Consider the following 107,690-nt stretch of genomic DNA (forward strand, 5'->3'; position numbering starts at 1 on the left):
TCAGTTAACCTGGAAACAATATTTTAGTGGGTGTAAAAAAATAGAGGGTTGCCGGGCGCTGGTGGCTCACGCCTGTAATCCTAGCTACTCAGGAGGCTGAGATCTGAGGATCGCGGTTCAAAGCCAGCCCGGGCAGGAGAGACCGTGAGACTCCTATCTCCAATAAACCACCAGAAAACCGGAAGTGGCGCTGTAGCTTAAGTGGTAGAGCACTTGCCTTGAGCTGAAGAGCTGAGGGACAGCGCCCAGGCCCAGAGTTCAAGCCCCACAACCAACCAAAAAAAAAAAAAAAAATAGAGGGTGAAGAACGTGAAGGAGGTGGACCCAGTTCTAGAGTGTATTATCCAGTTAGGGTGGGATGCTGCAGCTAGCCAGAACTTTTGAGGAGGCCTGTGAAATGTACCTCAAAATTTGCCTCCCTCACAACAAGTATCTGCCTTCCACATTTCCATACAGCTCTGTCCCTTGAAAGCTTGAGGTGTCATATTGAAGATCAGAAGTGAGACCCTTCTAGGTTGCACTTCAGCAAAGCTGGCTAGAGACTATGTGAACTGGTTCTTGCAGCTGTAGCCAGGGTAAGATGCAGGCAAGGGAGTTCAGATTGAGTCTGTTCCACAAAATCGGTGGCAGACATCTCTGTTCTATTAAAAGCTCCCGGGTTGCAGGACAGAAACAGCAACAGCAGCGAATTCCATGAACACTAGCACCTGGAGAACACTTGGCATCTCCACTCCTCAGGCCCAGTTTTGTGCTGCGGTCCTGATTTGCCAATGTCACAGGACTTCAGATTCTGAATGACAGTCCACCCTGACCTTTCTTCTGCTGCATGAGTGAACACTTTCGGCCTGTTTCTTATTCTCGATGTCTCCACTTCCAGCTCTTCATGGTCTCTTGCTGGCAAAAACCGCAGAAGACTTTTGAGTTCTTCCTGTGGTGGGATAATAGGCAGACTTGCTCATGGAGTTCTGTGTGAAGATCCAACTCCTCTGCCTGGAGCCTGCTGGACTTGTTTTCATTAGAGCTGTGCCTTATGGAGTAGGTCATTCTGACCAGGGATCTCATCTCAGAATGACACATGGAGGGGCTGGGAATGTGTCTTGATGGTAAAGTGCTTGTCTAGCATGCACGAAGCCCTGGGTTCAATTGCTCAGTACAGCATCAACAGAAAAAGCCAGAAGTGGTGCTGTGGCTCAAGTAGTTTTAAGCATTATGCCCACCTTTGGTCCTCAGCTCCACTCATACCTGAGCTTCTCCCTGCCCTGGAGTTCTCACCATACAGCTGGCCCCTCCCGCTCTCCTCCCAGACCCACCTGAACTCCCATCTACCTCACTTCCTACCCCCAGACTCTGCTGCTACCTAGATAGTGGAGGCTGCCATGCGCTCGCTCTCCAGGGGAAAGATGGCTCCTCTAATAAACCTTGTAATAATCTTTCTCCTGTGCCTGCCTGCCTCTGCATGGTCCTCTGGGATGGATGGTGATGGATCCTTTCAGCAGTAGAGTGCTAGCCTTGAGCAAAAGAATCTCAGGGGCAGTGCTCAAGCCCTGAGTTCAAGCCCCAGGACTGGGAGAGAGAGACAGACAGACAGAGACTCATGGGTGACTTATAGACATGTGAATAGACTTGGTAAGTGATGAGTTGCTCCATTAATACCATTGAAAAATAGAAGGGACAGGAAAAGGAAAAGACAACTTGGTTTTGTTCTGGTTTTTGTTTTGCTTCTTTTGTCAGTTGTGGGGCTTGAGCTCTGGGCCTGGGTGCTGTCCCTGAGCTCAAGTCTAGCACTCTACCACTTTGAGCCACAGCTCCACTTCCAGTTTTCTGGTGGTTCACTGGAGATAAGAGTCTCACAGACTTTGCTGCCTGGGCTGGCTTTGAACCAAGATCCTCAGATCTCAGCCTCCTTAGTAGCTAGGATTATGGGTGTGAGCTACCAGTGCCCATCTTTTTGTTCTGTTTTTTAAGTTCTCTGTAATATGAATGAAAAAGTGGGACTATGGTAAGGGGAAAACAGTGGGACAGGAAATTGGGAAAAGAAAAAATACTGAAGCAGGAGCAAAGCATATTACATATTATATGTATTTGGCCAAAGTACATTATACCTATCTATGGAAATACCACAGGATCATAGAAATATCTCATGTACAATAATGCACACTAATAAAAAAAAATCATAGCTGGGCGTTGGTGGCTCCAATAAAGCACTAAGTCAGAAACAAAGACCATATTCCAGATTTTCCCTTTGTTAGGGGTTTAACTGATGTTTACCAAAACATATTCCAAGTTTCCTATTTACAAAAGCACATCCTATTTACCAAAAACACATTTCACATATCCCAAGCTTCCTATTTACTAAAACACCTTTCACACCATTTCCAACTTACCAAACCACCTTCCGGGTTTCTGGGCTTTTCCTGAATTCTGCAGTTATGTACCTCATTTCAGTAACCTGATGTTAAACTTATTATTTCATTCTTTACTTTGAGTCTTTACCTCAGAAATTTCCCTTTGAGGGGCTGGAAGGTGGCTCAGTGGTAGAGCGCTTGCCTTGCATGCCTGAGACCCTGGGTTCGATTCCTCAGCATCACATAAGCAAAAAGAAAAAAGCCAGAAGTGGTGCTGTGGCTCAAGTGGTAGAGCGCTAGCCTTGAGCTGAAGAGCTGAGGGACAGCGCCCGGGCCCAGAGTTCAGCCCCCACGACCGACAAAAATTAATAATAATAATAACAAAGTACCAAGTCTTGTCAGTGCTTTCCAACAGCAGTGCTTGCACTGTGACTTCCAGATCCCTGAGGAAGGCTTGATGACTGTACCCACCTCGGGAGGAAGGAACTAAGGCCAACTAGTTAAGTACTGTGCTCCTAGTACAGGCATTAAGAGAGACAAGGTCAGGACTTGCTTGACCCCTAGGGCATGGATGGGTACCACTTGGACCAAGGAATCCAAACCTCAGGCTTGCTGTTCCAGGTTTCCTAATCAAGGATTGGGTTTCCCATGTACCCACATTGTTGGGTGAACCTCTCTAATGCTCTACGATGCCCTCCATGGTCAGGACACCCTGCTACTGGATCCCCCCCACCCCTACACCCCCAGGCACCCCATCCAACACACACCTCCTCAGGCCAAACCAAAGCCACCCCTACAGCCAGGTCCCAGCCTGCCACCAGCAGCCCACCAGGCCCAAGGGAGCTGGGTTGGGCCAGCCCTTGTGAGGATCTGTTGTTGCCCTGCACGGCCTTGGCGCCTTGGGGCCCCGGTCCCAGCTCTACGGAGACAGGGTGATGCGCACAGGAGCGCGTTCCCGATGATGCCCACTGGCTCAGGTGCGCGCACGCCCCTCCTCCGGCCGCGCGCTCTCGATGACGCCCTCGGCGCGTGCGCCCCGCCCCCTCTTACCCCCGGGGCGGGCGCGCGCGCGCGACCCCGCACCTCCCCCCCCACCCCGCCCGCCGGCCGCCTGCCTCACCGCCGCCCGCCCCGGGCTCGCGCGCGCTCCCGAGGACGCCCACCCCTCCCCCGCCCCGGCTCGGGCGCGCGCAGCCCGCCTCCCGCTGGAGGTTTTCGCTTTCGCTTTCCCGCCGCGGTTGATGTGGAGAAAACACAACGGCCGTGCGCGGGAGCCGCCACAGCGGCGGGGCCGAGGGCTGAGGGGCGCCGAGCGCAGCGGCCGACCTAGAACCCGGGTCCCCCACCCCGGCCAGGGCGGCCCGCGTCGCGCGAGGTAAGCGCAGCCCCTGGGCGGCCGCCTCTCGGGCTCCTCCTTGCGGACCCGGCGTTGGCCGGGACGCCAGGCGGCCTCTCGACGACGCGGGCTGGGCTGGGCAGGACGGCGGCGGCGGCGGCGGGGTCCGGCGGGAAGCGCTGGGGCGGGGGGCGGGGGGCGGGTGGGGGGGCTCGGGCCCGGGGCCGCTGCAGGTGGGGCGGGGGGGGGCTCGGGCCCGGGGCCGCTGGAGGTGGGGCGGGGGGGGGGGGTGCGGGTGCTGGGGGGGGGCGTCAGGCCGCCGGGGCACGCAGGGAGGGGGGGGGGGATGGGTTTGTGGCCCACCATCCTCCTGGGTTTCGGTAAATAAATACATAAACAACAACAACAGAGAAATCAAAATGGGAGGATGCGAGGCTCACGCTGATCATGTTGTCTACTCAGGAAGCTGACCCCGCAGGTTCAAAGCCAGCCCAGGCAGACAAAGCCTCCCGACGCTCAGGTCTAATGAGAAAAGAGAGTTTCAAGAAAAGCTGGAGATGGAGGCGTGGCTCCACTGGTAGAAAACCACTAAAAAGCCAAGCATGACCTGAGGCACACACACACACACACACACACACACACACACACACACACACACACACACACACACACACACACACACACACACACACACACACACACACACACACACACACACACACACACACACACACACACACACACACACACACACACACACACACACACACACACACACACACACACCCTTTCCCTAATGAAGATCATATTTTTTCCCTAATCTTCTCTACAAGTTTTTCCCCCTTACCCCATTCACATATGCATATTGATCTCACTGTATTTTTGTCGCTCTTACTGTGAATTTATAATAGACCTGATCTTTTGTGCTGCTTCCAATTTCATACACTTTAATTCTTTGTTTTTCTTTTTCTTTCTTTTTTTTTTGTCAGTCCTGGGGCCTGAACTCTGGGCCTGGGCGCTGTCCCTCAGCTCTTCAGCTCAAGGTTAGTGCTCTACCACTTGAGCCACAGCACCACTTCCAGGTTTTTTCTGCTTATGTGGTGCTGAGGAATCGAACCCAGGGCCTCAGGCATGCAAGGCGAGCGCTCTACCCCTGAGCCATCTTCCCAGCCCCAGACTTTAATTCTTTCCTAAACATTTTCTTTTGGTTTTCAATCTGCGTGGCTGTTCAACAGAAAGTCCTCTGGACATGGGGACTTGGAGTTGGGTTGGAATCATCAATGGATCTATGAGGAATTAAAACCTTGCAGTAGCCAAGAATCTTGTTTCTTGGGTTCTTTTGGTATATTCATACTTTTGTTGTTGTTGCCTTCTGTTTTGTTGTTTTTAAGTTGTACTAGGGGTTTGAACTCAGGGGCTCATATGCTTGCGAGGCATTGCTGCTGACTGGAGTCATGCTCCTATTTCCTTTTTTTGTCTTTAATTATTTTACAAATAGAGTTTCACCTTTCTGCCCAGGACTTGCCTCAAGACCATGAATCTCCCATCTACAACCAAGTAGTTGGAATGATAGCCACACACCACCTCTGCCTACCTTATTGGTTAAGATGGAAATCTCCCTTTTTACCTAGTCTGACCTTGAACCACAGTCCTTCAAATTCCATAGCTGAGATTACAGGTGTGTGTCACTGAACCAAGTGCTTCCTTTCTTTTTGTGTACTTTCATAAAGTTTTAAATTAAAAAAAAAACTTCTATAAAGTTTTAAGGCTCTTATGTACTATTTATTAAGATAATACTTAGATCCAGTGATGTTGCTATGGGAAATGTTATTTTGTTTTATTATTGTCTGTATACTTTTTTTCTTTTTTTAGTTAGGTGACTAGTATGTGGAAAAATCTATCAGTTGTTTTTGGGTTGATCTAGCTTCTAGAGATCTTTCTGGACCCCTTCATTCTAATAGTTTTCTTGGATTCTGTTGAGGTTCCTATGTAAATAATTTTGACAGTTGCAAATATTAACAATTTTGTCCTCTAATATGTGTTTTCCTTTTAAAATATCTCCTCATTGTGATTTCTGCTACTTCCATTCTAGTACAGTCGTGGTGACAGCAAATACCTTGTCTTGTTCCATTTCTTTTTTTCTTTTTTTTTTTTTTTTTTTTGGTCAGTCATGGGACTTGAACTCTGGGCCTGGATGCTGTCCCTCAGCTCTTAAGCTCAAGGCTAGTGCTCTAACACTTGAGCTACAGCACTGCTTCTGGTTTTCTGGTGGTTTTTTGGAGATGAGAGTTTCACGGACTTTCCTGCATGGGCTGGCTTTGAACCATGATCCTCAGATCTCAGCCTCCTGAGAGCTAGGATTACAGGTGTGAGCCACTGGGGCCTGGCTTTTTTTTTTTTTTAATTTATCTTAAAATTGTCTTTAGTTGTGCAAAGAGATTTCAATTCAACATGTCAATTCCTTTTTTTTGTTGGTTGTGGGGCTGAACTTTGGGCCTTGGCACTGACCCTCAGCTCTTCAGCACAATGCTACCACTCTACGCTTGAGCCACAGTGCCACTTCCAACTTTTTCTGCTTATATGGTGCTGAGGAATTGAACCCAGCGCCTCATGCATGCAAGGCAAGCACTCTACCACTGAGTTACCTTCCCAGCCCCTCAACATGGCAATTTCTGAGTACAATGTCTTGTTGCATTTCTTAAAAGAGAATAGCTGTTGTTCTATTATTAAATAGGATTAAGTTAGCTGTGGGTTTGTAGACAACAACCTTTATCAAGTAAAACAAGTTGCTATCCAGCTGTGCTGGTGGCTCACTGTTGTAATCCTAGCTACTCAGGAGGCTAAGATCTGAGGATCGCAGCTTGAAGCCAGCCTGTGCAGGAAATCTTATTTCTTTTTTTTTTTTTTTTTTGTCGGTCGTGGGGCTTGAACTCTGGGCCTGGGCGCTGTCCCTCAGCTCTTCAGCTCAAGGCTAGCGCTCTACCACTTGAGCTACAGCGCCACTTCCGGTTTTCTGGTGGTTTTTATTGGAGATAGGAGTCTCACGGTCTCTCCTGCCCGGGCTGGCTTTGAACCGCGATCCTCAGATCTCAGCCTCCTGAGTAGCTAGGATTACAGGCGTGAGCCACCAGCGCCCGGCAGGAAATCTTATTTCTTATTTCCAATTAACCACTCAAAAACGGGAAGCGTCTGGGCTGGGAAGGTGGCCCAGTGGTAGAGTTGCTTGCCTCAAAGTGATAGAGTGCCAGCCTTCACCACAAAGAGCTCAGGGACAGTGACCAGGCCCTGGGTTCAAGCCCCATGACAGACATAAAAAAAAGGCTGGAAGTAGAGATGTTGCTCAAGTGCTAGCCTTGAACAACAAAGCTCAGGGACAGTGGTACTGAGTTCAAGCCCCAGGACTGGCACCAAAAAAAAAAGAAAGAAAGAAATAAAGAAAGTTACTGTCTTTTCTTGGGACTTGAGATCCAAAGAGATGAAAAAAAAATCCCAAGTGCTACTTTCAAATAAAAAATTTAGTAAAATATATCATATATAGTGGCTAAAGCAGATAATAATCATGCTACAAAACAGGGAAGGAAGGATGGGTTGGATTCTGCTTTTCTAAAAGTTTTGGTTTTGCTTTGGGGTTTTAATCATGAGTCAGTATGCAACTCTCAAATGCTCATTCAGTACTGGCTCGATGTTCATGTGATCTCTCCTCCTGCCAACTTATAGTAACCTAGAGTTAGGAAGTGTTTCCTAAGGTTTCTATTTTCAGCAACTCATTTAAGACACAAATGATCTGTCCCTTGGAAGTTAGAAGAATGCACTTGTAAAACCTCCTTGGCCTGAGCCTTTATGAGGAAGAGAGCTTAAAATTATTTTAATTTCTTAAATCAGGCATGATGGTGCTCCTTATAATCCCAGCATGTGGGAGACAGAGGCTGGAAAATACTGAGTTCAAGCCAGCCTAGGTTATGTAGTGAACTCTGCCTTAATTTTTTTTAAAATTTCTTTAATGATTGTTCAGATTTTGCTTGCAAGTTTCAGAAAACTTTCTTTTTCTTTTTTTTTTTGGGGGGGGGGGGGTCCGGTCGTGGAGCCTGAACTCTGGGCCTGGGCACTGTCCCTCAGCTCTTCAGCTCAAGGCTAGCGCTCTACCACTTGAGCCACAGAGCCACATCCGGCTTTTTTCTTTTTGCTTATGTGGTGCTGGGGAATCGAACCCAGGGCCTCAGGCATACATACAAGGCAAGCGCTCTACCACTGAGCCACCTTCCTAGCCCCAAACTTTCTTTGCTTAATATGTATTCTTCTGTATTTTAAAATGTATTATCTCCTAGCTATCTGTATTATTATATTGTTATTAATTATTTTGTGCCGTATTGGGACTTGAAGTAGAGTTTGGGAGTTCTCCCTCAGCTTTGGAGCTCAGGGTAAATGTTCTGTCCCTGAACCACTTCCACCTTTTTGGTAGTTACTTGGAGATAAGAGTCTCACATTTAGTCGGGCGCTGGTGGCTCACGCCTGTAATCCTAGCTACTCAGGAGGCTGAGATCTGAGGATCATGGTTCAAAGCCAGCCCGGGCAGGAAAGCCCATGAGACTCCTATCTCCAATAAACCACCAGAAAATCGGAAGTGGCGCTGTAGCTCAAGTGGTAGAGTGCTCGCCGTGAGCTGAAGAGCTGAGGGACAGCGCCCAGGCCCAGAGTTCAAGCCCCACGACTGACAAAAAAAAAAAAAAAAGAGTCTCACATTTGTCTATCCCCACTGTCTTTGAACTGTGATCCTTAGATCTCAGTCTCATAAATTTCTAGGATTATAGACATACGCCTCCAGTGCCTGGCTGTTTTTTTTTTTTTTTAATTTAAATGTTGTATTTATAATTTTCTCATTTTTTAAAAAAAATCTGCCATTTATTCCTTATCTGTCTCCTTAGAGCTTTTATCCATTTTAAATTAAATCTTTGTTTTGGTTTTGGTTTTTTTAGCCACCCTTATTTTTTTAGCCACCCTTTATGTCATTGATTTTTTGCTTTCAATACTTAGTGTTCATTTCTTTGTTTCTTTGGTTACATGCATTTTGTTGAAGAAGCAAATAGTATAGACATTTGTAAAGTGAGCTGAAAAATCTCACTTTTCATAATTATATATCATACGAGCATGCTTTTCTGGACCCTTTCCTATCTCTTGCAAACATTTACTACAGCATGCCAAACTTTGCAAGTCATTAATCTCTAGTTGTGGTATTTGCACATGTACACATCTACTAAAGTGAAATACTATAATTTCAATTGAATGAAATACAAATATTTTCTACTCATAGGAATTAGGTTGAAAGTTTTAGTTGTGTGTATGTGTGTGTACGTGTGTGTGTGTGTGTGTGCGTGCGTGCGTGTGTGTGCGCGTGCACGCGTGCTGGTATTGGGCCTGAATGCAGATGCAGAGCCTTGTCTTACAGCCTGGCTTTTTCATAGTGGCTGGCACTCTATCACTTGAGCCACACTTCCAGTTGGATTGTTTTTTTCTGGTTAGAGATAAGAGTCTCTCAGACTTTTCTTTTCTTTCTTTCTTTTTTTTTTGGGGGGGGTCCGGTCATGGGGCCTGAACTCTGGGTCTGGGCGCTGTCCCTCAGCTCTTCAGCTCAAGGCTAGCGCTCTACCACTTGAGCCAAAGTGCCACCTCGGCTTTTTTCTTTTTGTTTATGTGGTGCTGAGGAATCAAACCCAGGGCCTCAGGCATGCAAGGCAACTGCTCTACTGCTGAGCCACCTTCCCAGCCCTCTCTCAGACTTTTCTGCCCCAGCTGGTTTTATCAAACAATAATCTTCGTTTCTCAGCCTTCTGAATAGCTAGGATCACAGGTGTGAAAGTCTTGATCTTTTAGTAGTTGAATTTAATTCTTCATTTTTTCAGCTCTAGGAATTAAACTCAACATTTATGTTTGCCAGACAGGAGCTATACCAGTGAGCCACACTCCCAGGCCATTTTGTATTTAGTTTGGTCACTAGTATATATGTTTGTTTGTTTGTTTTTGGTCAGTCTTGGGGCTTGAACTCTGGGCCTGGGTGCTGTCCCTCAGCTGTTCAGCTCAAAGCGAGTGCTCTACCACTTGAGCCACAGCGCCACTTCCCAGTTTTCTAGTGGTTTTATTGGGGATTAGAGTGTCACAAACTTTTCTGCCCAGGTTGGCTTTGAACCTTGATCCTCAGATCTCAGCCTCCTGAGTAGCTAGGATTACAGGCGTGAGCCACTGGCGCCCGGCTGTCCTTTTGTTTTGTCATATATTTATGATAAATTTTTTACCCCTTCCCCCCTTTAACTCTGGATTCATCAAGATGCGTTTGTTTCCCTTCCCCTCATCTCCTCTTCTTCCTCCACATCTTTAAAAAAGTTTTATTGTTATTATAAAAGTAATATACAAATGGATTAGAGTTTCATAGTCAGGTAATAGTATTGTTATTGTAAAAGTAATATACAAAGGGGTTACAGTTTCATAAATAGGATAGTGAGTACATTCCTTTTCAGATAGTGTCACCCCTTCCTTTGCTCCCGCCTCTGATTTTGAGATTATATTATAGGCATGTACCACCACACCTGGTTTTCCTTCCTTCCTTTTTATTTAGATAGCTGGAAGATTTTAGAAGGGCCCGCCATTTAGTTTTTAAACATTAACGTATTTTCCTGTAAATGGGAACATAACCTATTCCCTCGTTTCAAACAAAAGAAACCTTTTTACAGCCGGGAGCTGGTTGTCCTAGCTACTCAGGAGGCTGAGATCTGAGGATCATGGTTCAAAGCCAGCCTGGCAGGAAAAGTCTGTGAGACTCTTATCTCCAATAAACCGCTCAGAAAACCGGAAGTGGCGCTGTGGTTCAAGTGATAGAGTGCTAGCCTTGAGCTGAAGAGTACAGGGACAGTGCCCAGGCCCAGAGTTCAAGCCCCACAACCGACCAAAAAAAAAAAAAAAAAAAACCTTTTCACATATTTTTATTTCTCTTCTTCCCCATGTTTCCCCAACAGGCACATACACAGGATTTACCCAAAAACTAAAACTAATAATAATAATCTGGAAGCTGCACACCGGTGGCTCACACCTGTAATCATAGCTACTCAGGAGGCTGAGATAGGAGGATGGCAGTTTGAAGCCAGCCTGGGCAGGAAAGTCTGTGACTCTTATCTCTAATAAACTATCAAAAAGCTGGAAATTGAGCTGTGGCTAAGGGACAGCACTCAGGGCCCAAGTTTAAGCCCCAGTACTGGTACACACACACACACACACACACACACACACACACACATGCACGCACACATGCACACACGCACGCAAAATCTTTGTGTATACATATGCAAAAACATACATATTCTGGGTGCTTTCAGTTGTTATTCTAAACCCTACTTGGGGAGCGAACCCAGGATGTTGCACTTGCTAGTCAGGTGCTTTGCCACTGAGCTATATTCCAGCCCCATTTTTCTATTTTGTAATCTTAACAATTTCACTACACTGTCATATATTTGAGCAATTGAATATAACAAAGAAACCGACGCTGAAAGTTTGTAGTGGATCCTGTCTTCTGAGCCATGCTTCTCTGGTGCTTATTTCTCAAAAGCATACTTGGAAATCCATCCTTGGTTGACCTTTGCTGGCACAAAGACACTGAACTATTTGCAAGTGCTGCAGTCACTTCCTCATGTTATACCGAGTTTACTTTAGCTTTGCTTAAGCCAAGCACAATATCCGTTTGTGTAAACTTCGGTCATTACCTTAACAACTGAAGTTTCACATAATAGCCCTGCCTGTATAAGCCGAGAAACTGGCTTAGGAGTATGAAGGTAGCCTTTGACATTTTAGCTGCTAACAAGCTTAAAAGTTCTCACTACTGTTTTTGTTTTTGTTTTTGTTTTTGTTTTGGTACTGGTCTTGGGGCTTGAACTCAGGATCTGTGTGCTGTCTCTGAGCCTTTTTCACTCAAAGCTGGTACTCGACCACTTGAGCCACAGCTCCACTTCTGGCTTTTTGCTGATTAATTGAAGATAAGAAGCTCACAGACTTTTCCTGCCTCTGGCTTGAAAGTGTGATCCTCAGATCTCAGCCTCCTAAGTAGCTAGGATTCCAGGCATGAGCCACCATTTTTTTATTCCAAACTGGGTAGGACCATGTCTAATGGATGCCCATGTGGTCGGTTGAGTACTTGAAAATAAATGAATGTACCTGCATTTATCACCTTCTCTTGTCACCTCTCTCCATTAAAGTGGGAGCTCCCTGGGAGCAGGACTTTTGCCTACATGCTCAGTTCTGTTCCCCAGGGCAGCATCAGGTCTGTTAGAAGCACCCTATAAATATTTGGGGGAATAAATGATCTACCAGATGCTAAGAATCTCCTACAGTTTTCATTTGTGATCCCTCTTTGAAATCAGGTATATCAAGTTTTTCATTTATTCTACCTGATCAAACAGGACCTTCTTAAAAACATTCATGTATTGTGAGAACTCTATAAAAGTAAATAATGTAGAGCAGTATCTTAACAGCAAACGCCCTTGTGAGTTTGCTGCTATTAAGAGATCCTCAGGGCCGGGAAGGTGGCTCAGTGGTACAGTGCTTGCCTTACATGCTTGAAGCCCTGGGTTTGATGCCTCAGCACCACATAAACAGAAAAAAGCCGGAAGTGGCACTGTGGCTCAAGTGGTAGAGTGCCTGCCTTGAGCTGAAGAGCTGAGGGACAGCGCCCAGGCCCAGAGTTCAAGCCCCACGACTGACCAAAAAAAAAAAAAAAAGTGAGATCCTCAGTTCCTGGTAGTTTATAGTTTTTGTTGGCTGCCTGGGGTATTAGGTAGCTGGACAGGCTTTGGAACTACGGAACATGCCTAGATCCTACTGGGGTGGGGGTGGGGGGAGAGGGCGGGGAGACAGGTCTTTGGCTGCCTGAAGGTGGGCTGGAGCTTCAGCTGGGTGGTTTGGGCCCTCACTTATGTTTTCTTCTATTTTGCCTGCAGATGGCAGCACGCCCTGGGCCTCCCTGTACTGTCCTCACACTGGACAACAGAGAAACAAGAAAATGGACTCCTTTCTCCTGCAGACCTGCTTGATTGCCAGCCAGGAAGTGAGTGTGAGCTTCACTAGAGTTTTACTCTTCTTTATTCTACAGTATTTGTTGTACATTGTGTTTTTTTTTTGTTTTGGTTGCTTGTTTTGTTTTTGTTTTATTATAGGAGTTGATGTAAATCATATGTGTTCAATTATGAGGGTGTTTGTTGATAATCAGTTTGCGTGCCAAAACTGAAAATCAGAGTAGTGGTTCCAGGATTATTCCCAGCATCCTCTGTGTTGTAAGGACGGCACCCCTTCTTATCAGCACTTTGGGCCTTTCAGAGAAGGGTGACACACCCTGAGTAGTGGGGCTGGAAGTGTGAGGTGTATGGTGCTCTGTGCTGAGACCCTGTGGGCCTTCATCCAGTTGTTCACAGGATGGGCTGTCCTATCCACATAATTGCCAGAAGGCCAGCCTGGCCATCACATCCCAGGCTTCTAAGTTTCTTATTTGGGAATAATGGTCTTTATGCCAAGAACTAGTACACTTCTGATTGCTGTTCTACTTAAAAGGATCTAGCACAGACCTCCCCTCGATTTCAGTGTCTTCTTAGTTGGGTGATGACCCTCACTTAGCTGCAGTCTATAGGATCCCACTTAGCAAGCTGACATCTTCCTTCAGTGAGTCCCTCTTTCCAGGGGACTTGATCCCTTGTCTCTCACATCAGCCAAGCCAGCTTTGCCCACACTGTATTTCAGACTTACTATATGGAATCACGGAAATTCTCAACTGGAATGTTAGGTTAGATCATTATTTCACCCAACAGAAGGTGATATTCATTTTTTTTTTTTTTTTTTTGTCTAAGACTGGACTTGAACTCACTATCTGACACTTGCTTTCACTCATTGGCTGGTGATTTGAGCCATGCCTCCAACTCATTTTTTTTTTAGCTTTTTTGGTGTTTTTATTTTTTAAATATTTTTATTGTTGTTTTAGAGGTGATGTACAACAGGGTTACCTTTACATCTATTGGGTGATATGTACATTGTTTTCCTTCTGCGTAGTATCAGCTGTTCCCTTATTCTGTCTCGTTCTCTTCCTCCCATCACTGCCCTTGAGTTGCTTAGTTCACTTTCATCAATGTCCAGTGTAGCTGGTGGGCCCCTCTGCTCTACTTTTTCACCCACTTTCCACTTATTTTCCACCTTCCTTCAGATGTACATGTATATATGCGATGTATGAGGTAAAGAATACAGAGTCATCTAAAAAATGATAAGACAAATTAAGAAGAGGTCCTTTGTTTCTTTATCTTTGGAGTTCTTTTCAGTCTATATATTATTTTATATACATATGAAGAGGTGCTTGGATATTACAGTTTGGTGCTTTTCTCCTAAGACTGTCCTCTTTTGGTCTCATTGTGTTTGGGTATTTTGAGTCATGTTTATTTTTTCATATCTTGTTGCATTTTAAATCCAACATCCGCATATCAAGGAGAACATGCACTGTTTGTCTCTCTGATCTTGGCTTAACCTCGCTCAACATTATTTGTTCTAGTTCCTTCTATTTCCCTACAGCCATTATTTTATGCTTTCTGATGGCTGTGTAAAATTCCATTGTATATAGGTACCACATTTTTTGGATCCATTCATCTGTAGTGGGGCATCTTTAAATTCATTTTTGTGCTAGTACCAGGACTCCAACTGAAGGCCTCATGCTGTTGTTTAATTGTTTGCTATGTCTGGTATTTTACCACTTGGGCTATAACTGCATTCTACAGTTTGCTAATTAGAGATGGAATATCATAGACTTTTCAGTCCTTCAGTTCTCAGCCTCCTGAATAGCACCCAGAATAAGGTGGTAGTTTTGTTGTGTTTTTTTAAAATAATTTTTTATTGAGATTAAGTGATGACATAAATGTCACAGATTCCACAGTATTGTGGGATAGTGATACTTAGTTAAAGTCACAAACACAGTTTTAATCTTCACAAGGCAAATTGTCATTATCATGGTCTATAATGTTTGTGAATTCTATGAGCTTTGACAATACAACTATTTCTTCCACATCAGGTAATATGTACATTTCTTTAGAAGGGAGTAGTTTTGAAAATCAAGTTTGGCTTTATTTTTTGTCTCAAATAACTAGTATTTAAAATACTTCAGTGCTGGCTAGGTGCCAGTAGCTCATGCCTGTAATCCTAAGTACTCAGGAGGCTGAGATGTGAAGATCACGGTTCAAAGCCAGCTGGACAGGAACATCCATGAGATTCTTTTATCTCCAATTAACCACCAGAAAACCGGAAGTGGTGCTGTGGCTCCAGTGGTAGAGTGCTCTCATTGAGCTGAAGAGTTCAGGGACAGCACCCAGGCCCAGAGATCAAATCCCATGACCAACAAAACAAAACTTCAGGGCAGCAAGTAGACTGCTTGCCTACTAAGTGGTAGGCCCTTGAGATCAAACTTCCAGTACAAAAAAAAAGTATTTCATTTAAAAATCGAGTTCCTTTTTCTATAGCTCTGAATTGTTCATTTGTTTCTTTTGCTTGTGGCAATGGATTTATGCTCAAGCACAGTCAGTAACCTGGTAAAGAACTAATACTGGGGCTAGGGATGTGGCTCAGTGAAAGCGAGCATGTGCAGGGCCCTGGGTTCCATTCCACAGCAGTACACATCATAACAAGGATGAATCAATCACATTTGTTCTTACACTGACCTGAAAAAAAAGGAAAGTAAAATTAATGAGAAACACAATTACAACCCCTGAACAAATCCCCTTGTCCTTTAAAAAAAATCAATTTTTTTTATTTCAGTAAAATAAAAATTAGATATTGTACAATTCACTGATCGAAAATGTATAACAATAGTTTTTAGTGTCTTCACAGAGTTGCACAACTGTCACCAGAGCCAATTTTAGAATGTTATCATTCTCTCAGAATTTCCATACTCCTGTTATCACCTCTCCCATCTTTCCAGCCCTAGGCAACTACGAATCTACTTTCTATCTCTTCATATTTGCCTATTCTAGATGTCATATAGCTAGAATCATCCAACATGTACTCTTTTGTGGCTGACTCAACTCACCACCAGGTTTTTGTTCATGTTGTAGCATGTATCAATATGACATTCTTTTTATGATCAAGTAATACTCCATTGTGAATGTTTATTTTTTTTTAATCACTCACTGCTTGGTGGACGTTTCCATTGTTTTCATGTCTTGTCTGTTATAAATAATGCTGTTTTGAACATTTTCATGTATAAGCGTTTGTGTAGACTAGGAGTATGTCTACTAGCCTCTTAGGAAAGTCTGATTTTTAAAAATCTAGGAGAGAGAGAGAACTAGGTTAAAGTTGTTTGGATAATTTATTCACACATATGTTGAATTACACCCAAAAAATCAACTAATATATTGTAATTATAATAAAATATATAACCAGGTGCCAGTGACTCACTCCTATAATCCTAACTACTCAGGAAGCTGAGATCCGAAGATCGCAGTTCGAAGCCAGTTGGGGCAGAAAAGTCCCCATGAGACTCAGCTCCAGTTAACCACTCAAAAACTGGAAGTAAAACTATGGCTCAATGGTAGAGCTCTAGCCTTGAGCAAAAGAGCTCAGGGACAACTGCCCAGGCCCTAAGTTCAAACCCTACAACGGACAATAATTAAATATAAATAAAGTAGATCTAATTCTTCTCCATTCTAGTTGAGTTTTTCTGAGTTCTGTCCTTGAATTTAAAAAAAAAAAAATAAGTAAAAGTAAGTAGCCATGTGTCAGTGGCTCGTGTTTATAATCTCAGCCACTCAGGAGACAAAGACCTGAAGACTTTTCAACTAACCAGGAAAAAGTCAGAAGTAGTTCATGCCTAGCTACTCAGGAGGCTAAGCATGGTTCAGAGCCAGCCTGGTCAGAAAAGTCCATGAGATGGTTATCTCCAATAAACTACTCAGAAGATGCCGGAAGTGGTGCTCGAGTGGTAGAATGTGAGCCTTGAGCACAAAGAAGCCCAGGGACAGTGCCCAGGCGCTGAGTTCAAGCCCCAGGTCTGGCAAAAACAAAACAAAACAAAACCCCAAACAACAGAAGTAGAAGTATGGCTCAAATGTTAAAGCACCAGCACTGAGTGAAAAAGCCTAGAGACAACACCCAGGCCTTGAGTTTGAGCACTAGTATGGGCACACACACACACACACAAATCCCAAATAAACAAAAAAATGATATCAAAGTGTGGGTCTCAAGGTCTCCCTTGGGGAAAAAAATGTGGAATTGTACATTCCAAGTATATTTAATAACAGGTAGATAAATGGGTGAAGTGGGAAGTTGTACATTCCAAGTATATTTAATAACAGGTAGATAAATGGGTGAAGTGGAGGCCTGGACCAGAGAGAAGAATGAGGCAGGAGAAGCAGGAGGTAGGGGGGATTTCAGGATGCCATCTGTTGCTTGCTGGTTCAGCTTCTCCCAGTGCCCACCTACACAGCCTAGGAACCCTGGCCAATGACCATCATGTGACTGTTGCTCGCTGTCTGGTTGATATGGTTCATAGCTGTTACCTCCAGGTCCAGATTCACTCTGCTTGTGACTGCAAAGCTCTAGCGTTGGATTGCTGCTTTTTAGCAAAAGCAGGTGGTCTTAGAAATGTGTTAAAGGACAAGTCAGTACCTCCCAAGAGACTTACAGTCCTAAAAACATTTCCGGGCTTTTTTTTTTTGTTTTTTAAGTACCAGTTAACAGTTTTCAGTTTAACTGTGTTTTCCTTCCTGAAGTCTTTAAGTGAGACTAACTTGGGTGATTTTTTAAAAATAATGCATTGTTTTTGAAGAGCTCCACTACTGGTCAAGTCTGGGTTAGGAATAGAAATGATTTTTTTTTTTTCTGCCACATAGACTAAGCATGTAGAAATAGGAATGGCTTGTTTCCAATATGATTTCTATGTCTTTCTTTTTCTTTCCTTTGAAAATAGAGACAGAGGGAGGCTGGGAAGGGATGTGAAGGGTAAACCAAAGGAGGTGGCTGCAATGCTTGGTAAGAAATGTACGCATTATCCTGCCCATGTAATTGTAATCCCTCTGTACAATATGTTCACAAATAAAATTAAATTAAATTAAAAAAAAAGAAAATAGAGACAGACACATTTTAACCAAATTAGAACCTGTAACTGAGTCAGTAGGAATGTATATACCTTTTCACTTTTTGTGGTATTAGTAATAGAACTCAGGACCTTGGCACATGCCAGACAGACACTTTGCCAGGATAAATTTCTAGATGGTTGGTGGGCTGAACACTTTAGAAGAGAAAGCACAAGGGGTGGAAGCATAGTTCAAGTGGCAGAGCACCTGCTTGAAAATATAAGGCCTTGAGTTCAAATCCTAGAAAAAGAACAGTTACTCTACCAATATTCCACTTGGGGAATTGAAACATTGTTCCTGACCGTTAGTGATACAGAATATACCACTTCAGGTCAAATCTAAGAACACTTGGTAAGACCTGTCTTAGAGGCTTTAGTAAATTCAGATATAGAAAGGAAGACAGCCAGGTGCTAGTGGCTCATGCCAGTGATCCTAGCTACTCAAGAGGCTGAGGATCACAGTTTGAAGCCAGCCTGGGCAGTTAAGTTGGTGATACTCTTATAATTAATCATCAAAATAAGAAGGAGGTGGAGCCGTGGCTCAAATTGTAGATTACTGACCTTGAGAGAGAGAGAAAAAAAAAAAAAAACCTGGACAGTACTCAGTCCCTGAGTTCAAACCTTGGTATTAACCAAAAAAAAAAGAAAAGAAAAGAAGAAGAAGACAGCTGGCTGGTTATTCTAGATGCACAGGAGTGAGAAGGGGCAGGGTGTGTGTGTGGAGGAATCTAGAGCGATCACCCTAGTTAGATAGGTTGGTTGGCCAGGTTTTGATGGTTGGTACAAGTTTGACTACTATCCCCACAGAATTTGAATTTGATACCAAAAAAAAAAAGTGATAGATTTTTTAAAGGGAGGACGGCGTACCGTTTAAAATAGGACGTTTTCTATCCATTTTACAGCTGGTCACAGCTGGAGGGGATTGGGTCTGGTACACCTTGAGCTGGCTGGTAGTGTCTGCAGACAGAGGTTGGCTACAAGTGACAAGGCTCCACCCAAGCCCTGAACTGTAATGGAATGAAAGGGGACTTTGCATATGTCACTTCCTGTCCTGGCCAGAGGTTCTGGGAAAGCCGGGGCAGGCCTCCATGGTCTGCATAGCAACAGCCCAGACAAGTTCTGAGTGCTGCCAGACTGCCAGGGGAGATTTGGAGCTGCAGGTCCCAGGCAAGAGCTTTTCCAAAGTGGGAGCTGCATGGCTGGTGGGGATCTGGGCAAAGTGACAGCACAGCTGCAGCTGCTTGCACAAGCTGACTCCTGTCACAGCCCTGCCCCTCCAGCCCAGGCAAGAGAGTGTGAGGATTTGGTTGGCTCTAAGTGTTCCATTTGTTCCTTTGGTGTTCATTCAGAGTGTTCAGTAGATAGCTAAGCACCTAAAATGTACCAGGAACATTTGGTCCTTCTTAGAGGAAGGAAGAAAACAACCAGCATGCTTGCCCTCTTGGAGCTTGCAGTTCAGTGAGGTGTCTGGAAAGCAGGGAGAAGCTGGAAGCCAGGAGCCAGGATCTGAGTGCCTGAGTCATAGCCAGAGGAACAATGAGTTCAAGGATCTATGTGGGACTGCCTGGGGGGGGGGGCCAGGGGGGGGGCTGGGGGCTAGTATACGATCTTGGTTGTTACCCTAGGAAGATAGGGTTTTGTTCTTTGCCCTTCCCTAATTGTGCCTCAGACATGCTTCTGGCTGGCTAGCCTCTTAAGTCTGCAGCCTCCCTAGAAGCATTTTTGGATCTTTTCATCCTGCTGGGGCTGCTAATCAGTTTTCTGGTGTAGTGACTAATTGTCTCCAGCTCTGAACCTGCATTAATACAAAGCTTTGAGGGGAGAGGGGAGGACAAATATATGTGGAACTCAATATTGATCCACTGTGAAGTGAAATCAAGTCTGTCTTTAAGATTAGAAAAAATGTGTGTGGATAGTGTACTAAAATGTTTAGTGATGAGAGGGGAGATTTATATTGAGTTAGTTATTTACTTAATTGTTGAGGGTTTTGTGTTGTTGTTCTTGGGCTTGAACTCAGGGCTTAGGCTCTATCCCTGAGCTCCTTTTGCTAAAGGCCTGCACTCTAACTTGAGCCGCAGCTCCACTTCCAGGTTTTTTGTTTTTGTTTTTGGTAGTTTTTTTGGAGATAAGAATCTCTCTGAGTGGGCTGGGAAAGTGGCTCTGTGGTAGAGTGCTTGCCTTGCATGCATGAGGCCCTGGGTTCCATTCCTCAGCACCACATAAGCAGAAAAAGCCAGAGGTGGTGCTGTGGCTCAACTAGTAGTAGAGTGCTATCCTTGAGCTGAAGAGCTGAGAGACAGCACTCAGGCCCCAAGTTCAAGCCACATGACTGACAAAAAAAAAAATTTCTGGGGCTGGGAAGGTGGCTCAGTGGTAGAGCGCTTGCCTTGCATGCATGAGGCCCTGGGTTGGATTCCCCAGCACCACATAAGCAAAAAGAATAAAAGCTGGAAGTGGCGCTGTGGCTCAAGTGGTAGAGCGCTAGCCTTGAGCTGAAGAGCTGAGGGACAGCACCCAGGCCCTGAGTTCAAGCCCCACGTCTGAACCCCACCTCCCCCACCCCCACCCCCCCAAAAAAGGAACATTTCTTGAGTTGTGACCAGTGTTTGAGGTTTTTGTTTCTTTTGGTTTTTTGTTTTGTCTTTTTGTTGGTTGTGGGGCTTGAACTCTGAGCCTGGGTGCTGTTCCTGCGCTCTTCAGCTCGAGGCTAGTGCTCTAACACTTGAGCTACAGCATCACTTCTGGTTTTCTGGTGGTTAATTGGGGATAAGTGTCTCATGGACTTTCTTGCCTGGGCTGGCTTTGAACCAGGATCCTTGGATCTCAGCCTCCTGAGTAGCTAGGATTACAGGCATGAGCTACTGGTGCCTGTTGAGAGGTGTTTTTTTTTTTAATGCTAACTTGCTGCTGCCTCCTCTGTCTTTCCTTCTGTTTCCTTTTCCTTTTCTTTCTTTTTTCTTTTCCCTTCTTCTCTTTCTTTCCTAGAACCATACCTCTAGCAGATTACTGCCCCCCACCCTTGCTTTTTGCTTTTTGGTTTTGTTTTTTACCTTCAAGACACTTTTTTTTTTTTTTTTTTTTTTTTTGCCAATCCTGGGACTTGAACTCAGGGCCTGGACACTGTCCCTGAGCATTTTTTGCTGAAAGTTAGCACTCTACCAACTTAAGCCACAGCTTCACTTCTGGCTTTTTCTGTTTATGTGGTATTGAGGAATTGAACCCAGGGCCTCATATATGCTAAACAAGCACTCTACCACTAAGCCACATTCCCAGTCCTCGAGACACTTTTATGTCTATCCTTGATCTACATGTCTGTGGTCAAGAACATGGAAAAGCTGATAAAATGCTGCCAGCCCCACCCATGTTGACTCTGACCTTAGGTATGTCCCCCAACTTACCTGTTCCAAGGTTCACTCATTTGAAAATGGGTCCTGTGAGGCTAAAACAACAGTGCATGGCCCAGACTTAAGTGTGCCAGAAAGGCAGCCAGGACACTGGTAGTGTGGAATGATTCCCACTTGACAGGGACAAAAGCTTAGGCTCAGAGGTTAAGTGAGTGACAGAGTCACATAGAGAGGCAGAGGCAAAGCCAGACACAGAAGTCAGGGTTCGTGGTCTCTCCGGGCCAATGATCTCTCCATGGGATCCAGCATTCACTTTGGTTTCCAGAGGAAAAAAATCATGTTAACATAGACAGTCTGTGGCTTTTGTATGGAATCAAGTAAGAGAGCATCCTCGACACGTGGGACCATCGTTGTAGGCATTCAGAGCCCCACTGGATGAGGGATCTGTGGGAGAAGAGGACAGGGTATGCCTCTACCTTTATCTTTTGAGTGTGTGTCTGGGCATGTGCTCCCTGAAGGGCCCCCTCCCCCCCAACTTGGTCCTGCTGATCACCAACTCTCTTATATTTACTCAGGCTCAGGCCAGACAAGGAGGCTCAGGCATCTTAAATAGTTGCTCCCCTCAGGTGCTTTAGAAAAAGAAACTGATTTCTGCCCCTAGAGGCTGGGATGTCAGATACCCTCTCCAGCTGCTTTGGCTGCCCTGTTGCCTAAGGGTAGTTCACATTGGCTTTAGATCCCTAGTGATATCCCTTTGTTCATGACTGAGTTCATTTTCAGAATTGCCCAGGTGTGGCTTCCCAGGAATCAGCGGTGTTTTGCATTTTGTACCAGGGCAGTGTAGCACTGGGAAGAAGAATATAGGTAGTCAAGCCTAGGTTTGAAATTCAGCAAATGCTGGAGCCACTCAATGCAGTTTCATGGAAGCAAAAACACCTACCTACCTCGTAGATAGGGAGTATGATTTAAAAGAACTACTAAGTAACTTGCGCAACCTGCATGCACAACACGTGCCCGCATGTGGTGGCTATTTTTACTGTCTGTTATTAGCATATCAGTGGACTCTACAGTCTGATAGTGGAAACAGCTTGGGTATATGACCCAGCCTTACACAGGAAGCCCATTTGCCATAACTCAGGATTCTAGAACGACTGAAAAAAAGATTTCAAACTTCTCTTGGTCACATTGTTATTTGCAGCAATACTTTATTGCTATGGGTAGATAATGAAGTCTGCTGAAGTGTGGTAGCATTCTGATCATGGTTTGGCTTCTCTTTGCTTTATTTCAGTGTCCCTGTTGGGGAAAAAAATAGTTCTGTAATTAAAATATACTACTGAAGTTCTATTCTACAGTAAGCTTTCCTTAATCACAGGTGTGCGTGTGTGTGTGTGTGTGTGTGTGTGTGTGTGTGTGTGTGTGTGTGTGTGTGTGTGTGTGTGTGTGTATGTGTATGTGTGTGTATGTGTTGGTCCTGGAACTTGAACTCAGGACCTGGGCACTGTCCTTGAGTTTTTTGCTGGAGGCTAGTACTCTACTAATAAAGCCACAGCTCAACTTCTGGCTTTTTGATGGCTAATTGGAGATAAGAGTCTCACAGACTTTCAGAGGCTAGCTTCAATCCATGATCCATAGATCTCAGCCTCTGGAGTAGCTAGGATTACAGGCCTGAGCCATCAGCCCTTAGCATTTACAGATTTATTTCACATGCTTTTGACCACGTGCAATCAAGGTCAAGGTACACTTGTGTGCATTTATAAGCTTGTGAAATTCCATTGCCTCTACAACTAATTGATGCTAATAAAATGATAGAGGAATAGAAAGAAATTTCAGAAACAAGAGCTTTAAATTCTCATGCATGTATTATACAGCTCAGTTGATGCAGAGAAGCTTTCAATCTGGAGTTATCATCCATTATGTTTAAATTGTTGTGTGATCTGCTTAGTGTTTTCTTGCACTTCATTTTGTGAAAATATGTCTCCCAAACAGCAAAATAAACATTATGGTATCAAATTGAAACCCCTTTGTACAACAACTTTATTTATTATTTTTTCTTTGGGTCTGGTCGTGGGGCCTGAACTCTGGGCCTGGACACTGTCCCTCAACTCTTCAGCTCAAGGCTAGCACTCTACCACTTGAGCCACAGCATCACTTGTGGCTTTTTTCTTTTTGCTTATGTGGTGCTGAGGAATCGAACTCAGGGCCTCAGGCATGCAAGGCAAGCACTCTACCACTGACCACCTTCCCAGCCCCTGTACAACAACTTTAACAATAATGATGGTGATGTTAAAATAACCAATCCAAGAAAGGGCACATGGCATGCTAAATTTAATTCACAGTGAACATTAAGACGTATTGACAGTAGCATGTGTTTAGTGGAGGTTGGACAGCACTGAACTCCACGCATCCTCAGCATGCAGCTTTTCCTTAACAGCAGTCTTCTTGGAACCTGATACCCAAGGATACCGAGGTGTACTGAAAGACTTTGTTTCGGTCAGTTGTGGGGCTTGAACTCAAAGCTCTGAGTGCTATTCCTGAGCTCTTTTGCCCAAGGCTAGCCCCTCTGAGCCACAGCTTCACTTCTGGTTCTGGTGATTCCTTAGAGATAAAGAGGGATTTTTGAACCAAGATCCTCAGATCTCAGCCTCCTGAGTAGCCAGAATTACAGGTGTGAGCCTGTGAGCCACCAGTGCCCTGGTATGTACTGAAAGTGTTACATGAAGGATGTCAAGCTGAAGAAACGGAGAGGCTTAGCGACACCTAAGGCCATCCTGTTACCCATACAGACAGCAGACCTCAGCTCACATGTCCCTTTCCAGGGCTACACTGTGCTCCTCACTGTGCTTAAACACGGTGACTTTGAGAGACCAGGGAGACTGGTCTAATCCCTTCCTTTCCTAGACTGACTGTGCATCATTAAGGACAAAATAAATAAATAAATAAATATCCTGCTTTGGAAGTGCTCCAAATAAAATATTGGTACCTTTAGTGACCAGTTTAGGGTCTGTCTTCTTCCTTGTGTCTCTTTTCAGTATGCCCTTGAGGCCAGCTGTTCCTTCCTTAAAGAGTTAGGAGAGAGGGCTGTGGTGGGGGGGTAGGGGGGAGGGGAATGGGGGGGATGGGAAAGTGGCTCAGTGGTAGAGTGCTTTCCTTGCATGCATGAGGCCCTGGGTTCAGTTCCTCAGCACCACAAAAGCGGAAAAGGCGGGAAGTGGCGCTGTGGCTCAAGTGGTAAGGTGCTAGCCTTGAACTGAAGAGCTGAAGGACAGTGCCCAGGCCCAGAGTTCAAGCCCCATGACCCACCAAAAAAAAAAAAAAAGTTAGGAGAGATAGGCATGAATGGGTGAGGAGATATTTCACCAACATGTGGGTCAGCCACCTCTTCTGGTATGATATGTGGTATTTAGTGCAAGCAGTAGCCAAGAATTGTCCTGCCTTCCCGTGCCCCCCCCCCCCAGCTGAGTTGCCTGACTGCAGCTCATTCCTTTTTCCCATATCTGCTTCCATCTGCCTCTGGTGAACTGAGCAAGTAAGTGGTCTGCAGGCCAGCGGGTCACTTGGCACGCTAAGTGCATGGCCATCTTTGGCCTGGTCTGCAGTCTCCAGGGTGCTTGGGGTGACTGGAGAGGTGGATCTTCATATTTAGAGGCCATGAAACCTGAGAATTAGCATACACAGGAGGTTCTTTTATACAAGAAAACTTTTTTCCCCTCTGTACAGTATTTTCACAATAAAAAAATTTAAAAAAGAAAAAAAAACTTTTTTTTTTAGATGCCTTCTTTATGCCCACAAAGGCCTCATGAGTGATCCCATCTTGAGACTTGGTGTTGAGCAACATTGGAGCCCACCAGCCAGTGGCCACCAGAGAGCTCCAGTGCTCAGAAGGATGGGAGGCTTGCACTGGGGCCAGCTTGGCTGTGCTGCTGTTTATCTGAGTAGCTTCCGTGACAACAGGAGATAAAGTACCTGAGACCAAGCAAAGCCTGGAACAAGATTAGGTGTCTGGGTAGGGTGGGGCTTGTACTATGATTCAAAAACCCTCAACTGACCTATGTTTTCTGGATGGCTGTTTGGCATGCTTAATTAGTTTGTTAGCCCAACCCTACTCAGAAACTATTCGCAGTGGTTGCATTCAGCAGGTGTCAGAGAGGCAAGAAAGTCTCCTCTGAGTTTTCACTGAGTAAAATCATGTTTTGGGGGACAGGGAAGTTATTGTGGGGGGGACTTGGACGATCATTGCTCAGCTACCAGCTTAGCTCTGTTCTCCCAGAGCTGGCTCCTCACAAAAGCGCAGCCTTTGCTGCCAAAGTTGGTTTGTAGCATGTCTGTCTTCCAGGTCTCTGCAACAAGTGGCCAACACCTTCTTGCCTCGAAGCAAATCATGTGACTTAAAAGAAGCAAACCTGACCTCAATTACCCGGTGCAAACATCATTCACTGGGAGGCACCAGGAGGTCAGTGTCTGGTTCTTTCAACCTCCAGTGTTAACTCTTAAGAGTACACTGTTCAGGGTGTGATAAAAGGCTATCACTCACAGTTTATGATTTCCAGTAAGCCACAGTGCTTCAAGGAAGGGGTGAGAGGTTCTGGACCAGGCCCTCCGCTGAACTGGCACAACAGTTTCTGTTAGGGCGGGCGAGGCAAGGAGCGGGGCTGTATGTAGCTCCTAATGATTAGCCTCTGCTCTGAGGCACAGCAAAGCCACCTTGTCTAGCCAAGGGCAGGAATGGGGCCGGGGGTGGGGAGGAGTGTTTCTGCAGCTACAGCTACGTGCACTCGCAGGGTGGGGAAGCAGGAAAAGGAAGAGGTCGGTTCTCTTAAGTTTTGGCCCCGGTGCCTGTCTCCTGGTGGCTGCCAGGCCAGTCTGGAGCTCTGAGCACACTCCTCTGACACTCTGGACAATGGCAGCTTGAGCTTCTTTCACAGAAAGCTAGAGGAGAATTCCCAGCAAGCTGCAAGCCATATATCTATTCCACCTGGGCTTAGGAAGGATGCGGCTCCCTCCAGGCCTTTCTGCATTTCTCTGGAGCATCTACTTTAACAGCAAAGATCAAAGACATATACATCAAACTAAATTAGCCCGCAGTAACAGCAGCATACATCCACTTAACAAATACTTCACAAGCTTTTACCCCATGCCTCCAGCCGGGCATACAGTGGTGCATAGGCTAGGTCCTTGCTGAGATGGGGCTCCAGCCTAGTGGGGGAAACAGAAATCAATCACAGAAACAAAGTGCTGGTGCTCACAAAGGTGCTACCTTGCAAATTAAAACACACTTGTGTGAAATGAAGTCGCTGAGGGACAGCTTTGGACTGGGTAGGCAGGGAAAGGCTCCGGGGAAGTGACATTGGAGAGAACACCTAAAAGAAAAGAGGAACAATGAAAGAGCAGGTGAACAGTTAACCTGTCCTGTCTGCCATGGGGGCAGGTGAGCCAGGGTGAGAAGAGGAAGAATGTTCTAGAACATAGAGCTCAGTTAAACTTAGTGCTTTTCGATATGTGACACTTCTTTCTTTAGTTTTATGAGACAGGATCTCACTATGTAGTCCAGCCTGGCCTTGAACTTGAGTTCCTCCAACCTGAGCCTTCCAAGGGCTAGATGATTTAAGTATGCAATACCATTCATGGCATTTCCCCCTCCCCCCCCCACTTCCTGAATTGTGTTCTAAACATTCAGTGGGGAGAATGTCAACCTTTATTGGTTGCCTTTGGTATGCCAGACATTTCCACTGGGGACTGTGATGTAAACCAAGGTGAATATGGCAAGGTCTCTTCTCCAGGAGCATCCAGTGTGTTAGAAAATTAGAAACCAAGGAAGGCTGTGTGGTAAGTGCTGTAGGTGAAGGAATCACAGAACTAACAGCATATAGGATTTCTAAATCTCTGTGAGTTCTGAGACACAGTCCAGCAGGGCTTACCAGAGATGGATGATACCTGCACAGTCTTGAAGGTGGAGGTGAGGCTAGCCAGGAGAGAAGGTATTGGTCCTTTAAAGAGGCCTGGAAAGTGGGGAAAATAAATGTGAGAAGCATGCTGGGCCCTAGAGATGGACAAGTGCTGGGGCCAATCACAGAGGACCTTGGATGTTCTGGAGCCTGAACTAGATACTCAAATGCAGCTGGTGAAGTTAAGACAGATTTCTAAGAGACCGTGTTAGCAGCAGGTGAATGCTTGAGGATAAGACACTATATTTACACACTACTGCTCTGACACTTTAACACTCAGATAAATACATTTGGCAGCTTGGTTCTTTGGAGGCACAGGTGCTAAGTTAATCTAGAAGCAAGCACAAGGTTTTGCACTTCAGGCCAAAGAGTATCTTTGCAAAGTCCCTTTAGGCTAGTCTCATTGTGCTGTAAATTTATAAAAGGAGCTATTATCATAATCCATAGAAACATGCAATTTGACTTTAAAATAATTCTGTATGCATTCCAGCCTGCCAGAGAACATATGGCTTTCTCCCATCCTCTTATCTACTCCTCCTCTTTTGTTACCCTCTCTCATCCCTATTTCCCAGTCCTGGTTGTTATTGTTGTTGTTGTTATTATTATTATCATTTTTATTATTATTGTCACGTATACATTACTTATTTAAAACACCCCAGTGTAGATAACACCACCTGGTTAAGTTTCCTCAACGAGTCGTGATCTGTTGAAAACCAGGAAATAAACAGGCAAAAAAAAAAAAATGAAGTGCGAGAGGCCAAAGTCCAAAGTAAGTGAATGTGTATCGAGGACAAATGGACTTACTACATCTCAGGAACTCTGTTGAGTTCGTCACATTCTCTCCTTTGCTTAAGTTTCCATTTGCCCCTGAAGATATTCTCATCAGAAACCACCTGGTAGGCTGCATCACCCCCTCTTACTTGCTTCTGGTTTCTGCTCAGGTTTAACTAAAAGAGAGCACTAACAACAGATCAAAGGGCACCAGAAAATGGTGTAAAGAATTGATTCCCCTGGCTCCCTATCTAGGCCCCATGAGCCACGTGCAACCTCCCCCACTAGAGCCCACAGCTCCTCCCAGGTGCCTGTTCCAATAGCTGTCTTCCCTGGTCCCCTTACCACCTCCCTTCTTCATACCCTGAGGCTACAGATGGTGGCAGCTTCCCACTGTTGCTGCCCTCCAAGTGCTTTACTTTTCCTTGTTGGCTGTCCTCACTCAGCCCTTCCCATACCTTTGTAATAAACAGCTCCAACGTGAGTATGCCATCTGTTTCCTACTAAGACTGACTGAACAATAACTTCATGAGATCAGGCCCATATCAGCCCCATTGGAAGACCAGAAACCTGGGGCTTGGAGAAGTTCAGTAAGTTATAAAGGTACACAGCTGGCAAATAGCAGAGCTAGTTCTCAAATCCAGTTCCCTGATTCCAAAGTACATTTGTGTTTTGTCATCACATCACAGTGCTGTTCACACACCAAATATTCTCTCCCCCAGAATCCATGAACGATCTGTTGACCCTGGGATGTTCCTTCCCAATCCACAATCATTTTTTTAAAATGGAAATTCTAGAAATGAGTACTAAAGGCAAACCTTCAGAAGTTGACTGATGGCCATCTGAGATGGAGAAAGGGTCTGTTAACTTAGGCCCGTGAATTTGAGAAGCCTTTGGTCCCTGCCTTGCTGGGCTCTCCTTTGTAGCCTCTGTTGTGAAGGGTAGAGTTGACACACCAGACTGTGGGAGCTGAAATGAAATCCTGAATTTGCCCGAAGTGTGTTGCCACTCCCTGAACACTGGCCCTTGTTTTCAAGGCCAGCCTTCATGCCTACCCATGATGCCCCAAATGTCAAGCAGAGGTACTTTTTTTTTTTTTTTTTTTGTCAGTTATGGGGTTTGAACTCTGGGCCTGAACACTGTTCCTCAGCTCTTCAGCTCAAGGCTAGCGCTCTACCACTTGAGCCACTGTGCCACATCTGGTTTTTTGGGTGGTTTATTGAAGATGAGAATCTCACGGACTTTCCTGCCGGGGCTGGCTTTGAACCTCAATCCTCAGATTTCAGCCTCCTGAGTAGCTAGGATTACAGACGTGAGCCACTGGCACCCAGCTTCAGAGGTATTAAAAAAAAAAAAAAAAAGTTCTGAAACTGCTGATTCAATATGCAAAAGGATATTATTGTTTTCTTTTAAGGAACTTTCAAAAACACCTAAAATTTAATTTTAACCATCATTTGAAGAGTCCGTGGGTGCAGAATTTTCTTTGTGTCCCAGCATTTTCAGAATCTGACATCACTCAAGGTTGGAGAGAGATGATGGGGACAGTGGCCAGGAAGTCACCATTGGACCTTCCACCAGCTGCCCAGTCAGCCAAAGGACCTTTTAAACCCCAGAACCCAGTTCATGAATACCTGTCTCAAGGTTACTATTGAAGGCAGGCACCTCTGACTGTCCTTGAGGCTTGTATTTGCCAGCCCTTCAAGATCACAGCTAAGGGAGGCCAGGAAAGGAGACCAGGAGGTCTACTTATATGCATTGACTATTAGTAAACTGGCCCTTGAAAGCACTTTTACATTTGTATTTCTTGGATAATTTTGTTCACATGTGTGTTAGAAAGAGCTCCTTGCTTTCTCATATCCATTTCCCCTTTCTTTGCTAGTGATAAGGTCAGGTTTCAGCCAGCCAAGCCCCTTGTTAACCCAGTGACAGAACTGTTTCCCAGGCAGCTCTGTAGCTAGGTGTGGTCCTGTGAATGGCCCCTGATAGGTAAGTTGTCCTGTGGGGCTTCCAAGATGTTTTTGTTGTTTTTTTTTGGGTCCGGTCGTGGGGCCTGAACTCTGGGCCTGGGCACTGTCCCTCAGCTCTTCAGCTCAAGGCGAGCGCTCTACCACTTGAGCCACAGCGCCACCTCTGGCTTTTTTCTTTTTGCTTATGTGGTGCGGAGGAATCAAACCCAGGGGCTCAGGCATGCAAGGCAAGCGCTCTACCACTGAGCCATCTTCCCAGCCCCTGGGGCTTCCAAGATGGCTCTTAGAGAAGGTGGTATGCTCTCTACCCACCCCCTTTTCTCCATTCTGCCCTCTTAAGTGAAGGCATAATAGCATTCCAGCACCTTCCACAGACCATGAAAATAAGAGCTGCGCTTTAGATATGATGGAGGATGGGCTAGAAGTAGCCTACATCCCTGGTGATGACCTTTTTTTTGGTGATACTGGGGTTTGAACTCAGGATGCAATATCACTGAATCATGCCTCTCCGCCCTCCTGATAATGACTTCTGAAGTCCCTTGCTGATGTGGGATGATAACTTCCAGACTATTTGGGTTTTTCTGTTTAGTTTTAGTATGAGAGAGAAATAAATTTTCATTTTGCTTAAGCCACTGCCATTTCCTGTTTTATGTAATGAACAAACAAAAACTCTACTAATACTGTCCTGTTTCCCTTTTGGAATAACTTTTCATTATTAATTTATGTTTTTTATATATGAGGAATGTTTTTCTTTTTTTCTTTTTTGTTGATTGTGGGGCTTGAACTCTGGGCCTGGGCACTGTCCCTCAGCTCCTCAGCTTAAGGCGAGCGCTCTACCACTTGAGCTACAGCGCCACTTCTGGTTTTCTGAGTGGTTTATTGGAGATAAGAGTCTCACGGAGTGTGTGTGCCCTTGCTGACTTAGAACCTCAGTCCTCAGATCTCAGCCCACTGAGTAGCTAGGATTTTGCAACCCACTGAGTAGCTAGGATTACAGGCATGAGCCACCAGCGCCCGGCTAGGAATATTTCTTTCTTTCTTTCCTTTTTTTTTATTTTTTATTTTTTTTCTGTCGGTTGTGGGGCTTGAACATAAGGCCTGGCACTGTCCCCAAACTCTTTTGCTCTAGGCTAGCACTCTACCACTTTGAGCCACAGCACCACTTCCCGTTTTTGAGTGGTTAGTTTGAGATTAGAGTCTCACAGGGCTAGCTTTGAACCTCAATCCTCAGATCTCAGCCTCCTGAGTTGCTAGGATTCAGGTGTGAGCCATTGGTGCCTGGCTTCCTAGCTCACCTGGACTCTAGGCATCAGCAATTCAGTGAATGGCCTCTCTCACCTTTCGGCTTTTCAGTGCTGGGTGGAGAGTTCCCCTCACCCAGCAAGGCACCAGGATGTCTGTGAGAACAAGGTGACATTACTTAGACACAGTCTCCTCACTTCAAAGCCAGTCGAGACAGGAAAGTCCATGAGACTCTTTATTTCCAATTAAGCACCAAAAAGGTAGAGCTGTGAACAAAAAAGCTCTGGGACAGCTGTTAGGAAACTGTCATGAGGGTATTAGAATAAAGAAAGAGCAGAGAATGACTTCAACAAAGTTGAAAAGGGATGACACCATGGTGACCTGAGGATAGTCAAGAGACATGTGGCAGAATGGAGCTTGGGATGAAGAGACTTAAATAATTTAAGAGTAATGGATGGGAGCAGGGTCCCAGGTAGCTGGAGGGTTCAAAGGCTAGGGGGACAGGGTTACAAGTTCAAAAATTGGGGCAAGTTTTGTTTGAGCCTGCTGACCTGTCATCTCATGCGCCTAACTCCTGAGAGGGTGGCGGGGTGGGCGCTCATATTTAGAGTAAGATTTGGGGCTGGAAGAAGTACAAGTTGTCATGTCGAAAACGAACTTTACAACTTGGGGGGGGGGAGGAGGGGAAGGGATGGGAAGGGTAAACAAAGGAGGAGGCTGCAATGCTTGATAAGAAATGTACTCACTATCTTGCCCATGTAATTGTAACCCCTCTGTACAGTATTTTCACAATAAAAAAAAATTAAAATTAAAAAAAAGATTTGGGGCTGGAAAAATTCTGGAAGATCCCAAATATATATGTATGTATGTATGTGTGTGTGTATATATATATATATATATATATATATATATATATATATATATACACACACACACACACACACATATATATATTCTTTAGTTATGCAAAGGGGTGTCAATTCAAGTTCTTTCAAGTTTAAAAATTGATTTACTGTTGATTATGCTTGGTCAAACCATATGTAGTAACTTTGTGAATAAAGCAAGCTTACTGTATGCATGTTTGTATGCGTGTGTGTGTGTGTGTGTGTGTGTGTATGTGTATGTACACATGCATGTGTGTGCACGCACCAGTTCTGGGACTTGAATTCAGGGCCTGGGTGCTGTCCCTGAGCTTTATTTTCCCCTCAAAGCTAATGCTCTAGTGCTCTACCTATTAGGAAAATGGAGGAGAATGGAAAAGGAATAGGCTGGACTTGATCATCAACAGGCAAGGACTGTTTATTGAGGAACAGCGAGGGGCAGGTTTGGAGGTTGTGCCAAAGAATTGGGACAGGATCTGGATTTTTATGGGAGGTCTGAGCAAGGAGGCAGAGGTTAATGAGAAGGCCACTAGGTCTAGGAAGGTGGGGGTCTTTCAGTTGGGCCCACAATGGGATGTTTACAACTGGGCTCATGTGGATTGCCCTGCCTGCACTTCAAACAAGTTCACACATACCTGGGATTTTGCCTGGTAGTCTGTACAGGCCTGGGACAATAGGGTGGGGGTCAGTCCTTCACTACCACTTGAGCCACAGCTTCACTTCTGGCTTTTTTGGTAATTAATTGGAGATAGGAGTCTCATGAATTTTCCTGCCAGGATTGGCTTTGAACCACAATCCTTAGATCTAAGCCTCTTGAGTAGATAGGATTACAGGTGTGAGCCACCAGCACCTGGCCTATGTGTACTTTTTTCTTTCTCTCTTTTTTAATGTTTTTTATTGTGAAAATACTCTATAGACGGGTCATAGTTACATGAGCAAGGTAATGAATTTCTTTCTTTCTTTTTTTTTCGGGGGGGGGGGGGTCCGATCGTGGGGCCTGAACTCTAGGCCTGGGCGCTGTCCCTCAGCTCTTCAGCTCAAGGCTAGCGCTCTACCACTTGAGCCACAGCGCCACTTCCAGCTTTTTTCTTTTTTGCTTATGTGTTGCTGAGGAATCTAACCCAGGGCCTCATGCATGCAAGGCAGGCGCTCTATCACTGAGCCACCTTCCCAGCCCTGTAATGAGTACATTTCTTTTTTTCTTTTTTTTTTTTTTGGGGGGGGGTCCGGTCATGGGGCCTGAACTCTGGGCCTGGGCACTGTCCCTCAGCTCTTCAGCTCAAGGCTAGTGCTCTACCACTTGAGCCACAGCGCCACTTCCGGCTTTTTTCTTATGTGGTGCTGAGGAATCGAACCCAGGGCCTCGAGCATGCAAGGCAGGTGCTCTACCACTGAGCCACCTTCCCAGCATATACCACGTTTTCTTGATCCATTCATCTACTGAAGGGCATCTGGGCTATATGTACTTTTTAAATGCTGTTTGGTATGTATTCTGTTGTGTGACTGTATCATTATTTCATCCTCTCCTTTGTAAATGAATCTAAAGTTTTTCAGTATCCCGCTAATATATGTATAAGCTACTGGAAGCATCCTCATCCTTATTCTCTTACACATTTGTACTAAAATTCCTATAAACTAGACTCCTAAAATTGAGATTGTTAAGTTATATACATGTACTAGCTTGTACATCCTTCTGGTTGTTCCTTGTCAAAACCTTGAACCAAAAAAATACAATTTTTTTTTTTTTGCCAGTCCTAGGGCTTGAACTCAGGGCCTCAGCACTGTCCCTGAGCTTCTTTATGCTCAAGGCTAGCACTTTACCACATAAGCCACAGTGCTACTTCTGGCTTTTTCTGAGTAGTTTATTGGAGATAAGAATCTACCCTGGCTGGCTTTGAACCGTGATCCTCAGATTTCAGCCTCCTGAGTAGCTAGGATTACAGGTGTGAGCCCTTGTCTCCCAGCTACAGTATCTTTATAAATGGTTCTTTCATTGCACATTCTCTCCTCCTAGTTCATTCTTCAACCCCTCTGCTAATTACTTTTATAAAACTCAGATGTGATAAGATCTAATTACAGCTTTCTCTGTTTAGAATAAGTCAGTGTTGTCTCCCAATAAGTCCTGAACATTCATCCTGGCTGCTTCTCAGCTAAGTTGGGTCTTCTGGGAAGCAGGCATCAGTATGACCGGAACTGTAAGGGATTTGTTGTTTGGAGGGAGAGGAAAGGCTAACACTTATGAACAACAGAGGGGAAGGAAAGAGAGGTAGGAACTCAGAATGTCTGCAACTTCCAGAATATCTCCACCATTCCAACGTAAAACTATGGCCAAAGATTTCTCAGTAGAAGTGAGCCAATGGCTCATGCCTGTAATCCTAGCTACCCAGGGGGCTGAGATCTGGGGATCATGGATCAAAGCCAGCCTGGGCAGGAAAGTCCATGAGACTCTTATCTCCAATGAACCACCGGAAAACTGGAAGTGGCACTGTGGCTGAAGTGGTAGAATGCTTGCCTTGAGATGAAGAGCTGAGGGACAGCGCCCAGGCCCAAGTTCAAGTCCCACAAGCTCCTCAGTAGAGGAGCTCCACTCTGGGCAGAAAATGGACATCGACCCTACCTTTCTGCCAGCTTTTACTGTTGACTGGGAGCTGCCCACTAGACAACATGGCCTTGACTTAAATGGTATAGTAATAGATCCTGCAGCTGTGTGCAACAAATTCTCTGAAACAGTATTCATGGCTGCCAGGAACCGCAGCCTTGCCTGCCTTTTCATCTTGTCTCTCCTTTCTCTGCTTCTAGATTCCCCCCCTCTAGTGTCACTGGTCTACCTGCATACCTTTAGGAATGACCAACCATCCAAACCCAGCCTTGGCTCATTCAGCCTTTTGTGCCTGGAATGCTACTTCTTCCCATCCATACCTAATATGTTTTTCAAGGTCACTTGTGTTTTTTGTTTGTTTGTTTTGCTGGTCCTAATGAAGTAAGGAGGCCAGGTCTGACTGGCGCCATATTGGCCGCCATATTGGTAGATTGTAGGGTCTGGCATCTTGTCTTCAGTGTTATAACACTGTCAGCACTGTCCCTGAGCTGCTTTTTGCCTAAGGCTAGCCTAGCACTCTTACCGCTTGAGCCACAGTGCCATTCTGGCTTTTTCTATGTGGTACTGAGGGATTGAACACAGGCCTTCATGCATGCTAGGCAAGCACTCTACCACTAAGCCACAGTCCCAGCCTCCCCCCTTTAAAAATTGTTATTATAAAGGTGATGTACAGAAGGGTTACAGTTTCTTTTTGGGGGGGAGGTGTCCGGTTGTGGGGCCTGAACTCTGGGCCTGGGCGCTGTCCCTCAGCTCTTTAGCTCAAGGCTAGTGCTCTACCACTTGAGCCACAGCACCACTTCCAGCTTTTTTCTTTTTGCTTATATGGTGCTGAGGAATCAAACCCAGGGCCTCAGGCATACAAGGCAAGCGCTCTACCACTGAGCCACCTTCCCAGCCCAAGTGTTACAGTTTCATAAGTCAGGTAATGAATGCATTTCTTTTTGGACAGTGTCACCCTTTCAAGACCACTTTTAATTGTAACCTCCTCTGTGCAGAATTATTTGGTCCTTGGTCCTATGGTATCATTTGTAGGAATTTCCCAGATTAAAGTAGCTCAGCTTACTCCTTCTAAGAGGACAACTTGACACAGTATATGCTCACAGTAAATGCTGCCTGAGCTATGTCCCTGCTCCTCCTCAAAGGCCTTGAGGTTGCAGGACTCTAGCTGCTGGAATGGATTGGAAATACATGGTCTGGCCAAACGTGTTTGTTGGATTGTCCAGGACCTCACAGGGGACAGACCTTTGTATGGGAGGGGCCTCTTCAGGGCAGGCCCTCACGTGGATGGAGCTTGTATAGATAGTACCTCAGATGGACAAGTAAGGTGGGGTGAAGGGTGGCTGGGGATCACCCAGGCTGGACTGTACTGGAATTTTAAGACAGCAGGATGTCTTCTTCTGTTTCTGTTTTCCTATGAGTGGGACAGTCTTCAAAGTTTTTGTTTTTTTTTTTAATTTTCTTTCAGTAATCTTTATTTTTTTTCCGATCAACAGGTGGGTACTTTAAGACTCTTTTCCTTGTTTTTTTTTTTTTGGTCGGCTGTGGGGCTTGAACTCTGGGCCTGGGCACTGTCCCTCAGCTCTTCAGCTCAAGGCTAGCGCTCTACCACTTGAGCCACAGTACTACTTCCAGGATTTTCTGCTTATGTGGTGCTGAGGAATCTAACCCAGGGCCTCATGCATGCAAGGCAAACACTCTACCACTGAGCCACCTTCCCAGCCTCTTTCCCTTTTTAAATCACATTTTAGTAAGTTGAGATTTTACATTTCTCCATCCCATTCCTTATGATGTAAGGAGATGCTGAGGACAAGATCTTCAGGGCAGATGAGTAATAACCATGTTCTGATTAGAGATTCATTGGGAGATGGAAATGGGATTTTTTTCTTCTTCCTTTTTTTTCACACCTACCTGTTAAAGAACTTCCTTGGGAGGGGACCTGTGGGGATGTTGTACCCACAGGTTTATGGACTAGGTATAATGAGAAGAGACATCAAGGCTTGGTGGTAGAGATGAGGAGAGTGTCTCAACAGATACTCACCGGAGATTCTGATCACTCTCTTGGCCTCCATCCCTTAGTAGGAGGCTAGACCTACGGTGGCTGCATCATTCTTCCCAGGTATGAAGGCTGTGTGCTTCTGCCTTCTCTAACAGGATGTTACAGCCCAGATAGAAGTATGGAAGCTCTAGGGCTAGGAACTTAGCTGTTGGCATTGCCTTAACAACAATTAGGGATTCTTAGAGTCTTTGAAGGAGCCGTGGCGAGGGCCACAGACTCATCTTTGGGAGTTGTGTCTCGGGTGTTATCAAATTGTGTATATGGTAGAGGCCTGTCTCTCATCAGATTCTTTTTCTCTAGAAAGATCGGGGGGCAGCTGGGTGCCAGTGGCTCATGCCTGTAAGCCTAGCTACTCAAGAGGCTTGAGATCTGAAGATCGCGGTTCAAAGCCAGCATGGGCACAAAAGTCCACGAGACTCATCGCCAATTAACAACCAGAAAAATGGAAGTGGCATTGTGGCTTAAGTAGTAGAGCGCTCGCCTTGAGCTGAAGAGCTGAGTGACAGTACCCAAGGCCCAGAGTTCAAGCTGCCCCACAATTGACAAAAGAAAAAAAAAAAAAGAATGATCAATTGATCTGGGTTCAAACCACTATGTTAACCCAAAGAATAACCTTTTGAATGTAGAACACCATGTTTTCCTATAAGAGCTGTGGTTTAGGTGAATTCCCACTACTGAGTAATGGAGACCTCAGGATGATTCTAGAAAGAAGTCTAGATCTCACCATCATATGGAAACTGAGCCCCTTCCCTCACCCCCCAGGAGCCTTGCATTCCTCCTGTAATTGGGGTTTGTGGCAACAGGGAATAGATCTAAAGATTTAACCCTAAGGACTAGACCTAGTGCTCTGTTTACCTCCAGGGAGGACTACCTGGAGACAGAGAAGACCCCACAGATGTGGAAGTGCAGTATCAGTAAGAACAGAATACTATGGAGCTGCTAAGTGAGTCTTAGCATTTACTATTACCCAGTCATTCTAATAATCTCTACTTCAGGCCTGGGTTCTGAGCAGATTCTGGTCTCCTCATAAAAGGAGTCAGTTCTCTGTTTCCCAGAACCTGTCAGAAGTATATGATGCACAGCAGGGGACACCAAGGAAAAGGAAATCCAGAAAAGAGGGAAATAGAATAAAAAGAAACATCCTTGAATTAGTGCAAATGACTGAGCTCCTTGATGCAGGCATGCAACTATAACGTGACAATCTCTGATTTTAACAATAACCCTTCCACTTTTAAGTCCTAGCCATAATTATGAATAGGGAACCATATCTGTTGAGATTTCCCAAGGGTTACATAAACAATTTAGAGGGTTCTATCTTTTTAAACAGTCTCTGAAAACACTGGGAGGAAAAATCCCAATTATTTAACAGTCTGGTGCCCTGAACCAACCCTGGAAGTCCCTAGGAGGCCTTACAGAATCACTTCCTCCTGACTCAGTGGAGGCAGGCGCTGGTTTCTAGGGAGTGCTTGGGAGGAAAGGAGGGCCCAGCTGGGGGAGAGGGAAATGCAGTGAGAGGGAGGGGGAGGAGGCCCTAGACTGCCACTCCTACAGGCAGCTGTGTCTTGTCACTAGAACAGATCTGGAGCCCAGAGAGGAGCCTAGCTCTCCTGGGGGCTTGGCCCTTTGGGGGAGGGACCCTGTCCTCCAAGCACATTGTTCCCATCTGGCAAGCTGACATGATGGAAGCAAGGTTCCTGGGCAGCAATAAGTCACAGCTGGAACTTTCTGTTCTCTCCTATGGTCTTGGCAGCATTGGTGGGTCTGAGAGTTTCAGGATCATCTGTACAATTCCTAGTCACCAACTCCTGTCACCATTCCAGTGGCCTTGGTCTTACGTAAGGGGAGAGAAGCAGGCGAATAGCTTAATGTCATCCTTCTCTACTTACCTGTACCTCAGTTTTGTAATTACAAATATGTTTTTAGCCGGGTACCTCTAATCCTCTAATCCTAGCTACTCAGGAGGCTGAGATCAGAGGATCCTTTGAAGTCAGCCTGGTAGACAAATCTAAAAGGTTCTTTTCTCTAGTAGCCAGCAAAAGGTGGAAGTGGAGGTGTGGCTCAAGTGGTAGAGGGCCTAGCCTTGAGTGAAAAAGACAAGCAAGAACATAAGGCCGGGTACTGGCACACACACAAACACTTTTATTTAAGCTTTCTCCTTCCCCAGATGTCTTTTTTGTTGTTGGAAATGCAGTTAGCTAAAGATACGTAACTCACTAGTACAAACTGATGTTCTATTTAAAGAGGTCACACATCCCTTCCAGAGTCTCATGGAGTGAATGCAGCATTTCCCTAGGAATGCACAAGCATCAAGACTTTTGGGCACCATTTTCAGGTTTCAAGGGCTCCTTTGGCTCAGCCGGGGGGTCCTGAGTTCTTGTGAGAGGGGTGAATCAAGAAGGTGGCAGTTGCTGGGAAGGTGGCTCAGTGGTAGAGCGCTTACCTTGCATGCCTGAGGCCCTGGGTTCGATTCCTCAGCACCACATAAGCAAAAAGAAAAAAGCCGGAAGTGGTGCTGTGGCTCAAGAGCTGAAGAGCTGAGGAACAGCGCCCAGGCCCAGAGTTCAGGCCCCATGTCCGGACCACCCCCCAAAAAAAAAGAAGGTGGCAGTTGAGGGGGGGGCAGACAGAGGCAGCCAGGGATCCTGGGTACCACTAGAGATCACCTATTGGTTTTAACCAAGACCAGTCATATGACAACATCATTCATGAGTGTCTCTTACTAACTCTGGTTGCTGGCTGTTCTAGAGGAAAGGTGTCCTTCCTTCAGCAGTGACACCCAGCTACCATGTTGGGACAAGTGTGCTGCTCCAGCATATATAGCATGAGTGTGGGTGAGAAGAAAACCACCTGGGCACATAGGGGCTGGCTTTCTGCCGGAGGGGGCAGGTGGCAGCTTGTACCGTCTGCTGGGTTGAAATCCTCTCATGGAGTGACAGGGGCTGCTAGCCACCTTCCATAACCTTGAGTTCAAAGTCTCTTTTAAAAATTTTCTATGGGGAAGTCAGTTTTACTTCATAGCATGTGATTCCCAGGGAATTATTTTTTCTTTTTTCAAGCTAGGGGAAACATAGGGGAAGTTTTAGGATCCAGCGTTCATGCACAAGCATCAGCGGGGGATTTTGGAAGTGATGCAGTCTCGCGAAACGAGTGTAGCAGTCACTTGTAGGCCAGCGCTTTTGTTAGACGACGCTCCTGCTGTCTGCGTGATGACTCGAGGAGGGGAGAATTTTTCCTCTGAGAGCCAGCTGGACAAATGTCAGCACTGTTGTCTTTGCAGGCCCTGACACAGAGGAACTGAGCCTGGCTAAAGAGAGTTTGCACAGCTTGAGTGTGGGGATGGACTTAGTTTAACACAAGGGGAAAATGGTGATCCATTGCGTAAGTCAGTCAGCCACAGTCCCCCCCACCCCCACCCCAATAGGGGTGAGGCATATCCAGCCCATGTCCTCAGAATCATTTGGTTCTTGTGGGATCAACATATGCTTCTCATCCACTGCCCAAAGCCCAGCTACCCATTGATGATTTTGTGTGGCTCACAAATGAGGTTATAAATACCCAAATGAACCTCGGCCAAAAAAAATAGTAATAACTTCTCCACCCCTGCTAGAGCTGTTGCCACCAGCTGGCACAGCATCTGATCTAAACCAGACATCTGCATATGGCTGCTGAGCTATTGAGACTCACTTCCCATCTACCCCACATCACCCAACAAGGCCCAGCTTTGCACTAAATCACACTGATAATCACACCTTCACTTCGTTGTGTTGTTTATATTGGTTTTTGTTCGCTGGACTTCTTGATGTTAAGTCAGATGAAGATTATTTAAGCAGGAGATAGCCAGAGATGAAAAGGCCTATGACTTCCAAGTGGAGCATTTGCCAATGCCAGTGACACATGTCTGTACCTAGCTACTCAGGAGGCTGAAATCTGAGGAGCACAGTTTGAGATCAGGGCAGGTAGGAGTGTTTGTGAGACTCTTATTTCCTATTGACCAACAAAAAGCTGGAAGTAGGGGGTGTGGCTCTAGTAGAGCACCAGCCTTGAGTGGAAAATGCCACTTGAGAGCTGAAGGCCCTGAATTCAAGCCCCAGTACTGCCAGGCAATAATTAATTAATTCAGTTCACGAAGTTATCAGGGCACTATGCCAAAATCACCTGCTCCCAGCAACTATTACCTCAGGCCAAGTAAGTGAAGTGTGAAATGAAAGGATGAGGGCGATGAACAGAGGGGATGGCTCATAATCTATAGGCCTTTGGCTGTCAAGAATGATTTTATAGACCCAACTTAGGGCCATTATGGGTGGACATGATTTATTGACTTAGTTTCTAGGGAAGTTCTAAGTCCTTGGTCTCCAAAACCATCAGCCTGAAGCTTAAAACTATGTAGATGAGCAGGTGATAAATTCATAGTTTGGCTTTATAGAGACAAGTTCTGCTGACCCCACATAGCACACCTGCCCAGTGGGACAAGGTTTACACCACAGACAAGCAAGGATTGAATTGGGCAGGGGGGTACACACCTGTGATCCCTGCACTTGGAACACTAAAACAGAAAGATTGAGAGTTAAGAGGCTAGGATGGACTGCATGGTAATTTTTTTTTCATTTTAGTAACTAACATGTTTATTATGGACAGGTTACAGACTATTAGTCTTTCTCACAGGCTAATTTTAGAGGTTTGGTTTGTTCCTGTTTTTCGAGCAGCTTTAGATGCATCATGAAGTTATTTACTTGCACTGTTTCTGGTTTTTTTTTTATTGTGAAAATATCATACAGAGGGATTACAATTACATGGGCAATGTTTTTGGTTTCTTTATGTGCACACGTAGAGCTATGAACTTTCCTCTCAACAATGCCTTTGCAGTATCCCAGAGATTCCAGTATACATAAGTAAATTTAAAGCCAGTCTGGGATACATAGCAAGACATCCTCCCTCCCTCCCCCCATACACACATGTTGAAGCAGGGCATTTCTTTCCATATGCAGCTTCAGGATTATGTGTAGCCATGCAAAGTAAGCACGCATAGGGATGGTGGATGGAAAAGAATCAGCTAGTGTAATCATTTATGAAAATAACAAAAAACAGCAGTCTTAATCTCAATAAGGAGATAATTGCGGTTGGAGGCATAGCTCAGTTGGTAGAGCACCGCCACTGAGTAAAAACATCAGGTACCAAGTTCAAGTCCCAGTCTCAGACCTGAAAAAAAAAAAAAGGAAATAATTGGCCTGCATTGTTCTTTTGCTTGGGCTAGTGAGCTCCCAGACTTCCATAGACAAGGATGTTATACAACTCACCCAGTCCATTGCTGTTGCTTGAGAAGCATCTGAAACCAGGGTAGTCCCTCTTTGATGACTAAAGGGCATGGGAAGGGAGGCTTGTCCTGTGGATGCTCAGCAGAAGGGTCACTGATTCTCACCAGGGCCATTCCAGTCAGGACACAATAAACCAATGGGGCTGGCCCTTGCCCCAGTGCAAAGGCATGCAAAGTAGATGCCATCTGTCATCCTGCATACTGACGGCTAGTAAACCACACTTACTGTATAGTTCAGTTCCCTGCAAAATAATCTACTGTGTGTGGTAGAGACATGAAGATGAATTAGTCATGGAACTCTGCCCTCCAGAAACAAGTCTAATAGGGGTTCCTTGTTCCCTCTCTCCACATTCCTGGTTTAGGGCTAGTTTCCCCCTTGCCCTCTCTGCCTGATGCTGGAATCTCTCCATCAGTCAGCCTTCTCTAACCCAGGCACACTGGGGTCCTGGAGTCACATGACACTTGTGGTTTGGTGGGGAGATAGGCTAGCTCCTGAGCAGGTTCCCTGTAGCCTCCATGCCCAATGCTGGAGCAATACCAATTCACCCCACACTGAGGATCTCAGTCCTCTTGCTCACAGGGCTGGCACGTGGTAGAGGCAGCCTCCTCCCACTGGCATGAACTCAAGGCCTCTGGGAGTCTCCGCTGCTGCATACATACATGAAAGATCCACAGGAGATGAGGTGGGGCTCAGGTAAAATGATGACCTTGTTGACTCCCCAAGGATATCATCCGTCTGGGCTTGGGCCTGCCATCTTTTCTCTCCCCCATTCCTCTTTGAAAGAAAATTGCACACACCCAGGAATCAGAACCAGGCTCAGATCTGTGCTCCATCAGCTGTGACAATTATTGGTCAAGGCACCTAACCTTTCTAAGCTTCAGTTTCCCCATTTGCACAGTGGAAATAATAACCTTGTTTGTTACAGCATAGCGATCTTCAGAGGCACACTTCTTGTCCTTAAGCCTCGTGAGGAGGTGGGATTTGGACTAGGACACACATGTGTGTTTGCGTGTGTATATATGTGCACACACACTCATATAAACATGGTGCCTTCTGTACTGCGTGTGTTTGGGTGTGGTTGTAAATGGAGTGGGTACAAATTTTATCTAAAAAGAGTAAACTTCCTGACTGGGCAGTGGGTAGCATGGGCTTAATAGAAGCAGCCCTCCAGAGCTTCTGACTCTAGTGTTGGTTGTATCCTAGACACCCATGTATTTTATGTTTTATTCAGTCACAAGCCTGTGCAGTGGGAGTTAGCATTCCTAAGGCTCAGAACACACCCTGCACTGACCTGGAACCGTATTGGCTGAGCACCTACTACTGTGGCCTGTTACAGATCTAGCTATAAATAAAACACACCAAGGGCCGGGAAGGGAGGTGGCTCAGTGGTAGAGTGCTTGCCTTGCATGCACAAGGCCCTGGGTTCCATTCCTCCGCACCACTTACGCAGAAAAAGCTGGAAGTGGTGCCATGGCTCAATTGGTAGAGCATTAGCCTTGAGCTGAAGAGCTGAGGGACAGCGCCCAGGCCCAGAGCTCAAGCCCCATGACTGACAAAAAACAAAAACACCAAGTCTTTCCCTTGTGGCTCTTGCATACATTCCACAGATGGTCACTTTCCCCAAATAAGCTGGAACATGTCCAAGCCAGGACTTGAACCTAGACCTGATGGCCTACAGGGTTTGTGCTTTTTCCCACCCCACTCTCTAGAGCTTGCTTAACCTCAGGATACTCCATTCATGTCCTGACTGTCCCTGGCAGCCCCTTGGGGGAATTGAAGATTTGTGAGCAATCATGAGCTGGTATTTCAGTAGAGCCCCGTTTCTAGAGAATTCCCCAGGCAACCTTGACCCCGAAACCATGTCCGACCATTTAGATACTTTCCCCAGGGAGGGAGGAGCTTTTCCAAGGGGATTTTCCCAAGGGGATGGGGGTGGTCTTTGGGGTCAGAAAGGGACACTTCCTGGTGCGGTGGGGAATCCCCTGGGATTTCTCTGGAGTTTGGGAGTGGCCTATTGTTTTCCTACTGGTGAAGCCCTCAAGGGTTTTAGGAAAGGACAGGGTCAGACAGTCCTGGCATTAAATTAGCCTCCTGTCTGAGGCTCCCTGTGTTAGGAGCTCAGTTCCTGTCCTCTCTCACCCTTGGCCTCAGGCTGCCTCTTGCTGCTGTGAGACCTGTGGCATGGCCACTGACCAGAGACACTTTCCTTTAATTCCAGGAAATAGAGATTTGCAACCTCTACCCCCACAGAGGAAAGAAAAAATGTTCACTAGAACTTTTAGTCATAATAGCAATCACAGAAGCAATTTAAAGGGCCAATTGCTTGGGGATTAAATAAACTTTCGTGAAAATCTGAAAGTAATAAAATACTACACAGCCATTTAAAAATTGCTATGAAGAAGAAAATTAGTGATCGAAAAGTATAATAGACTTAGTCAAAATTTAGGTCACAAAATACAACATACATGAGCTCATTCACAAAAAGAAAATTGTGGGACTGGGAAGGTGGCTCAGTGGTAGAGCGCTTGCCTTGCATGCCTGAGGCCTTGAGTTCGATTCCTCAGCACCACATAAGCGAAAAGATAAAAGCCAGAAGTGGCGCTGTGGCTCAAGTGGTAGAGCGCTAGCCTTGAGCTGAAGAGCTGAGGGACAGCGCCCAGGCCCACAGTTCAGGCCCCACGACCGGACCCAAAAAAAAAAAAGCAAGAATTGTAATCCTGTAAACCTAACTATTCAGGAGGTTGGGATCTTAGGATGGAAGTTTGAAGCCAGCCTGGGCAGATACATCTTAGAGAATGTGTTATCTGTAGCAGAACTGTTTACAACTTTCATGTTTTTCTTTGTTGTTGTTGATGTCTTCTGTTCTCAGCATTTGCCAAATCTCTATCAGTGAAAATATATGCCTTTTATAATCATAGAGGTTTTAAAAAAAATCATGGTAAACACTGGAGAGAGAAGGGAGAGAATTTTCTTTTGGCTCGACCTAGCCAGTCCTAGGCTTTTGTTTTCTTCCAAGAGTGTAAATACTGGGCTGGGAAGTTGGCTCAGTGGTAGAGCGCTTGCCTTGCATGCCTGAGGCCCTGGGTTCGATTCCTTAGCACCACATAAGCAAAAAGAAAAAAGCCGGAAGTGGCGCTGTGGCTCAAGTGGTAGGGCACTAGCCTTGAGCTAAAAAGAGCTAAGGTACAGTGCTCAGGCCCAGAGTTCAGGCCCCACAACCGGACCAAAAAAAAAAAAAAAAAAAAGAGTGTAAATACTGAAGAGTGAGAGAAGGGGTGATATTATCCAAAAACAAATGTACTCTTTACCTTATTTATGTAACTGTAACCCTTCTGTATATAACCTTTATAATAAAAAAAAATTAAGTTACATATTCTGCAGGAGCCATAAGGAAAGCCTGAGAGCAACAGAATGGGAACCTTCTAGAGAACTAGCTGATTAGAGCTGGGAATGTGGCTTAGTGGTAGAGTGCTTGCCTAGCATGCATGAAGCCCTGGGTTCGGTTCCTCAGTACCACATACACAGAAAAAGCCAGAAGTGGCACTGTGGCTCAAGTGGTAGAGCACTAGCCTTGAGCAAAAAGCAGCTCAGGGACAGTGCCCAGGCCCTGAGTTCAAGCCCCAGGACTGGGGAAGGAGTCTTGCCACGTTTATCCTGTCTCTTAGGCTCATTTGTCTTTATAGAGCTGGTTCACATCTGAAATGATCTGCCTGCCTACTTATATGCTTGTTGGTTACCTGTCTATGAGGGCAGCAGCTCTGTCTTGCTCTTTAAGGCTTCCCATCTGGGAAGGGCAGGTCTTGGTCTGAAACTGGGACTTGCTCAGCAACCCAAGACTTTTGTCCTAAGGCTACTATACACAACTGAGAAAAAAATTGGGAATAACTGGATGTGACTCTAGAAACAGGCAGATAATGAGCTGATGGGGGTCAGGAATGAAATTGATAACCAGGCTGGGCCAGCATCAGCAACATTTAGTTACTGTTTACAGTTGTCATGGAGGAGCCTGCTTTGTGCTCTGAATTTTGTATTTGAGGAAAATGAAGGGAGAAACAGTTGCTCATATGATCCTTCAACCCTGGCCTCTTTGTTTCCAACCATCCTGTTGCTAGTCACAAGTCTCCTAATCCAAGGCTTCAGCTTTCCTTTCTGTCTCTTTTCTTTTTTCAGTGGTAATGAAGCTTGAACCACGGGCCACACCCTTGCTAGGCAGGTGCTCTACCACTGAAGACACACCTCCATCCCCAGTTTTTCTTTCTTGTATTCAAGTATTCTTCCAGAAGCCATTCTGCTTCACCTGCCATGACCAGGATTCAGGTCAGCTCTCTGTCCGTGTATTATTTGATTTATCACAGTACATTGTCTATTCTTTTTGAAACTCCTTCTGTTGTGCATGCGAGTCCTTACTCACCTTTCCTGAGCCTACTTAATGTGGTTCTGTCTTTGGAGAGCTTTCCCTACTCACAGCCACCCTCTTGAGGATCTCATCCTATAGCATGGCATTCAGGAGCTATGTCCTGCTGCCCACCGTGATGCACACCTGTAATCCTGGGTGTGGAATTGCCTGGGTGAACAATCAAGTTCTGGGCTTCCAAGCCTTAGGCTACATAAGGAGAGCCTCTCTCTCAAAAAAAATGAAAAGGTTGGACATGATAGCATATGACTATAATCCAAGCTACTCAAGAGGCAGAGATTGGGAGGATTCTGATTTGAAGCCAGCCTTGGTGAAAAAGTTCCTAAGATCCTATCACAACAGAAAAAGCTGGACATAGTGGTACATGCCTGTCATCACGGCTATGGCAGAAAGTGTAATAAGGAGGATCATGGTCCAGGATGGCCTAAGCAAAAAAGGAAGACAGTATCTCAGTAATAAAGCAAAAAGGATTGGGAATGTGGCTCAAGTGGGTAGAGCTCCTGCTTAGTAAGTGTGAGGCCCTGTACCATTCCAGTACCACCACCACCAGAAAAAGAGCTATATTAATTCTTTATTTCTGCCTCATCCTCTAAACTCTCGACTCACATCTCCATGTGTCTGTAGGCCTCTCCAGGTGATTATCCAAAAGGAACTTCATGCTTGACATGTCCAAAACTATGTCCTTACCTTCTTCTAAATGCCCTCTACCTTCAGGCTCTTACAATTCAGAAAATGACAATTCTACCTTCCCAGCTGCTCAGACCCAAATCCTGGGAGTCCTCCATTCCTGTGATTATTATTACCATTATTATTATAATAAACGTAATGTACAGAGGGGTTATAGTTACAGAATTCAGGTGTTAAGTACATTTCTTTTTGGACAGTGTCCCTCTTCCCTCCCAGTTTTTCCCTCCCATCTCCATCCACGAGTTGTATAGTTCATTTTCAACAATAGTGTCTAGTGAGTATCACTGCTGCATTTGTTCACCGTGTGCCTCCGTTTCTGTGCTCCCTTTACCCTCTGAAAGATAGATAAACAAAACAGAAAGAAAACAAAAACAGCAACAAGGGCAAAAATCTCGTATTTCCATTTCCTGGAGTTCATTTGATAAATTCTGTATATGATCAGAGGCACAGAGGCATTGTACCTTTGCGTTCCTCCCCTAAGAGTATTTTCCCTTAGTCTTACTGTGTGTGAATGCCTTGAGTCCTGTATAATTTATCATGTCCTGGTGTATTTTAGATCTAGCTTCTGTATATGAGAGAAAACGTGCCGTTTGTACTTATGTCCATCCATTTCCCTGCAGTTCCACTCCTGTTAGTTTTTTTTGTTTTTGTGTTTATTTTTTGTCAGTCGTGGGGCTTGAACTCTGGGTCTGGAACTGTCTCTGAGCAATGCAACTCAAGGCAAGCGCTCTACCACTTGAGCCCCAGCACCACATCTGGTTTTCTGGTGGTTCATTGGAGATAAGAGTCTCACAGACTTTCCTGCCTGGGCTGACTTCGAACTGTGATCCTCAGATCGCAGCCCTCTGAGTAATTAGGATTACAGGCGTGAGCCACCAGCACCTAGCTCCACTCCTCTTTTTAAATCTCACTTCTAACCCATCAGCAAATCTTTTTCTTTTTCTTTTTCCAGTCCTGGGGATTGAACTCGGCCTGGGCACTGTCCTTTCTTTTGCTCAAGGCTAGCACTCTACCACTTGAGCCACAATGCCACTTCTCGCTTTTACTGTGTATGTGGTATTGAGGAATCCAACCTAGGGCTTCATGCACGCTGGGTAAGCATTCTACCACTAAGCCACATTCCCAGCCCATCAGCAAATCTTGTGGGCACCACTTGGTAGAATCTGACCCCATCTGTACCTCCATGTTTCCTCTCTGACCCAAGTCATCACTGGGATTAATACAACATCCTCTTCACAGGTTCTACTGTTCTATGTTCATTCACAACACTCCTCCCGTATGGTTCTATGAAAATATGAGTCATATTATGTTATTTTTAGCAGCTCCACTGTTGGAATAAGCCTCAGTTTATACATGTGCTATGTGTGCTGGGCCGGGTCCCACCATGTATATGATCCCCTCTGACCTCCCCCTCTTTACTCTGGCTACACTGCCCTTCATACTGCTCTTTAACAGGCAGCCTCTCCCCTCCAGACCTTGACCTTTGATTATTCATCCTGGAAACCTTCTTCCCCAATAATTCTCAGGGTTCATCTCCTTACTTCTTCCTAGGTCTTTGTTCTTAATCTACCTTCTCAGGTGTCTCCCCTTTCCTGGAGTCATTTTGGCCCTTCTTTCCCACCTTCCCTACCCTCCTTTCCTGCTATATTTTTTTTTTAGTCCACCTCTAATGATTAGTATTTAAATTGTTGGTATTATTTCAGTTGTTGGTACCCTCAAGGAGACTACTATAGCCCTCTAGAGTCCTAGAATAGCCTTTGTCATGTAGTAAGTGTTCAGTAAATATCTGACGAGTGGCTATATTATGAAGTTGAATGGAGGGATCATTTATGTTTGTATGGGGCTTTGCATGGGATAGAAAGAGCACGTTTCTGCCAGCTTGGAACATTTGCAGGCTTCAAGGGAGTGAGCAGGAAACAATCTGGGAGGGGGAGGGGGTTGTTTGTTTTGTTTTATTTTTGTTGGTTGTGGCGCTTAAACTCTGGGCCTGGGCGCTGTCCCTCAGCTCTTCATCTACTACTCTACCACTTGAGCCACAGTGCCACTTCCACCTTTTTCTGTTTATGTGGTGCTGAGGAATCGAACCCAGGGCCTCACGCATGCAAGGCAGGCACTCTACCACTGAATGCCGAATGCCCTGGAGTGCAAGGCCAGTGTGCTGTCCGCTCATATTTCAGAGGCTTTAGAAGAACTTTCTAGATAGGCCAGCATTTACTTACTTTGGGTCCAGTCTCTGTTTGTTCTAAGGCCCATCCTCAAGGTGTTGTCTCCACCATTTACTTTTTTTTTTTTTTTTCCCCTCCAGGTGCCAGAGTTTGCAGCCTCATGGAGGAAATCAAGGTCAAGGTAAAAGAGCAGTAAGATTCTGTCTAGATTGGGATTTCCCAACTTAAAGTCTTTGGAAAGTCCTCAAAGAAGTTTAGGCTGTTGAAAGTGTTGGCCACTAGACAGAGTAGAAGCCCAGGGGAATTGTGCTCCCTGGACAGAGTCCATCACTGAGGATAGGGGACCGCTTCGCGTCACCACACGTGGCCATGCCACCTTGAGTTGGAGTGCCTTAGTTTACATTCTGTTGTCACACAGAACAATTGAGACTGGGTGATTTATAAAGAAAAGAAGTTTTTTTAGGCTTGTGGTTTCAGAGACTGGGAAAGTCCAAAATCACATGGCTCTGTCTTGCATGGGTTCTTGCACTGTGGCATAATATGGAGGGAATGTGGAAGGGAGCCGAGAAAACAGGGAGAGGCTGGTTTGGCTTACTTAGAACTGAACCCTCTCCCTTGGTGACCCCATCGCCTCTGAAAGTCCCCACAATACCAGTCTGATTCTAGCAGAGTTTCAGGAGAAAACACATTGAAGACACAACACCCAGAAAAATAGTCGTTCCCTTGGGGAGACAGTTGGCTGGGACCCACAGGATGCCCTTCCGTCTCTGCCTTCCAAAGCCTCCTTCCTCACCTTCTCCAGAGCCTCGTCCTGGCCCACTGAAGATAGGAAATGTCAGGGAGTCCAGGACTTTCTTTTTTCCTTAGCAAGAACAGTTTAGTAAAACTCCTCAACAAAGAGTGTATGTGTGCTCATGTGTTGACATTTTTGGAAAGGGGGCAGTTTTCAAAATGGGTCTAGCCTTGGACCAAACAATTCTAATTTACACAGTTTTTCCTATGGAGATAATCAACATGGAGCTGGGAAGATGGCTCGGTGGTAGAGTGCTTGCCTTGCATTCATGAGGCCCTGGGTTCGATTCTTCAGCACCACATAAGCAGAAAAACCTGGAAGTAGCACTGTGGCTCAGGTGGTAGAGAACTAGCCTTGAGCTGAAGAGCTGAGGGCCAGCGCCCAGGCCCAGAGTTCAGGTCCCACAACTGACAAAAAATAAATAAAATAATCAACATTTGTGTGAAGGCTTGTGAACAAGGATATTTATAAGTTCACTACTTGTAAAGGAAACTGTTTGAAGGCCCAGCAAGAAGAAATTGTTTAAAATTTACATGTCCCATACAAGGGTTATGGCATGGAGTAGACTGATGTAGGCACAACTTACTGAGAAAGAAAATTGGATGAGTGGTTTTTGAATGAAGAAAATTAGAAAAAATCTTGTAAAACATGCAAGAGAATTCAGCCTGGGGTATTGAAAACAACCAGTTTCTTAACCAGCTTGGGAACTGGTGATCTCCTGAAGCCTGTTTCCTGCCTATAGGGCAGGCCCCGACCTGTGGTAAAATCGAGAGGGTTTGGTGAGATTGACGTATCCAAAAGCAGAAGCTGTAGGACAGCTCCCATGTGACATGTGACGTGTGCTCAGCAGCTGGGGTCTGTGTGGGCTGAGGACCTAGAGGATTTGGATCTGTGGAAAAGCCTAGAAACAATGTTTGGTGTGGCTTGGCTTGGGATTGGTAGAAACATGAATAATTTTCAATATTTTCCTATTTTCTACAGGGAATTCATATTCTATCGTGATGATGTTCTTTTTGTTGTTGTTCTTGTTCTTGGTCATGGGGCTTTGAACTCTAGCTCTGGGCGCTGTCCCTCAGCTCTTCAGCTCAAGGCGAGCGCGCTACCACTTGAGTCACAGTGCCACTTCCAATTTTCTGAATGGTTTATTAGAGATAAGAGTCTCAGGGCCTTTCCTGCCGGATCTGGCTTTGAACCGAGATCCTCAGATCTCAGCCTCTTGAGTAGCTAGGATGACAGGCGTGACCCAACATGATGGTATCCTTTCTTTTAGTAAATAGCTATTGGAATGGTTGTTTTTGTGTTTTGTTTTTAACTAGCTATTGTACATTTGCCTTGAGCAAGGAAACCAGTTGTGTAACCTCTGGGTAGAGCTCTGTAGGACTAGAGGAACAGAGGGAATAGAAGGTGTGGGAAAAAAAAAGAGATCAAGCTGGCCCAAAGAGGTGTGCGTTTCAGAGGTGATGCTGGATCTACAGAAAGCGTGCAAATCCCTCCCCAACACCACCAATGGTCCCTCTTCAGAGAGCTTCTAGTGGGAAGTCTGGTGACCTAAGGATGGTCTGTCCCAGTTGGACTTCTGAAGTGGGAGCTCTGGGCTCCATTTTGTGTTCTGGCCAGTGGGATGAATGGAGGAGGTGCTGAGGATTGATCCCAGGTTTTTGTTTTGTATATGCTAGGCAAATGCTTTTGTACTTCAGCCATGCCCTTAGCCCTTTTTGCTTGCTTGTTTGGGGATTGTTTTTGTTTGTTTTTGTCAGTTGTGGGGCTTGAACTCTGGCCTGGACGTTGTCCCTCAGCTCTTCAACTCAAGGCTAGCACTCTGCCACTTGAGCCATAGTTGCCACGTCCAGTTTTCTGGTGCTTTATTGGAGATAAAGAGTCTCATGGATTTTCCTGCCTGGGCTGGCTTTGAACCGCCATCTCAGCCTCCTGAGTAGCTAGGATTACAGGGGTGAGCTACTGTGCCTGGCTTGGGGGTTGTTTTTGAGGTAAGGTCAGACTGTCCTCAAACTCATCATCCTTCTGCCTCTACCTTTTATCCTCTTCCACTGCTACCTCTACCTGGTATTACAGGGATGTGCCTGGGGGTATGCACGGGCACATGCGTGCGTGCGTGTGTGCGTGCGTGCGTGCGTGCGTGTGTGTGTGTATATGTACGTGTGTGTACACCACCATGCCTGGCCAGCTGCCTGACTTATGGCCTGCTCTTGGGAATCATATAACATCACTTCCAAGTTATAAACCTGCCAGAATTCAGGAGAAAAGACACAGATCTGCCTCTAGATGGGAGAAGTGTCAGAGAATGGGCAATCATATATTTATTTGTTTGTTTGTTTGTTTGTTTACTATTTTTCCAGTCCTGGGGTTTGAATTGAGGTCCTGGGCACTGTCCCCGAGCTTCTTTTTGCTCAAGGCTAGCATTCTACCACTTGAGCCACAGTACCACGTGCAGCTTTTTCTGTTTCTATAATACTGAGGAATGGAACCCAGGGCTTCATGCATGCTAGGCAAGCACTCTACCTCTAAGCCACATTCCCAGCCCTGCAACCATATTTTAAATTCACTACACCCCCTCTGAGCTCAGCCTGCATCAGTCTCCCAGGACACTCCCTGGATTCCCTTGTCTCCATTTCCTGGCCCTAGTCCAATCTGGTTTTTCTTTCATCTAAACACACATCTTTCTAAGAACTCCTCTGGCCAGTGATTGCCTAAAGCAAGAAAAAGGCATAATTCCTACATGCTTTTTCAAGAAGACAATAGGAAGGACTAGTTTGAGGGTGGCTGGTGAGGGTTGCCGTTGTTGGCATTCACAGACTGGAGGAGGGGGCACATGGAGGCTGAGTCTCAGCCAGGGACAGGGCAGGTAGAGCCTCATGACCCACGCTTTCCTCTGGCCTACCCTGCAGTGCTATGGCCCCTCAGCCGTGCTAAGTATCATCCTAACTCACAGGGAAGACACCGAAAGCAGAGAAGCAGAAATGTTGGCCATCTTGATGGAAATACTTGGATACCTCTCCTCCCTTATCCATGCTTCTTTAAGGGAGGGGCATAAAACCCAGCTAACCTTTTGAGTAGTGTGGCTTCTATCAGTTTCGCTTGTCCTCTTCCAGGCCACACCACCCTGGAGTCCTTTAACCAAGTAAACCCAGATGAGGCCCCCGCGCATCCTTGTCTAGTGAGGAGGCCCCAGCCACTTCGAGCTCATTCTTGCAAAGCAGGTGTGCAGGGACACTGCCCCAAATCCCAGCCTGCAATTCAGCCCACTCACTGTGGGGGGTGGAGGTCCCAGGGCTGGGGAAGCTTGCTCAGGCCTCTCTGCACAGCCCCTCCCACAGCAAAGAGAGGTTCAGGATCCATGTTCCTGGAAGAGCAGATGGGGCTTCAGTGAGCACAACACTTGTGCGTGAACCTGGGTCTGGTCTTATCTGGTCTAAGAGACCTGAAGTGTGACCAGAATAGAATGGAAGTCAGCCATTGCTAGGAAGGTTGCCACCAACCTCACAGAGAGTTAGGGAAGTTTTAGTTTGGGTTGGGTTGGGGTTTTTTTATTTTGTTTTGTTTTGTTTTTGTCAGTCATGGGGCTTGAACTCTGGACTGGGTGCTGTTCCTCAGCTCTTCAGCTCAAGACAAGTATTCTACCACTTGAGCCACAGTACCACTTCTGGGTTTCTGGTGGTTTGTTGGAGATAAGAGTCTCACAGACTTTCCTGCCTGGTCTGGCTTTGAACCGTGATTCTCAGAGCTCAGCCTTCTGAGTAGCTAGGATTATAGGCATGAGCTACCGGCACCTGGCTGAGTCATCTAAATAGAGCCAAGCCCAATGTGTACCTCAGCAAGATGTTCCAAGTTCTTAAGAGTATTAGGCATAGACTGGATGCCAGAGCTTGGTGTTTCCCATGAGCACCAACTACCTGAGCCAGCCTTCCCTCCCCACCTCACCAAGGTTCTCAGTGCCTTAGCACTGCCTCTGGCCTCAGTGATCGCCCTAGGGAAGCCCAGCTGCCACATCTGCATAAGTGGCCTTCTGCAGCTGTGTTGAGTGATCCACTTCCCTGGGATGGGGTGGGTGGGGCCTCTTTCCCATTATATGCCTTGACACATTGCTAGCCAGCTGCTTTCAACGGAAGTGCTGCGCAAGAAACCCATTACAACACCTCTGCCTGTGCAACCTGTCTCACACGAGTGAAGAAGGCGTCCTCCCCTCCAGTATCCATCCCACTGCATATGGCTTTTGTCAGGGCTGCCCAAGGCCCTTGAGTGGACCTGCTCATCCCATGCCTTTCCTTCCCCAACTCATATTACTGTCACCTGAAGTATTTTTTTTAAATCCTGATGGAAGCCGGTGACAGTGGCTCATGCCTGTAATCCCAGGTACCCAGATACCCAGGAGGCCGAAATCTGAGGATTGCAGTTCCAAGTCAGCCCCGCAGGAAAGTCCATGAGACTCTTATCTCCAATTAACCACCAGAAAAACAGAGTGCTAGTCTTGAGCAGAAAAGCTCAGGGACAGTGCCCAGGCCCTGAGTTCAAGCCCCATGACTAACTGAAAAAACCCAAGCCAGGTACCAGTGGCTCATGCCTGTAATCCTAGCTACTCAGGAGGCTGAGCTCTGAGGATCACGGTTCAAAGCCAACCCAGGCAGGAAAGTCCATGAGACTCTTTATCTCCAATAAACCACCAGAAAACTGGAAGTGGTGCTGTGGCTGAAGTGGTAGAGCATTGGCTTTGAGCTGAAGAGCTGAGGGACAGCACCCAGGCCCACAGTTTAAGCCCCACAACCAAGCAAATAATACCCCCAAAAACCCTGATGGCTGACATCACCCCCCACACCCAAAGATGCTGACCAAATTGATGTGGGTTTCAAAGAAAAAAATTAATAAAAAAATTTTTTTCTGGGTCCGGTCGTGGGGCCTGAACTCTGGGCCTGGGCGCTGTCCCTCAGCTCAAGGCTAGCACTCTACCACTTGAGCCACAGTGCCACTTCCGGCTTTTTTCTTTTTGCTTATGTGGTGCTGAGGAATCGAACCCAGGGCCTCATGCATGCAAGGCAAGCACTCTACCACTGAGCCATCTTCCCAGTCCTAAAATTTTTATCAAAGGAAAATACACATGTAAAAAATGTTTTAAAGCACAATCATCACATTTTCACAAAGTGAATTTAACCCAATAGCCAGCATCCATCCAGATCAAGAAACAGAACATCGCTAGTATCCCGGGTGTCCACTTTCCATCACTACCAGGCTCCAAAGGCTCACCTATAGTATAAATGGGTTTTTGCCTGCCCTCAAAATGGAGCCATATAGAATCTATCCTTTTGTCTGGCTTCTTCCACTGAACGTTTTATTTGCCAGATGATTTATTTAAGTTGTTGCTTGTAGTTTTTGTGGTCTGCTTAGTCTCATGCTATAGGACATTCTGTAGTATATTCTGCTGGTGGGGGAGGCTGATGATTGTTCCACTGATGATTGTTCTTTCCAGGTGGGTGTTTTTATGACCGCTGCTACTATGAAAGTTCTGGTGTGTGTCTTTGAGAGCACATGTATGTGATTCTGTTGAGTACATACTTCAAAGTGGAATTGCTAGGCAATTCAGCATTAGTATCTTAGGTCAAGAAATTTTACAAAGTACTGCGCCAGTTTATAGTCCCTGCAGTGATGTGTAAGTGTTCAAGTTGCCTCAAATCTTTGTTAACAATTGGTATTTTCTTTTCTTTTTGTCTTAATATTGGCCTTTCCTGTGGGTGTGTCATAGTGTCATAATTACTGTGTGACCTTCATTTGTATTTCTCTGGTGACTAATACAGCCGAGCACTTATCCATGTGTTTATTAGCTATTTAGATCCCCATCCCCACCCCCACCCAAGGTATGAGGTGAATTATTTAGATGCGAGCATTTTCTTTAAAGCTCCTTAGGTAATTCTCATATCTAGCCAAAGTTAAAAAAAATTGAACTAGGGGCTGGGAAGGTGGCTCAGTGGTAGAGCGCTTGCCTTGCATGCATGAGGCCCTGGGTTCGATTCCTCAGCACCACATAAACAAAAAGAAAAAAGCCAGAAGTGGCACTGTGGCTCAAGTGGTAGAGTGCCAGCCTTGAGCTGAAGAGCTGAGAGACAGTGCCCAGGCCCAGAGTTCAGGCCCCACGACCGGACCCCCACCCCACCCCCCAAAAAAATTGAACTAAACTGAACTAATATTTGCCTTTTTTTCTTGATTTTTCTGTCCTTGAACTGAGAGCAGTTTAGATAGGGGCTCTCATAGACTTGGGCAGAGATCATCTTCACACATACACATCCCCAATACACATAAAGACACATCTCTCCAAAAGAAGCAAGAGATCATAGCTGAGAGTTGGGACCCTTGAAGAATGCAGCTTCAGAAGAATCCAGAGAGAGCCTGCAGTGCCCACAGCTGCCACAGCAATTTGCTGGCCACAAAAATGTGGCCCCTTGCTGGTTCCCGTGGACCTCCAGGCAATCATGTGGAGGAAGTGGAGGGCTGCCTGCCAGGTACTTCCCAGTGACTGGGCCTATGTGGAGGGGACCCAGCTCATGTGGGGGTTGTGGGCAAGCTAGGGACAGTAGAACATATTCCTGGACAGGCCTGAGGGACGTCTGCTGTCTGTGACCTTTGTTCCTATGTGGAAGCATGAAGAGAGGCTGCTGGGTTTCTCCCATGTAAGTGCAGGCCTGGCCAGGCCTGCCCCACGTGGGCCCATGGTATCACTCAGGCCACGTGGAGTTGGTGAGCAGGAGCTGTGTGTGCTGAGTCTGGAATTGGATCCCTCACCTGCGGCTAGGCTACTGGTGCCTGGACTGGACAGGATGTGCCCTTGGTGCCCAATGCTGAGTGGGAGGGGACGCTGTCATGGAACAGTGCCTCCTCCATGCATTTCCAGTTTGACCATTTGGAGCCAAGCACCTGTGGCTCACACCTGTAATCCTAGCTACTCAAAAAGCTGAGCTCTGAGGATTGCAGTTCAACGCCAAGTAGTAGAGCAGTAACTCTGAACAGAAAAGCTCAGGGATAGCAACCAGGCCCTGACATTAAGCCCAGGAGTAATATACATACACACACACACACACAAAAAAAAAAAAAACCTAAGGGCTGGGCAGGTGGCTCAGTGGTAGAGCACTTGCCTTGCATGTCTGAGGCCCTGGGTTCGATTCCTCAGTACCACATAAGCAAAAAAGAAAAAATCTGGAAGTGGTGCTGTGGCTCAAGTGGTAGAGCGCTAGCCTTGAGCTGAAGAGCTGAGGGACAGCGCCCAGGCCCAGAGTTCAGGCCCCAGGACCGGACCCCCCCCCCAAAAAAAAAAAACCTTGACAATTTGGAGTCTTGGGGTACCAAGCTACTCTAGGATGTGTCTTACCTGTCTAATGGCTGCAAGTCCATCTTAGAAACTGCTTTGAGTGTAGCATACTTGTGTATAATAGTCCAAGTGAAGATTTGGAGGGGAGGGGCCTTCTCTCTAACCCAAATGGCATCCTGTCCCAGCCAGTGACAAGAGTGCTGTTTGGACCTGAAATAACAGGCCCTCCCTATCCCCAACCCAGCCCCACTGCCCATTGATAACTCTGTCTTCTCCGTGGTGACCACCTGAGTCCATGATGAAGAAAGGGATTCCTTTCACTAACTCTGCATCCCAGCTTCCCCTTTGCTTCAGCAATCCCATTTAGCAATCATGACTATCTATTCTGTCCTCCTGGGTCTTGTGAGTTCTCCCGCTTTGCAGCCTTCTGTGTGCTCCTGTCTCTATTGTTGGTGCCATGCCTCTCCCTGGCCTTCCTCATGAGGTTCTACCATGCTGTCTGCTGCTCACAGCCAAGGCTCGTCTGCTCGTCAGCCACTCACTTATTTAGCTTACTCCTGCTAACTACACATTCTACCACTGAACTGCACCCCAGAAACTTAAAACTTAAGTCCTCTCTGTAGAGGGGAGGTCAGAATACAGGTTAAGAGGCAACTTAGTAAGGTAGCAGAGTATTTTTGTGGGAGAGAGTGAGCCCAGAGAAAGTTCCCCAGGGCTCTCTAGGTGTGGCATAGTGCATGTGTGTGTGCGCGCGTGCGCGTGCACGCAATGTGTGCAGAGGTCTATGTGTTTGTGTTTGAGTCTCCTCACCTTTGGCTCCTGACTCCTCCTGTGGAGCCAGGTCACCCCAGCTTTAGGCTTCAATCCTTTGAATGTTTCTAATAGCTGATTGCACTCTGTTGCACCCCACTGGTTATGCTTCTCTAAAAAGGCCAATTTCTGTTGTATATCTAAAAATGTGCTATCCAGAGTGGACCAGTAATACAAGACAAGCGCTGAAGAGAAAAGTAAGAGCCTCTCACTCCCTCACAGATGCAGCCTTTCTTGGCTATGGCTCTGGACTCTCTTTAAGTCTGTTGGTCTGGGCTAGGCTCAGTTTCTTGGATGTGGTACCTGGGCCTCATCTGGGGCCTAGCCTTTAGATCCTGCTTCTCCAGCCTGTGCTAGGGGAAGGTCTACCTCTGGATAAGAAAGAAGTATGGAAAAAAAAAAAAAAGAAAAAGAAAGAAGTATGGGTCGCTCCCACAGCCTCTGACTCCTGTTCCACCCCAGGTAGTTCAGCACCTTCCTCTTCGTTCTTCCTTTGAGAAGTGTGCCACTTCCTCACTCCAGGCCCTCCTCTGGACCACACAGTGACAAGTCAGCAGGATTGAGCCAAACACCCAGAAGTCATGACCTCTGTCGTGGAAGTCTTTTGGATCCTGGATGCTGTCATTCCTCTTCTGTCTCATAGGCCTGAACCCAGAGCCAAGCCATTGTTACCACGCCCTTTGAAGATTCCCCTCTGCACCCCACACTTGGACCCAGCTATGACCTCCTTCTCTAGCTTTGCCACCTGATCTGGGGGCCAAGGCATCACATTGACCGAGAGGTAAGCAAGAGGCCGCAGGCACGGAGATGACTGAAGTTCATGTTTGTGCCTACAAACATTAAAGACAGTCCTTCATTTGCTCCCAAATCCAGCCAGACACACACCCTTGATTGTGAGGACTCCACAGAAACGTTTATTTAATGTTGCAGCCAGGAGGGAGCTTTACAGCCCCAGTCCCAAGAAGATTATCTTTTTATTGCAGTTCCGATTAATGATTGATCAAAAACTGATACTAGACACACTAAAATACAAATATGCCATCGAGATTAGGTGAGATCTACATCTGCCAGGCTGATTTGGGGACCTGTCCACCTGCTCTCTGCAAGATCAAACTGGGGCAAGGGTGCATGGCAAGACCCACCCCCCATAGGGCGCGCGCGCACACACACACACACACACACACACACGCACGCGCACACACACACACACACACACACACACACACACACACGGGGATGAAAGGAGTGTCCTCAGATCTTTTTAGAATTAGGCTACAAATTGCTACAAATGAAACAATGGGCAGAGGAAAAGGATTTAAGGGCTTAGTAGAATTTTTCTTTCATGTTTTTGTTTCTGTGAAGGCTGGTTACACATTAGCACATTACAGGGAAATTAGGGGCCTGAGGAAGGAAGAAGCTGTGTGACTACAGCACCCAGGGTTTCCTAGGGTTCTCTATTTCCTAGGAACTGCAGGGGAAACTGAGCAAAGAAGTGCACGTTTGCAAGCACTTGTCCTGCAAAGTGCCTTGGTGCAAGATCACACCATGCCTCTGGTGTTGATGGTCTCTTAGGCCAAGACTTAACCCGTTGGGGTCCACAGGCCATGTCAGAATCCCTAAAGGGGTCTAACCCAGGACCTCAGAGACCACTCTCCCCAACATACAAACACAGTGGGTTTTTCTCACTCCTGCCTTGCGAGCCTCCCATGGAGGGCTGCTGGCTGAGACATTCCTTCCTGCCTTGGATCATCTCTGGGCCTAGGCACCAGGGAATCGGAAAATTGCCATAGCCTCTTCTGCATTGACACTGGAAACTGAAACTGGAAATCACAGCCTCCCCGCCCTAGGTGCCAAGGTTTCTTTTCGTGGGGGAGCTGGGGGGATCCTGGGGAGAAAGAAGCTATACTCAGTGAGGTCTACAGCCTGCCATGCAGGAGCCGTGGTGCTGCAAGGCAGGCCCGCTAGCTGTCCACCCTTGGGGGGGGAGGGTTTCCTCTCTAGGAAAAGTTTGTTTAATGTTCCTGCCAGTGGTACATTAGGAAAGGACTGGGCTCTTGGTTAGTTTAGACAATGCATTTTATAAACTACTGCCTTCACCCCGTTGGCTTGCCTGTCCCCCATAATGAAGACTTTTTTTTTCCCACATAGTTTCAATTTAACTAGGAATCTAGCTCTACCACTGCCCCCAGCACTGCTTTGGGGCAACTTGGACTGAACCTCTGGAATGTGGGGAGGAACGAAGTGGAAGAGAGCCAGAAACTGCCCCACCTGCTAACTCCACACTGTCCTTCACCTCACCTACCCTGTTTCTTACTCAGCTCCTTAGATTAAAACCCCTCAGGTCACACTCTCCCATAGCCCCATATCTGCCAGGTATCTGTGTGAGTATTTGCCCAATGTGGGCCTTCCTTCACCAAACTAAACTTCCAGGAGGCCCCAGACCCTTCTTCAGCACCAGGATAGTTCTTGGCATGCTCTAGATACAAACAACAACAATTGTCCTATGAGTGACCACAGACCTGAAGATCCAAGTGAAGAACAGTGCTCGGCAAGGGGTCTGGATCTGGGGTGCCAGTGTCTGGATCTATCCCAGGCCAGCCAAGTCTTCTCCCTTGAGGATGCTGTGGATAGATTGCCCGAGCTCTGCTGTCCACAGTGCCCAGCCCCCTTTGTAAAGGCTGAGGGCTGGGTAGGGCAGATGCCAGTAAGGGTAGGCAGCTCCCATGGTGCTCCCTCCAGAGCCCTGGCTTTACCTTCCTTCCTGCCCAGGTGCAGTTCATAAAACCTTTTCCAGATAGTTAAGGGACATTTGACTCCCTGCGCCACTAAGAAAGGCCACTTTCTGCCTGTGGATTAGAAGAGGACAAGCTGGTAGGGGGCAGGGAGGAAACAGAGAGGCAGGTGGGGCAGATGAGATGCTGGCTGAGCAAGGAACCCTGACTTCAGACCACACACTTTTTTTATTTGGCCAGTCCTGGGATTTGAACTCAGGACCTGCACACTGTCCTTGAGCTTCTTTTGCCCAAGGCTAATACTCTACCACTTGAGCCACAGCTCCACTTCCAGTTTTTTCTGTGTATGTGGTACTGAGGCATTGAACCCAAGGGCTTCATGCATGCTAGGCAAGCACTCTACCACTAAGCCACCTTCCCAGCCCCATTCCTCACACTCGTCAGCAGCTCCGGCCCTCTTGCTTGCCTTGGTCTTGTGTCTGCACCTTGGAGCTTGGTCTTGTGTCTGCACCTTGAAGGGCAACTTTGGAATCGAGCCTTCTGAGATGTAAAAAACAAAAACAAAACCCCAACACTGATTCACTGTTGTGTAACCTCGCGTCAGTAACTGAATCTTCCTTGTTCTTTTCCTCTTCGGTAAAGTGGGAGCCATTACAGTGAATTCTGTGATGGAATTCATATCCCTGACATAGGACAGCACCTGTCGTCAGTAGGTATTGTTACTTGAGCCAGGGTGGCTACCAAAGATCTCCTTTAGCCACCACCCCCCCAACCAATGGAGCCGTACAAATATGAGAGACCCCCTTACATGTTAATTCAGAGCTGCGGACGCGCAGCTTTCCTCTCACATTTCTCTGGGGTGGGACCACAGTTTTACTTACTGAATGTTAAGCTTAAAGATGCACCAAAGGGAGGTGACAAACTGAAACCACCAACCGTTTGAGCTGTCGTCTTCACCTAAGTGGAGGCCGGTGCAGATGGTGTGAGCCCAACTTCCTCCCTCCCTGCCTGCGCCTTCCTCACACCAGCCAGCTTCCCAAGGCTACAGGAAGTGAGGCCAGGAACAGGGGTGGGAGGGGTGAGTGCAGAGGGGAGGCCAGGGTGAGGACAGAAGCCTTTGAGGTCCTTGCTAGGCCCTGAGCTTCTGGGCATCCAGTCTTGCCCAAGACTCGTCTATAGCAGACTCTTGCCCCTTCCCACCCCCCCACCCCCCCCACCCCCGCTCCCACCCCGCCCCTGCCCCTGGGTGGCCCTTCTCTCTTGAGATTGTGAGCCATTACTGTCAGACAGAATCCAGGGAGAGGTCTTGGCAAGGAGAAGAGCTGTCTTTTCTCAGAGGAAATGCACTTGTGGTTTTGAGATGTTCATATTTCACATCTGTGGTTGGTGTTTCCCAGGGTTCTCAGAGGTGAACGCAGGGTCAACCCCATGTCGCCAAATAAGGCTCCCCGTGACCTTAACAACAGGTCTCACTGCCCCTTTGGTGGCCACTGCCGCTGCCAGCTTAATGCGGCCTCCAGAAGGCAGCCCTGAAGTTGGTCTCAGCTTCCACATAAGCAAAGGCCAAGTTCCTCTGTCAGAAATCATTGCCCTTGGAAAGGACCACAGAGAGGGCGAACAATCTGGACAAAGGTGGATGAGGCGGGGCTCAGGCAGGGCTGCCTGGGTCAGAGTCCACCTGCCCAGTACCCTGAGCCCAGCTTGCCAGGCTGAGCCCTTCACCCCCATTTCCCTGCTGTCAACCACAGTCATGCTCATTTCAGTTCCGCTCATTCTGCTTCCACACCAGGAAGTCAGCTAAGTTCCTTCCAGATGTTGCATCTTTAAGCTCTCCGCAGCCTTGGCAGCCAGTTAACCCTATTTCAAGGATCAGGAAACTGAGGCTAAAGGAAGTCAGACTAACCCAAAGTCACACCACCAAGAAGTCATGCAACCATATTTTAAACCCAGTTTCAATGGGGGCGGGGGTCCAAATCCTGTGCCGTAAGCACTGCACTGATGCCACGCAAAGGCTATGACTGAGGTTGGGATGCGGATCGCATGGCGTGGAGTCACGCATGCCTGAGGACCTAGTATACAGTGGTGCAGTTGCACACCTGTTGAACGGCAGCCATTGCAGTGCACAGCCCCCAGCCCCAGGCTTGTTTCACAGCACCTTGCACATTCTTCTGCCACAGAGCACACTGCTCAAACATTGAGGTTTGCAGACCAGACTTGGCTGTGGCCTTTGTATTTGGTTTCCACTTCCTCTTTCTGGACCTCTTCCCCTCCTCACACAACTGTATATCACCAACCTGAGGAGGCCAGAGAGGAACCTCAGTGCAGCTACTGAGGGCTCCAGCCTGTGGGTGTTGGAGGGGCAGGGCTGGCTGGGCCAGAAGATCAAGCTTCTAGGTCAAAGGATGAGTGTTCGTTCCAGCACAAAGGCAGGCATATTAATCTCCCCCACTGGGAACACTGCTTAGGGAGCCATAGTATTCTTCCCCTGATGAGCATTTTCAGGATTAAAAGTATATAAGTGGCTGGGCGGCAAGTGGTTCATGCCTATAATCCTAGCTACTCAGGAGGCTCAGGTCTGAGGTTTGCCGTTCAAAGCCAGCCCAGGTAGGAAAGTCCATGAGACCCCTATCTCCAGTAAACAGAGGGGGGTGGGAGAAGGAAAGGAAAGGAAAGGAAAGGAAAAGATGACAAACCCCACTGGAAATGGAAGTATGGTTTAAGTGGTAAAGCACTAGTCTTGAGCAAAAGAATCTCAGGGACAGTGCCTACCTAACCCTAACCCTAACCCTAACCCCACTCCCCCAAAAATATACAAGTGATCTGGTAAAGGCACACTAACTCAGAAGAACTACTCTTCAGAATCTGCTCTTGACACACCGTGACCCCTGTGCACCAACACCAGAGGGTGTCCAAATGTCCATCAACAGCAGAGATCATTACTGCATTCCCACAGTGGAAATAGGAGCCATGCGATTTATGGTAGATGCACTATTGGTCTAATACTATAATAATAAATGACTCTTAGCAACATAATAATGAGTGAAAGAATACACTCGGGCCCAACACAGTGGTGCATGCTTGTAATCCCAGTTACATAGGAAGTATCAGTCAGAAAAATCACTGTTCAAGGACAGCCCTGACAAAAAGTGTAAATTCTCCCTGGAAAGTAAAGCAAAAAAGGGTTCAGGAAGTGGTTCAAGTGGTAGAATACTTTCCCAGCAAGCACAAGGCCCTGAGTTTCAACCCCATTACCACCACCACCACCCCACCCCCCCATACACACACACACATACACAAAAGAATTCTGATACCGTTTCTTTCATATAGAGTTTAACAACTGGTAAAATTGCATTGTAATTTTTTTTATTACCTTCAAGTATTTGTACAAAGAGGTTTCAATTAACATGTTAGTTTGTGAGTTCATGCTTCTAAATCCTTGTTATCCCTTCCATCATTCTCTGGCTTGTATTGTTTAAGAATACGTGCAGAGATTGTAAAACTATAGAAAGTACAAAATTATCACGAAATTCACTGTAGTCATGGCTATAGGAGGGGATGTTGGGATTCGGGGAGTGCTGGTTTTGTATTATAGCCTGGGGGGTGGTTACCTAAAAATTTGCTTTATGATTATTTTAAACCATATTTATTTATTTATTTATTTATTTATTTATTTATTTATTTATTTATTTATTTATTTATTTATTTATGTCAGTTGTGGGGCCTAAACTCTGGGCCTGGGCGCTGTCCCTCAGCTCTTCAGCTCAAGGCTAGTGCTCTACCACTTGAGTTACAGCTCCACTTCTGGCTTTTTCTGCTTATGTGGTGCTGAGGAATCGAACCCAGGGCCTTATGCATGCAAGGCAAGCGCTCTACCACTGAGCCACCTTCCCAGCCCCCAAATGTCTATTTTTGTATATTTTTGTTAAATATATTTTTGTGTACCTGTGACTGTTTCACAATAAAAATAAAGGATGCATGTATGTGAATCTCTTGTAGCCCTGAACAGTGCAGTGAATGGACAGGGCAGCCCCTTGGGCTTTCCCACGCCACACCATTTTGGGGACAGCACTGGAGAGTGCCACGCTGCCTGGTGCACCACAGTTCTCTCTGCAGATGATGGAAGACAAAGACCGTGGTGGAACATAGGAAAGGAGAACAGCCGTTGATGCCTTACTTCAGCCAGGGAAGATGAATGGGAACAAGGGCTGGAGGAAACCATGGCCAACGCTTGTCCGAACTCCAGAACCTATGAAAGGGCAGGAGGACCTGTGCAAAAGACCAATGGGATGCTGCCCCACTTGGCTGCCACAGAGTTGCCAAGTTCCTCGCTCAGGCTTCCTGTTTCAAAGATGCCTCGTCCTGGCAGAATACAAGGAAGAAATGGTGTTCAGCAGTGGCTGATGATGCTGGAGCCTGTGAAATGCACAGAGAAGAGTCTCTAACTTACAACGGTTAACAAATGCTATTAAGTGAGCAAATGCTACAAAATGAGCAGGTAGTATGTGCTGTAAAGCCACATTAGCACACTGCTGGCCAGTTTGCCCACTGGGCCCCCTGCTCTTCTGGAAAGCCTGGGATTCAATCGCCCTCCTTTCTCTTCAATCCCAACAGGTTTTGTTTTTCAATTACAGTCTAAACTACTCAGAATTACATCGAAAAGAAACTCTATAGGAATAACCACTAATCAAATCTAAATAAACTCAGAGAACTTTTAAAAATCCTACCTTAAGGCACTGGCAATGTGGCCTAGTGGTAGAGTGCTTATCTACTATGAAGCACCGGGTTCAATTCTTCAGTATCACATAAACAGAAAAAATTGAAAGTGGTGCTGTGGCTCAAGTGGTAGAGTGCTAGCCTAGAGCAAAAGAAGCTCAGGAACAGTGCCCAGGCTCTGAGTTCAAGTCCTAAGACTGGCGTGCCACATGTACACACACACACACACACACACACACACACACACGCACGCACGCACGCACGCACACACGCACGCTACCTTAAGATGAGAGAATAGGAGTGGTAGCATATAACTAATTCCTGGCAGTAGGAGAGTCATAGTCTGAGGACTTTGCTCGCAAAAGCAAAAATAAAGAAAAAAAAAACCCTGAGAATATGGGCTCAAGTAGAACACATACTTAGTAAGTGCCAAGCCTTCAGTTCAATACTCCATACCACCAAAAGATTTACAAAAGAAAAAAAAGATAGAGCAGATAAAGATTGGAAGATTTGAAGGGCTATTTTCTTTTTTGTTTTGTTTTGTTTTTTGTTTTTTTTTTAATTTAATTTAATTTTATTTGTGAACATACTGTACAGAGGGGTTACAATTGCATGGGCAGGATAAAGGGCTATTTTCTATTATAGGTTAACTTGACAGCCTTTAAAAATAGCTAGTCCTCACCAGGCATCAGTGGCTCACGCCTATAATCCTAGCTACTCAGGAGGCTGAGATCTGAGGATCGAGGTCCAAAGCCAGCCCTGGCAGGGATATCTCTGAGACTTATCCAATTACCCACCGAGAAAACTGGAAATGGTACTATGGCTCAAGTTGTAGTGCTCTAGCCTTGAGCTGAAGACCTCAGGACCAGCTCCTAAGCCCAGGGTTCAAGACTCATGACCAAAACAACAACAACAAAAAATAGTCCTTTTATTAATAGGTTAATTATATGATGAATGTTATATTCAAGGTTAATAAGCAGTGGTTGTAAATAAAATTTCATATATACCTCATCAAAAAAGGAAAGATTCGTTCTTGTAGTCATGTATGATATTATTTCCTTCCTTTATAATCAGTGAATGATGCTTCATTGGGTGTATTTACTACATTTGTTTGTGGATACATCTACTAACTGCATCTTTACTTTTTTCTTTTTTTCTGTCAGTCATGGGGCTTGAACTCTGGGCCTAGGCACTGTCTCTGAGCTCTTCAGCTCAAGGCTAGTGCTCTACTACTTAGAGCCACAGTGCCACTTCTGGTAGTTAATTGAAGATTAGAGTCTCACAGACTTTCCTGCCTGGGCTGGCTTTGAATCTGGATCCTCAGATATCAGCCTCCTGAGTAGCTAGGATTACAGGCCTGTGCCATTGGCACCTGGCTACATCTTTATATTTTTAAAAGCCAACATCTTTTTACCCTCTGGGCCTCAGCCTACTGGCAATCTGAAGAGGTAACAAAAATAGCCAGATATGGTTGGAACAGGCAGTTGTGGACGAGGGCAGGAAGTTGCAGTGTGCACGCCTGCATTGGCAGTCATTGTATTCAAGATGTCATGGTGACACTGTTGGCACAGTCTCCAGTCCTCAGGAAGCCTCAGGGTTGCTCATCTTTCTATGGTATTATCATGATCTTTATTTAAGTCACCATTTGGGGTGTAGAACTCCACATTGTAGCCCTTGTCAATCCTGGAAACCCACCCCACACACACCCCAGGTAGCTGGCTGGGGGTAAGCACTCCGTGAATGTTAGATAGTATCATTTACTTTGTTATTTTGATTTGGGATGGACAATCAATCATTTATTTAATGAGCATGTACTATGTGCCAGAAACTGCTAAGTACTGGAATACTACTGTGAACAAAGGGACCTGTCCCTGCCTGCCAGAGTTTCCAGACACTGGGGAAACTTGTTGACTGAATGATTGATAAACCCTGATTCAACTCCCTGGGATTAACACTTACACAGCCAGACATCATTGGATTCCATTTGTGTGCTTAGCTCAGAACACACCCTCCCTACCCTCAGGTGCTGAAATGTAAATAGTACAGACACCACCATTCAAGTAAACACACTGAACTGACCAGGGATGGCAATCTAGCTCTGCCCCACACACCCTTGACCATTCTCAGAGCTCAGTTACTTTATCAGTGAAATGGGGTTGATGAGAAATGCATCCCTCTGAGACAGGAGAAGAGCAAAGCAGGGTCATCCCACAGCATAAATCGACAGATTTATTTTAGTCTATGCAGCCTCTGGTGGCCTGGGGTTAAATGAGAGCACTTTTGTGATATGACCTGTAGTTAATGGTCAATAAGCGATAGCTATTGTTATACACAAGTTTGGGGGAAGCAGGAGTCTTAGGCAGGCCAGCAGTTTGGACATGATGTGGCCAGGCTTTGTTCTTCAAGGAAGGGCAGGGCTCTGAGAACTGCAGCCCGCAAGGCAGGCAAAGGCCAGGAGGCAGGAACTCCCAAGGCATGTTTGGGAGAAGCAGGCTGGTAAGGGCAGTGGTCAACCAAGGAGGAACTTGCACTTCTCTGTAGGCTCAGACAAGCCATTGGAAGCTGGCTGTTGAACAGCACCGATGAGGCAACAGCAAATGCTTTAATTTGTCCAGCATTTTACCTTCCAGGCAAACAGAGGTAAAAAAAAGACTGTCTCCATGGTTACACAGAGAAAGGACCAGGGGTCAGGACACAGGCAAAATGACTTCTCATTGTTTGTAACCCCTGGCACTTTTCAAATATGTATGAGAATCAGTAAAAACTATATGTTATATACTATATAAAATTTGTCTCTGACTATAAAAGCAATTATTTGCAATTGTAGAGGATACACCCTAAAGGTGTATGTGTGCCCAGTCTTGCCTGGGTCTTGAATTCAGGGCTTGAGCACTGACCTGAGCTTTTTTGCTCAAGGCTAGCACTCTACCACTTGGGCCACAGTTCCACTTCCGGCTTTTTGGTGGTTAATTGAAATAAGAATTTCATAGACTTTCCGGTCCAGGTTGACTTTTCATCACATTCTTTAGATCTCAGCCTCTAGAAAAGCTAGGGTTACAAGCGTGAGCCACTGAAGCCTGGCTAGGATTTGCAAACTCTAGCAACATAAAGAAGAAAATATAATCACCTATAATCCATCCAGAGGTTCTCTCTACATTTCTGCCATATATAATCCCCATTAAGTTACCTCTTTATATTTATGTTGGAATAGATTGTGTATAGTTTCAAGTTCTACCTTTCCCCTGTGAAATTGGGAGTGTTTTCTGAGAAGGAGGGACTGTTTTTAATGCAGAACAAACTCCAGTAAACCTTTTCCTTAAAACAAAACACAGTACAAAGGCCGTCAGCAGTGGTTGGGAGGACATCCTGTGGGGACGAGGGGTGGTTCTCATGCTTCCGGTGTGAGCTGTGAGGTAGTGGCTGTGGCTGAGTCCTCTGCTCTCCTGGTCCGGCTGCATCCTCTTGCCTCTATGGAGGAGACAGTTTTCATGAGTCTGCATTCACCCTTCCTTCCCGACAGGATACCGTGAGCATCCCCACCTCAGAAAGCATGTGAGGCTTGCAGTCATTACTGTTTACGAACAACAGCATCTGTCTGCATGGTGCAGTGTCTTCTCGGGTCTCACCAGGCTCCTGTGCCTTCTGGGAAGATAAAGCCAAGTGCTGCGCTATAACCACTTGACACAGGCTGACACTGAGGCTGATGACAAGCTAATAGTTTAGAGCTGGCTGACATTTAACACTCTGACTTTTCCTTCATATGAGTCACACACACACACACACACACACACACACACACACACACACACACACACACACACACACACACACACACACACACACACACACACACACACACACACACACACACACACACACACACTTTAGATCTAGCTTTTCCTGAGCCAAACTGGATCCCTTAGGGAGGCCAAGGACTGAAAATGCTGGGTTTCCAGTGTATAGGTTCTGATTGGCTGACCGGGGCGGTGGGGGCGGGCGGTTAACGTCACAGAAGCTCATCCAGGACGATTCAGGTCTTTTCTACCTAGGCCCCTTCCCATTTGCCTACTCCTCCTTTAGCATCATCTGTCCCAGAGTTTTCCCAGTCCTTGAAAGAGGGGAGCTGGGCAGAAAGTATGAACATGGAAGAGGCCCAAGGCAAGGCTTGATCCTTGTTGGCTGTGGATACTCAAGACTGCTGAGTTCTTCACACCCACATGTCCTGGGACCAGAGCCTCACCTGGCCTCAGAGGACTCAAAGTGTTAGGGAAACTCCAGTTAGAGAGGCAGCCAGCCATGTATTTTAACAGCTGGGGTTCACCTGGCCCCTTTGTCAGGGAGCGACAGCCTAACTTCATCCACTTATTCCCTTTCTGTTGTCCTTCTCTGGGCCTCAAGGTGAGGCCGCAGGTAGACATCTGTTCTTGGGCTACTTGGTGAGAACCTAAGAGATACAGGACCCTAGCTGGCAGAGCCTGTTGGCAAGGCAAGAAGGGCTAGACAAGGCCTTTGGACTTCAAATAGGCTTGACCAAATGCCCTAACGTTTCCCTGGGACTTCCTTTTCTCACAGTGAAAGGTCCTAATCTGGGAAACTCTTCATTCCTAAACAGGCAGACAGCTAGGCCCTGGTGGCTCACACCTGTAATTCTAGCGACTCAGAAGGCTGAGATCTAAGGATCACCATTTGGAGCCAGCTCAGGCAGGAAAGTCCATGAGACTTTTATCTCCAGTTAATCATAAAAAACAAAAAAAAACAAAAAAAACTAGAAATGGAGCTGTGGCTCAAGCGATGGAGCACTAGCCCTGAGCAAAAAAAAAAAAAAAAAAGCTCAGGGACAGCACCTAGGTTCCAAAGTCAAGCCCCAGGTCTGACATCAAAGAAGAAAAAGTCTGTTGGACTGTCCCCAAAGGCTTGTGCACCCCTTGCTCCAGTCTGCTCCAGATTATTCCAGCAGTCTCACAGCCAGCCCTTTGGATGCTAGAGAGATAGAGAGATAGGGTGAGTGGGAAGGTCTGGAGGGGTGAGATGGTTCCCAACTGAGCATCTTATGTGGAGACGAGATCTGTGTCTGTACAGTGTGGCGCTCCCAGCTATATGCTGGAGGAAGTGACAAAGTATGTTTACATCAGAGCATCTGTATTGCAGGTGGATTTCATAAATGTTTTTTATTTCCTCATCTGTATATCTTCCTCTTCGCACAATTAAGCAACTTTTTAAAAAAAATGTGTATGTTTTTAATAAAAGAAAAGTCATGAATGACTCAGCCTTTCAGCTCCAGCCCTGTTGAGGAACACAAGCGGGTTGTGCTACATAACATGACACAGTGGCCTTTGACCTTGGGTACTGGTTGGCCACAGCCCATTCTATCCAAGGCTCCCCCCCCACCCCCCCCGCTCCTCCCATCCTGCTCCCTGAGCCTCGAGGTCCAGGTGGATTTGACGGAGCAAGTGCTGAGGACAAGGTATTTATCACTTATCAGGCAGTCAAGGTATAAGTGTCAAATGTGAGTCTGGACTGAGCACGGGCCAGAATGTGGAGGGCAGCCGTTGCTTAACCCTAGGGTGTCTGGTTGGGGAGGTTAGGGACCCCACACAGCATGGGACTTGTGCTAGGTAGTGAGGCTTCACCTGTGAGATTGCACACTGCACATGCTTTAGAGGCTGAAAATGGAGTCCATTCATTTCCACCTAAGGCTTTGCTGAGAATAGATGGTGTCCTGAGCCACGAACTCTGGCTGCTTGCTACTTTGTGTCAGAAGAGTGTCGACAATCACCATGAGTGTCCTTGGAAAGTTCAATACCCCTCAGGCCCTCCTCTCTTTCCTCCCCACAATAACACACGGAATGCCAAGCTCTGCCTCTGTCCCAGTCCCCTGACATTTAGCATTTCCCCCATCTTTTGCTTGTTTGTTTTGAACTTTTTTGTGTGTGCCAGTCCTGGGGCTTGAACTCGGCCTGGGTGCTGACCCCGAGTTTCTTCTGCTCAAGGCTAACACTCTACCACTTGAGCCACAGCTCCACTTAAGCTTTCTGTGATTAATGAGAGGTAACAAACCTCAGGGACTTTCCTGTCCTTGCTGGCTTTGAACCTTGATCTTCAGATCTCAGCCTCCTAAGTAGCTAGGATTACAGATGTGAGCCACCAGTGCCCAGTTTCTTCCCCATCTTGACAAGCCCAGGAGGACTTGGAGAGGAGCCCTGGATGTCTAGAAGAGCCAGCCCCCACCCTAATCCTCCATCATCCTGTTAGGGCCAACCTAACAGGATTTCTGACTGCTCATGGTTTTAGAAAGATGATAACCATTCTGGCCTAGTGACTCTTTCCCTACAGAGCTCACCTCCACATCCACATAACACCCTTGAAGTCAACTTTCTCAGAAGTGCCTGGCACCTGCTTCTCCCCAACACCTGGGCCTTCCTTCTGAGCTTTGAGTTCCCCTGCTACATGCATTTACCTCTCTGAGCAAAGGTATAGCTGACTGTTTTTAACTGCTGTAGAAGCACTTGCCATTACTACCCTGGTTCTAGTCAGAATCAGGGTTGACACCGCAAGGGAAAAGTGATAGGAGTCAGCCACCTCTATATCTACATGGCTTTGTGCATGTGCGCTCACGCGCGTGCCTGCCTGCCTCTGTGTGTGTATGTGTATGTCCTGAGGTTTGAACTCAGGGCCTGAGTGCACTGTCCCTGAGCTTTTATGCTCAAGGTTAGTACTCTCCCCCGGGAGCCACAGCTCCATTTCTGGCTTTCTGGAGCTTAATTGGAGATAAGAGTCTTATGGACTTTTTCTGTCCAAACTGGCTTTGAATCGTGATGCTCAGATCTCAGCTTCCCAAGTAGCTAGGATTACAGACATGAGCCAGCTTCCATCTGGTTCTTAACAAAAAGGCAGAGACAGAGATGGGACCCAGACCAGTCCAAGGAATTAACCAGATGGAGAAGTGAGGGTCTCAGCTTCTGACAGCTGCCTTTAGAGGGCTGGACTCCTCCTGTGAAGGAGGCCTGTTAGGACTCCTGTGACTGCTTGAGATTAGGGCAATGATTAACAGGGTGCTACGGTTGCTCAGAGATCAAGAAGCCAGGAATTAAACCCCCCAAAGTTGCAGGTCTGTCCCCAGTCTTGGACACCCCTGACTGATCCTGGCTCTTAGAGTTAGCCGTCTGGAATCCAGGTGTTCCCCAGAATGCAACAGTGGGTCTGGCTCAGCAGGAAAGCATACCACCTGAAACACCATGACAATCAGCCCCTACATTTCCATCCCTAGAGCTGAAGCCTAGCAGACTAGAGTCCTCTGGAGCAGACAGATGTGTGATTGAGCTACCCTCTGTTCTGAGGCCAAATTATAAGCCTGTGTCACAGATCCTAGAGCTCCACCTTCTTGAAAGTGCAGGTGGCCTTCCTGGCAAAGGAGCAGCATTGCTTCTCTTGAGGCCAAGCCAAACCCTACCTCGTTGGGGCCCTGGGGCCTGTGTTATTTGGAGTGTCAGGAACGGGCAGGGAGCTGGTGGCAGGAGCCAGTGCAGCAGCATTTGCTGCCTCTCATCCAGGTTCCCAAATGCCTTGACACAGGGGAGTCATTTTCTGCCCAATTGCCAGCTCTCCTGAACATCCTCCCAGGGCCTCCGTTTCCTGGTTCTCTGTAATCCAGCTTCCATACTGATGAGCTGAGTCATCTTGGACAAGCTCCATGGGCCTGTTGAGCACTGGTTTCTTGGCTGCAGACAAGGGGATGGGAGTGAGGTGCTGCTAGTGTGGTAGTGCACATGGGGGCTTGGCACAGTCCCTGGCACAAAGTGGTCACTGGAGGTCCATGTTGTCATTAGCCAGCCAGATGTTGAGATGGGTTCTAGTACTGAGCTGGAGGTGTCATCTCCATGGACGAGGAAGGGCAGGCTGAATACCTGCCCCTCTTCTCCCACTCAGTCCCCATGTCCTAGTCCCATTGACTCCCATTATCTCCCCAAATTTAACTCTGCAAACTCTACAGACCTCCCTTACCACTGAGCCAGGGAAGTGGGGGCTGCTTCCACAATTCTCCAACCCAAAAGTGCCACAGAAATGGGTCTTTTTTTTTTTTTTAAGAGCTTCTTAATCGTTAGGAAAAGCACATAGCCAGCAGCTAGGCCTAGACTTTGACTGATAAGCCAAGTTCCACCCTGCCAAGTACTTTCACCTCTGGAAAAAGTTGTACCTCAGCTCCCCATTCCCACCCAGGCCTTCTTGCCTTTGTGACAGCTGGCAGAAGGAGCAAAAGGTTAGTGCAAAAGTTCAGTGAAGTTTATATATCCAAAGTATGGAGAGGTGAGTGGTGCCTAAGTTAAGAAGCAGAATTACATCTGGCAGGGGCAAAGAGCTGGTGTTCCAACAGGGCTCCCTGGAGGAAACCCACACCCTGCCCTCTGCCACACCTCCTACGTAACCCTCTCCATACAAGAATGGATTTTTTTAAATCTCTGCCAACAGAATGAAAGTCAACTAAAGACCACAAAGAATGACAGTGTAGACATGATCCAGTCCCACCAAGAAGCAAATATCATCCCCAGATTAAAAGGACTCCTCCTACATCTTGGTCCTGGGCTTTTCCCCAAGATTTTAGTTTTCTTTCAGCCTGCCCCACTGGAGACTTCCAGAGAGATCTGAGCAAGCTGCTATCCTTGGAAACAGGGTGGTCCCAACCTCTGCACACTTTGCAATGAGAAAGATCCCCAAAGGGCTGCTTTGCACATTAGCCTTTCTTTCTGCCGCCAGGTGAGTGGAATGAACATATAAGCCAGCCCAATTTGGGAGTAAAACAAGGAAACACCTACAACTGACTAGAAATGTCTCAGAATACCAGTAATCATAGCCCTACATGGGAGTTGTAGCTAGTGTGGCTCAGCCTAGTCTACCTCCGTTGCAAATAGTCCTTGATTACCTTGATGTCATTGAAACCCCAACAAAGTTCATCTGGATTGCCTCAACCAGGAGCTTCACCATTAGTGTTTAGACTCAAACTCTTCAAAAATGACCATAGAAGCATTGGCAAAGCGGGGCATCCATGGCTCACACCTGTAATCCTAGCTACTTAGGAAGCTGAGATCTGAGGATTGCGGTTCAAAGTCAGCCCAGGAAGGAAACTGTGAGACTCTTATCTCCAGTAAACCACTCAGAAAACCGGAAGTGGCACTGTGGCTCAAGTAAGTGGTAGAGCGCTTGCCTTGAGCTGAAGAGCTGAGGGACAGCGCCCAGGCCCAGACTTCAAGCCCCACAACTGACAAAAAAAAAAAAAGAGGAAGAAGTGTTGGCAAGTCCTTCGAATGACCTAAGTCCTACATTTGGTTCTGATTAGATGACTTTGCTCCATTCTAGGCTCTGTTTGTTGATAAGTTAGGTGCTAGCTGCCACCAGCTTCAGGTGAGCAGAAGACAACTTTATCGTGGGAAGTGGGAACTTTATAGTGGGAAGTGATGAGACCAGGTCTCCGTCCTGGAAGGTCTAGCTTTTTTCCACACTGCTCCTCCAGGCGTGGTCCCTAGACCTAGCTGCCTCTTGATGGACAGGATAAGATAGGGGGCAGAGTTTGCAGTCCCTTTCTGTACACTCCAAGGGTTGTGAAGAGATCAGGACTTGACTTTAGTCCTGAAGGTTGGGAGCTGATGGGCATAATTCCTTTCACGTTTTCAACTTAGTAGAACTTGAGAAGTTTCCATGGCTTCCTGGGGCTTTATCACGCCTACTGCTTACTATATCAGGGACCAACTTGAAGGACAGAATAGGGAAGTCAGAAGCAGGCTGTTTGTTCTGGGTTACACTTCTTTCCTCTCACCAACCCACTCTAACACCACCCACTAAAAAACCTGATAGAAGCCATAATAGGTTAAGCACCCAATCTAGTTCTTCTTAGTAAGGGGTAGGCCCTGCAGGGGCTGGAAAAGGCTGTCCTGGTGAGGCTATTATCAACGCAAGTGGGTCTTCTGACAGATAGGCCCTGTGATTAGGCCACCTACACCCCTATACAGACAAGCCAGCAGAAGCCTACCTGCAACTTACACCACAGGACACTTATTTCCTGAACTTGCTAGAAGTGACACGGTAGCCTTTGCCCACGTTCCAGTTTTCTCATCTTCTCACTCTATATTCCTTCTTCCCACCAAGGGCCCACACTACTTCCAGAGTGAGTGCTGGGCCCAGTGAGAGGGTCACAGTCCCAGGGTTTTCTGGGGCTAAGAATATGGGAACTGTACCCATAGATCTTCCATATCCTTGGACAATGCTATTACTGCCCATTCCCTAGGCCCTGCTGGTGATACCTCCTGCTGGGTGTTACAGCCCAACAACAGACTGGGGAAAAGCTGGAAATTCCCATAACCAGACCTGTGGCCTTTACGCATTCCTGTGACTTGGGTCTTAGGGAGAACTGTCGTGTATTAGTGGCTTGCTGATTCTCTCTGATCAGATGACCTCTCATAGAGTTTGTGTACATTAGTCCTACTTTATGTGAAGTCAGCCAAGAGTTTTCCTAATGCATTTGTGTATGGACCCATTTCACAGTATGTAGTGGTAATGTTCAGGACCTAGTCATCATAGGCTGTTACAATCAAATCTAGAACTGGAGGATAAATATCCTTAAGCCTGTCCCAGTGTGCTCCAGCCACTCAAGCCCCTCCTCCTCAGATCTACCCTCAAGGCAGCATCTATGTGCATTTCCAAAATGGTAGCCATGTACCTATTTAAATTTTGATTGAAATTAAGAATAGAGGCCAGGTGCTGGTGGCTCATGCCTGTAATCCTAGCTACTCAGGAGACTGAGATCTGAGGATCATGTTTGAAGCCAGGCAGGCAGGAAAGGCTTGAGACTCTTATCTCCAAGCAAGTACTCAGAAAAAGCTGAAAGTAGACCAGTGGTTTCAGTAGTTGAGTGCTAGCCTTGAGTAAAAGAAGTTTAGAGACAGCACCCAGACCCTGAGTTCAAGCCCCAGGACCAGCACCAAAAATAACATAAAGTTCAGTTCCTGAAGGTGTCATTGGCCAGGCATGGGTCAGGTGCTTAGCTGCCAAGTGCCTTGTACCAATGCCTACCATACTGAACAGTACGGAGAGAACATTTCCATCACTCTTTAGACAGCAGACATCACTCAGCATGACACCAAGTCCCCAGCAAGGTCTTTCTTGGGTTGTTGTGTGTTGTCTGATTGTGATGTGTTATTCACTTTCTGGAGCACACACATGTTCACCAAGTCATACATAGTCTATGTATATTCCTCAGAAGAACACAAACTGGTAACAGTCCCAGCTACGGCTACAAAGTCATGATTGTCTTTACATGAGTATGCCCCCTGTGACATGATTGCCCCCCTACTACTGTCATCTATGCCCATAATAGTAAAGATTCGCAGTAGATGTATCAGTGCTCACCCCAAGCTCAGACTCAAGCAGGGTACAATGGATCCATCAGAATGTTTCCATAAAAAGGAAAGCCAAGGGCTGGGAATGTGGCTTAGTAGTAGAGTGCTTACCTAACATACATGAAGCCCTGGGTTCCATTCCCCAGTACCACATAAACAGATAAGGTCAGAAGTGGCACTGTGGCTCAAGTGGTAGAGTGCTAGCCTTGGGCAAAAGAAGCCTAGGCCCTGAGTTCAAGCCTCAGGAATAGCCAAAAAAAGCAACTATATATATATATATATATATATATATATATATATATTTTTTTTTTTTTTTTTTTTTTTTTTTTTTTTTTGGTCGGTCGTGGGGCCTGAACTCTGAGGGCTCAGCTCTTCAGCTCAAGGCTAGTGCTCTACCACTTGAGCTACAACTCCACTTCTGGCTTTTTCTGCTTATGTGGTGCTGAGGAATCGAACCCAGGGCCTCATGCATACAAGGCAAGCACTCTACCACTGAGCCACCTTCCCAGCCCAGCAACTATAATTTCTAAATAAAAAGCCACACTTCTTGTAAACAACTTTTATAAAAAGCCAAATGTACATATTTACATACATATCCATATGTTGTCATACATGACTTAGTAATTAGATTTGAGTCTCCAATTTCCAAAGTCACACCAAAGAGCTCACACTTCCTCCCTGGGCCTGCTGAGGGCTGCGGGGGCTTAAGGGGGAGGTGAGCACCGGGAAAGGCACTGTATAAATAAACACAAAGGCCAAGAGCTTGGGGGACATGTTAGTGTACACTCTGATCAAAACTGTGGCAAGGTCCACAAGAAAAAGTGCCATGTTTTTTCCCAAGCCCCTCAGCACTTCAGGAGCAGGAGCAGGAGCAGGGCAGAGCTCCCCTAAGGCTGAGGGAGGACTGCCCCAAAGAACCCTACTTTCCTTCACATTTCACTGGCTTTGGAACAGACCCCAGGGCTCAGCTGGGAAGGGAAGCATTCTTTGGGAACAGGATTCACTTAGTGCAATTGTCTCCTAGTGCAGAGTCAGCCCAGGGGCTGATGCTACGCTCTCCAGAGGTCACTGTCTGTTCCCCTCAGGGCCAGCTCAGTGACAGCAAAACCTTTTCCAGGAAGTTGGGCTGAGATAGAAAATAGAGGCCAATTCCTGTCCAAGTCCTCAACTGATAAACCAGTCTCAGAATCCCAACCCCATCTTCCCAGAAGGCAGAGTCAGGACAAGCCCAAACCCCTGGCCTGCTAAGCCCTGAGCGTCCACTAACCCAAGAAGGGTGGTCCCAACCCTGCTGGGCAGTGGAATCACACTTCGTTATGTCAAGGGGCCCACAGGAGTCCAGTTTCTCTGCAACACATCTGCCATGATGCCTGGGCCCTGCTCACTCAGTGGAGCAAGAGGGGAGGGCCCAGCTATGGTGCACAAGGAATGGCCTGGATGGAGGGCAGCCTGACTGGGGTCAGAAGATTGTCCAGCCAGATGGTGTCCAAGTTCTTCAAATCTGTGAAGCCTCGGTGTAGGCTCAGCCCAATGTCCCCTAGAAGACGTGAAGAAGGTTGCATGAGGAAGAGGGTGGGAGTGTAAGGTATGCCCTCCCACCCCGCCCTGCAGTCCTTAAAAGCCACTGATACAGTTTCTGCTGTCCACCTATAACAGCAAGGACCCACTCATCTTTAGGCAAACCTCAGGAGTGGGAGCTGCAGCTAATTCACAAGCTGTCTACACCCCTTCCTCTCAGCCTAAGAATGATGCTTCATCTGTCTGTCCTAACAATTCTGTCCCTCAAGCCTTCCCCACCACACGTTTCTCCCTTCTCCAAGAAGCAGTCAGGATCCAGGGACTTCTCACCTCCAGGGCTGTCAACTTCTGGCTCCTCCTTGAAGCTGAAGTCTCCATAGACAGAAGTGGACAGGGTTCCAGGTTCATTGAGCAGGTACCCCTTGCCATCCACGTTCGTTGGCTGCCACTCTGACTGTTCAAAAAGCTGGGGACAGAGGAGCAAGTAGCCATCAGCTGCCTTCTAGTGTTGCCCTGCCCTCAAGGAGTTAAGGCTTCTCAGCCAGGATCACACACCTGCCGCACATTGCCACATTCTCCAACAGCTGGGATGTGAAGTGCGGTCAAGACAAGCCCTGGGGACTGAGAGGCACAAACCCACAAATTCTGGAGTCATTTCCCCACTCCTTCCACCCCACCTTCTAGCACAGAATTTCTTCCACTTCCCTCAAGTGGGTAACAGGCAGTACTGCTCAAAGCAAAGGTTGCATAACAAGTCTAGAAAAGCTAGAGATTCAAAGCTTGACTAAGTTTTCTGTGCTGATGGGGCAAAGCCAGGATAAACCTACCTCAAAAACTGTTTTATATTCACTTTTAACTGCAGCAGAGCAGTTAACCTATCATACTAGCTACTCAGGAGGCTGAGATCTGAGGATCACGGTTCAACACCAGTGGGGACAGGAAAGTCCTTGAGATTCTTATCTCCAATAAACCACTAGAAAACCAGAAGTGGTGCTGTGGCTCAAGTGGTAGAGCGCTCGCCTTGAGCTGAAGAGCGCAGGGACAGCGCCCAAGCTGAGTTCAAGCCCCACGACCGACCCCCCCCAAACCCCCCCCCCCAAAAAAAGATTCAAAGCCAGCCCAGGGAAGGAAAACCTGAGACTTATCGACAATTAACCAGCAAAATGCCAGACACCAGCTGTGAGTGAAAAATGAAAGGCCCTGAGTTAAAGTAAAGGACCGACAGATGGAAGGGAGGAAAGAAGGAAAAACTAGCTGAAAAGATAAGCTGGAGGACAATTTCTGCTTAAAAAAAAAATTAGAGCCAAACTGCAGATCCCAAAGGCTGATTATTGAAACCTGATGTGCATTTCCCAAACTAGCAGGGCTGGGCATGTTGGGAACAGGACACAGGCCAAGGACCCATCACAGATCACGGCTGACTCAGTTGTCTGGGGCTGAGGCTTGTACAGGACGGTCTTCTAGTGACCAGGCTTCCTACCTGCCCTCACTCACTACCCAGTGTCTTCAACCAGCCAAAAAAGGATTGTGGCACCTGCACCTTTGGGACTGTTCTGGAAGTGCCAACAGCTGCCCACTCACTGATTCGGAAATTTCTGCTAGTTCTTTCCCCCCTGAGAACTGACCACTTCAAAAGCCTATCTACCAGGAAGGAAGGGACCTTACCTTCATGAGGTCCTCAGGTAATTTCCCTTCTTCATCCTCATCTGTTGTAGCTGGACATGAACAAGAGCAGAGATCGACTGGCGGTCAGCCACATTCACCCTGTATTCACCCTGCATGCGGTTCCAGCCCCACCAGTTCCTCAGCACACTCAGGTGCATGCTCCCTCTCTCCCAGGAACATCTGCCTGCCATGGAGATTCCAGAACAGGGACACTGTCCTGCCGACTCAGCCTCCCAAACTACGGAGCCACGCCTCTTCCCACCCCTTCACTTCCTTCTCCACTCTCAGAGACTTTGGACTGCAGAGGAGCCAGGAGCACAAGCAAGTCCCTGGCTTCTTTCTTCTTGTCCCTAGCCCACCCCAGCCTGTAGCCTGGTCTGAACTGCCTGCTTGGTGTCCACAGGCTTCCCTCTTCCCTTGGGGACAAGGATAAGCAATGTTCAGCCCAGTCAGCTCAATAGCAGGTGGAGGGCTGGGATTGTGGCTCAGTGGTAGAGTGCTTGCCTTGCATGCATGAGGCCCTGGGTTCAATTCAACATCACATACGCATAAAAAGCCGGAAGTGGTGCTGTGGCTCAAGTGGTAGAGCGCTAGCCTTGAGCTGAAGAGCTGAGTGACAGCACCCAGGCCAAGTTCAGGGCCCACGACCAGCAAAAAAAAAAAAAAAAAAAAAGGCAGGTGGAGCTCTGAGCATCTTTTCTCCCTCAGGAATCCCTTCTCAGGACCCAATCACGCAGGCAGTTCAAGTACAAACCTTCAGAGGTGGAGGGCATAGGAGACACTTGGAAGTTGTACAGTTCGCTGGTGCTGTCTGGCACAATTTCCATTGGCATGTGCCAGTCAGGGAGAGTGCTAGTGACGGCACATGGTGACAGTGCTGTAGAGGGGCAGGTGGAGAAGAGATCACAGGTCAAGATGGTATGTTTACAAGACACCCAGGGGGCTGGGAATATGACTTAGTGGTAGAGTGCTTGCCTGGCATGTGTGAAGCTCTGAGTTCAATTCCTCAGTACCACATACACAGAAAAAGCTAGAAGTGGCGCTGTGACTCAATTGATAGAGTGCAAGCCTTTAGCAAAAGAAGCTCAGAGACGGCACTAAGGTCCTGAGTTCAAGCCCTAGGACTGGCAGAAAAAGAAACCCAGCACCTTCAACCTGCTCCTAACAGACCATTCTGTGTGCTACCTGATACCTCCTGGACCAAAGATAAAGAGCCATCCTACCAACCTGTGGGTTCCCCTGCCAGACCAGCAGCCTCTTCTGGAGTAAGGGCCTGATCCATCTCTAGGTCCTGGCCTATGTAGCCCAGAGCTGTGTAGCTGCTGTGGTCATCAGGCAGAGTGGAGCTGCTGAGTCCATCAGAGAAGTTATCAGGGCTGGAATCCCCGCATGACTGCAGAGAGAGAGAGAAGAGCTTTTATGTCTGTAGTAGCACTTTTCCACTGCTCCCCTGGACCCACCTCAATCAAAGGCCCAAGTGCACAGGGCCCCACTCACCTTCCGCTTGATCTTGCTTTTGGTGTCTCGGCTGGACTTGGACTTTCTCTCTGTGGGGCAGGCAGACTATCAGTCTCGTACAAACCAAACTGACCACCTTCCCTCATTCCTTCCCAAGTGCTTCCTAAGAACCTAGCCCAAAGCCTAACCTTTTCTCTGGTCCTTGGTCAGAGGTGGAAGCATCCGGTAGACTCGCACAGCTGAGCTACCTTTGTTCCTGCTCTGGTCCTTCACCTCCTCGATGTCTGGCAGGGAGTTCATGGCACAGCGAAAGTTTGCCTTCCATGTCTTGGGATCAGGCTCCTTTTCCCCTGCTTTGTATCGGCCTACAGAGCAGGAGAATTAAGTGGATCATCAACTGCCCCTTGGGCCAGGAAGAAGGTACCCCAGACACTTACAGTGGTGGAACCACCACATATTCCTGGCAGTAGTCTCCAGGCTCTAGAATCTAGAGCTTCTCAGATGTCCAGGTGTGGCTCAAACATCCAGCAGGATTCAGTGAAGGCCCCAGCCAAGTGCACTACAAGGCCCCTGTGCTATGCCTTAGACCCTGCCCAGTCTTCCTGCTTGTGCTATTAGCAGCCAGAGGGCAGCAATCAGGATTTATCTGATATTTCCAGAGTAGGAGTGGGCACAGAGTAGGCAGCAAAGAACAGTTACTAATAGGTAAGCAGACTGTTCTGAGTTTGGCCAAGAGCTCCATCCCTCAAGGAAGAAAGGGAGGCCACCAACCAGATGGGCCTTGGGCCAAGGTCCTTGAGCAGTACCTAAAGAAAGGAAGATGTGGGCCTTTCAGTGTTCTGTTTCAGAAATTGTTTTGTCTAGGATGAACTTTGATCTAGAAATAAATTCCCTGAAGGCATGCTTTCTAAGATTTTGGCTTTACAAATACCTTTGAGAATTTGCTGAAATGATGGATTATTTCCTCTAGAAACTCCTGGTCCCTTCCCTAGGAATTCTGCACCTTGTACTTATTCAGGAAGCTCAGGGACCACCAAGAATCTCTACATTAACACTAGTGTCTCTTCTTGCCTCTTCCCCAGCCTCGGAGCCAGGGCACCAGGGACACACCTGTGTGAATGGCCCAGCTCCTGAACAGACAGGCATCCTTGTTGATGTCCCAGCCATGCTTGGCAGCGTGTTTCCATGGGATCTGGAAGATTTTCTCCTCCTGAACAACACACACACACACAGGCTGTCAGTTCAGAGACCACAGGCTGAGATTACCCAGGCCCCAGGTTAGGGAAAAGGCTGACTTCCCTTTTTTTCAGCCTGACATCCAGTTTGGGTTGACCTATCCATCCTGAAATTGCCGTAAGCAGGCCATTCTGGATCTCTTAGGAGAGTCTGGGTTCTGATCAACTGTGGCACAGTCAGCTCAACAGACACTCTTTTTTTTTTTTTTTTTTAAGACACTCTTCTTACAGATATGACACATAAGAGTATACTCCAAAGCCCTGTCTACACATGTTGGGATGTTTCTCTGGCCAGAACAAAACAGAAGAATTTTTTCCATTAGAACAGTCTGCTCAGGACACCTGGGACTACTGGCTCCTACACAGGGGGGACCTTATACACCCCTGTGGAAGTCCTGAAATAGATCTTCATACTGACTACTGTGTGACCTTAGCACTGTACTTGTGTCTCTCAAAAGTTTTCTTTCCTCTGAAATGAGAAAACATACCTCAAAAAACTTTTTTTGAGGTATGGTTAAAGTCTTCCTGTCATTATTACTGGTGGCTAATAACTATTGTGGGCTTTTGATTCACACTGTTCAAGTTCAAATTTTGATATTAGTACTTTTTGTGTGATCTTGGTATCTACCTCAAGTCGTAACATAGATTCATTCCTTCTCTAGGACCTATCTCACAGCACTACTGTGAAGAGGAAGTGACACGATTTCTTTCTTTCTTTCTTTTTTTGGGTCCAGTCGTGGGGCCTGAACTCTGGGCCTGGGTGCTGTCCCTCAGCTCTTCAGCTCAAGGCTAGCGCTCTATCACTTGAGCCACGCCACTTCCAGCTTTTTTCTTTTTGCTTATGTGGTGCTGAGGAATCGAACCCAGGGCCTCATGCATGCAAGGCAAGTGCTCTACCACTGAGCCACCTTCCCAGCCCCTTTCTTCCTTCCTTCCTCTTTCTTTCTTCTTTCTTTCTTTTTTTTTTCTGTCCTGGGTTTGAACTCAGGGCCTGGGTGCTGACCCTGAGCTGCTTCTGCTCAAGGCTAGCTCTCTACCACTTGAACCACAGGAGCCACAGCACCACTTCTGGCCTTTTCTGAGTAGTTTATTGGAGATGAGAGTCTCACAGGCTTTCCTGCCTGGGCTGGCTTTGAAATGCAATCCCCAGAGTAGTAGAGCCTCCTGAGTAGGATAGTAGGTGTGAGCCACTGGTGCCTAGCTTGAGGTGCCACAAATTTAAGTAACATACTTAGCAGCCACATTGTAATGGTTACTATGATAATGGTGATGATGAACATTGTTGCTAAATCTACTGGGTCTATGTTGCTCCAAGTACATCAACTATAGACTTTAGAGGCCAGAGTAACAGGTGCAAGATTAATTCCTGGGTCCTCTGCTGAACCAGCCATCTTCCTTCCCAGCAGTTTGTACCTGTCTTCTATGTGTCCAATCAGAGCCCTGGAGATGCTGTGTGGATAGCAGGAGTCTCCCTCACTCGGAAAAGACAAGAACCCAAGCTCTGCAGAAGCTGATGGAAACTAAGTGCCTTTAGGTTTGTTGTTGTTGTTGGTCATGGGACTTGAACTCTGGGCCTGGGCGCTGTCCTTCAGCTCTTCAGCTCAAGGCGAGCGCTCTACCACTTGAGCCACAGCACCACTTCCCTAAGTGCCTTTAGGATGAGTGTCCTGGTTATATCCTGAGAAGCCAGGCAAGCATGGCCTGGGCCCAACACATGGAACCAGCTGGAAAAGACATCTATCTCCCTGTCCTCTTATCATTTTCCTTTTTGAGTTGCAGATGAAGCTTTGGTCCCCTAAAGAACATGGGATAAAATAGTGGCCAAAAATATTGTTGTTTTTAATCCAGAGTTCCACTCACTTTATTAATCCAGATCAGCCCTGGGATTTGGTTGGAATTAATCTGCATCTCTAGCCAGGGCCTCATGCGCATCCGAGTGATGGGCATGTTGGCTGTAAAGAGAAGACAGAATCCTCCTGTTGGGAGTCTGTTGAACAATCCCAGGCATTACCCTGCCCCACCCCATGTCACTTAATTACATTCCCCTGCCCTCTCACCCAGGTGGTTACCCTCCCCAGGTCCTGCGATCTTAGGGAAGGAATCCTGCATTGGGGGTGAGGGGAAGAGAACAGGGGGCAAAACAAAACCCTCTGCAGTTTTCAGCATCTCCCAGCTGGTCTAGGAAGGAGAGAGGCATGGAAGTAATGGCTTCGGGCTTTGTTTTTGGTTTTTCCGTTTGGTTTTGTGCAAGAAAAGAGAGAAAGCACTAGTATCTTAAAACTTTTCTCTCAAAACTCAAATCTTCCGAGAGGAAAGGGTAGCGTTCCTTTTGCTGGAAGCCAAGAAGAAATTGCCCCGACTTGAGCTGCCACCACCAGCTAGTTAGTTATGCACCTGCCCTAAGGGGCAGTCACCCGGCATCCTGATCACTTCCTACTTTCTGCGGGCCTCCCCTGCCCCCACCCCCAGTCCATTCTACGTCCCGGTGATGACTAGAGCCCAAAGGGCTGAGCGCCTTACTTCCCCGCCTTCCAGGGACTCAGCCCCAAGAACACCTGTGGCGCCTCCTCCTGCAGCGCCAGGAGGTCACGATCGGGTCCCAGCCACTCAGGGCAGTGAGCCAGTCCCGGTCACGGCGGGGGGCGGGAGGGGGGATCCTGAGTCCTGGGACCGGGGATCCAAGCTCAGACCGCCAAAAAGCGGCCACCACGAATGACTGGGCGCCCGCGGGCGGGCATGCCCCCTCCCCGAATGCCCCGCACAGCGTGAGAAACGCGCCTGGCAAACCTACCGGACCGCTAGAGGCCGTCCTTCCCGCCCCCTCTCCCGGGGTGGGGGGGGCGGCCCGGCGCTCGCAGACGGGAGGAAGCCTCGGGGCGCCCGCCCGATGGGCCCGGGGTGGGGGTGGGGGGGCGGTCCTCACGGCGGCCCGCCCTCTCCCGGCCGCCGCCGCCGCTCACCGCCCCGCCGGCGCCCGCCCGCCCGCCCGCCCGCGCGGGGGCCCAGGCAACGCCGCGCGCCCGCGACGCCACCCCGCCGCCCCCACTTCCTGGTGCCCCGCGCGCCTTTTGTGGGCGGCCGCGGGTCCCACCACGCCGCGAAGGCGGACTCACCTCTGCAGCAGCCGGGGCTGCGGGGCGGGGGGAGAAACGTCCGGACCCGGTGCCCTTCGGTTGCCGACGGGCGACGATTTGTGTGCGGGTGCGCGACACACCGAGAGAGAGCGAGCAGAGGATGTCCTGCGGCCTCGGGGTGCCGGGCGAGGCACGGCCGGCCTCGGCTTCTTCGGTAAGGGAAGACGACGACGACTTGGGCTCGGCCCGCTGAGCCGCGCGTCCGGCCTCGACGAAAGACCGGCGCGCTCTGGCTCGGCGGCGGCGCCTCAGGGAAATCTAAACACTTAGCGGGATTCCCCGGGCCGCGCCGCCCCGGGCCCGCCCCCTCCGCGCCGCGCGCGCGCCCATTGGCCCTCGCCGCCTCATCATTTCGGGGAAATCAGGCTGTTGTAGAGCTAAGCGGCGAAGGGGAAGTACGGGGCCACGGTTCTCCCCGCCCCCTCCGGGCCCGCGCCGCCGCCGCCGCCGCTCCGGGGCTCCCGTGGGCCCGCCCCGCGAGCTCCCACGCCACCCCAAGCGGAAAGCCTGCCGGCCCCAGCGGAAAGCCGATCGCCCCCACGCAACCTCAGCGCGCAGTCGCTAACCTTCTGCATCTTCTCATCCTCCTCTCGGGTCAGCCAGCTGCGGGGATTGTAGGTGATGGGGAGGGGAGGGGGCCGGGGTCACCTGGACACTGCCTCCCTCTTCAGAGGGAGGCTCTGAGGCCGAATTTCCCCCACCAAAGAAAACTAGCCCGGCTCCCCATGCTTGCTAATGGGGTGACAAAAACAGGGGAGGGCGAATTGGAATACTCACACTGTCCCCTGGTTCAGGTCACTCTCTTGCTCCATGAAAGTTAAGAAAGCCTGACCTGCCTGGGGCGCTGGCTGCGTGGAACTACTGGATGGGAGGAAATCCCAACCGGACAGCTGCTGGCACAACCAATAAAGGACTCTCGACTTGGGTTTCCTCATCTACAAAATGACAGTAGCCCCTAGATTGCTGGTTTGCAATGGTGGGAGAGAAAATTTATGTAATAACATTGTGTGCCTCCTCCCCCACCAGTTCAGAGCCCCAACACGATCTCACTGTGGCTTTGCACGACTCATCAGTGGCAGTATTGGTGTCATCTTTTGAGTCCCCAGGGTTTGAGCCTGGAGGTTCTAGACAACATGGAGGAATAGAGCTGGACAAGGCAATGTGTCTAGCTAAAGGTCGGACAGCCTCAGACCTCTAGGTAAGGGCAGCAACTTGCCCCGTTTGTATCTCCTGGAGTCTAGGCTGAGTGTACATGTTACATCCAGAACCTGAGCCCAGCAGTCTCCTTCCTTTACCTCCCCAGAGCTGCTGTCTCAGAAATGAAATGTTCTTTCAGGAATCACCCCACACTATCACCCCAGCTCACCCTCCATGGAGCACCCAGTCCCAAAGATGCAGGCTATACATAGCTACACTGATGTAGCATTCCACCTGTCAATCACTGTTACCTCCTCCCTTCCACAGATGAAATGAATAGGTTCATCCAATTCAGACATGCCAGAATTTGAGGGCTCTGGTTGGTGCAAACGCAGGAATGGGTCAGAGCTGCCTCCCAGTCAGTAATAGGTCAGGAGCTAGGAGGGCTTTTGAGGAAGGAGCCTAGCAGAGTGTCCATCAAAAGGAAGCCACTGAAACTGGGATGGGGAGCTAGGATTTGGGGTGCCTTAAGTGTCCAAGTGAGAACCTGCTACAAGAACTAAGACCTGAGTGAGAAGAACAGAAAACAAGTAACTCCTTGAGTCATGATAACCTCTTTGTGCAGCAGATGGATATTTGTCCTGTCCCTAAGAAAATACAGCCACTGGAAAATAAAGAATGAAATTAGAAGACTTTGGCGTCTCCTTCAGCCTACAAAATTGACATCCATGACTTTGTTGAATGCAACAGGAAGAAAACAAAATTTAATCTAATAAAAATAAAACTCTATATTCATCCACAGATAATCACCTGAAAACTTACATACACATACAATGGGCATCATTAGTACATCTACAATACTATTTGTAATAAGCATATGCTTTCTATCATATGGGCAAAAATAAAGCTTTACCAATCAATCTCCTATTGTAGGGCATTTATGTTATTTCATTTTTTCCACAATACCAATAACAAACCTTTGCTCGCATTAATAATGTTTTTACTTAAGGGAGATTCCCCCAATATTAGGATTTACCAATTTACATCTTTGAAGTGTTTTTTGACATTTTTTAAAATTTAAACTTCAGAGATTTTTCCAGGTCTCAAAGAATCTGCTGTACTTCAGCAAAGCCCTCCTTAACAACCTACAGGGGCTGGGAATGTGGCTTAGTGGTAGAGTGCTTGCCTAGCATGCATGAAGCCCTGAGTTCGATTCCTTAATACCACATAAACAGAAAAATTTGAAAGTGGTCTTGTGGCTCAAGTAGTGCAGGGACAATGCTCAAGCCCCAAGTTCAAGCCCCAGGACTAGCAAAAACAAAACAAACCTACAGTTTTTTTTGGGGGGGGGGGAGTGTAACCTTTTAAATACTGGTTTTGTTGAAACAGAGTCCCATTGATACAGTCTTGACTGGCCTTGAACTCAGAGGTCTTGACACTCCTGTATACCACCACCTGGTGTGTAACTGCCTCTGATGAATTCTGTCCTGCAGATTCTTCCCTGTGATATGAACCGAAAAGACAGTCTCTCCTAGATGCCCAGTAATTCAAGGTAGGTCCTCTTCCCTCTGATTCAAAGCACTAAAGCTGTAATTCTAGCAATTTTCTCTGGGCAGATATCCTCCAAACTCAAGCTCTGGCTGCTTGCCAGTCACTCCCATGTCCATTCACATGTGCATATGTGTGTGTCATACACTCAGGCTTTCCTGGAAAGACCAAAAAGAGGACATACCTCCTGGGGCTTGAACTCAAGGGCCTGGGTACTGTCCCTGAGCTTCTTTTGCTCAAGGCTAGCACTCTGATACTTGAGCCACAGCACCATTTGGTAGGGCTCAAGCTTACCACTTGAGCCACAGTGTCACTTCTGGCTTTTTCTATGTATGTGGTACTGAGGAATTGAACCCAGGGCTTCATGCATGTTAGGCAAGCACTCTACCACTGAGCCGTATTCCCAGCACTCTAGCTGCCTTCTGAGCCCTCCCTTGGCCCCATATTCAAATCCCCACTCATCTGGTCCAGTTTGGAGTTTCAGTCAAGACTTCTTTTCCATAGACAGCTCCTACTTTTTTTTTTTTTCTTTCTTGACACACTGGTTTCCCTATGCTGCCCTCCTTCCTAGTAATTCATGATTCTCTTGCCTTCGCTTCCAAAGTGCTTGGATTACAGGTGGACTCCACCATACCTGCCCCACCTTTCTCCCCCGCCCCCCCCCTCCCCACTAGCATCCTACCAATTGAGCCACAGCTCTACTTTTGAGCTTTGATGATTAATTGGAGATTAGAGTCTCATGGACTTTCCTTCCTGGGCTGGCTTTGAACTGAGATCCTCAAATCTCAGCTTACTGAGTAGCTAGGATTACAGACATGAGCCATGAGCGTGCATCCTCCTCCCCACTTTCGCCAATGACTAAAAAGAAGGTGGAAAGATGGCACAGGATTTGAGCATGAAACCTTGCAGTCTGTGCTTTTGGCACTTCTTTTGTAATCTTGAGAACATATTCTGGGCCTCGGTTTTCCCATCTGTAAACTAGAGATAATCCTACTTGTGAAGACTGTTAGAAAAAAAATTACAAGTCATTGTCAATAGACCAGATCAAACTAAATGGAGTCATTCGTGTAAATAACACATGATTAACCAGAAAGCAGATAGATTCCCAAACCAGACCAGACTTTCTGTCAAATAAGATTGTAGGGCTGGAAGCCTGGCTCAAGTGTCAGGCTTTGAGAATTCAAACTGCCAAGAAAAAAAAACAACAAACAAACAGGAGATACTAATCTACTTTAGTCATTATAATAAGGAAGTCCTCTCTATTTTAATACTTGTAAAATGTAACCTGAAGTATCCTGATGTTAATCAATTAGATTTTTTTCCTAGTGTTTTGTTACCACATTTATTCATTGTTGCTCTTAGTAGGACTCATGAGTTGAGAATAATAGCCTATTAGGCCAGGTGCAGGTGGCTCACACCTGTAATCCTAACTTCTCAGACTGAACTTTGAAGCCAGCACAGGCAAAAATGTCTAGGAGACTCCATCTCCAAAATAACTAGCAAAAATGCTGACCTGGAGGCATGGCTGAAGTAGTAGAGCACCAACTAAGCAAGCCAGCCCAGTGAGTGTGAGGACTTGAGTTCATACCCCCTAGTATCCATACAAAATAAAGCCAGTTCGACTTAGAATGATGTAATGGCACTTGTAATTTTGTCCTTTTACAAGATGAAATTAAGCAGAGGATCAAAACCTGATGACATTCATCAGATAGATGTATTGACAGAAATGTACAAGCCATGCAGAAGTGCAGGGTTTCCATGGTATGCCCCTAGACTAGTTAAACAGAAGTCCTGCCACCCTGCCCACCACCCCACCTTAGAACTTTCCTGGGCTCATATTTCACCCCATTACCTTCAGAGTGATGAGCTTCTAGGGAACACACTCCATTTTTCCATAAGACACCTGAACACATTCCTCATGCCTCGTAACTAGAGCTAGTTGAAATTAGCCCATGGTGATCATCTACCCTGCTCTGGGGTACCTTGTGCCCACCACAATGCCCTTCACCCAGACCCCAGCTCAGTGAGAGTGAATTTGCTGTGTGACCTGGGGTCTCCTGAAAGTGACTTTTGTAATCAGGATACTTGGGAGCAAGATCATCACAGACATGTGCTCGTGCGCATGTGCACACACACATAGGACCAAATCCTGTCCCCACCTCCCTCCCTCAGGCCCCCGGTGAGTCCTGAAGCCCACGATCCTTGCGTCCAGGTTCATTAACACAAACAAGCATGCCTGTGATGACCTCCCTAGGGGCATGCTTTAGTGCTGGCACAGTGCCTGGCATCTGGTAGGCACTCAGAAATGCCTTGTAACAGGGATGTGCTACTCTTTAATCAGACTTTTCTGTCATATTGTGTGTGTGTGTACGCGCGCGCAGCCTTACACTTGCGTAGCTTTTTTGTTCAAGGCTGTTGCTCTACCATCTGAGCCACAACTCCACTTCTGGTTTTTTGTTAGTTAATTGGTGATAAAGATCTCTCAGAATTGTCTATGGAGGCCCACAGCCTGCTGTGGAGTTAGGTAACCTGGGTCTGTGGGGATCAGCACAGGAATGGATGAGCGATGCTCTCAGAAGTCCGGAGTTGGGAAGAACCAGAGTGTGGGGCCTATTGAAGCTTGAGCTAGATTCTTTTTAGGGTGCCAGTTCTGGAACTTGAACTCAGGGCTGGGTGCCAGCCCTGAGATTTTTGCTTAAAGCTAGCCCTCTACCACTAGAGCCACAGCACCAGTTCTGGCTTATTGGTGGTTAATTCGAGATAAGAGTCTCAGACTTTCTTGCCCCAGTTTGGCTTCAAATTAAATTGGGATCCTCAGATCTCAGCCTCCTGAGTAGCTAGGATTATAGGCGTGAACTACTGGTGCCCAGCTTTTGAGTTAGACTTTTGCGTGGGAGGCCTGCTCTCCAACGCGGAGAAGCCCCAGGCATGTTTTCCAACCTTCCAGATGCTAAAAGTAGGGCTCTCTGAGATGCTCTACACCCTTCCCAGTTCTTTCTGTTTTACAACAAACATGTCCTAAACGGGCTTAATAATAATAATAATAATAAATACAGAGCCTGGGAAGGTGGCTTAGTGGTAGAGTGTTTGCCTAGCATGCATGAAGCCCTGGGTTCGATTCTTCAGTACCACATACACAGAAAAAGCCGGAAGTGGCCCTGTGGCTCCAGTGGTAGAGTGCTAGCCTTGAGCAAAAGAAGCTTAGGAAGGGGGCCCAGGCCCTGAGTTCAAGCCCCAGAACTGGCAAAAAATAAATAAAAATCCAGGAGCTCTAAGAGAGGAATCTAGGCCCTGACCTTCATCTTGCTTTCAAGAAGCCTAGGGTGGAGAGATAGGGAGGAAGGGAGGGTGGAAGGGGGGGGGAGGGAGGGAGAGGAAAGCTTTTATTTAATTCAACAGATAGGCATGGCACTCTTGATCTGGTTTGGCCCTGGAGATTCATGGAGAATGAAACTAGCCCCTCCCTTATCAAAGTGTTGGCAAATATATTGTCTGACACAGCAGTATATACTGCACTGTAAACTGTACTTAGGAGATTATGTGTGTGTGTGTGCGTGAGTGCAAAGGGAGAGGCTGTGGATGGTTTGGAAGCATGGGGGGGGGGGCTGGGATGTAGCAAGGGACAGGAAGTATCTAGCTGTAGGAACCCCGCCCCTCCCGGAGCCTGGGCTGTGGGTGGTGACAGTGGGCTGTCGCCGATGCCCGGTGCAGTTTCATTTCTTATAAACACAGCGTTGGGAGGAAAGAGGCCTCTGCTCTCATCCTCCCCGTGGGGTTCTGAGGCCGGGGTGGGGGTGGGTGGAGACTCCCTGCCTGGCTGCGGGTGACCCAGAGCAGGGCTGGACCCGAGCTGCCCCGCACCCCACCCCACCCCGCCATGGGAGAAGGGCCCTGAGCCCCACGGTCGTGCCTCCCGAACTCCCCTAGCAGGCTTCTTGGCCTTCTCCTCACCCCCCCCTCACCCCCCTTCCCCACCCCGCCAGGTGCCACCCTGGCACTGGGTGGAGGGAACCTGACAAGGGGGTGTGCATGTTTGGAAAGGAAGTGGGGCACCGACCCTTAGGGCCACATTCCTGTTGTGCCCTCACGGGGATGGCTTCCTGGAAAGGGCGCTGTGCAGCCAGGCCGCACCCCCTCCCCTGGCCCTCCCCCAAGGCAGCGCCTAGCCTGCCTGGGGCCACGCCAGGCTGCTCACCCACCCGCGGCCCGGCCAGCAGCCCGGCGCTTCCTCCTCCCCCCTCCTCTCCTCACGGGTTAAGGGGGAGGGGTCGCAGCGTCTCTCATCTTCCCTGGGCCCATTCCCGGCCCCTAGAGACGATGGGGCAAAGCCGGGCGCCATGGCTCACGCCTGTCATCCTAGCTACTCAGGAGACTGAGATCTGGGGATCGGGGTTCAAAGCCAGCCCCGGCAAGAAAGTCCGTGCGAGTCTCCTCTCCAGTGAACCACTAGAAAACCGGAAGTGGCGCTGTGGCTCAAGTGGCACAGCTGAGGGACAGCGCCCAAGCCCAGAGTTCAAGCCCCACGACTGACGGAACAGAAGAGAGAGAGGATGGGGCCGTGCTCTCCGTCCACTCCCCACACACACACACCCCGCGTGTCCTTCCAGCGCTCTACTCCCCCCGACCCCTGCGATCTGGGGGCGCACGGAACGTGGTGACCCCCCCCCGGGTGGTGCCGGGAGCGGCGGCTCCACGGGACACACGGCACCCACGGCTGCTGGGGGAGACTCGGGTCCGACCCGCGGCGGGGCCCGGGGCGCAGGCGAGCGGCGGCGGGGCGGGGGGGGGGGGGGGAAGGAAGGGGGCGGGCTCGTTATGCGGCCGTCGCGCGAGCATTGGTTCCCGCGGGGCGAGGCGGGGCGGGGCCGGAGCTCCGCGAGGCCGGGGGGCGGGGCCTGGGTTTCGATTTCTTACCAGCGCCTAGGCCGCAGGGAAATGGAGGCCTTTCCCGGAACCGAGTCTCGAGCGCTGAGGTCCGCGAGGCGGGGCGGGCAGGCGTCGGGGTCCCCGCCCTCGGGACCTGGGGGTTGCCTCGCTCGCCCCCGCCCCGCGTGCACCTGCCGGACCCCGGGAGGGGGACGACCAGGTGGGGGCCATACGCCCAGTGAGGGCTGGGGTGACCCCGCGGGGAAGGGTGCCTAAGGGACAGGGACGTCCGTGGGGCATCCCCCCGCCGTTTGAGAGCTCCGAACCCATCGTTTTCGGTTTTCATGGAATAAGGTTTCATCACAATATGTGTGTGCCACAGGTGTCCGTGTGTGCACCTTGCACGTGCGTGCGCATGTGTATGTGTGCATGCATGTTCCCGTGTTTTGTGTACGTGCGGGTCCTGGGGCTTGAACTAAGGACCTGGGTGCTGTCCCTGAGCGCTTTTGGTCAAGACTGCTTGCTGCTCTACCACGTGAGCCACAGTTCCACTTGGGCTTTTGGGTGGTTCATTGTTGCCAAGAGTCTTATGGACTTTCCTGCCTTTCCAAAGCCAGCTTCGAATTGCGATCCTCAGATCTCAGCCTCCTGCATAGATAGGATTCCAGGCCTGAGCCACTGGCGCCCAGTTCTCATTGCGTGTGTGTGTGTGTGTGTGTGTGTGTCTGTCTGTCTGTCTGTGAATTTAGAGGAAATCATTCAGGTCAGAAATCATCTGACCTGAAGCCCCGTTTAGTACAGCCTGCTGTGCCCTGCTTTGGAAACAGCTAACCAGAAACTCAGCGAGCACCTTGCTGAATCAATGAAAGAACAGAGTGAGTTAGAGACATCTAGGGGGCTAGGGATCTGGGGCCAGAACCAAGGCAGGCCTCAGGCATGCCCACAGAAGAAGGAGGCATCCCTCCGGACACAGCGCCGTCCTCCAGATGGGGGTGGAGGGCAACAAGGAGTTGTACTCAGCACACAGGAATCTTAGCTGTGGGCCTGGCCACTTCCTTCCCTCCCCAGGACTTGGAGCTTCTGCCAGGGATCCTGTTGTGTGTTGGTCCTAAATCTGAGCCAGGAAACTGGGAGTTTGGGATGGAGGAAACAGATCCTACGACCTTTCCTCATCAGAACCCAGGGTCTTTCTGTAAGCCCGTGCTTCCTAAATTTTTGCAATCCCAAATCTATTGTTAGGGACCATTTTTTTTTTACACATACACATTTAGAAAAACATATATTAGACTAAGTATGGCTGTCTCTTACCCAGAACAGCTAGGGATGAGTCAGGTGTCAGGGGCAGCCAGAACTGCAGGAATATGCAGAAGAGGCCTTTCTTGTAGCCCTTGCATAGAGTAGCACTGGCTTTCTTCAGCCCCTGTCCAAGCCAGCCTGGGAAGGAGCCAGGGAAACTCCAAATATTGCAAGAGTGGATCTTCTGTTTTGAGCACAATCCCTGGTGACCCCAGTGACTCAGCTTGGGAATCCCAATTCCAGGACAATGAGGGGGTACCATGGGGTGGGGGGAAGAGGCAGCAACCATGGAAGCAGTTCAGTAAAACCCAGGCCAGAAATGATTGTCCATTTCTTCTCCTAGGGCTAGGCACATTGATTCTGGCCCTCTGCCCAGTTCAAAGAGTACTTTTGAATTCAGGAGTCCCGCCTTGACCCTTGTCCATAAATTGTCAGAGGGGAGAGGCAGGAGATCTGGAGACTGCTGTAGTCTCTGAAGGCAGCCTCGCTGAGAAAGGGCAAGCCTTGTGTGAACCAATGTACGAAGGATGCATGCATACATGGATGAGTGGATGGATGGATGGATGTGAGATGGGTAATAGATGATGGATTAGGCCAGTCTAAGCAGCGTGTACATTTTCTAGGAGATGATCTTAACCAAAAAAAAGAAAAATCAGCTTCCACAAAAACTGCATGCTCCAATATGAAGGCATAGAAGACTGGCTTTGTTTTTTGGTTTGTTTTTTGTTTTTTTGCTGGCCCTGGGGCTTGAACTCAGACCCTTGGTGCTGTCCCTGAGCCTCTTTGTGCTCAAGACTAGTGCTCTACCATTTGAGCCACAGTGCCACTTATGGTTTTCTGGTGGTTGATCAGAGATAAGAGGCTCACGAACTTTCCTGCCCAGGCTGGCTTTGAACCATGATCCTCAGATCTCAGCCTCCTGAGTAGCTAGGATTATAGGTGTGAGCCACTGGTGCCCCGATAGACTGGCTTTTCTGAGCATCACTTGCGTTCTATCTCTCCAAGAAGACTCTTGAAATCCTCCTGAGACAGGGGAAATTCAATAGCAAGCTCTGTGCAGACCTGATACAAGAGACAGGGCTGTCTGTTCCTGCCAGGCAACTCTCTCTCCCAGGTCCACAAGGGGACTCAGATTATATACGTCCTCAGATAGCTATCTGTTGACTGGCTCATTGACTCAAGATGGGGAAAGGGTCCACTGAGGCCCACTTGCCTGGATGATCTGGGAGAAAACTTATTTAGCTTTTTCCTTGCCAGGTAAGTATATCATCCTGTCTGTTAGCCAGCACTAAGTGCTGACTTAGGAGTGTACTGGGGGGTGGGGGTCCAGAACTGACAACAAATAAATAAGAGAAGAGGCTTGGGCTGGGAAGGTGGCTCAGTGGTAGAGTGCTTGCCTTGCATGCATGAGGCCCTGGGTTTGATTCCTCAGCACCACATACACAGAAAAAGCTGGAAGTGGCGCTGTGACTCAAGTAGTAGAGTGCTAGCCTTGAGCTGAAGAGCTGAGGGACAGCGCCCAGGCCCAGAGTTCAAGCCCCACGACTGACAAAAAAAAGAAAAAGAGAGAGAGAAAGAAAGAAAAAAGAAAGAGAAAGAGGGAGAGAGAAGGAGCTTTGAGCCAGAAGGCCTCCACTTCATTTTCAGGAAACAAAAGCCTTGCGAATCCTAAAGAATACTTAGGAGAGGGTTTCCCAGCCTACGTAGCCTGGTGGCCTGTGGTGTGTCTTACTTTGCTTTTTGTGGAGCAGGTGAAAATGGGGGTGGAGGTGGAACATGACCATGCACACCCGTAATCCCAGTTACTTGGAAAGGCAAAAGTAGGAGAATTGTGGTTCAAGGCTGGCCTAGGCAAAAGCCTGAGACCCTATCTGAAAAACAACCCAAAAAGTAATCAAAATAAATGGAAGTGTGTCTCAAGTGTTAGCATGTTTATGTAGCAAATTCAATCCCCAGTATTGACAATAATAATAATAATCAGTATCCTCATTTTGTATTTTTTTTTTTTTTGGTTAGACACAGAGCTTGAATTCTGGGCTGGGCACTGTCCCTCAGCTCTTCAGCTCAAGACTAGCACTCTACCACTTAAGCCACAGTGCCACTTCTAGTTTTCTGGTGACTTATTGGAGATAAGAGTCTTGCATACTTTCCTGCCCAGGCTGGCTTTGAACCATGATCCTCAGATCCCAGCCTCCTGAATAACTAGTATTACAGGCGTGACCCACCAGCACCCAGCTTAATAATGATAATTTTTTTAATGAAGACTGAGGGCCATCAGCAAGTCATGGGCCAATGTGGGGGACTTAAAAGTCAAAGCACCAGTCCCCCACTCCTATTCTACCTATGAGCTCTCCAATGGCAGATACTCAGAATCACCTTCTTGGCATCCAGGAATGGTGTCTGAATGTGGAATAATGGGGTATATCATACTTGGAGTTTGAGGCAAAGGGGACAGAGATGGTGCCAGGGTGAGGACAGGAGCAAGTCAACCAGTGTTCATCAATGCTAACACTGAGGAGATGACAGTTCAGCCAGCCCTGAAGAACAAGCCAAAGTCAATAGGCCAAGTGTCAAAGATACCCCCAAGACTTGAGAACAGTCCAAGGAAATGCCTTGGAGACTCAGAAGTTCAGGACTAGGCAGTCCTATGTGGCTTTCTGTGTGGTTTGGGCTGAGGCTGTGGACCGGCTGGACCAGGGGGGAACATGAAATGTGCTTTAGAAAAATGTTCCCTGGGGCTGGGAAGGTGGCTCAGTGGTAGAGTGCTTGCCTTGCATGCATGAGGCCCTGGGTTCGATTCCTCAGCATGACATAAGCAGAAAAAGCCAGAAGTGGCACTGTGGCTCAAGTGGTAGAGCAGTAGCCTTGAGCTGAAGAGCTGAGGGACTGTGCCCAGGTCCAGAGTTCAGACCCCACAACCAACAAAAAGAAGGAAAGGAAGAAAGGAAGGAAGGAAGGAAGGAAGGAAACTTGCCCTGATTGTCACTGAAGAGAATGCCCTTGGCTCACTAGGAGAGATTAGTCTACATTTAAGGAGGCACAACCTCTCAGGTACCAGCTAGCCCTTTGCATGGCTAAGGGTGAGTGCCTCCTTAAAGGGCTTGCCCAGATACCTTACTCATCTCACTGTTTTTGTTTTTATGCTAGCCCTGGGGCTTGAACTCAGGGGTCTGGCCACCCATCCCTGCGCTTTTGTGCATAGGGCTAGTGGTCTACCTTCAAGCCACAGGCTCCATTTCCAGCTTTTTAGTAATTAATTGGAGATGAGAGTTTCATGGACTTTTCTGCCTGGGCTGGCTTCGAACCATATCCTCAGATCTCAGCCTCCTGAGTAGCTAGGATTCTAGGCATGAGCCACTGGTACCCAGCTCTCATCTTACTCTTGTCCAAAACCCAGCTGCGCCTCTCTGAGACAGGGGGCTAGACAGGGAGCAGCTCCTGACCCCTGGTAGCCCTAGATTTGTAAATGTCTGCGGATATCCATCTCCAAATCAAAGGATAGGATTTGGAGTTGGCTAGGATGTGGGACAGGCTGGAGTGGAACCTTTCTACGCTCCCCTAGGATCTCCCTTTTAGAACAAGTACAGGAATACCCCCCGCCCCCCCATACACACATACACATTGTTTAGGGATATGCATGCCCACAATTAGGCCTTGGCCAAAGTTGGAGCTTGAGGTCACGATTCTGGGGAGCCAGGAGCATTATGTTAAAGAGAGTAAGGCAGGAGGTCAAAAGGCCTGTCCCAGGAATGGCTTGGTCGCTGGTAACCCCAGCTAGAACCTGAAACCTTGTCCTTTGGACCCTGGGTGTGCGGGCACAGCTGGCAGGGAAGGGTGATTTGACTGCCCCTGTTGCTGGGTGGAGAGTGATTATCAATCCCGTTGTCCTTCTGCTGTCTGGTAAGACCAGAGTTCACCCTCAGGCCCACCTGTGTTCCCAGGTCATTAACAACTTGGCTCCCCCCAGCCTTGTTTCCCCCACTCAGAAGCTTGGACATTATGACAGCAGCATCTCCTGCTGGAAAATGTAGAGAACTACCCTTCCCTTCCTTGGGGGGGCGTGGTCTAAGGTTGGGTGGGGATAGGGACAGTATTCTCAGGCTGCTGGCAAGGGCAAGGACAGGGGATGAACTTTGGCTAAGGCAGATAGGCAGGTGCCACTCGGTAAAATAAACAGAGTCCCTGTGCTTCCTGCTTTTGAACCGATGCCAGACAGGCCAAGAAGCACAGCTAGAGAGATGGCTTCTGTAACGTGACTTGTCTAGGAAGGCTTGCTTTCATCAAGGTCTTTGCCTCTCCTCCATAGCCTAGGCTGAGCCCTCATCTCCTCACGTAGGCACCGTTCAGGCACAGACCATCTTCAGGTTCTTCTGAGTAAATCCTCTGGTTGGAGGCATGGATCACGTAGTAAAGCACCAGTGAATGAAACCATCATATACTGCATTAGAGTCTTGGTTGTGGGGTGAGTGATATCCTCTAGATCAACAGAAGATTTGGCCTGAAATTGAAGGCAGAAGGCTAGGCCTGTAGAGGAGCAATATTCCTCCAAACCCCACTCCCTCCCCTCCCTCCCTCCCTCCCTCTCTCTCCCTCTCTCTCTCTCTCTCTCTCTTTATATATATATGTTTTTAATTTTTTTGGTTGCTTGTGGGGCTTGAACTCTGGGCCTGGGCGCTGTCCCTCAGCTCTTCAGCTCAAGGCTAGTGCTCTACCACTTGAGATACAACACCACTTCCAGTTTTCTGGTGGTTTATTGGAGATAAGAGTCTTGCATACTTTCCTGCCCAGGCTGGCTTTGAACCGTGATCCTCAGATCTCAGCCTCCTGAGTAGCTAGGATTACAGGCGGGAGCCACTGATGCCCAGCTTATATGTGTATATATATATATATTTTTTTTAATTAAAAAAATTTGCCACGCCGGGCGCTGGTGGCTCTCGCCTGTAATCCTAGCTACTCAGGAGGCTGAGATCTGAGGATCGTGGTTCAAAGCCAGCCCGGGCAGGAGAGACCGTGAGACTCCTATCTCCAATAAACCACCAGAAAACCGGAAGTGGCGCTGTAGCTCAAGTAGTAGAGCGCTCGCCTTGAGCTGAAGAGCTGAGGGACAGCGCCCAGGCCCAGAGTTCAAGTCCCACGACCGACAAAAAAAAAAAAAAAAAAAAAAAAAATTGCCAGTCCTGGGCTTGAACTCAGAGCCTGAGCACTGTCCCTGAGCTCTGCCACTTGAGCCACAGTGCCACTTCCGGCTTTTTCTATTGATATGGTGTACTGAGGAATTGAACGCAGGGCTTCATGCATGCTAGGCAAGCACTCTACCACTAAGCCACATGCTCAGCTCTAGATACTCTATAAAGAGAACAAGCAATGCCAAAAATCCCTGTCTGAAGTATCCAAGCTGGGAGTGGAGGCAGAACCAAGCCAACGGCAAACTCTGAGCATCCAACTTGGGTGCCAGTGGCTCACACCTTTAATCCTAGCTATTCAGGAGGCTGAGATCTGCAGATTGCAGTTCAAAGCCAGCCTGGCTGGAACATTCATGAGACTGACTCAGATCTCCAATTAACCACCAGAAAAAAAACCACAAGTGGTGATGTGGCTCAAAGTGGTAGAACACTAGCCTGAGGCAAATAAAGCTCAGGGACAACATCTAGGCCCTGAGTTCAAGCCCCATGACCAACAAAAAAATAAAGGAAAAATGGGAGCATCTACAGGCAGTTCCAAGCCTTGCGGGCATGGACCACCATGGAGTGTTGAATGGCGGCCTGTGGCCCAGGTGCAAGGGGCCCTAACAATGTGCTGATTGATCCTCAGCGGTGAGCCAGGAGTTCATGCGCCATGCCCCACTGGTAGTATCTTCCAGAAAATTCTCTGCCACCCAACAGAGAGGCTGGCCTTCCCTGGCAAGACCTGCCCACCATGGCCCTGGCATTAAGAGTCCCTTCCCCTATGTCTCTCAACACTGGAGCCACAACTTCCTTTCTGGCTTTTTGCAGTTAATTGGAGATAAGTCTCATGGAGCTGGGTGCCAGTGGCTCACACCTGCAATCCTAGCCACTCAGGAGGCTGAGATCTGAGGATCATGGTTCAAAGCCAGCCTGGGCAGAAATGCCCCGTGAGACTCTTCAATTATAACCACTCAAAAAACAGAAGTTGCTGGGTACCAGTGGCTCACGCCTGTAATCCTAGCTACTAAGGAGGCTGAGATTTGAGGATCATGGTTCAAAGCCAGCCTGGGAAAGAAAAGTCCATGAGACTCTTATCTCCAATAAACCACTCAGAAAACCGGAAGTGGTTCTGTGGCTCAGGTGGTAGATCGTTTGCCTTGAGCTGAAGATCTGAGGGACAGTGCCCAGGCCTAGAGTTCAAGCCCCACGACTGACAAAAAAAAAAAAAAAGTCTCGTGGACTTTCCTGCAAGGTTGGCTTCAAACTGCAATTGCTCAGATCTTGGCCTCCTGAGTAGGATTACTGGTATGAGCCACTGATGCCCAACTATGTTTAGGATAGGATTTGCTTCCTGCCCAGGAAGGTACCTACTTTTAGGCCGTCCATCATGAAGGTCCCAGGCATGCACTTTTACTTCAGCATCAGCCCCGTGAAGACACATTTTTTTGCCTAGCTGGCCCAGCATCATAAGCCCCCCTAGTCCCAACCTTCCATGTAGCCTGGATAAGTTTGGGCTTTTATGCCCAGCTAAGAGTTGAAAACAGATCTTGTGAACTTTTCTATCAGGGCTAGCCTTGGATATCGATCCTCTAGTTTTCAGCCTCCCAAATATAGTCATGAGGATTACAGTCATGAGACCACTGGTACCTGGAGCTCTTTAAACTTTCCTGCAGGTTTTCTCTTGTCATTTTCCTATGCATGTCATTTCTCCTAGCGTAGGGAAGGTGATGGGCCATTGGTACCATAGGAACAGGTTATCTGACAAATTCAAAAAGCAAACATTTCCCCTGTGTCAAGGTGCTGGGCATAGAAATGGGTATTGGTGGGTGGAGACATTGAACAAGCACATGTTGAAGGCAGTGTCATGTGCCAGCTGTGGCTCTTGGCACCAGATATGGAAGTAACTATGACAAAGTTCTTGCTGTCCTAAAATGAACTTTCCATGGGAGGCAGGGAATGACCAAATAAATATGGAATATGTCACAAGCACTGATCAATATTTTGTGGTAAAATAAGATAGCAATATGCAGTTGCACACTGGTATTCAAGGAATGTCTGAAGAGGTGACATTTTAGCTCATTTGTGTGTGTGTGTGTGTGTGTGTTGGTTTTTGTTTTTCAGTTGTGGAGCTTGAACTCTGGACCTGGGCACTGCCCCTCAGCTCTTCAGGTCAAGGTGTGTGCTCTACCACTTGAGCCACAATGCCACTATCACTTTTTTTTGGTGGTTAATTGGAGATAATAATCTCATTGACTTTCCTGCCTGGGCTGGCTTTGAACCACAATCCTCAGATCTCAGCCTCCTGAGTAACTAGGATTATAGGTGTGAGCCACCGGCGCCTGGCCCTTTTAGCTCTTTAAGTGGTAGAAGGGGCAGAAATGTGCAGAACAAGGCAAGGAGCATGCTAAGTAGAGGACATGGGTAGTGCACAGGCCCTGGGGAGGAAGCAAGCTGAGTGTGCTTCGGGAAAGGATGGGCGAGCCTGCAGTGGGGAGGCTAGGAGGGAGAAGGGAGATAGGGGTGAGGAAGTAGGCAGGGGCTGGCGTAGGCTTTATTCCAAGGCAACTGAGATTTTGAAGAGAGTCTAAATAGGAGAGGTCCTACGGTGGGGGGGAGGACACTGTCTGGACCTCATTTTGCCCTCTAGGAGAGAACTGTTTGATTCTCAAGATCATTGGACAGCTCGTGTATCAGTCCCCAGACCCAATCAGAGGCTCCACGCAGCCTGCATGAGCTCTGCATGCATTATTTGGCCCCTCTGATTGGGTGCCCAACTCGACAGACACTTCTGGGATCAAATAAGTCCATTGTTCACAAGCAAGTCATCCAGGCGCCCTCACACACGGCTGTTCCAGGCCATGGTGATAGGATGTCTAGGGACCCGTATATGGTACTGCTCAAGGCCAGGGTGAGGGACTCAGAGCCTGAATGGGAGGGAGTCTTTTCTCTAATTGCCTAGCCTTTTTCAAACCCTGCCAGCAGAGGGCGCCTTTTCTACTTACAGATGGGGCCATGAAGAGACTGAAAGAGCTCATTAATGTCAAGGGTGGCCTAGTGATCTGACAACCTGAGGATTTGAAGAGAAATAAGGATGGTTGGGAGTTGGGGGGGGGGGGGGCAGGGAAGGGTGTCTCTTTTAAAAGTCATAACATTTTTGCCCTCTGGGGGGCAGTATTCAAACATGAAGAAGCAGTGAAGGAGCCTCATGGATGACATTTGTTGGTCCCTCCATCCATTCGTTCTGCCAGCTGGTGGTAATGCCTGCCTGGGCAAGCATACCAGCACTGTGCCAGGGTGGTGGGAGTTCTCCATCGAGCTCGATCTGCTCAGGACTGAAGGATGAAGGTTGGGCACAATTCCGATTTCTGCCAAGGGAATTTGCACTCTGTTTTCTAGGTTTGTGCCAAGGCGGTGCCTGCAGTGGTGGAGAAAGGGCTTGAGGCCAAAGATGGAAGCTGGCTTCCTTTCCAAGCTTAGGGGCTCTCTTCCCTGCCCTCTCCTTGTCTAGACTCAGGCTGCTGCCAGGGAAGGGCTGGAATCTGTCTCCAGGGGCCCAAAGGGCTTCTGAGAAGAAGACAGAATTGGGCCCAGGGGTGGACTGTGTGGGGCTTGGGTTCACCTCCAAAATTAACAGGTCAGTTACCTGGGGGGTGGTGTGGGATCTTGTTAACAGCCCAGGAAACTGCTTCTGCCCTGAGAAAGTACAGAGTTCTTTTCCTCTGCACAACTCTCAGAACTGCTGTTACTCTGGTTTTGGGGGGAAATACCTCAATAGGCCACAAGAGGGTAGCAGAGAGCGAGATCTGCCGTGAACTCTTTACAGGGCTTCTGAAATTGCTCTGTATTAGAAACTGGGCCTGGGGCTGGGAAGGTGGCTCAGTGCTAGAGTGCTTGCCTTGCATGCATAAAAACCCTAGGTTCGATTCCTCAGCACTACATAAGCAGAAAAAGCCGGAAGTGGTGCTGTGGCTCAAGTGGTAGAGAACTAGCCTTGAGCAAAAGAAGCTCAGAGACTGGCAAAAAAAAAAAAAAAAAAGAAATAGAAAGAAACTGGGCCTGGAGGGTGTAACTCCATGATGGGGTGTGTACACGAGGGAGGGCCTGGGTTTCTAGCAACAGAATTTTAAAACAAAAACAAACAGGAATTCTGTGAATGTGGGAAACTGGCGTAAGGCTGGAGACAAGGAGAATGGAAGGAGGGAGGGAGGAGAAGAAGCTCTGTATAGACCAGCCTCCCCGACTTTGAAAAACAGGAACCTGGGATTGGAGAAAGGTTTGAAGTGGCAGCACTTGGGAGTCAGGCAGAAGGCTTGAGAACTCAACATTAGCTCTGGCTATTTCAAAAATAATAAGCCAACTGCAGTCGGTGGCTTACATCTGTAAATTCCATATACTTGGGAGGTAAAGATTGGGAGGATCTCAGTTTGAAGCCAGCCAGAACAAGAAGTCAGTGAATCTCCCCTACCCTGCATCTCAATCAAAAAGCCAGTGTTGCAATCCTGCTGTCCCAGAAGCTTTGCAATGTGAGGCCAGCCCTGGGTCAAAACACAAGACCCTGTAAAAAAAGAACTAGCCAGGCACCAGTGGCTCATGCCTGTAATCCTAGCTACTCAGGAGGCTGAGACTTGAGGATCATGGTTCAAGGCTAGCCCAGGTAGGAAAGTCCAATTATACCAGAAAAACAGACGTGGAGCTCAAGTGGTAGAGCGCTTGCCTTGAGCTGAAGAGCTCAGGGACAGTGCCCAGGCCTAGAGTTCAAGCCTCACAACTGAAGGGGGGGAAAAAAGAAAGGAAGGAGGGAGGCAGAAGGAAAGAAAGAAAAATGAAAGCAAGGGAGCGATCATAAATAAAGGACTTGGGGCATGGCTTAAATGGTAGAAGGCCTTGAGCTCAAACCCTAGTACTGCCAAAATAAAATTAAAAACACAAAAGAACAGGAATGCGAGTGTTCAGTATGAGAACAGGAAGTTCTTCTGTGAGAGGCTGCCTGTAGATCATCCATAATAGACCCTATCAGAGCTAGCCAGGAGGCCTCAGGAGGCACCTGTGAAAGCCACGCCCACGCAGGAAAGCCACGCCCACGCAGGACCTGGGAACCACTCACATGTTGGCAGGGCCTTGGAACTTAGACTTAGGCAAATACAAGTTTGAACCTGCTCACCCTGTCTCAGGAGCCCAAGACAGCCGGCTGCCATCCAAGGAGAGGGCTCTGGCCATCAGGCAGCAGACAAGAGGAAGGAAGCAAGCACCAGATCCAAGGACATCCCCACCCATGTCTGCAGAGAAAATGGAATCTCTGTGGGAGAGAATGTGGGCCCCAAGGAGAGAGAACGGAGCTCAGCTGCCCACTCTGAGATCTGGAGAGATAGGGATTCTGCTCCCTCCTCCTCCAGTGCATCCTACCTGCTATCCCTCATCACCTGGGTGACAAGAAGCATAGATCACTAAGCTCAAGCACCTTTACTGGTCTACCTTATCGTTCAGCAATGCCGAAAGCTACACAACACAAGTCAGATAACTACCTCTGCTTTCAAGGCAAAGTCCTTTCTTGGCCTATATGGATCCTTCTAACTTCCCTCACCCCATCTCCTACTAATGTTTTTCATTGTTGTTCCATTGTGTGTGTGTGTGTGTGTGTGTGTGTGTGTGTGTGTGTGTGTGTGTGTGTGTGTGTATTTTCTGCTAGTACTGGGACTTGAACTCGGGGCCTCTTGTTCTTGGCTTGGCTGATTTTTTTGTTTTGTCAGTCATGGGACTTGAACTCTGGACCTGGGCGCTGTCCCTGAGCTTCTTTTGCTCAAGACTAGCACTCTATCACTTTGAGCCACAGCTCCACTTCTGGCTTTAGGTGATTAATGGGAGATAAGAGTCTCACAGCCTCTGTTTGTGTGTGTGTGTATATATATATATATATATATATATATATATATATATATATACATACATACATATAAAATATTAATTTATTGGTACTGGGATTTGAACTTGAGCTTCACACTTGTTTGGATTGCTTGCTTGGCTGGTGCTCTACCACTTGAGGCATACCTCCAGGCCTGGATTTTTACTGGCTATGTAGAAGATGGAGTCTTGTCATCTTTTCTGCCCTGGCTAGTTCAAAGCTCAATCCTTTGGCTCTCAGCCTCCTGAGTAACTAGGATTACAAGTGTGAGTCATAGATGCCTGACTCAGTACTATTTATTTTTATTTTATTTTTTGCCAGTCCTAGGGCCTGAACTCAGAGCCTAGGTGCTGTCCCTGAGCCTCTTTGTGCTCAGGTTAATCATTTTGGGTTAATCATTCCTTTGCTTCTTTGTACCATTTAATGACATTTGTAAATGTTCCAAAATCATCTATGAGTTCATATTCACTACTTTGACCTTTTTTTTTTTTTTTAAGTCAGTCTAGGGCTTGAACTCAGGGCCTGGGCACTGTCCCTGAGCTCTTTTGCTCAAGGTTGGCACTCTACCACTTTGAGCCACAGCTCCACTTCCAGTTTTCTGGTAATTCATAGGAGATAAGAGTCCCATGGAGCCCGTGCTGGTGGCTCATGCCTGTAATCCTAGCTACTCAGGAGGCTGAGATCTGAGGATCATGGTTCAAAGCCAGCCTGGGCAGGAAAGTCCGTGAGACTCTTATCTCAAATAAACCACTCAGAAAACTGGAAGTCGGGCTGTGGCTCAAGTGGTAGAGCGCTCACCTTGAGCTGAAGAGCTGAGGGACAGTGCCCAGGCCCAGAGTTCAAGCCCCACGACCAAAAAAAAAAAAAAAAAAAGAGTCCCACAGACTTTCCTGGTCATGCTGGCTTCAAATTATGATCCTCAAATCTCAGCTTCCTAAGTAGCTAGGATTACAGGTGTGAGCCATCAGCGCTGGGCTTGACTTTTTTTTTTTGAGTCAACAGAATCATGTATATGTCACTTAAAACCTGCTTTTGCTACTTGACAAATGCTTTCAGATTGTTCTGTTTATTTATTTATTTATTTATTCATTTATTCATTTATTTATTTATTTTTGGTCGATCATGGGGCTTGAACTCTGGGGCTGGGTGCTGTCCCTGTGCTCTTCAGATCAAGGTGAACACTCTACCGCTTGAGCCACAGCACTACTTCGGGTTTTTTAGTGGTTCATTGGAGATAAGAGTCTCACGGACTTTTTCTACCCAGACTGGCTTTGAACCATGATCCTCAGATCTCAGTCTCCTCAGTAGCTAGGATTACAGGCGTGAGCCACCAGCGCCCAGCGAGATTGTTCTATTGATATTGCTGACCACTCATTTACTATACTACATCCCTGAATGAGTACGTTACATTTTATGTTTTATGACTGATGGACATTTTGGGTCCCCCTCCCCCAGTCTTAGTTATTAAAAGCAATGCTGAGGGGGATTGGGGTATAGTCATAGATCTTTACACACGAAGCCCTGGGTTTAATCTCTAGCACCCTCTAAAACTGCTACTAAAAGGACATCAGAGCCAAAGGCAGTGAATCATGACTATAATGCTAGCTATTTGAGAGGCAGAGATCAGGAGGATTGGCCTTTGAGGCCAGTGGGCAAAAAGTTAGCCAAAATTCCCAGTCCAACCAGTAACTGGACCTGATCAAGCATACCTTACCTGTTAGCCCAGCTATGTGGGCACCTGTAGATGGGAGGATTATAATCAACATCAGCCTGGGCCAGAAATGAAACCCTATTAGAAAACCATGAAAGCATAAATAGGCTGGTGGCATGGCT

General features: G+C 47.5%; 2 protein-coding genes and 1 long non-coding RNA gene across 18 annotated transcripts; 1 reads left to right on the forward strand and 2 right to left on the reverse strand.

Annotated features, from left to right (window-relative positions):
- Positions 1-3,565: 3,565 nt before the first annotated feature.
- On the forward strand, positions 3,566-84,640 carry LOC138807897 (uncharacterized). 16 transcript variants are annotated; one of them, XR_011366326.1, is made up of 6 exons: positions 3,566-3,720; positions 12,657-12,763; positions 46,097-46,243; positions 49,333-49,373; positions 58,567-58,885; positions 84,216-84,640. XR_011366326.1 is itself a non-coding variant. In XM_069993708.1 (5 exons), exons 1-5 carry the CDS (start codon positions 3,587-3,589, stop codon positions 84,324-84,326), a joined length of 537 nt encoding a protein of 178 aa, XP_069849809.1. In that variant the 5' UTR covers positions 3,566-3,586; the 3' UTR covers positions 84,327-84,640. The 16 variants fall into 16 exon arrangements, 7 of the variants coding, with proteins under 7 accessions (XP_069849809.1, XP_069849811.1, XP_069849807.1 ...); XR_011366327.1 differs by lacking the exon at positions 84,216-84,640 and adding an exon at positions 64,833-70,789 and having other exon boundaries at positions 58,264-58,885; XR_011366325.1 differs by lacking the exon at positions 84,216-84,640 and adding an exon at positions 64,833-70,789.
- Positions 22,390-26,368, reverse strand: LOC138808042 (uncharacterized). Its single transcript, XR_011366370.1, has 3 exons — positions 26,285-26,368; positions 24,137-24,212; positions 22,390-22,449 (listed from the first exon to the last, which is right to left on the reverse strand). It is a non-coding gene; the product is annotated as an uncharacterized lncRNA (long non-coding RNA).
- Positions 77,481-86,180, reverse strand: Irf1 (interferon regulatory factor 1). The gene is made up of 10 exons (XM_069993705.1): positions 85,926-86,180; positions 84,673-84,764; positions 82,688-82,787; positions 81,766-81,942; positions 81,617-81,666; positions 81,347-81,512; positions 80,874-80,996; positions 80,120-80,169; positions 78,785-78,920; positions 77,481-78,473 (listed from the first exon to the last, which is right to left on the reverse strand). Exons 2-10 carry the CDS (start codon positions 84,757-84,759, stop codon positions 78,349-78,351), a joined length of 1,014 nt encoding a protein of 337 aa, XP_069849806.1. The 5' UTR covers positions 84,760-84,764; positions 85,926-86,180; the 3' UTR covers positions 77,481-78,348.
- Positions 86,181-107,690: the final 21,510 nt, after the last annotated feature.

This window comes from Dipodomys merriami, unplaced genomic scaffold, assembly GCF_024711535.1.
Source record: "Dipodomys merriami isolate MVZ:Mamm:240054 unplaced genomic scaffold, mDipMer1.0.p SCAF_44, whole genome shotgun sequence".
In the NCBI taxonomy this organism is placed as follows: Eukaryota; Metazoa; Chordata; class Mammalia; order Rodentia; family Heteromyidae; genus Dipodomys; species Dipodomys merriami.

Excerpts from the sequence above, each read along its gene's own strand:
- Irf1 (XM_069993705.1), bottom strand. The coding sequence starts at position 84,759 with ATGCCCATCACTCGGATGCGCATGAGGCCCTGGCTAGAGATGCAGATT. Across the intron at positions 82,788-84,672 it reads GGCTGATCTGGATTAATAAA|GAGGAGAAAATCTTCCAGAT; the intron begins GTGAGTGGAACT and ends TGTGTTGTTCAG. Across the intron at positions 78,474-78,784 it reads AGAAGTTGACAGCCCTGGAG|GGGACATTGGGCTGAGCCTA; the intron begins GTGAGAAGTCCC and ends CACGTCTTCTAG.
- LOC138807897 (XM_069993706.1), top strand. The coding sequence starts at position 3,587 with ATGTGGAGAAAACACAACGGCCGTGCGCGGGAGCCGCCACAGCGGCGG. Across the intron at positions 3,721-12,656 it reads GGCGGCCCGCGTCGCGCGAG|ATGGCAGCACGCCCTGGGCC; the intron begins GTAAGCGCAGCC and ends TTTTGCCTGCAG. Across the intron at positions 46,244-49,332 it reads CTGCCATGACCAGGATTCAG|GTGCCAGAGTTTGCAGCCTC; the intron begins GTCAGCTCTCTG and ends TTTCCCCTCCAG.